Source organism: Lontra canadensis, unplaced genomic scaffold (assembly GCF_010015895.1).
Source record: "Lontra canadensis isolate GAN:19392208 unplaced genomic scaffold, GSC_riverotter_1.0 scaffold217, whole genome shotgun sequence".
Classification (NCBI taxonomy): Eukaryota; Metazoa; Chordata; class Mammalia; order Carnivora; family Mustelidae; genus Lontra; species Lontra canadensis.
Window position 1 is genome coordinate 578,651 of NW_022631211.1, and position 140,372 is coordinate 719,022.

The 140,372-nt window shown below is 50.2% G+C and overlaps 3 protein-coding genes and 1 pseudogene across 14 annotated transcripts; 1 reads left to right on the top strand and 3 right to left on the bottom strand.

The window, feature by feature from the left end:
* Positions 1 to 2,999: 2,999 nt before the first annotated feature.
* CAMKK1 (calcium/calmodulin dependent protein kinase kinase 1) lies at positions 3,000 to 30,102 on the bottom strand. 4 transcript variants are annotated; one of them, XM_032848988.1, is made up of 17 exons: positions 29,956 to 30,102; positions 27,922 to 27,999; positions 22,939 to 23,336; positions 21,912 to 21,959; positions 21,426 to 21,479; positions 20,960 to 21,011; positions 20,566 to 20,699; positions 19,864 to 19,900; positions 19,074 to 19,095; positions 17,809 to 17,897; positions 14,433 to 14,632; positions 12,433 to 12,486; positions 11,615 to 11,688; positions 9,756 to 9,843; positions 9,398 to 9,526; positions 7,197 to 7,300; positions 3,000 to 3,999 (listed from the first exon to the last, which is right to left on the bottom strand). In XM_032848988.1, the coding sequence occupies exons 3-17, from the start codon at positions 23,296 to 23,298 to the stop codon at positions 3,993 to 3,995; spliced, it is 1,452 nt and encodes a 483-aa protein (XP_032704879.1). In that variant the 5' UTR covers positions 23,299 to 23,336; positions 27,922 to 27,999; positions 29,956 to 30,102; the 3' UTR covers positions 3,000 to 3,992. The 4 variants fall into 4 exon arrangements, with proteins under 4 accessions (XP_032704879.1, XP_032704875.1, XP_032704876.1 ...); XM_032848984.1 differs by having other exon boundaries at positions 3,000 to 4,980; XM_032848985.1 differs by lacking the exon at positions 27,922 to 27,999 and having other exon boundaries at positions 3,000 to 4,980.
* Positions 30,103 to 33,668: 3,566 nt separating this feature from the next.
* Positions 33,669 to 49,334, bottom strand: P2RX1 (purinergic receptor P2X 1). Its single transcript, XM_032848983.1, has 12 exons — positions 49,168 to 49,334; positions 40,356 to 40,503; positions 39,984 to 40,055; positions 39,478 to 39,547; positions 39,130 to 39,226; positions 38,725 to 38,805; positions 38,299 to 38,440; positions 36,460 to 36,587; positions 35,962 to 36,052; positions 35,467 to 35,532; positions 35,021 to 35,122; positions 33,669 to 34,906 (listed from the first exon to the last, which is right to left on the bottom strand). Exons 1-12 carry the CDS (start codon positions 49,302 to 49,304, stop codon positions 34,841 to 34,843), a joined length of 1,200 nt encoding a protein of 399 aa, XP_032704874.1. The 5' UTR covers positions 49,305 to 49,334; the 3' UTR covers positions 33,669 to 34,840.
* An 83-nt stretch (positions 49,335 to 49,417) lies between these two features.
* On the bottom strand, positions 49,418 to 89,116 carry ATP2A3 (ATPase sarcoplasmic/endoplasmic reticulum Ca2+ transporting 3). Of its 9 annotated transcripts, none has more exons than XM_032848975.1 (21): positions 88,825 to 89,115; positions 79,190 to 79,207; positions 78,832 to 78,914; positions 77,261 to 77,365; positions 76,949 to 77,087; positions 76,585 to 76,665; positions 76,405 to 76,490; positions 74,442 to 74,906; positions 72,734 to 72,822; positions 72,461 to 72,563; positions 71,050 to 71,181; positions 70,547 to 70,672; positions 69,150 to 69,368; positions 68,694 to 69,029; positions 66,724 to 66,944; positions 65,601 to 65,803; positions 64,942 to 65,027; positions 60,606 to 60,739; positions 60,017 to 60,134; positions 59,413 to 59,530; positions 49,418 to 49,568 (listed from the first exon to the last, which is right to left on the bottom strand). In XM_032848975.1, exons 1-21 carry the CDS (start codon positions 88,940 to 88,942, stop codon positions 49,459 to 49,461), a joined length of 3,090 nt encoding a protein of 1,029 aa, XP_032704866.1. In that variant the 5' UTR covers positions 88,943 to 89,115; the 3' UTR covers positions 49,418 to 49,458. The 9 variants fall into 9 exon arrangements, 8 of the variants coding, with proteins under 8 accessions (XP_032704866.1, XP_032704871.1, XP_032704869.1 ...); XM_032848980.1 differs by lacking the exon at positions 88,825 to 89,115 and adding an exon at positions 79,974 to 80,263; XM_032848977.1 differs by lacking the exon at positions 49,418 to 49,568 and adding an exon at positions 54,988 to 56,391 and having other exon boundaries at positions 88,825 to 89,114.
* A 44,014-nt stretch (positions 89,117 to 133,130) lies between these two features.
* LOC116862012 overlaps positions 133,131 to 140,372 on the top strand; it is a 14,037-nt pseudogene continuing 6,795 nt past the window's right edge.

Sequence of the window (140,372 nt, forward strand, 5' to 3'; positions counted from 1 at the left end):
GCAGTAGCCTTTGGAAAGCCACAGGGGTGGAAATCTGGGTTATAGCTACAGGGGAGGCCTGAACTAATTTGCTTGTTGGGGAGCAGGAACAGGGGACCAGAAAAAGTCAGTGAGATATAGGCCAGAGAAGGGCCTTACAAGGGATCAAGTGGAGAGAGGGAAGACCCCATGTTGTGATTCAGCTGAGAGATGCTCTTCGAATGGACTTCATCATGGTGGAACAGTCAGTGGGCAGATATAGGTTAAGAAAGTGAATCAGTCAGTGGGTGAGGTTGCAATTCCTGGGCCCTGAATCCCAGTCTTGTAGGAGATGGACTAGACACCAGGCCATGTGCCAAGGGTGTCTCTGGGACTGTGGCCGGGGAAGGTTTCCTGGAGGAGGTGATTTGGAGATTGGGGGGTGGGGGCTAGGTAGTGGGGAGGGCAGGGAGGTTGACCACAAAGCTGGGATGGGCTAATGACAAACTGGTCGGCTTGTCCTGGGAGGGGACTGGCAGCTGCCCTGGAGAATGAAAGGATTGAGACTGCTCCCTGGGACATCCTAGCTAGAGAAATAAATGAGTCTGAGATCCCAGAGGGAAAATACAGGTCTCTGTGTGTATGACAGAGGGGATCCGGACATGAGATGGTCCTTTAAGCCATGGCCATGCAGTCTAGCTGGAGGCGGGAGGGGTGCAGGGAGTCCTTGCAGGCAAGAGACTGTTCTACCAGCCAGATGGAGGGCACACCCTTCCCCAGACCCTCCTGGTCTCCTTCTGAGCCTCATTTGACCTCCAAGGTCCAGCACCACCCATTGCATGGCTCCCCCTGGCCTCCTTTGGCAGAGTCCCAATGGCCCAGGAGGCAGGCCTGCTTGTTTGCCCAAGCGGAGGGGTGTGTGTGTGTGTGTGTGTGTGTGTGTGTGAGAGAGAGAGAGAGAGAGAGAGAGAGAGAGACAAAGTAATCTATGGGGTGTTTATATGGGTTCCAGTATGTGTCTGGGTGACCCCCTGGAAAATTGAAAAACCCCATTTGCCTTGAGCCCCCCTCCCTTCTACTTCAGGCTGAGACCATATAGGATGATAGGGATTGGGAAGAGCAGAGACCAAAGTGCCTGTAGATTTCAGAGCCCAAAAAGATTCTCTGTAAGTAATTGGGGCCTCTGAGGAAAAACCCGACTGCCCCCTAGCCTCCAGCTGGACCCCACTGGCTGGGGCTCAGCTCTCCTGTGTGGTTAGGCTTGGAAAGGCAGCCTCTGTCTCTGGTTTCCCTAGATGTCCTTTCCCTGTATAGGGTTCTCCATTTTCCTGACCGCTGATGTGCAAAGACCTGGGTGGGGCGGGTGGACAGGGGATCTAGGCTCTAGTCTGGCTCTTCCCTGACTTGCTATGTGACTGAGTGAGACTGTTTCTTGGGCCTCAGTTTCCCTACCACAGTTTGCCTCTTAGAGTGGTTGTCCTTGAGGGGAAATGACATCATGCACCCATGGTCCTAAAAGCTCTTATGCATGAGGATCTGGCCTGTCAAACCCAGGCCCAGGGCTTGGTGAGCAGTGCTTGGGATGAACCAGCCCCTTGGATGTGGGGCTGACTTTGACAGAGGCAGGGATGGGGGAAAGCAGTGCTCTAGAGGAGTGGGTGGGCTTGAAGAGTCGTGGAGAGTAAGGACTGAATGGAGTGTGGGGCATGGTCTGGAGAGCATCCAGAGGGTAGCAGAGCTGATGACAGGGGCCTCAAATGCCAGACTGACAACTGGAGAAACGTGGAATGGGTCTGAGTGATGGGCATCGTCAGGTGGGTGACTGAAGATTGCTCTGGTAGCCAGTAAGAGGATGGCTTAGAGTCCCAAGGACCAAGGCCAGGAGACCAGTGAGGAAGTGAGAGACGGTGGGGAGGAAGGGGGGACAGACCTATTTACTAGCCTTGGTATTTGGGAAACTTCTGCCTGGCTACCAGTGCCCCTCTTAGAGAAGACTTGGTACAGTCCCTCATGGGACCTTCCCAGGACCTTTCCCATGAAACATGCAAGAACAGCTTTGGTACCCATTTCTCAGAGGGAACAACTGTTTAGCATACTGGAGAGCATTTGGCTTGGTCTCCTTTCACCCAGCTGGGAACTCCACAGACAGGTAAATACCAATCATGCAAGATTGCTAAGCCCATGGCCACTAAGACCATGGTTTCAGAGAGCCCCAGAAACAAAGTTCTTTTTCTTTTAAGGGCCTCACTTGCTGAGTACTTACTATATACCAAGTACTGTATCAGATGCTTGGCACAAGGACTTCATTTAACTTCACAAGAAGCCCCGGAGGAGGTGCTGATATTATTCACATTCTACCAACAAGGAAACCAAGACTCCTCCAATGGCTTGCCAAAGGTCACACACAGCTATTAAATGGAAAAGCTTGGATTCAAGCTCAAGGCTGTCTGACCTCACTGATGACTCTTTTCATGGTGGCTATGGAGGACCTACTACAAGCAGGGAGCTACAGGGTACATAAAGCCCATGCCAGTGCTCAAGGACAAAGTGGCACAGTAAAGACATTGGACCTGTAGTGCAGGGACTTGTGTGCTGCTCCAATGGGACTTTCGCCCCACAAGGAGTGGTGATGGCTCCCAAGGACCAGACCTTGGGCTCCCTGGATCCCTGTGAAACATGGGCATTGCACTGGCTCCTAAATGTCTTGTTCTTTCCAAGGAAGGGCCACAGAACCTGCTCAGGAGGTTGAGTCACATCCTTGACTGTAGCTCGTCACCCTCCAGAGCCAGCCTTTCTCCCTCCCTCTCCCTCCTTGCCTCCTTCTTACTCCCTGCCACCCCCCCTACCCCCACCCCAAAGCTCCTCTCACCACTGCCCTGCTCAGAATCTTCCAGAACAACTAGCCAAGCCAGTGGTCCAGCTGGTGAGAAAGAGCACACACCCAGATATTGAAAATGTACACACAAAGTTTTTTTTTTTTTTTTAAACTCAAGAAAGGGCTTTTATTGTTTTTAACTCACTTCCTGGGAAGTTAATTTTTTAAACACTCTTATGGGGTTTGTTCATCACTTGTGCTACATTCAGAAACAATAATGCCAACCAAAACCCCCAGTGATGGGGTGAGCACCTCATCCAGACTCTGACATGGGCTGTGGAGCCAGGCCCACCTATGAGGTCTGTGAGGGCAGACCCAACTGATATGCCTCCTTGAAACTCCCACCCTCCAGGCCCCAGTGCAGAGATGCTCAAGGAAACTTGTGGATCTGTGATGGGCCTCCCATGAACTCTAAAAAAAAGTATTCTTAAAAACAGTACGGAATTATTTTTTAACCCCTGGGTTATAATGCCTTAGTTGCAGAGGAGCCAGGGAGAAATGTGGGCCCACTGACAATGAGCCACATTTGGCTCGGAGCCTTAAAGACACATAGAAACTATATTACAGATGCATGTGCCAGTGCAAGACATGCAGGTGTGCTGTGTGCAGCAGATGGGCACGCACATGCTTGTGCGTGCAGGTGCAACATATACCCACAGGCACGAAGATGAGCAGGACACAGACGCTCCTCCAGCCCAGCCTCGCTTTCTTCTTCAGCACCAGCCTTCCTGCCCTAGGAGCCCCACACAGGCAACTGAAATCCCTTGTTGTTTGGCTCATACTTTCAGGGGAGGTACTGGAGGCCTGTTTTATTTTCCTTTGGGGGTCAATCGCTTGAGGATTTGGTCAGTAAATGCCAAGCCAGCCAGGCACAGATCCCAGGGTAAAGATCAAGTCCGCCCCAGCATGGCCAGGTCCACACATATGTGTTCTAGCACACCAGCTCTGTGCAGGCCAAATGTCAACGGTCTTGGGGGTGAGGCAGTGGCAGGAGCCCACATCTCTGTGGCCACTGGCCAACGAGCACACCCCACCAGGGTCCCCCTTCCAGTGCTGCCTCCAATCTGGGCAGTTTGTCCTTCACTGTAGCAACAGGAGGGCAGCTTCCAAGGCCAGATGCGCAGGCCAGTGCAGGATTGGTGGTCGGATTCCAGTTACTTCAGCATCTGCAAGGCCACAGCCCTGTGAGTCCAGGGCCCTTGGTTGGGCCTGCCCCTGGTGTCTCTTCTACAGGGGACCATGCAGGGAGGGAGTAAAGTGGGCAGGGAAGGTGGGTGCTCCTGACTCAGGCCTCTGCCCAGAGCACTCATTTATCCCATTCTCCAGATGCGCTGAGTGTGAAACCATCAAGGAAGGTCAGTCCACCCCATCTGGCTGCCAAATAACGATGAGCATGCTGGGGACCACCCAAAACTGTGTGAGAGCTTTATAGTCATTCCCAAGCAGGCCTTTACATACCACCCTTCCACCACAATGTTAAAAGTAAAAGTTGAAGACAGCAAAAGAGGAATCTGAATTCTCTAATGCTGGCCCCTGCCTCCACGAGGCCCAGGAAAACCCCCTGGGGCTCAGAGCCTCCATATCAGCATTCTCAGTAGACAAGAGCTTTCGCAGGATCCCCCTGAGGTGGGTACAGTACAGCCCTCCAGGTTCATGAGGCAACTGAGCCAGGCCTGCCTGACTCCCAAAGGGACGTTTCTGCCGTAGTCATAAACCAGGCCTCCACCTGCTAGCTGGGTTTCCTACCTCCTGCTTTGCCAGATAGCCAGGTGGGGTTTCTAAGGCACCATGGGTACCTCTTTTTCCTACAGGATGGGTCCCCCCAGGGAGAGCCAGGACAAGGAGAAAGGCCTCGTGGGAGCCCTGTCCCCCCCAACCCCAGATGACAAACATTGCAATCCTGTCCCTGGACTTGTGCGCTGAGGTCATGCAGCATGACAGAAGGAGGGGGGCCGGAAGAGGGGCCACAGTCCTCAGCCCCCTGCCTGCGGGGGCGGCTGTCAGCATGAGGGCAGTGGGCCTTTGCAGGCGTGGGATGAGCGTGCTGCCGGTGGCCCTGGGCGCATGCAGGGGCTCAGGATGCAGCCTCATCTTCTTGGACGCCGGGGAGCTCCAGGCTCTTGCCCCCTTCACCACACCTGTCTTTCCTGTTCAGGGGACACCAGGGGCAGAGGGACCTCAGGGGTCAGCACATGCACTCAGGAAGACACACACACACACACACACACACACACACTCTCTCTCTCTCTCTCTCTCTCTCTCACACACACAGAGCCATTCCTTTCCACAATTTTTCAACCACTTCCCCCCGCACCCTGCCACCACCATTTCCCCAAGTTCCCCTCAGTCTTGCCCCTTGCGTTGTGGCCCCTGGCCGGTCTCCCTAACCCTGGTCTCAGTCCACAAGTCTCTGTGGTTACCTGTTGCCTGGAGATGAAGTCTAGACTTCCCAGCCTGGCTTCCAGAGCTGCTCACAAGCTAACCCAGCTGACTCCCCTGCATCCTTGAGTACCAGCTAGGTCAGGTCTTCCATGGTGGCCTAGCTCAGCCCCCATCATCCTGGGTAAAGAGGCTTTGGTTTTGTATTTTCTTTGCCTTGTTCATAGGGCAGAGTCTATCTATCAGTCTTGGAATTCCGTCCCGTATTTAATGCATTCCTATATTTGATTATTCCCCAAAGATTTTTCTTTTTAAAATGACCAATGAGTAGATTTTGATACTAAAAAATCAGTGCAAAAAACAAAATCAGTACCATTTAACTCTACTGTAGAGCTTCACCAATTATCCCAAAGCATAAAAAACAGAGTCTATCTAGGACAAATGTTGGGACTTTGATGAGGTAAAACCTGCTTTTCAAAATTAAACTTGGGTCACAGAATTATAGAATTTTATAGTTGAAAAGGGTTAAGCCCAATTCTATCACAGTCCAGGTGAGTAAACTGGCCTTCCTCCCCATTAACATGTCCATGAAAGGACAGTGATTAATGACTGCTTTGTTCAGTGGTGTTCTTGGGACCCGTTCTGTGCCAGATACCCGTATCTTTAGATCGTGACTTTCCTGTGCCACCACTAGGGGGCGCTGAGTCATGGGCAATGAGCTGGAGTAACCGGCCATCCAGGTTTGTTCATCCTCATGGTCCTACCTAATGCCTTCTGTAATGCCTTAGTAACAGCTTCCTCTTTCACTCTCAAAATTGGCTCTGTTTGGGTGCTACATATGTGATCCCCTACACTAAGCCCAATTCCATCATCGAGGCCTGCAGACCTAGAGGAGCCTGGGGAACTCCTTCTCCTCACTCTGGCCACCTCACTCAAGAGACAGAACTAAAAAGAAGCTCAGGACTGTCAAGGCCTCTCCAAAGACCCATCCCTCAACATCCACTGGCGAGGAAGTTTGTCAAATGGAGGGCAAGCAGTTGGTATGTAGACATTACCACAGGCAAGCAACCTCTGGCTGGAGCAGACACCAGCTTGTCCACGGAATGGGACCTGATGCTCTGAAGAGCCCACTTACCAAAGGGTAGCCTCACACGAAACCAATGTCTGGGTCCCTGAACCGAATAAGTGATGTGGAGAGGCTCAAATACTGGACGTCTGGCACCCCCCTCTCTAGGGACCACACCTTTCTCACACAGCGGGTGGGAGGGGCAGAGGGTGTGGAAAGGTACCCAGTGTCTCCCCTCTGCAGTACCCTTCACAGGCTGGAGGAAGGCAACCAGTGTCCCAGGACCACCTTCTGGTCCAGGACCCCCCCCACTATTTTCTCTCTATGGGTCAGTGCACAAACTCCAGCAGGCCTTGTTGGCACCCCAAACTCACTTTTATTCTAATGGAAGAAGGTGGAAAAACGGAGGACAAAGTTCACAGAGGTTTGGTGAACTACTTTTCCCACCTCTCCTAGGAGGCGGTGAATACACATGCCTGGTTCACAGTAGGGAGCCTTCAGCAAATGGGAATTTCTCCTCCCTGGCCCTATCAGCCAGCCAGCCTGTCTTCCTTACTTGCTGGATGAGCATTCCCAAAGTGTTGCCTAAGAACATGGCCTCAGCAATGGCTGGAGGGATCATGGGCTACTCAGGAAAGCTAACACTCCCCCAGGCCAGGAAGAATCAGTAGATGTGCCTCTCTTTTCACAGACAGGCAACCTTCTACAAGGAGCAGACACAAGCCCTGCAAACCTCTACTAGGCTGCCATGCACTGAGAACAGAGGTGCCAACAGGGCCCTCCTCGGAGATCTGGCTGAGTCCCCAGGCTCCAGGCTCAGCCTGCACAGCCCAGTGACAGTTAAAGTTGCAGGGATACACCCCAGCCCCCATGCCACCCCAGGGAGCACCTTGTAGGCCTCAGCCCACTGGTACTTACGACAGTAAGTTTCCTGGAGCAGACATAGATCGCTCTTCCCTCCGAGCTTGGGGCTCAAATGGGTTCCCAAAGGAACGCTTTCTCAGCATGGACTTAACCAGGATCTGGGGAGGACACATCAGAGTGAGGAACAGAGGATGCCAGGCTCCAAGACACACTGGCATCCTCCTCTCTAACTCCCTATGGGGAAGACTCCTGGGTGGGCCCTGCGGAGGCTCCCTTTCAGTAAGCAGAGGAAAGAAGATTATTACCAGTGGAGAAAATGGCAAGAGCACAGGGGTGATAGTTAAGGGTGAATTCTGGGAATGGTGAGGAGCTCAGCACAGCTGGTGCGTGGGGGTGCCCAGAGGCCAGAAGCAGATTGTGAAGGGTCTGGAATGCCAAGCTGAAAGCAGGGGCTTTATCCTGAGGACATGCAGAGATCAGGAAATGCCTTATAGCTGAGGTGGGAAGGATGGAGCGGAGGAGAGCTGTGGCAGGCAGAGCAGCAAGGAAGCTGCACAGTGGCCTGCGGGAGATGCCTGGATGGGGAGATGCTGTACCCTGGTTCGCTGACTTCGCCCCTCCTCCCACAATACGGATAGTTCTAGGCCCCTGCCTATACACACACATGCCTAGTGTGGGGCTGCATTCAGTTTTTCTTCTACTCATTCATTTATTCATTCATTGAATGCGACCAACAACTATTTATCGAGTGCTGGTCATTTGCCAGACAATACTCTAGGCACAGGCACCACACTGAGGCAAAAATTCTTGCCTTCATGGAGCCTGTGTTCTAGTTTGGGGGGCAGGCAGTAAATAAGACAAATTTGTAAAACGTATGCTACTTAGTGGTAAGAGCTAAGGAGAGAAAAAGAAAACAAGGTAGCAGGATATAGTATGGCAACGAGGAGGTAGGAATTTTAGATAAGGGGCCAGGGAAGGCTCACTTCTCACTGAGGTGACTTTGGAGTAAAGGCCTGAAGGGAGTGAGGAAGTGAGCCCTGCAGATATCTGGGCAGGAGCACCTGCCAGGAAGGAAGGTTCTGGAGCAGCAGCTTATGTGGTTAGAGCTGAGCAAACGGAGGGAGGAGGGGAGAGGTAAGGCAGTGGGAAGATGGGAGGTGGGCAGTCTGTGTGGCATCTTCTAGGGTGGTTAAGGCTGGGGCTCTTCCTCTGAGTGACATGGTAGCCTAAGTGAGCAGGGTCTCAGCTGAAATGGGACATGATTAGTCACTAAGACCACCTTGCCTACTGAATTGGGCAGCAACCGTAGTGGGGGTAAGGGTGGAAGCAGGGGACAACTTGGGAGGCTATTCCAGTGGTTAAGGAGAGAGAGAGTGGTGGCTAAGACCAAGGAGATAGCAGTAGAGACCCTATGGGAGCTGGCTGGTTTCAGGGACATCATAAGAGTCCTAGAGCTCTACAGATCATAGAAATGAGCAGGACTTTGGCCACTGGCTTTAGCTGGGCCTGGACCCAGTGGGGAGGGCCAAAGTGCACAGGCTTGATGTCACCTACAGCACAGGTACCAGCTCTCCTTTTGCCTTGTAATTACCCCAACTTGCTGTGATACTTCAGTGCAGGGCAGATCATGGTTCTCAGTGTCCCCCCAAAATCCCAAGTGGCCACTACGGGCTACATGAGTAACTTACAATAGTTAATATGGAACCTGTCCAAAGGAAGATGAAAAAAACTAAACTGTGAGAGGAAAGTGCAGGGAGCACATGCATGGGATCCAAGAGCACAGGGCCACATCTCCAATCCAAAAGCTTCCTAGGCCTTCTTACCATCATGTTCTTGGCACCTAATAGAATGCTTGGAAGCAGGGAGGGAAGGAAGGAGGGGGAAGAGGAGCGGGGAGAAGGGAAGGAAGGAAGGAAAGAAGGGAGGGGGGAAGGAGGGAGGGAGAGAGGGAGAGAGGGAGGAAATGCTTCTTCCAGTCATGATGAATGTTGACACTCAGTGAGGGCAGTATATTTCTTTAAATCATTCACTCTCCTCACCAGGCCTCCTGGTCTCCCTGCCATGAGGCTAAATAACATGACCTCTTTTCCCACTGCACTCCAGCAGGGTCTCAGTACAGATCAGCTTCGGGACTGGCTGACCAGATGGCCCTCTGTCCTTCAACAGGGCCCAGCACACAGCAAGTCTCAGGCAATGGCAATGTCCACCTAAGGCCCTCCCAAGACAAGGGAGCCTTCTGCCCCTCAGCCCCTTACCACCGTGGTCCAGCTGGGGATGAGCTTGACTGAGTTCTTCACCTCCTCCTCCGTCACCTCCACCACACTGCAATGCTCTTCCTCTGAGGGAAGGGGCTCCTCCCCACTCTTGGTCACCCAGGGGTGCAACTGTGGAGTTGGGAGGGCAGGGAGAGGTCAGATAGACAGACACCCAGTCAGCAAAGGACCATGGGCATTCAACCCACAATTGCCTTGAGGGGACCCAAAGCCCACAAACCCCAAATCCAAACCCAATATATGATTTATATATCTTGGTGTAGAGCTTTCTAGAGGGAGAAACTGAGGCCTGTTTGTTGTGTCCAAGACCAACTCAGCCCAAGACCTCTGGCTCCCCAACCTTGATGTCTGGCACCCCAATCCTTGTTTCAGGATTCTTGTCCAGCATCTTCAGGATTAGGTCCTTGAGCTCCTCACTGACCTTTGGCCTAAAAGGGGGGAAGGAAGAAGATGAGGGAGAGGTAGTTAGTGAGGGTTCTTTCCTACTCACCTCTCCATCCCCACCTGCTCTGGGATTCCCTCAACAGAACATGCCAGGGCAGAGACACACCCAACCCTCATTTCTTCAAGAGCAAGAGGGATACCCCAAGGTACCAAGGCAGAAGGGGAGAGTTTCAAAATAAATAGATGGATATCCTTCTTTCCTGAACAGGAAATAAAGCCATCTCCCTCAGGAGGCAGGGGCCACAAACACAAATGCAATTCCAGGGGTACCAGGGGTAACTGAACACTCCCGGGTGGCAGAAATGGTGAGGATAATGTGAGAAGAGGCATTTTATGGGACGCTAGGAGCCTTTGCCCCACTCGCCATCTTATCCTCTCCTCTGACTGGGAGGTAGCTAAGAAAGATTCTCATTTGACAGAGGAGGAAGCTGAGGCCCAGAGAGGTTAGTGGGCTGACACATTGCTAACCAGAGGAGTGAGGGCAGGGATGAGAGACTCAGGGGAAGGGGGAGCAGGACTCTCAGCTCCACATTAACCTGGACTATTTCTCCCCAAACTCCAGGCTTCTTTGCTACCAAGATTTTTGGGAAGCCCATCTGTCCAAGCCTGCAGAGAAGGAACTCACTCTTAGAGGACTGTTGACCTTGGATCCCTCCACTGTCCTAGACATGTAATCCCTTTTACAACTCCTGGGCTGGGAAGAAAGAGACCTCTGGCATTGGGGTACAGCAGCAGGGAAGGCACAAAGACAGGCAATTATAGGAAAGGGCTGGCATCTAGTTGGCTAGAGGAGGCAGAGGTCCTTGAATGCCAGGGTTAGGAAAGGGCCTCTTCATGTGGGATCTATGAAGCCTTGAAAAAACTTTAAGCAGGAGACATGGTGAGATAAGGGGAGCATTGCCACTGCCTGAAACTTGCTCTGTGTTTTATTAGGGTCAACCTGACCTGATTGTGGTGGCTGGACAGGAAGGAGGCTGGCAGCAGGGAGACCACAGAAAAGGTAGCTAGACAAGGCCAAGGACAGAACCAGTTAGGGGCACAGGTATCAATGGAGTCAAGAGATATATGAGGTAGATTCAATAGGGCTTGGGGACTGGATTGGGAGTGGGCATAAGGGAGCAGGAGTCATTGAGGACAGTACCCAGGTTGGTTTCAGACCTGTCCAGGGGACTTTGATCAGATGGCAGAAGGGCCCTTTAAAGTAAGAAGCTGTGATAGCCAATATCATAATCAGAAGAAGCACAGATGAGCAGGGAGACTACTCCAAATAGTCCCTCTGGGCTCAGAGACCTTAGTCACAAAGGGATAGGGAGGAGGGAGTGGTTTCAAATCCCAGATCCCACTGATAAGTCTCCTCTAGAAGTCTCCTCTTCCATCTACAAAATGGGGAGGCATACTGCTATCTTGAAGCCTTCCTACCCCATGTAAGGAAAGTAGAGGTTCCCTGTGGTTCCAGCGTGTGCGTAAGATTGACACCATTAACCCCACGGAAGCTTCTAGAGAACGAACAGTGTAAATGTGTGACTTGGGGTCATTCCTGCCCAACTCCTGGTCTCAGAGTTCCATTTACAATAGAATCCAATCAGAAGTCCTTGAAACCTTGCTCTACCGTCCCACCAGGGGCCCCTCCCAGGAAACAGCACCCCCACCTCCAGATCTGCAGGCTGGGGGGGGCCTTCAAAGGGCAAAGGCTCTGCTACAACTCAGACACGACTTCCTGGGGGTGGGCAGGAGCCCCCTTCATGGGTAACTCACTCCTCAGGAAACACCACGGCCTCATTCTTGATCTTCCTGTGCAGGGCCAGGATGTAATCATCGATGAATGGGCACTGTTGGGTGGAGAAGCAGACAAAGGATGCAGGCCCAGGGCCTCAACTTGCCCTGGGGGACTGACCCCATCTCTTGGTGCTGCCAGAAGTGGGGGGCAGCTCTGGGCTCCTTAACAGATGGGGGATACCTTGTCTAACTTGTTTAGGGCCTGGCACACAGCAGGTACTCAAGAGACACTGACTGAACAAATGAATCATTGAAGGAACTATGAGGCTGGGCACTGGCTTAATAGGCACCTGCAGAAGGGCCTCCATTCCCAGGGCTTGGAGTCTGCGAACACGTTCACTGAGATGCCCTCCCACCTCTCAGTGCAGTCACTAGAGTGGGAGCACCTGTGGACAAGGACTTCCGCCAAGTCAGTGTTGAGCATTCCCCAGGCCCAGCCTGCCCTAGAGCAAAAGTCAAGGACAATTTGTGGAATGAATGAATAAAAGAATGGATGGCGTCAAGGGCCAGAAGGGCAGGGCGTGCTCTGGTGGAGAGGTGGCAACGCCACCATCTCCCTTTGGGCTGTCTACTGTCCCCGGACTTCTTCACATGACTCTCCTCCCAAGGGTTAGGTGAAAACAGAAAAAAGCTTTTCCTTTAGTCTTCTCTGGGCCAGGTGCGGCTTTCAAAAGTCACTTGGCTTTAGGACACAAAGGAAGGGCCTGTAGCTGTCATTCATCCTGGTTCAGTTTGGCCCAGCCCACGGTGCCAAGGGTCTGGGTCTGCCCAGCTCCGCCAGCCCACCCAGCACTCACCTTGCCATAGACAAAGCAGTATAACGTCACCCCAGTGGCCCACACATCCAAGGCCTATGAAGAAACAGCTCATATCAGTCCCTCAAAAAGAACCAATGCCCCTCACTCACCTAGCTCCCATGCGCTATGGGAGAAGGCATACTGGGAAGCTCCTTCCTCAGTCATGGAGTCACTCAACAAATACTCCCACTCACTTGTTCTCTGCCTGACCCTGTGCTGAGCACTAGGGACACAGGGATGACTAGAACAGGGCCCCTACCTCTCAGGGATTCCAAGTTCCCTTGTAACAGACCCAAACTGGATACATTTCTAACTCAGCAGGTGCAAAACTACCTTTACCTTCAGGGTCACATCTGTAGTACCCATGGCGCACCCCAGAAACCATGGTATGTACTAAACTTAGACTCACTAAACCAGATCCTCATCCCTTTTCCTGATAATCTACTGGAGAAGTCACCATCTATCTTCTTCTAACACTAGAAATGGACCCTGTCCATACTAAGGCCCTGGCCTTCAGTCACCTCCACAGTTGCTCACAGCTCCCTCAAATCCTGGGTTCTAATGTGTGTTCTCTCTACATTTTCCCCTTCTGGAATCCTATCTCCTCTCCTGGTTTCCACTTTCTCTCATGTGAATGTGAGTGAATGTGAATGATTCTCAAATGTCTGTCTACATATTCCTGCCATAGATGCTTCACCTGAATCCAACCAGGGAACCAGGGAGCACCAGGCAAATGCAAACTGACATCATTCTATACAGTAACACGACTGTTCTCTTAAAAAATGTCAAGTTCAGACTAGACAATGAAAGGCTGAGGAAATCTTCCAGATTAAAGGACCCCAAGGAGATGTGACAACTGAATGCTCTAACTAACCCTGGATCAGATCTTGGGCCAAAAAGGTGGGGGGGCATTAAAGGACAGGATCCATACCACAGATGAAATGTGAATAAGGTCGTTTAGATAATAGTCATGTATCAATGATAAATTTCCTAATTTTGATAATAGTACTGAGATTATGTAAGAGAATGTCCTTGTTCTTAGAAAGTATCTGCTAAAATATTTAGTGATAAAGGAGGATAATGTCTCCAACTTAACTTCTCAAATGGTTCAGAAAAATGTAATATTAATTACATAAATACAGGGAGAGATGGTGAAAAGGTAAATGGGACAAAATGTCAATAACTGGTGAATCTCGGTAAAAAGATACATGGGAGATTTTTGTATTATTGCAATTTGTATCTTGAAATTTTTTGTAAACTTGGAATTATATCAAAATTAGAAGTTCTTAAAAAAAAACTCTATCTACATCCCTGACCTCTTTTTTGAGCTCCTCCACACCCACACGTGTCCAAATGCCTCTGGACCACAGCCTCTTGGCAGGTGAGAACACATACATGCCCAGGGGAACACACTACACTGAAATCCCCTGCTCAGAAAGCCATGCCTACTGCCTCTGTCAGTTAGGAGGAACCACAAGCCCCCAAGCCTTCTAAACTCTGCTCAAGCCCTATCGCGCCCCCTTTCCCTGTGCCCCTCAGTGCCCTCATATATTTTCTGGACTCCACCTCATGCTCAAATCCTCCCCGTTCATCAAGGCCTAGTTCAAACCCTGCCATCTCCAAAGAGTCTGAGGGGAGCATCCAACTTCTTCCCAAACATGAGCTCTCCTGCTCTTTTCCACCATCTCCAGGAGGACGGAGAGCTGGGCTGTCTGGGCTCTGTCTGTTCCACAGCCCGACCTGTACTCAGCACAGAGCAGCTGGCAGAAAATATCTGCAGGGGAGACCTGGGGCCATTTTGCTGGAAAATGAGAGGCGGCCAACGTCGGGGAGTTTTTCAAGACTCCAGGAAGAGGCAAACAGGAAGGAGAGGACCATGTTCAGTGTTCACTCCTGAGACATTAAGGACCCTGACACCCTCAGGCTAGAAACAAGGCCCCACTGCAAGCTATCCCACCCCTCCACCTGAATCCCAACTCAGCCTAGGTCCTAGAAGCCACCTTCCCACTGAAGCTCTGGCCAGAATCAGAAATGGCTTCAGGAGCCATGAACGCTGGAGTCCCGGCTGTGCTGGACAGCTGAGCGTCGTTCCCCTCAAACTGGTTGCTAACGCCAAAGTCAGCAATTTTCACATGCCCGTCATCTCCCAGGAGCAGGTTGGACGGCTTGATATCCCGATGGACGATCTTCTGGCAGTGCACTGCAGAGAGAGGCAGCTTGAGTGCTGGCATGGGGGACCAATGCCTGGAGCCCCCCCCCCCACCACCACCTGCCCTCACCTGGCCAGGGAAGCCCATCTCAAACTCTAGTGAGAAGGAGCAGAGCCATCTCAGCCCATGCACACACTCCTCTCAGGACCTCAAAAGGGACTTTAGGCCCCTCTGCTCCACTATGCCGTGGAGACACCAAGGCCAGCCCAGGCTGTTAGAAGCAAAGCCAGGACTGGACTCTTAGTAGTACTCTTTGGACTCCAAATGGAGTGCTCTCTGTAGCAATGGAGACACATGTTGCTGAGGGGGCCTTCAGAGGAAATCAGGAAGGGAGGCTCTCCATTGCCCATCTCTGGCCTTCCCTCATGCTATCTGCAGTCCCAAAGCCTATCAAAACATATCTCCAGTCTCTTCCCCCACCCAGCCTGGTCAGAGATTTCTTCCTTCTTGGACATAGGGTGGAATAGTAATGTATCCTGCAGAAGTACTGCCTCAGGCTTAGGGACTCTGGGCTCAGAGAGAGGGCATTCCAGGCCTTGGTACTGCTGGGATGAACATGGCTGGGGTAAGGAGCAGCCTACTCCAGGAGGCTGAGAGCTCACCTTGCTTCCTGGCTCTGGGACTGCCAGGACAAATGGGCGTCTCAGGCTGAGGTGGCCAGAGATGTCCCAGCTGACAGCAGGCACTGACTCTACCCCAGCCACCCACTAATGGGCTCCCCACTCAGCAAATACCTTCCCCTGGACCAATAGATGCCAAGATGCTGGGATGGGAAGATGGAAAGGGCAAGAAGAAAGAGGAGAGGAGAGTGGAAGAGAGGAAGGCTAGGGGCAAAGGGAGTGTCACACACACAGTAACAACCAAACCATCGGTCCTATAGTGACTGCCTCCTATGTGCCTGATGCACAGGAGAGATTTAACTCACACCCATTGGAGTGCAGAGGCTCAAGGGGCTGTGTATTTGACCATGGAAAGTGGTCTCAAATTCTTATCTCAAATCCTGACCTTTCCCCTGAACTTTGGGTTCTTTATCCATGTGGATATCCAGCAGACATCTCAATGTAGATCTCAATATTTCTCAATAACACATCTAATTCAGAACTTGATTTTTCTGTCAGCAACGTACCCCACCACCACCAGCACCACCAAACAAACAAAACAGAAGACCCCTGCTCCTCCTCCAGTCTTTCCTATTCAGTTAATGGCCATTATCGGTTGCTCAGGCCAAAAGCCTCTGGATCATTCCCAAATTTTCTCTCTTTCAGACCCCATATCCTATTCATCAGTAAGTCCCACTGGTTCAGCTTCTCTAAGATATATTCCAGATCTGACTGCTTCTCGTACCTGCATTGCTGCACTTGCCCCATCTTTAAAAATCAGACCGGGGGCTCCCTGATCACAGAGCTTTCCCCAAGTCTTCCCTTCTGAGGACCAGAATCACACCAACAGAAATAAACCTTCGGTGCCTGGTGCCTCCATTCATCTGCCCGTCCAGCCCCTGGTTCTGACCAATGCGATCCTGAAAGCCCTTCACTATGATTAACTGGGTCTTGATAAGGCTTTAGTCAAAAGCCAGATGGGATTAGCTTGTTTTTGGGTGGGTGGGGTGGGGACAGAGGATGGGAGACTACAGGCCCTCGCTGTAGGGAAAGGCCCAGGATAGGAAGGGGTGGAAGCCAACCTGGTACAGGGTTGTGGCTGCCACTTGTCACACTCAGGGTGAAATGCCCCCTTCCCCTGAGTCTAAGACCCTTGACCTTCTGCAAAGCCCTCCTTTCTGTGTGCCTCAGTTTCTCCATATGTACAAAGACAGTATTAATTAGAGGGCACTGGAGTGACTCAAATGAGATAAAGATAACCCTGGTTCCTGTCACCTCAGCTAGGTCCTCACTCTGTTCACCCAGGGAGAAAATATGCTCCCGATAAACCAAGCTAAGATTTTAGAGAGCTGGGAACCACTTCTATTCCCCAAACCAGGCCAGAAACATAGGTGTCTGAGGGCCCTCCCGTCCCCACGACCAGTATGTCATCCAGTGCTGTTCCTGCTCACCTCCTGCCTATCTTCTCCCCACTGACACTGTCCTAATCCAGGCCTCACCATCTGTCACTTGGGCTGTAGAAAAAGCCTCCTTCCTAACCAGCTGGCCACTTCTTGCCCTTTATTTAGCCACTACACAGCTGCCAGAAAGAGCTTTCTAAGAGGCAAATCCTATCATGCCCCTCCCTTCTCAAAGCCCTCAGGGGTTTACAATGCTGACAGGATAAAATCAGGAAAAGTCCTCTGTGGAGGTACGGCCAGCCCTCCTGGTGTGGCCTGAATGTTTCACCCTCCTCAGCCCCACGCTTCAACCAGATTTTACTTCTTCCCATTCTCAAACAGGATATGCCCACTCCCCACTGGGCCTCTCCACAGTTCTTTATGCTTGGCATGCTTCCTCCCGCCCATCCCTCAGGGCTGGGAAACCTCCTCTCAGTACTCTTGACAGCCCTGTGCCTCCCTAACCTTAGCAGGCCCTGCACTATATCTGCCTGCTTAGTTTCTTGTTCCTCTCACTACGCTGTGAGGTCCCTCCCTGAGTTCACATCTGTGTCTGTCATCTCCTTGCCTCTACCTGTCACTTAGCAGATATTCATATATGAATGAAGTAAGTGAAATAAATGAATGAGTGAATAAGTGAATTCCAGAGATAGAGGCTACCCTACCATCCTCCCTCCTGAGCTCTCATCACCTTAGGGTCCTCACAGTTAAACACACCCTTCCCCACCCAAAGGACCCATGACAGGACAAGAGAGCTGGACATAAATCTCTTTCTTCCTATATCTCTTAAGGCCCTGTGGACAGGTTAAGCCTTGCCTAAGAACTCATCAGAAGAGATATAGGCAGAGAACTCCCAAGGTACAGCCCCACTCAATGGTGACTAGCCACCAGGAAGCAACCTGCAGGCATCCAGGGAAGGCAGCCACCACTCCCTCCCCTCCCCTTCCCACCAGAACTTAGCCCCGCCCACAGCCCTGCCACGCCCCCCAAATGAAACTGATTGGTAGATCAGCGCTGACAGACAAGAACTACAAAGAGCTAACTCAGCCTGGGCTCCACCCTTTCTGGTGTCTCCCTCCCGTCCCCTGTTCCAGGCGGCAAGCAGCAACCCCACAACCCCCGACTCACAGTACTCAAGGCCTAGGATGATGTCCCGCAGGTAGAGACGAGCTTGCTCCTCCGAGAGGGGCTTGTCACTGGGTACCTCCATGACAGGTCTACAGGAAGGGAGGTAGAGAAGCACTGAATCAGAATGAGTAAAAGCAGACAGCTCGTGAAGGCTGACAGGGGCTGGGCCATGTAGGCTCCTCAGGACTTCTGGGGAGCCCTCTATGCTCAAATTGCTCCCCAGAAATCAAGACATTAGCTATTTCTCCCATATAATGAAACACTTAAAACACAGACCCAAATATCCCTTTACAATCACTATAATTTCAAATTAGCTTTATCTTAATTTCTGATTGGCTTAGTATTCCTTCTCCTGAGTATTTAATTACCCATAATCAAACTGTTGCAAAAAAGGCCATTAAGAGCAGTGTTTTTTCAAACTTTAGGTCTAACCAAATAGAGGGCCATGAAATCAATTCAGTTGTTGACTAATGCTTTGTTTTTCTAATGAAGTAGAATTTATCAGAGTGTATCACATGTAATAAAGATCTGTAAAACTTTGGTTTCAGTTACAGATATGGATGGCAATGTAAAACATACTAAGTTGAATAAAGGTAAAAAATGTTTGAAAGCCTCTGAATCTTAGAAGGATGCTACTCTTAGCAACCCCACTCCCCGAAGACAGAAAAATCACAAGACATACGTAGCCTATATTCAAGGTCTGGACAGTTAGGGCCTCTGGTCCACCCAGGCCTATGCCCACTACCCCATGTCTGCTGCTTTGCAAATACCCTGGGAAGGCCAAATAGGGCAGACATGAATTAGAACTGTGTAACCTTGAGCAAGCCACTTACCCCCTCTGAACCTCAGCTTCCCCTCTTGTAAATGGCAGCAAATGGAGTCGCACCCACTCAACTCATAAACTTCAAAAGCTGAAAGAACTATTTGTGATTTGAATCCACATAAGGGCCCCATCTCTACATATTTGCTTGAGAAACACTTTCTTCTCCCTCTCCTCCCTCATAATCTTTCCAGGTCTTTAAGACCTGGCTCAAAACCTCTTCCAGAGGACTGTCTGAATGTTCTAGCCTCATTGACCCCCACCAGACTTCCAAGAATTGCCCTCTTGTTCTCTTGTTTTCCCCAAGACCACCTGCCCTGTCCCCAAGGGCAGGGCCTTGGCCTCTGCTTTCTCCTACAGTAGCCAATCCTGGGACTAGGGACACAGGGAGGGAAAAGAAGGCCTGGATTAGACTTGGCCTGCCTGACTGGGAAGGGGAACTCACCCCTTTCTCAGGAGGTCAAACACTGAAAGAAAAGAAAAGAAAAAGTAAGTAAGGTGCAGCCAGGCTAGCAAAGCAGGTGATGCCAAGGTCCCTCCCTATTCTGGAAGGTAGGAGAGGGTCAGGCATCCAAGCATACCTTTGGGAGGGATGGGTCAGGGCTCCAGGGTATCAGAGGAAGTAAATGGGTAAGAGTAGCTTTCCTATGGATCTGCCTCATCTGATTCAGCATGGGTTCCTTTTCTGGGAAGAAGGTGGGTGACAGAGGCTTGGAAAAGGGGCAGGAATTTTCCTAAACATCATAGCAGAGAGGCAGGTAGGATAGGGAGGGAAAACTAAAGCCTCAGCCTTAATTGCTAAGCCAGTGTTCTTTCTGCCCTGTTTCAGGGCCTCTAAACCCAGCCATAAAATTAACATTAATAACCCAATCATCTTGTATATAATGACTCATTTACCCCTCATATCAGCCCTATGAGGTAGATACATTGTCCCCATTTTACAGGTGAGGAAACTGAGGCAGAGAACTATCAGATAGGATCTGGGAACCCACATCACGCAGCCTGCTTCCTGCATCTACCTGATCCACTGTCTGTCTGATTAGTGGAGAGGGGGCCTAGGAACATTTGTTCAATCTAGTTAACTGGATATTCCAAGCTTGCGTTGGCAGGGATGGGCAAAGGAATCCAGGGCTTGAGAACATGTTCACACAGCCCATCTGAAGGTCATGTGTGTTCCTGGGGAGCCCTCAGACTGACTCCGGTAAGCTGCTTTGGGAACAAGCTGGGTCACTTACCCAAATAGAGATTGTCCTCAGCTGGGTCATCCAAAACCTAGTCAGAGGAAACAGACATGGGAAAAGGGGTGGGGGAGGCACGGGGTTGGAGTCCCAGACTTCCTTGTACTCAGCAGCCCCAGGACCTCTGGTTTGCTCTGCAGTGACCCCAGACAATGGACCAGGAACTGTGCAGGCACCAGATAGAAGAGGCCTCAAAAATCACTGACCCGCAGGGCATCTGGGTGGCTCAGTGGGTTAAAGCCTCTGCCTTCGGCTCAGGTCATGATCCCAGGGTCCTGGGATGGAGCCCCACATGGGGCTCTCTGCTCAGCAGGGAGCCTGCTTCCTCCTCTCTCTCTGCCTGCCTCTCTGCCTACTTGTGATCTCTGTCTGTCAAATAAATAAATAAAATCTTAAAAAAAAATAATCACTGATCCTCAATCCTGGCCCACCAAGCGACACCCAGCTCTTTTCCCCTCCTGCTATGATGAGGGACTCACTTTTTGCTTCCAGGTAGCCCTTTACCCTCACTGAGACCTTGAGAACATCCCAAACCAGCCTAAACTGACCCCTGAAACCTCCCTATAGCCCCCACCCCAAGTCTAGCTCTGTCTTTGGAGGCCTTAGCCATATCTACTGTTAGAACCCTAGGTCTGTGCTGAGTGTTCCTAAGCACAGGACTTGGGCACAAGTTCCCACCCACTCACCACTGCTTCCTACCTCAATCAGCTTGACCACATTCACATGGTCCAGCTTCTTTAGTATGGCAATCTCCTGGTACACTCGCTCCAGGGGCAGCAGCTGCTTGGCTGGTCCCCCTTGGGTGGCCTGGGACCCTCTTGGGGGAGGGCGACCTGCGACCAGGAAGGTGAGTCAAGCCCCTGTTGCAGGAGGCCGGGCCTCACCATGGCCCTGCAACCAGCCTCAAGCAAGAACCTTGTAAGACCATGGTCTTGTCCCTAACCCACCAAGCACATTCCCACCACCAGGCCTTTGCTCATGCTGTCCCCACTTCTACCCGTGTCCTAAAAAAAAAATAGCTAGGGACCAAGGTCCCTTCTTCCTTTGCCCCCAGGCAAGGAGTTCCCAAGCACAGGACCCAGCAGATACATACGTGGAAAGCCATACTGCTTCAATAACTTCTTTTTGGAAAGAACTTTCATTGCCTGAGGAGGGAGGGGCAGAAATGTCACTTGAGTGCAGCCACCAGAAGCTAGAACAGGTTGGTTATATGTGGATAGAGGTCCAGAAAGGAACACTTGTGATGGCCACCAGAACTGAAGGTATGGCCTAGGTGTGTGGGTAAGCTGGGTTAGGAAGTGACCATATCTGAGTCTAGGCCTCAGCCCTATTTCCCCAATAAGCCTTTCTGGAGCTCTCCCCTCAGATGGGTCCAGCCTCTGCTGGGATATTCTCAAGGTCAAGAAGCTTACTCTTTTTACTAAGCGTATCCTTAGGGATAGGAACTCACTCCCTCTAGAGGCAGCCTTGTCCTCTGTCTTCCCAGCACAGCCACTGCCCATTGCCCGGGCTTCTGGGGCCTGGCCGGCACAACACCTCCCTCCCATTCCCAGACTTACATAGTGCCTGTCTTCACTTTCATTGTAGGCCAGCCTCACCACACCGTAGGCACCCTGGAAATAGGCACCGGTCAGCCCCACCTGCACAGGGCAATACCCACCCCACCCTGAACAGTTCCGGCCGTCTCCCCCAACAGCCCATCTCCACCCCCACCACCAGCTGGCCCCCAGCAGGCATACACTTCTGGCAGACAGGGAGAAGACTCCTGTGCCCTGGTCACTGCCTCTGTCTGGCTCAACACAGCTCTATGCTCCCTCAGTTCCTCTTTATTTTCTATCAAAAATGAAGGAATCAGGACTGGTGAGTCATTTCCCACCCCTCCATGGGTATTTCCTAGAGGACAAACTTTCTTCACTTCTAAGCTAGGGCCCTTCTCACTCTGCCTCACATTCCCAGGTGAGAAGGAACTGTCAAGGAGAGGGTCCTGACAGGCTGCCACTACAAAGCCTCAAGAGAAAAGTCCCCTCGGCCTGTCCCAGTCCTACCTTGCCAATCTCACTCTGCAGCTTGTATTGGTTCAGCTGTACGCAGTCCTAGGGGTGGGGGAGGGAGGGGGTAAAGAGGGGAGCATCAGGTAAAACTTGACCCAGAGGCAGTACTGATCCCACCCCAGGAGCCTGGTCAGGGCCCAATCCTGGCTCTGGGCCCCTCACTCTCAAACCCCACATTTCATCAACCTTTCAAGTTTGGATGGGGAGAAACGTGGCAGTGTCCATGCCACCAAAAGTGACAAGAGGCCTTGGACAGTGTCTGCAAACATGAATGGTGAGCCATGGCTGTACTTTACTCCCTAGGAAGTGGTGAAGGAAAAATGCACTGACTCCTGCCTGAACGCGGGCATCTGGGAGACCTACATCTGTGAGAAACACATGAGCAAGTATTTCTAGAACCAGCTATATGCAAGGTCTTGGCTGAATGGACAAGAAAGCTGAAGAGAGCCTTAGGGACAGGAGACCAGAGCCCTGGCTCAGGCATGAAAAAGCCCATGAAAAGCCCAGTCTCCGCAATCGGTAGAACTCCGCAATTGCTCAGAACTAGGATTCACTTTCGTATCTACATGGTAAGGATAGAGCCCTTGGGACAGAGGAACAAAAGCAAGACCAGAGGCTGGTAGCATGCTGGCAGCTTCTGAGTCAGAGCAGATTCTAAGGAGCAGGATTAGAAGCAGGGGCTAAAGCTCTGTTAGACTTATGGTGGAGAGGGCAGACGTACTATCTATCTTCAACTCTCTAAGAGGACTTCTTGGGGGACGAGGGAGGGGCCTATTTCTGAGGCCTGGCCTGAGGGCAGGAATGGTGGGACTTCCAGGAGGCAGTGACTGGCTCCCGTGATTGGCTCAGACAGAGCTTCCCTGGTAGGAAGAGCCATATTATGAGACAGCAAGCTCCTCAACTCTGAGAGTATGCGGAAGCAAAGGCTGGGCAGCTGTGTAGCAGGGGCTGCGACAGAAAAGCATCTTCATTGAGGACTACAGAAAAGCTCAGGAGGACACCCTAGCTCTGCCCCACCAACCTCTGCATCTGAGATGGCCACATGGTGGGACTCAATGGTGGGCCTCCGCCAGGCCCGAGGGGAGATGTGGCTGGATGGCCCTGTGGCATAAGGAGCAGCCTGGGCCTCCAGGCAGCTTCCTGCTGGCCGCTCTTGCAGGGAGAACTTCCTGGCTGAAAGGCTGGGCCGGGCTAGGGAGGGTCTTGAAGAACCACTGGGGGTCACGGAGGCAGCTCTGGTCCTTGGAGGAGGGTCCACACCATTTCTGGCAGGCTCTGGGCTACCTCCGGCCTCCTCCAAGTGGGTCACATCAATGGCTGCCACTCGCTCCACCAACTCTGCCCGGGGATCCTGGCAGCAGACTGCTGGGCCCCCCTCCATTGCCACAGTTTCGAGGGGTCCTCAGCCTTATTGGGAACCTGAGAAAAGAGGACAGAGAAGGCTTCAATCCTGGCAATGGAGTATGGTGGTCAGATTTCCAGGCCCTTTTCCTATTGCAGCCACAATCTTTAGGTCCTACCTTCATGAATTTGCCCTACCTGGTTCCTCTGCCTGAGTCGCTAGCATCCAAAGTCAAGTCTGTCCCTACTAACTAAAGGAATTCTGGAAACACATCTGGCTCTGCTGCAGAGCAGGCCTTAGACCTGCGTCTCCCCATCTATAAAACAGGTATGGTCACATTTGCCTTGCCGGCTTCACAGGGAAGCAGCAAGAAGCTGATATTCTGGAGTCAGGACAGACAGACATGGGCAGACTCCTGGAGGCCCAGCAGCACTGGGAGAAAGAGAGTCCAGGGTCAGCTCAGGCCCCATCCAGGAGACAGCCCAGTGACTCACCAGCCCCACCCTTGACTGCAGAGCATTCCAATGCTGCTGCCTGGAAGCTGAGCTGGGCGCTGGTCACGCAGAGGTCTCCTGGATACTTGAAGCCAGTCACTTACTCCTCCAGGAAGGCCTCTCCAGGACCACAGAGCAAGTTTGCCATCTCCCATTACTCCCTTTCCTGCCTCAGCAGAGACCGTAGCTTAGGATAGTGTTCATTAGGGGAGGGACTGATGCTTTGGCGGGTGTTAGGACAAACCACTAAACTAAAAAGTCATCCCTTATTTTTCCTGTGTTTTTCCTTCCAGTTTATTTGTGTGCCCAAAATATTTGTCACAGTTGTTCAGGCTGAAATGCTCCCCATGACCAGGCCTTACACCCCCCTGGACCCTACTGCATTCTGAGTTCCAAACCAGGCCCCAGGCTAAGGACTGAGCCCAGCTTGAATCCCAAACCACCTTCCAACTCCAGCCCCAGCCTTTACCTTCCACCACAACCCTGGGCTGAACCCTGACTCCAGGATGAATCCTGGTATCAGACTGGGACTCCACCTTTGCTGGAGGCTAAGCACTGGCCCCACCCCAGCCCAATGTCCTTCCTCCTTCCTGGGCCAGACTCCGCATCTTCTAAGGAAAAGGAAGTGAGTGGACTCCTGACTCTGTGCCCTTCCTGTCTGGTGCTAACTTCCTCTGTACTCACACAGTGACTTTAAGAACATAGCCCTTGTTCCCCCATCACCTTGCTTTGACAGATGTCAAGGAGGTAGGGCCACTAGAACCCACTGGCCACACGGGATCCTGGACTGGGTTCCAATCCTGCCTGCCAACCTACTGTGGGGTTGCTGAGGCAGGCTCCTTCCTGACTCTGAGCCTCAGTCTCTCCATCTGTACCATGGATGCAGATTCCCTAGGGCCACAAGGCTTAGAGAGGGATAGTGGGCAAGGTCATCACCCAGAACCCTTGTGCTTGGCACACACGGTGTTAAATGAGGGAAAACCTAGAGGTAGTAGAGCTGATACTGATGTGCAGAAAGGAAGGGGGAAGAGAATTCAGACTGGCAATAGAAGAAGACATGAAGGCTGGACCTAGAGGAATGACGGGGCAGTTGGTGAGCCTAGCGCATCAGGGATGCTTCCTTGGAGGAAGTGAGAGAATGAGTAGGACTGGAACACCAGGGAGACCTCCCTGGAGGAGGTGAGGGAGGCAGGTAGGGCTAGAACAACAGGAGGGCCTCTCTAACGGAGAGGAGGAGCGTGAGTACGGCTGAAGCATCAAGGAGTCCTTCATAAAACAGATGGGGGGGCAGGGACAGTGAATGTAGCTGATGTATCAGGGAGGCTTTAGAAATCAGGCCGCTTGCAAAAGGAGAGGCCAAGGCCGAAGGGAGCCTTCCAAGCCTGGCTGGCCCAGCCCACTATCCCCTGTAGATGTACCACTCTGCTGCCCCTCACTCTCACTGCCTATAGCCCCCTTGTATGGCCCTGGCTCATACAATTTGCATATGATTTCCCTGAGGCTATTATCCCAGGGAGAAGCCATCCTCCTCTAATTCCCTTTCTTCCCTTTTCTCAGATGGGAAAGCGAGGCCCAGCAAGGGCCAGGGATGGGCCCAGGCTCATACAGTAAGTCAAGGCAGAAGTCTTTCTCCTCCAACCTGGGGTCCTGTTCCCTGGTTAAGGGCCCAGGCTCTGAAGCCAGGCTGCAGGCTCCATCTCTTCCGGGTGTGGGCCCACGGGCAGGTGACTTCACCTTTGTGCCTCAGTTTTCCTCATCTATGGAATGGGGCTAATAGGAGTTTCACCTCACTGGGTAGTCATGGGGCGTAAAGGTGTGAACACTACCCATACTGGGCTCAGGACTGAGTCTGCCACTGGGGAAGCTCCGTAAAAGTGACTTGTTGTGCTGCTGTTGTTGCGATTGCCTAGAACACGCTGTGGCCCAGATGGATGCGCGGGCGGCATAAGGCGGCTATGAAGGCTGACGTCAGGCCCTCCACCCTCCCTTCTGCCTGGATCAAATTCAGGTGACTAAGCATGTCTGCGAGGGAGGCAGCGGGGAGGCCCCAAGTTCCAGCCTCATGTCCAGGCGACAGGGCCTAACACTTGAGGCTATGCATCTGAGGGCCTGTGTCCACACATAAGAGAATGTGTGCAAGCAGGGATGTGGGCTGGGGTCATGGTGTGTGTCTATGTGGGGGCAGGGGGGAAAAGAGTCCAACAGAGAAGGTCATCTGCATGGAGACAGAACTCTAGTGGTGTGGTCAACACAGACGTGTAAATGTGTTAATGTGCACTGGGGTGCCTTTAGGTCTTCATGTACATGTGCTCCAGGATGGGGGGGTGGGGTCTGCGTGGGGACCACGGAAGCCTGATCTCAGAAGGTCAAGTCTGAACTCCCACTGGACACCTGTCCACCAGGATGGGCTGTGTGTCCTGGGCAGGTGCTACCCCTCTCTGAGGGATCACCCAGGGGGGCTCTCAAGGTCCTCCCCAAGCCGAGGCCTCAGTAGTGACACCTAGTGCCTGGGTAGGCAACTAGGGACCAGATGGGCAAATAGAAGGACAGACAGAGAGGCTAGGACCCAGGCTCAGGGCCTAGCATGGACTCTATGGGCATAGAGAGCCTCCCAGGGACCAGCCTAGTCTTGTAGCCAAGATGACCAGACTCAGGCCCTCTCTCACTGGGAAAAGCTATCCTAATCCTGTCCTCCCAGACTTGGGCCGTGTTGCCTTAGAAAAGTCCCTGGGACTCTTGGATCCTCAGTTTTATCCTATGTGAATCAAACAGGAGGCTGCCATCCTGCCAACTCCCAGAGCTATAGAGGGAAGTAGGTGAGATCGAGGACAGAAAAACAGTTTGTGCCTGAGTGATGTAGGGCTAGGGTGTATCTGTATCTAGAAGCCACCAAGAGAGAGCCTTGATGTACAATGTACAACCCCATATCTGCCCCCTGGTTCCAGGATGGCCTGGCACACTAACCCCCTCAGGCTATGCCCCTCTCTCCAAGGTGTTTGACTACTTCCAACATACAGACCCTGGCTCCAGATGCCTCCTTGTCCTGGCCTCAGGATATGCCCCCATCCATCTGGGTCACTCAGAGGAGGCCCAGAGCAGGAGAGATACCAAATGTTCAAGGAGTCCCTCCTGGAATGACTTCAGGTACCACTCAGACCTCATTCTGAGTTCTGGAAGGTTGCTGTGACTCCCAGGGCCAGGCTGAGCAGCTACCATGCAGGGTGAGAGGACATGGCCTGGCCATCCAAAAACTGGCCAGAAGGAAAAGCTGCAAGGAGGCAGTCTAGCCATCCAGGCCAGACACAGAAGGTGGCCCTGACATCGCCAGGCTGCCTGACCAGAGCCGTGTTTATGCTCCTGACAAGTGTCTGGACAGCCCTGGCAACGGGTACCCTCTGCAGCTCCTGCCTTTGCCCAGGATGACTCAGTTCTCCTTGAGGGAGGCCCAGGCATCTAGTGCCAAGTCATGCTTGAGGATGCCTACTGTGAGGACGCCCCCTCCCGTCATCCCTGGAAAGGCCCCAAGCACTGCAGTGGGCTCTGTGCCCAACTTGGCATGGCAACCCTCAGTGCATCTTCAGAACATCTTGGCTGATGAGCTCGAGGCATTGCCTCCTTTTTCTGCCCCTCCTCATCTTCCATACCAGGTCTGCACTTCCAGCCCAATTCCTTCTAGCCAGCTGCCTCCTCCCCACCATGTCCCCAGGCAGCTCTGACCCACAGGGTTCTCATTCAACTTAGCATTTCACCCAAGTCTGCCCTTCCTCCTCTGCCTGTTGCAGAGCTAGGTACTGTCCTCCTCCCAATTCTTCAGAAACCCAGGAGCCCATCTTCTTCCTTTCGCCCATCCTTGCTACCCAAGCCCCACACTTACTCTCTACTCTGGCTGCATCACACCACTCGCAGCTTCCCCAACTGCAGACTCTGTTCTGCTGGCAGGCCTCTGCACAAGCTGTGCCTTCTGCCAGGGACACACCTCCTTCTGTTTTGCTGCTGGAGGATAGCTCAGATATCTCTTCCTCTGGGAGCCCTCCTTGATCTCCCCACTGCTGGGGAATCCTTACGAAGTCAGGATTTAGACCTCTACTTTTCTTCCCACTGCTTCTGCCACACAGCACCCCTACCTCCAGCCTCATATCCCGACCCCACCCCATGTCCTCCTCCATACCAGTTGCTAGAGGGAATATTTCGAACATGCAAATGTGGTCACAATTCTCCCACACCTGGCCTTCCAGGAACTTGGAATCTGGAGGACAAAAGAAGAGGAGAACTAGCCCCAGACTGGGGGGCTCACAGGGTAGGGAGCAGCCAGAGACACAGACTGCTGGAAGGCAAATTCAGAGTCACTCATTCATGCAACAAATAGTCCATAAGCACCGCCTGTGTTAGGTGCTAGGAAATAAAACAGTGAGAAAGTCCCTACTTCCATGCAGTTTAATCTCTAGTAGGGGCAAGAAGTGACAAACAAGAAAGGCAGTAATTAACAGATGGTATTTGTGGAGTGGTTATGTGCTATGGAGAAAAATATAGTCATGTATTTTTATGGAGCCATGTAAGGGGAATCAAGAGTGAGGGGCTGGGAGTACTATTTACAGTGTGGTCAGAAAGGTCTTTCTATAGAATGTGAGTAGAATCTGAAGGAAGTGAGGAGGCAAGCAGTGTGCACATCTGGGAAGGGCATTTCAGACAGAACCATCCAGAGGATGGTTCCATCAGAGGAACCAGCATCTGCAAAGGCTGTGAGGAGGAATAGTGCTCACACTGAGGAAGAGCAAGAGGATAATTGTTGCTGGAGTGGGGCTCTGCATGTGAGAGGTACCCAGGCAAGCAGAGTTACACCAGGATGAGAAGGCCCAGCCATTCGCTCTGCCTGGCCAAAGGGATGGCTTCCTGGAGGAGGTGGTATGTAAGTTCTTTCATGACCACTGAGTAAGGATTTTAGAGGGGGAGAGGATGGAAGCTCTCACTGTGCATGACAGAGAGCCATTTTCAAGCTGGGACTCAGGGCCTGGCCTTGGAGGGGTTTGTGGACAGAGACCAGGAGGCCTCAAAAGCCAGAGGATGGTTTTGAGCAATGACCAGTTGGATGAGGTTTAAAAATTATCCCCCTGCCTGCTGTGGGGACTGAGGGTGAGAGACCAAGGAGGAGGCAAGGGTCCCAGAGTCTGTGAGCCTAGGACACGGTCTGACATACAGTGGATGTTCAGTCTGTACCTGCAGTGTCCGCTTCTTCCAACCCCTCCACCCAGACCCCATCCAGGGGGAATGAAGGAGTGAGGGTTGTGTGGGCGCCAGTGCATCCTCAAGGACACAAGCTGTGTGATCCCCGAGGCCCTAGCCCACTTGGCCGATACACAGCCTCATATGCACACACAAAGGCACTGTCCTGTGCCTGGAACATAACCTTTTCTACACCTCTGCACCCTCGAGACACACACGAACCCCTCCCAGAGACGCACGCCAACGTCGCACGCAGACGTCCATGTGATCGGCCCTCACACGCCACTCCATCCAGTCATGCACTCTCCTCACACACATAGGCACACTCCTTTGTCCACGTGACACGCACACCCACCTCCAAACACCACACACAGGTCTCCGCGCACGTGTGCTCCCGTTGAGCCACCAATTCTGTACCTAATAGGCCCCTGAAGCCGCAGTGTCCGCTTCTTCCAACCCCTCCACCCAGGCCCCATCCAGGGGAACGACTGCGCAGCTAAAGCCACACGACACATCTGTCCCATTCATCCACCCCCCCCCCCCCCCAATCTCCAGTTTTTGCAGGAAGACTCAGCGGAGAGCCGTGTAGGAGGAGAACTCTGCGCTGATCCACACGTGGGTGCACAGGTCTGGGCCCACTCTGCAGAGACACGGCCTCCCACCCACGGCTGGAGAGGGCGTGGGAAGTGCGCCGGGTATGAAAGCAGTCCCGAAGACTAGAGCTGGGGAAGCGACGCAGATGGCTGAGCGCCGGTACAAATGCGGTTCCGGCAGCCGGCGCAGAAAGAAGCGGGATCCCGCAGGCACCTCGTAGATCCGGCCCCCCAAAAAGGGGGAGGATCCCCGCACCAATGCGGTCCCAGAGGCCCTCGTTAGACGCAGCCTCGTAGACCATCCCTCTTCCCTACAGGCTCCGAGCAGACGTTCAGGCGTTCCTCCGCTCCCGCTCCCCTCCCCAGGTCTCCTCCCCACCGATCCCTACCTTGGCGCCTGGCGACAGTCTCCGCGGCCCGGCGAGCGGTCAGGCTCGCTCCGAGGTTCGCGCCCCGCCCCACCCGCCTCTCTCGGGTTGGGATCTCAGAGCTCAGACCGCTGGCGCCGCGGCTCCTGGGAGCTCTCCCTCCCTCTCCCGCCGCCGCGCCCCGCCCTCGTTCATCGGTCGTGCTGCGCGGCCCGCGACGCGGCCCAATCAGTGCCCAGCACTCCCGCCCGGCTCCTGGAGGGGAGGGGCCACGGCGGGCAGTGGCTCAGGAGGGGCCCCTCCCTCTGTGGCGGGTCTGGACTTTGTCACGCCCCCGACGCCCCAATTAGAAGGCTACCTGGGCTCCCGCCAAATCCCTCCAACCCTCGGCCTGGGCCTTTTAGCCTGAGCTGGAGAGTGCTTACTTTCCAAAATCCTTTGTCTCCTTCCATCTGGGCCTGGCTGGGGCAAGGGCGCAACGTGAGTGAGGGTTTGGAGGGGGGGGTAGAGATGCGCGGTGCCTGCTAGGAGGGGGGCAAAGTGAGATCCGCGGCTAGGATGAGGCAGAGGCTGAGCGCCAGGGAGAAAGGCCAAGAATGGTAGACTCGGGAGTTTAGCCTTTTGCTGGGGGCGGGGGGCGGGGGGTAGGGGAAAGAGGAAGGGGTTTATCACAGAGTGCTAGGGTCATAGCGGATTCATGTTTGGGGAAGAGCTCTATGAAACAGGAAGCAGGAATGGCCTAGCTGGGACAGAGGTCAGGACATCTTGACCTTCACGGTGGCAATTCCTGGGGACTCTGCCCATCCCCGTACCGCTTCTCTGGATTGCTCACCAACTCTTGGTTCAATTATGCTAAGTTCACTTGTGAACACTTTGGCACCTCACCCCACCACTTGCCCAAAAGTGAGTTCCATATCATTCCCCAGACCTGGCCTCTTGTGTCCCTGTCTGGGACCAGAAGACTAGTCTGAGACCAGAAAACTAGGAGTCACTCTAGCCCCAACCAGCCCTACTCATGCTGGCTCTTAAATATCGCTGGAATCCATTCATTTCTCTCCAGCTCTCTGCCTCTCTCTTAGCTCAGGCCACTATCATTGTGTACCTTGACTGATTGCTGCAGCAGCCTCTTCACTGGCCTCCCATCCCCACCCAGTCTCACTCCTCCTACTGGCCTTTCTCCACTTGGCAGCCAGAGCAATGTTTGTTGTTGTTGTTGTTTTTAAGCCAGAGCAATCTTTCAGAAACCCAAGTCTAACTAAGTCAGGTCCTGTTTAGGAATCTTCTGTGGCTCATCAGTACCCTGAGAATAGGTCCAAACAAGCCCTCCATGATCTCAGTCCTAACCACCTTACCTGTCTAACTCCTTTCAAGTTTTGGTTCAATGTCCCTCTGCCAGGAGTCCTTCCCTATGATGTCCTCAGTGCCCAGCATGGGTTAACAGCCCCTCCTAGGGATTTCCATGTACTTAGCATCTGTTTACCTGTGTGTTCCCCCTCTGGACAGGGTCTGTGTCTAATGCACCCAACATACAGTCTGACACATCATGAGCTGACACATCATGAGCAAGTAGGTGCTCAAAAGAGGATTGTCTAATGAATAATTAGATACTGCACTCGGGTTGGATATGTGGGATTAGAATTCAGGAAAGAGGGCTGGGCCAGAGAGACAGTTTTGGAAGTTGTCCGAAAAGACCCATAATTATAAGTATAGCCATGGGAAAGGGTGAGATAACTCAGAGCAACTAAAGCAGAGGCCAAGGACAGAACACTTGCTTTTAAGGTGGAAAGATTTCTGTATCAAGTAGGATCAATTTTGACCCAGGTAACAGAAATTCCACATAAGAGCCTCGGAGAAGACAACCCAAGGTAAGTAGGTCAGCTCTGCTCCACAAGGACCTTCCAGATGTGGCTCTTTCCACTTACTACGCCAGCAACCTCTGGGTGTGACTCTCGTCTTCATGGTTCAGGGTGGTGGCTAGAGCTGCAACCATCACATAGGCATTCCAGGAAGTGTAGATAAAGACAAGGATGAAGAAGAGAGCAAAGGATCTGCAACAGCTCTCCTTTAAGGAAAGTTCCCAAAAGGTGTCACATGATACTTCCACATATATCCCATTAGCTAAGACTTAGTCACATGGCCAGACCCAGCAGGGAGAGGAGGCTGGGAAATGCAGTTTCCATGCTAGGCAGCCACATACCCAGTGAGGAACCAAGGGTTGCATCACTACAGAGAGGATAGATAACCAGGGACAACCAGCTGACTCCACCCTTGAAAGGGAGGCTGGATGACGAGGCAGAGAGAGTGCTACCGGTTGCCAGGTACTTTACATATACGTATCTTATCTTATCCCAACCTGAGTAGAGGCTGTTATTATCCCTGACTCCTCAAGAAGCTTGAAGAGTTAAGCAACTTGCCTACGGACATACAGTGACCCTTGGCAGAGCTGCAGTTGAAAACTCTTTTCCCTATATACTGGTCTGGCTGGAAAATCAGGAGAGGATGGGTTCTAGGAGCTGTTGGAAGGAAATCTTTCAACAAAGGAGGGCTTGGTCAACAGTGTCAGAGGCTGACAGGCCAAGCAGGATATGGGCTGAAGTATCTGCTTGGATCTGGCAGCAAGGACACTGTTGGTAACCCTGACAAGGGCATTTAGGAGAAGTGGCGGTGGGGGCTGGCAGCCAGCTGCAGAGGGTGGGATGCAGAGGGAAGGATAGAAGTGTAGGTCTTTCTGGAATGGTGACAGGAAGGTAGAGCAGGAAGAGCTGCAGAGGAACAAGGGCCAGGAGGAGGCAGAAGAGAGGAGCAAATGCAGGTATTGGAGAGGAGAGGCAGCCTCTGCTAGGAGGCTTCTGGGCCAGATAGAAGGGTTGGATACAAAGGAGGAATCCTTTGATCATTCAGGAAGGAAGGGGGCAGGAGGTGCAAAAGCACGTAGGACTGGAGAACAAAGGGAGGGAAAAAGAAGGAGTTCCCCTCTTGTAAAATCTAAAGGATGATTCTTAGCTGGGGAAGAGGGTAGAAAGTCAAGGGCCTGAAGGACAGGGAGAGGGCTGGCCTGTGCTGTCCAATATCATTTCTTACTGCCACTAGCCATGTGTGGTGATTTAAATTAATTAAAAGTAAATAAAATTAAAAATTCCGTTCCTTGGTTTCACTAGCCACATTTTAAACATTTAATGGCCACATGTGGCTACTGACTACTATTTTGGAAAGCACAGATAGAGAATGTTTCCATCACTGCTATTGGGGAGCATTGGTCTAAATGGAATTTGGTGATGGGGGGTTCCCAGAGACCCTAACTGGCCACAGGTCCAGACTGCAGGTCTTGCCCACTCAGGGCCCCTGGAGAATCCTTCCACATTATCTCCATTCAAGACCTTCCTCCCCTCTTTGAGATTCCCTCAAGTCTCTCTTCTGGAGCAGCCAGCCCTGTTCTTATTCCTGCTTTCCTGAGGCTACTCCAGAGAATATCTGCTTGTCTGAGTGCCAGGCCTCTCAAAGCTGTGTGAGGGGTACATGGAGGACCAGAAGGAGCTCTAGTGTTTGGGTACAGTGGCCCATGGACAGAGGTGAGCTGACCGCCAACACTGACCCTGCTGGGCTCAGGGCCTAAGTGTCGACTCACCACTGTCTAACAAGAGATCCAGAGGACCTCAAAGATCTCTCAGCTCAACCCTGCATTCCACAGATGGGGACACCTAGTTTCAGAGAGGGAAAAGTACAGAAGGCAGAAGTTTGTCCTCATTCCTTTTATTGTACTCCACTCCTCACTTTCCCCAGACCTTGTGTTCAGACAGAATTGGTCAGGCCTTAGGTGCTGAGGCTGGGCCATAAGCAGGGAGCGCAGGATTTGGCCAGGGCTCCACCCCAACCCGAGGTAGCTGAGTGAGGATTCATGGCTAGAAGGGACTGTCGTGGCCTGACACACTTAGGGAGAAGCCTAGCTCTGTGGAGGTGCTGTTGCGTGGACCATGTGTCTGTACTTGAGGGCATAGGTCTGTCCAGATGGCTGTGTTTGCAGGGCCCCAGCTGTTCAAAGCCAGAGCGTGGATGGGAGGGGGTTGTGCATGTAGATGAGAGTGTACATGGGGGTGTGTACATGAGACACCATGTGGCTTGTAAGTACACCACACACCTACTCAAAGCCTGCATCTGCCTGGTCAGGCAGGCCCAGGCAAAATCTGATACCCAATTGGGAGCAGTTCTTAAACTTTAGCCTTTACAATGGCCTGGGGAGTTTGCCATCCTTGCATCTCCATGGCCAGCCCTAGAGATTCTGGTTCGGGAGATCTGAGGTCGGCCCAGGTGCCTGCAGTGTTGACAAGCTCCCTAGGAAAATCTGGGGCCAGTAAGAAACAGGGCTCAAGCAGAGCCACCCAGTAGAACCCTCTGCAATATTCTGTGTGGTCCAATATGGCGGCTATTAGGCACACGTATCTATTTAGCAGTTGTAATGTGGCCGGCTAGTTTTAGGAACTGAATTGTTTTATTTTATTCAGTTGAAATTAATATAAATTTAAATGGTCATCTCATCGTGACTAGTGTCTGCCATATGGGAAAGCATGAATCTAGAGACACGAGGCAGTGCAGTGCTTGAGGGCCCAGAGCGAGAAGCACACAGCTCTGATAGAGGAGTGTGAGAGGAGCCCGGCCCAACCCCAGGCTCTCTAGACCAGGAGTGGCTGAGGCTGGAGCAAAGCTCCCTTGGGGCTTGTGGAGTTGGGGCCAGAGCCCAGACTTGAACAGGTCCCTCCCAGTGTCCCCACTGAGCTGGTAAGACCCTAGTGTCTGCCTGGCTAAGAGGGTGGAGAGCTCCCGCAGGGACCATTCTGTCCTGGTTGGGACCCCTCCAGGGCCCCTGCCTGAAGCCTCATGCTGTGTCCAGTCAGGAGTCAGGGGGTGAGGGTCAGGATGTCTTCATGTTCTCCTGCAGGCTCAGGGTGGAGCTGGTGGCTGCGGGGTCACGCTCGCCCTGTGTAAGCATTGGAGGGAACAGAAAGTCAGCCTCAGGGAAGCAGCTGACCCCCCAACACAGACATGTGGACCTAAGGCCTCAGAAAGGCCCCAACTCAGGGAAATCTCTTACCGCCCCTGACCCCATGTGCTCTGCATACTTGAACTTCTTCTGCTTGTAGTAGTGCCTTTTGGGCAGGATATGGAGCAGCAAGAGGTCACAGAGAACCGTGGCCTGAGGGCAAGGAAGGGACAGATAGAGCATGGGAGTCTTGGGGCAGGGACAGAACCCTCCATGTCCCACTTCAATCCTTTCTGGCTGGGGGGCCTGGCTCAACCCTGATCTATCTAGACCTCAGATTCTGGAAGGGGGGGGATGAGGCACTGCATGTTCCTTGGGAGAGCAAGACTACCCCATCCCACTTCGGTCCTGCCCCAGCTCTGGGCCTCAGTTTCTTCAGACATACTCTGGGTCTGGGGTGGTGGGCTGGGCTCAGTAAGGATGGGGTAAACTGCCACTGAGATGTGGAAGGGGAGGGACTGACCTTAGTACAGTGACCCTGTGACCCTAGCACTTACCACCCCAAAGATGCCAATCCCAGAGCCAATGGTTGTCATTGTAGGGATGATGTCAAACTTTCCAGCCTGGTGGCAGGGTCCAGGGAAAGAAGGATTAACAGTCAGAAGGAGCCAGGTAGAAAAGGCCTTTCTCAGAAACCCCAAGGCCAGACTTGGGTCAAGGAGCTCCCCCTTTCTACCCTCTACCCCCACCATTAGCCTGCTCCACAGCCTGCTCCGCACAGCTCTGGCTCTATGTGGGGTCTCAGCTGCTGGTTAGAAGTCCTTGGTTTTGACCTTGGCTCTGCTTCCCTGGACAGAGGGAGGTAGTGGAGGAGGTGAGATCACTGGCTGGAAAGACCTACCCTCAATGGTTATCAGACCCACTGGTTATCAGCAGTAAAACTGCTGAATGAAGCCCAGTCAACTTCCTGTTGTCTATAACCATGTACACCCAACAAGCACTCACAGGAACTAAGAACATGTCTCTGGCTGTCCTTCACACTGGACACCCACCTTGCCATCCACGAGAATGTCAAAGCGAATCCCAAACACCTTGAAGAGGTGGCGGTGGTTAGTCCCGTTCTCCACAAAGTGCCTGGCAAACCTTGGGGGAAAGGGTGAGGTTGCAGAAGAGGGTGATGGAGAACAGTTTTGGGTCCAGTGTTCTTGGAGTTCAGCAGGAGCCCTTAGAGGTCCATGAGAACCATCCCATGCCCCCAACACCCCAGGCCTCATTCCAGGAATGCTGTATCGAATCCTCACCCTAACTCTTGATGTCAGTGATTTCCCCTGCCAGTCCTGGCCAGGTGGGCCTCAAAGGGTGGGGGCTCAGGGTGCCAAGGTCTTGTTCCCTGCAGGCTCCCTGCAGTGGGAGTTGCCCAGCTTCCTCTGCTTTCTTCCTGGGGACACTTACTGGGCCTCAAGGGGTTCTGGGAGTAGAAGACCCACATGAAAACCCTCAACCTTCTGGGAGCCCAAGGAAGGGTGGACCGGTGGGGTCCTGGCAGGCACCTAAAATTGAAGCCTGGAGACAGGTTTTTGTCCTCATACAGTCCATGGAACTCATAGATGGGTTTGCAGTGGTGCACATGCCAGTCCAGGTCACAGTTCCAGTCAATGGTGATGCCGACCACCCCGCCCTGCAGGGAAACCGGTGTTTAAAACCCAGGCTTCAGGATCAAGAAACTCCTGTCTTATGCTGGTGCCAGCAATCTCTTGAAGTGGGGAGCATTTTTTTTGTTTGAGAAGAGACACTGAGGGCAAGGTCCTGTTGCCCGCTCTGGCCCCACCTCCCACCCATCACACTCTGACTTTCTGGTGGTTTCTAGAATATACCAGGTTCTTTCTACCTCAGGGCCTTTGCATATACAGCTCCACGAGGCTGACCCTTTCTTATCCTTTGGTCACTTTCCCTGAGAGATCTTCCCTAATGACCACCTCTAGGCTAAAAATGTGTGCCTGTTAGACCCTCTGTTTTCTCCTGGAACATTTTTCACTTTGAAATCATATATTCATTTTGTGTGATTATTAACCCATCTCTTCTAAGACTATAAACTCTGTGAGAGTGGGGCTGTCTGTCTCATTTGTCACTGACTCCTGAGTTCCTAGTGAAAGTTACAGTGTGGAAGACAAGTAAATAATGTTGAATTAAAGAGTGAGTCTGTAAGGACCTAAGTTAGGAAGAGAAAACTTGAGAAAGTGAAGCTTCTCTGAGCAAGGTGAGGATCGGGGACAGGTGGGGGTAGGCTGAGCAACAGGAGAGCTGGGAAGTGGTCAGAGCAGGAGTGGAGCTGGGCGACTAGGCAGGAGGTAGGTATGCAAGGGTCTGGATGATAGTGAGGGGTGAGAAGGTGGCAGGGAGATTTTAGGAACAGGGAAGTCTAACATTCAGCTTTCTGGTTGTGTAAGTGTTGCTCCAGTATAAACCACCTCCTGGATTTGGGAAACTGAGGCCAAAGGGCCGAACTTGTTTACATATTTTCTGTGGCTGCTTTTGCTCTCTAACAGCTGACTTGAATAAGGTTGGAACAGATGGCCTGCATATGGCCTGCAAAACTGAAACCTCTAGCTCTTTAAAGAAAAACTTTGCTGATCCCTGTTTTAGATAAATGTTTGGTGAGCAAGTTTTGTGTGTATGTGTGATATCACAGGAAAGAAGCTGATTTCCATCCCTAAATAGGCAACAATAAGAAAAGGCTGATGATGATCATGTGGGAACATGTACCCAGAGTCACCACATGCCAGGCGGTACTGAAGTGCCATCCTATGCATGAACCCACTGGATCTTCGAGACAACCCCACAAGCCTGGTACTATTATTATCCCCACTATGTAGGTGCAAAAGCTCAGACACACTCAAGGTAAGAGACTAACTCGTCTGAGACCACATTGTTCATTAGGAGCAGAGCCAGGATTTGAACCCAGTCAGACAGGTCTGTGCTCCTTACAAGGTACTGCTTCTCTTGGAACCCCAGGTGACTGTACAGATCCCAGATTCTGGAATTTTCGAGATTCCCAAGCAGGGCACAGGCCTTCTCAGGGCCATAGAGCATGGAATCCAAGCTGCTTTCATCCCATATTTAAAAAACAGTGTGACCTCAGCAAACATCCAGGTGAAAATGTCTGCCCATAACCATTCATTCTGGAAACTTCCTCTGCCTCAGATCCATACCAACCAGGCTCTGCTGAGGACTCAGGCCTGACCCTCAGACTCCCCCGTATTAGGGAATAAATCCACATATATACTCAGCCCATACCTGAGAGGCTTGAGGGGGCATTACCTGGGATGGAAAAGCCTTCTTTGACCTGCTGATTCCAGGACCTAGCCCTCCTCATTAACCTGGCACCGTACCTTCTCAGCCAGGGTGCTAAAATTCTGTCCTGACTCCTGTACCACATAGCCGAGCTTGAACACGGGACACAGTGGGTGCGAGATCTTGTGATAGAGGCAGGTCTTCATGTAGGCTGCATCCACCTCTTCCACCAGGTTGCGCCTACATAGGGGTGGAGAACATCGGTAGCGGCAGGATGACGGCGGGGTGGGGTGGTGGGGACCACCGTGTCCCAAAGCTCTGAGATTCCTCACAGGCTCCACAAACCCCCCTTCCACAGCCCTTGAGACTACAGGTGGCCCACCCCAGGAGCCCGGCTCAGGCTTCTTCCCCCAAAGTGAAATCCGTCGAAGTGGAAGGTGACAGAGACAGTTGAGACCAGCTGGAGCAGCAGGCTTGGAGAGGGGAGGTGGGTGCCCGCGTTTCTGCCCCCTTTTCCCACAAACCTGTTGACCTTGAAGCGTGGAAAGCTGATGCTGTTCTTGATGAAGAGGGTGAAGTTCTCGGCCTCTTGGAGAAGGGCAGGGCTGGAGGACACCATACTCCCTTACTGTCCTGTCCTCAGGAGTCCCCCATGCGCCCAACAGTGTTTGTCACGGGTATGGGGGTATGAGATCCTATGGGATCTTCCTGGGGCCCTGAAGAGGCGGCGGGGGTGGGGGGCGATGGGTGTGCTGTAATGATGGACTCTCAGGTCCTTGACCAGGGCCCAGAGGGATCATTGGCTTCAGATGGGGTAAGGGTGGGGCTGGAAGAAGGGAGGACAGATCCTTTCCAGAACATGGATCCAGATGCCCCTTTGTCTGGGCGGGGGAACCTGCTCCCAGCTACCTGGACGGATAAGGCATTACCGTGGGACGTTGTCATCCACCTCCACAGGACACCAGCCAAAGATCTCACATGTCTGCACAGTGTCATTGAAGGCCACACACTTGCCTGTGCGTATGCCTGGAGCAAAGGAGGAGCCCGTGGGTGTCCACTCCAAGCTGGGGATAGAGAGGAGGCCCCTCATCCCTGAGAGCCCCCAGTGATGGGACAACAAAGAGCAGAAGCCCGAGGACAGAAATGTGGCTGGGTCTGGGACAGGGCAGGCCAAGGTTAGAATGGCAGGAAGGGAGAGAGCAGGAAGGACTTCCTGGTGGAGGAAGCCTGGAGCTGAACAGAGCTTGTGCAGGGGGACAACAGGAGGCCAACCTTACCTTGGGCCTTCCTTTCTGCCTTCCCTGGAGTGCAGCCACTGTCATCTGTGCATGTACCCCCTTCTGGGTGCTAGGGGAAGGGAGAGTGGCTGATCCCAGGCCTCTCAGTAGTGTCCTAAGGAGAGCCCCTCCCACCACCAGAGCCCTAGGGAAATCATGAGGCAGTGTTAGCTTTGGGGTGAACTTTGCTTACAGCTTCCTTCCCCAGTACCCTCCCAGGACCCCTCTGGGCTCATGCCAAGCTATGCCAGTGTCACCTGGCAGCGACCAGAGACATTAGGGCTTGTGGATTGGGTGGGAACCGTGGCTGAGCATCTTGCTTGACACACAGCTGGGAGGGAAGCATCACTGTCAATAGCAGACTGTTACTTTGTGTGAATCTATGCCTAAAATTCCACCATAGCTTTGCCCTGAGAAAGCCTATCTTCAGTGCCCAAGGCAATTTCCTCTTCCATGATATTTTCTCCTGTAAGGAGTAGGGAGAGGGGATGGATAGCGGTCCTCACCTCTGCACAGTAGCCTTGAGCCTGGTGGGGGGTTGCAATGAAATTGGTCATGATCACGAAGGAGCTGTCCCCCTGGAAATGAGGAGTAGGGGAAGGAAGCTCAGAGTTCTGAGTTGGGAGAACAGCCCCAAGAACACAAACACTGGCCCAACAAGCCCCTGAAATCCACATGGTACCCAGCAGCCTCCATACCCCGTGACATCAGCATGGGTTGATATTACAACCTATTTTTGCCCCTCATTCACAGTCAGAGAAGCTGAGGCCCAGAGGGAGAAGGGAGCTGCACTAGTCCAATATGGAGATTGGACAGAGTCCAACCCCTACTCTGAGCCAGGCCCTGTGGGTGGAATGTATACCCCTGAGTAAGCTTACCTGGGCAGGGAAGACGTAGTCAGCTACATCCCAGACCTGGGGGCCCAGGCCAGGGAGCTGCGTCACAGCCAGACCCTTGAGTTTCACAGACACGCTGCTGATGAGGCCACTTGAGGTCTGATAGCCCTTCTCGTAGACAAACACCCACCTGTTGGGTGTTTTGGGGGTTAAAGGAGTCAGAGCTGGGCCAGGCCATTCAAAGATGGCACGAGGCTGTATGGGCTGCTGCCCTTTCTGGCACCAGCTAGACATTTCAAATATTTTCCCTTCCCCTCACCAGATGAGTCTCTGAGCCATTCTCTGCTTCTAAAGCTACATCTTGGGCTGGGGGCAGGAGAGCCTCACCTGCTTCCCTGGGCTGGCCTGTACCTAATGTTCCCCCCCTCTTTTTACTAGGAAAATACTAATTCCTGGAGAGGAGATCCACTGAAGGACTCTTTCAGATCCTTTTCCAAGAGCAGGATTTGCTGAGGCCTAGAGACCAAGCTTCTTGGACCATAATCCTCATGTCCAGAGTGCTCCTTCCTTCTTGAGATTCTTCCATTGAGAACTAGCAGAGCATGATGGCTGAAAACCTGGCCTTTGTTGCCTGAGAGGATGGATTGGAATCCCAGCTACACTACTCATGGGCTGCGTGATTTTGGATAAGCTATTCAATCCCTCTCTGCCTCAGTTTCCTCATCTGTAAAATGAGAATAACAATAATAGTACTATTTGTACTTGCTGTGACTTACTGCATGTAAATCACTTAGAACGGGGACTGGCATGCAGTAAGCACTACATAGAGATTAGCTATGATTATCTCAGCCATGCTGGGAGCTCCTGGCAAGGGGGACAGGAAGGGAACAGAGGGGTAAGTGGCCTCTGCATTATGTGGCCCCAGTTGAGGTCCTGGTGGAGTGACTCAGGATGGAGGCCTCCCAGATTGCTTGCTTGCTTGCTTGCTTTCTTTCTTTCTTTCTTTTTAAAGATTTTATTTATTGATTTGACAGACAGAGATCACAAGTAGGCAGAAAGGCAAGCAGAGAGAGAGGGGGAAGCAGGGTCCCTGCTGAGCAGAGAGCCTGATGTGGGGCTCCATCCCAGGACCCTGGGATCATGACCTGAGCTGAAGGCAGAGGCTTTAACCCACTGAGCCACCCTGGTGCCCCACTTCCCAGCTTTCCTAGAAAATTCTGGCCTTCCCTTCCTAGCATGAAGAACCCCTGTTCCTTTGGGTTCTCCATTTTCTGTCTGGGAGGGTCAATGAAATTAACCTCCCTCCTAGCTTTGGGTGTAGGGAGGGTGGGGCACATTACCAAGATTTGCCAACCACTGTTCCATTGCCCTGGATAGGTCCAGAGATGGACACACAACCTGGGGAGTTTCAGCAATGAGGCTAGGATTTTTCTGGGAATTATCGGGAAAGAATCCTTTCTGTTAGGTAACTAAGCAAGGTAGCCATAAGACCAAAACTATTGTTAGTCATCTTGCTATCTCACAGAGAGATAAGTCTAAGAATGAAGCCAACTTAGAGGAAAGTTAGGCCAGGAGATGGAAGAGGGCAGTCTCCTGACAATGGTTGAGGACCCGGATCTAGCCAAGCCTGACACATGTTAAAAAAAAATCTACTTCTGGACTTTCCTGTTACACGAGCTAATAAATTCCCTTTCTTTATTTAAGGCAGTTTGGGTTTGGTTTTTGTTGTTTACAACTGAGAGTCCTGGGTATGGTCCATTTCCTTCAAGAAAGACTGCATGATGGCCACGATAGCCAAACTATGGAAAGAGCCTAGATGTCCATCAACAGATGAATGGATAAAGAAGATGTGAGATACACACACACACACACACACACACACACACACACACACAATGGAATACTATGCCACCATCAAAAACCCTGAAATCCTGCCATTTGCAATGATGTGGATGGAGTAGAGGATGTAGATGGAATAGAGGGTATTATGCTAGGAGAAATAAGTCAATCAGAGGAAGACAATTATCATATAATCTCTCTGATATGAGGAATTTGAAAGGCAGGGCAGGGGGGTCATGCGGGGTAGGGAGGGAAAAGATGAAACAAGATGGGATGGGGAAGGGAGACCAACCATAAGACACTTTTAATCTCTGGAAACAGAGGGTTGCTAGGGGTAGGGGGGAGGGATAGGGTGGTTGGGTTATGGACATTGGGGAGAGTATGTGCTATGGTGAGTGCTGTGAATTGTGTAAGCCTGATGATTCACAGACCTGTATCCCCGAAGCAAATAATACATTAAATGTTAATTAAAAAAAAAAAAAAAGGAAAGACTGAATGGAGATGCAGTGTCACTGTGTTTGAGTGTGTGTGACCATTTGTGGTACCCATCAGAGTGTGTAGCTCTGTATCTCTGGGGAAAATCTGTGGCTCTGACTGCCCAAGCAGAGTTCAAAGACCCTCTCCTGTGTCCCAGAGCACAGGTCTCATTGCAATTCTCTGGACATCTTAATCTCAGAGTCAGTGCTAGGTCTCTGGGGGTGGTCTCCCAGCCCTGGGCTCCAGGAAGTCAGCCTACCCAGATTTTCCTCTCCCCCACCATGGTCTCCACTTTATCTTCTCCAGGCCTCTCCCCCAGCTTGGCCCAGGAGGCGCCCTTCCCAAGCCTGAACATGGTCACTGCTGCCCCCTGCAGGTCCCAGATGGCACCAGGTAAGGCAGGACAAAGGCTTCCAGTCCCAAGTGCTTCCAGCCTTATCAGGGAGACTGGGCGCATCACCTACCCCTACCCTCCTCAGCCTCCTTCCTTCAAGGAAGATCCTGACTCCATGCCCAAGCTCAGAGGAGCTTTTGGGGATTCTGGGGAGCTTCTCCATGTTCTGAACCCCTCTAAATAGTGGAGTAACCAAGAGTGTGGCCCCCAAAGTGTAACAGAAGCCATGATTCAGTTATCAGCACTGCCACTCAGCGCCTGTGTGACTTTAGCCTCACCAGGCTAAAGGCTAAACCTCTCTGAGTCCTGGCTTTCTCAATAAAACAGATGTGATGGCACTTACCTCCAAAATGCTGCTTTTTATTCAATAAATATGAGCAAGACCCTCCTATGTACTGAGCTATGGGCTGGGTCGCAGGAAGAAAGCAAGTCTAAATGACTGGGGGATTTCCCATGAGTTCTCATTAACGAAATTAGCATGCAGTAGGCACATAATAAATAATCCTCTTATTTTCACTGTCTTGAGTCTGTAATTCCTCTTAATATATTCACCTGCCCCCATCCCCCTGGCTTCTCAGCCCCAAATTTTTATCTCCACTTCTGCACTCTCCCTGGAGATCTAATTCCACACATTCATTGGTGATTCAACAAGTATTTATTGATTGAGTCCTTATTATGTGCCAAGCAGTGTTCTAGGCACTAAAAATACAGAAGTGAACAAAGCCAACCAAAATTCTGCACTCAACAGTCTTACATACATGTCTATATGACACAATATTTTGTGATACCCATTCCTTCTCCCTCCCCTGGTCCCTCACCGCAGACATCACACAGGTACCTCAAATTCAGCTCAAACCCTTGCAAAACAACCTGGCAATTCCTCAAAAAGTTAAGTATGGAATTACCACTTGACTCAGCAAAATACCCAACAGAACTAAAAATACTTCCCTATAAAAACTTGTACACAAGTGTTCACAGAAACATTATACATAAGAAGCAAAAGTGGAAACAACCCAAATAACTATCAACCAATGAACAGATAAATCAAATGTGACATATCTATACAATGAAATAGTATTCAGCCATATAAAGGAAGGAACTACTGACACATGTTATAACAAACATAGGACTTTACAAATATTATGCTAAGTAAAAGAAGCCAGACACAAAAGGCCACATATGATTTTATTTCTATGAGATATCCAGAGCGGGCAAAGCAGGCTGTAGAGAGAAAAAATGAAGAGTTATTGCTAAGGAGTACAGAGTCTCTTTCTGGAGTAGTGACATGTTGTAGACTAGATAGTGGTGATGGTGACACAACTTTGTGATTATACAAACAAGCACTGAACTGAATATTCCTAAAGGGTGAATGTTATGGCATTTGACTAATATCTCAGAACAAAAATTCAGTGGGACCAGCCTGAGTGCTTCATGTGCCCTGCAGAACTTGCCCCTCTGGTGCCCTCGTCTTGGACGATGGCACTATGCCTACCCCATCCTCCTCAAAGCCTCACACCCTCGTTTTCTATTATCCCCACATTCTTTGTGGCCCTCTGTCCTCTTGGCTTTCATCTAAGGACCGAAAGGGGTTTTGCTGTGAGACGCTGAGACACAGAGGAGCTGGGACAGATGCGAGGGAAACTCTGGTGTGGGGATGTGACAATATGTTATGGCTGGTGGGGACACAAGGTGCAACCATGGGCAGGAGCTAACCAGACCAGGCAGATGCTATGGGGCACAGCAGCCTTGGGAAGAGGCAAGACCAGACTCCAGGCCCAGGAGGGATTGAGTTTAGAGCTGGGCCCCACACTGAGTGTTTGGAGATTAGTCTACATGTTGTCTACAGATAAATTAGGCTGACAATTCATGTTTAAACATTTTTTTAATGAGTCACCAACCTCTAAATACCAATAGGCTCCTTTTGCTCATAAATTCCAATTTCTCACTGCTCTTAAGAAGTCAAAAACTCTGGCTGTGCTGGGCCATGAACTGCTGCGGCAATAATGGGCAGAAACTAAGCAATGGGCACCCCCTCCACACACACACACACCCCTCCCTGGTGTGGGGCTCACTAGGATGACTACTTCTGTTTTCCATGCTCACTCCTTCTGCCTTGGCATGGCATCCTCCTCCCCTCCTGCTCCCTCCCCAACCCCTGCTTGCCCTGGGCCTTCCCCTGCTAGACTTCCTTCTATGGCTCCTCAAAATCTGTAGGAGAAAGCTCATGTTCTTCAGCCTGGCATTCAGAGGCCTGAATCAGTGGCTGTACTCACCCTTCCACCTCCTTTCCCTTGGGTCCTTTCATGCTCCACAGCCTAACCTTAGTGACTCTTTTACTGTTCTTTTCCTGCCCCAGAGCCTTTGATCACTCTTGGATTTCCAGCAGGAGTACCTGGACCAGGTAGACACATGACGAGACTCTACCTACCAACAAGGGTTTTTCATTTCCTTGGCCATAACAATTGGTTTTGTAGTAGGCATTTGGTCTGATCCCTGCCAGTAAGAATTAGATCTGGGACTTTTGCTGGAACTCTGGAAAAAAAGATAGTCTTATGCCCTAGAGATGGCTAAGCTGGTGAGATGCCAGGTTGCAGATGCTGGTGGTCATTTTGTCACTATGAGGACAAAGAGACTGCCTAAGAATGAAGCCCAGAAGATAGTAGAGCTGGGAAGAAGAGAAAATCCTGGCTAGCTTCTTTGGAGAACCCAAATGGGACCCACCTGAATTCCCCATCTCCCTATAGAACTTGCTCTTCCTGTGCCCTCGGCATGGAGGATCCGGCCAGGCCTGAAGCCTTTACTGATTTTTTTTTTTTTTCAGTTGCATAAACCACTTGATAGCCCCATTCTTCTCTAGGAACCAAAGGAATACTGGATAACTCATCCTCCACTCCTCACTTTTCCTTTGGTCACCCTGTACCCCACCTCTGTTGCATGGATCCCAGCACAGCAATAGGCACAGAGAAGATGCTGTAGAAATGTCGCTGGATGTATTTTTCCAATCAATAATTTGTATCTATCCTTATGCCTGATTAGTATGCTGAGGGACCCATTTGAAAATTCAGAAGCATGCAAACTCAAGAGCTCGTGTGGAGGTAGATGAGGGAGGAGGGGGTACTGGCAAAGAGAAAGCCAAGAGCACGCTTGCCTGGCTTATAGCCCCCAGGCTTTTTTGCTCAAGGCTGGTTCCGCCACTCTGTTTTCTCTTCCAGGAAGCTTTCCAGGCTCCATTTACCAAGTAGCATTCACAAATCCCATTGGGACCTCCTGTGTACCGCAGTCAGACCTCTGTCCTCCCCAAACCAGAGCCCTCCAGGCAGGGATATATCTCAGTACACTCCTTGTTTGGGCCTGTTAGGTCATGGATGACAGCCCATGTATACTGCCTCTACACTGAGTTACAGAGAGCTCATCACCTCCCAGGAGACAGTTCTGACTGCAAATTAACCAATTTGAGACAAAAAGAGTGTGATCTTAGCTCAGCCCACCAGGGCCTCAAGGCTCACTTGCTCCCTCCATTTGCCATGGACTCTCCAGAAGAGTGTGACTGATAGAGAACACAGCTTCAGTTTGCCTTCTCAGTGTCTGCTTGGGTTCTCAACATCAGCCTCTCTGCCTCTTAGTAATTGGCCATCTCTCAGTCTCAGGACCTCTTTCTTCATCTGAGTGGTTGTGTGTCAGTGTCTGTTCCTCTGTCTGGTTCTGTCTTTGTGTCTGCCCACCCTCCATCTTGTTTGTGCCTCTGTCTCTGGAATGCGGGAGTCTGGCTCTTCTCCCATTCTCGCTTTTGTACCCTGCAGCACCCACGGGACCAGACATTCAGACAGACAGGGGCCTCGGGAAGAGGGCTAATTAAGGAAAGGCATCCCTCCTCAGAAACAAGCCTGTGTGCAGCATCTTTAGAGGGTTCCCCCAAACCTTGGTCCATGGAACAGTTGGGAAACTAAAACTTGGGATAGTGAGACCAAGTCCAGGCCGGTTTCTGTCTGCAAGTGAGCAGTGAGCAAAGCAGCGGGCAGAGGCCGGACAAGGGTGCTAGAGACGGCAAGAGTTGTAGTCAGAACAGAAAGTCTGGGCTTGAGGGTGGGGTTGTGAGGGGTGGGTGTTGTGGGGGACCCTGCCTTCCGCTCTCCACTATATGACTTGGGCATGTCAATGCCCCACTCCCAGGATGTTTCCTTTCCAGGCTATGAAGGCCAAATTTGGAGCCATGCAGCTAGATTCAAATCTGGTTCAGCCTCTTTCCGGTTGTGAGATCCAGACTAAATCACCCAGTGTCTCTGAGCCTCAGCAACACTGAGGAGGCCACATCCATGTGGAAACCGAGTAGACTATCCTTGTGGGGAGGAAAGCAAGGAGGGAGGTAGGCAGGTCTCTGTTACTGGAGGTATGTGTTCAGGACTGGATGTTGGCTTGCGGGATATGGTACAATGGGGAGTGGTGTGGGAGGACTGTCACTTTCCCTCTCACAGTCTGTCACCAATGCACAAGAGGGCCCTGGCACTGCTCCCACTGCTGACTTAAAGCAGAAATAAGAGGCAATAGGGCCACAGTGAAGACAATATTCTCCAACCTCTTCTGGTGAAGCATGGGCTAGGCCTGGGCTGGCAAGCTCTCTTTTCCCTGGAAGGTCAGGAATGTAGCTAATGCTGAGCTTTTAGGCCCATCCTGTGCTTGGTATCAGAGCATCAGTGTCCCATTACAACGTTCTCAGAGCCCTAGTGAGGTGGGAAAGGAGAAGGCAGTGCTGAGGACTGGGGGTCAAGAGGCCTCAGTTCTAGCTGGGACTTGCTATGTGACCACTACTCCTTTCTGGTCCTCAATTTTCCTCACAAGCTCAAATGGCATTACAGATGTCAAATTGGTCTGTGAACAGGAGGGAAGCAGAGGCCAAAAAGTGGCACAGGGTTAGCTCCTGGCTTGGACTCCACCTGAGCAGCTCCGAGGCCTTGGGGGCTGGACAGGGTAGAGGGAGAGATGTTTTGGATATCAGAGGCCCTGGAGGGACCAGAATGATATGGTCACTGTCTGGCCTTCTAGTCAGCCCACGCTGGGCTCTAGTCCCACAGCAAAAATGGGGACATGGACAGGAGAGGGGCAGGGCCCTCAGAATCCCACAGCACAGTGATTCTGCTGGGTATCCCCAAACCCTGTTAGCAGGAGCTGAAACTCCCTCATTGGCCCTGGGAGCTCCAAGAACCCTCTGCTGTATCACCCTGACTAGACATTATGGCCCCCCCCGCCACCGCCGGGGCACCCACATCAGGTGCCCAGTCACCTTAGCCACACGACATACACATGTGGGTACTCAGACACAGGGAAACACCCAGCAGCCACCCCGTAGGCATGTGCCCCAGACACAGAACATGCGCATCCACACAGAGCTCCAGGTATGACACACATACATACACACACCACCATGCACATGTGTGCTCACGGAAGCACACGTATGTGTAAGCCATGGTCAGGCCTGTCCTGGCTCCCAGGATGGCAAGACTGCAGGGGGATACCACCTTACTTCTGCCTCTGCTCTCCTGGGACAGTGGGACAGGTCTCAAGATGCTTAGAAAGGAGCAGTCATCCCTGGGACCAGAAATGACCTCTAATCCCTGCCTGACGGGCCACCATTAAGGTACCAGGTGTTCTGAATTTGGAAGTTTCTTTACTCTGGGGGTTTCAAGTATCTCAGGATGCTTCTAATTTAGGCAGGGCAGGTGGGAACAGGGCCTGTCCTATAAAATGGGGTGTGGCTTTTAAAACGGGGTGTGTCTGCGTGGCGTGGCAAGGAGGTCAGAAGTAGAAGGACTCTGGTTGTGGTTTGCTAGGGCCCTGGCCTCCGGCACCACTCACCACTTGAGAGACCGTTAATAGTGAGTCAGTTCCTTAGGGCCCAACGGCTTTGCCTCTTGTTCACCATATGACCCAGGGCAGGACTTCCCCTCTCTGCTGAACTGTCCCCATCTTGACAGTGAGTTAGCAGGCTTTCATTCCTTCTGAGTAACACTACAGTCTGTTAGGGAGGATGACAACCAAGGAAGAGAAAGAGGTGCTCCTTGGGGTCATGGGGGCCTCCCAGAGCCTGGAGGAGAGGCCCAGGTTGGAAGCTGGTACAAGAAGGGTGGCAGGTAGGGGGCCCAGACTCACCCAACAACGTAGACCAGAACCACGAGCTGGATCAGGCGGAAGACGACGCCCACCTTCTTGTTGCGCACGAGCACCATTCGGGGAGTGTCATACTCAAAGAAAAAAGCAGCCAGTTCATCCTGGAGCCGCTGTGCCATGGTGGGCCAGGCTGGGGCCTGAGAACTGAATCCTTTGCACAGCCTTTGCTCTTGAGGTGAGCCGGGTGTCAATGCCCACGTCTACAGTGAAAGCCCAGGGGCTTCCTGACCCCTTAGGAAGGATAGGGCAGGACAGGGCAGCTGGGGCCAGAGGTCAGGAGTCAGGGGTCAGTTGAAGGCACTTGGGTTGAAAAATATAGAGTCCTTGGGTGATCAGAGCAGCTCTTGGCCCCTGGCAGGCAATGGACTGTGGGCCAGCAGTGTCTGTGGACAAATAAATTCCCAAAGATAGATGGGGGCGGGGCTGGTGGGGCCACCCAAGCCCAGCCCCACAGCTCCTTCTGGCTCCGCCTGGGCCCTGCTGAGCCTCCGGAAAGAGGAGCTGTTGGCAGGAAACCACGGGCCACCCGTCACAAGGCAAAGATAAAGCTGTCAGCCCCCCATGAACCTGGGGGAACAGAACAAGGCCAGGACCTGGGTGGAGAGGCCTCAGGCTGAAGCCTTCCCCAAACCAGGAACCCATTCCCCTAACCAAACATCCTCCCCATTCTACCGGTGCCCCCGAGGGGGGCGCTCAGTCTCTGGGGGGTTTGTGGCCAGCAGAGCAGAAGAGGAAGCAGGGCCATTTCTGGAAGTATCAGCTGTCTGATGCTTCCAGTGCCTGCAGCAGGCCCCCCACCTCTGTCCTTAGAGCCCAGCTTCCATCCACCTGTCGCTCTGAGTCCAAGCCTGGCCTTTGCCCAGTCAACCTTAGCATTGGCTGGCATCTCTATAGCTCCTCTCTTCTCTCCCATCATTTATTCTGTCCCAGCCACATCTCCACCTCCCAAAAACAAGCAGAAGGAGGCAAGTGCCTAGAAGATTCAGGGGCCACATATTGCCACTGGGCTCCTGAGACAAAAGCGGGAAAGCCTGACATTGACATCAGACAGCCTCAGTTAATATCCTTGGCTCTGCTACTAGCTGCCTGCGAGGTCTTGGGTAACTTGCCTCACCAGTCTGAGCGTGCATCCTCATCTGTGAAATGGGGATGATAATGGGATTCCCCTCATAGGTAGAGGCCCCAAGGGGATGGGTCCCAACAACACTGAGGACAAAATCCTGAGGCTATTATTGATCTTAAGGTACAGACCCTCTGCAGACCCTGTCTTCAACCACAGCCCAGGGCAAGAATGCAAGGACCCCAGGGGACTGGGGGCGGGACACAGGTATTACATTTGCTTTTGGAGCCCTAGAGCTGGAGGCCTCCCCTGACCCAATGCCTTATTTTGCAGATGAAGAAATGAACTCAGAGAGGAGAAATAAATCGCCCAAACTCACCCTAAGCAGTACTAGAGGCCTCAACTTGAAGCAGGAAGGCCTCTCTCGTTGGCCATCAACCCTGCCAGGTGTTCTTGGGGCTTCCTCTGGAGATGGGAGATGGAGGCTGGGTGTACCCTGGGGGTGTGGGGAACTTCCCTGCAGTCCAAGGTGCCTCACTATGAATCTTCTTCCTGGCAAGCCTTTAACTGGGAAATTGCTCTAGGCAGGGAGCCAGGCTTCAGGGCTGGAAATCCCAGCTGCCTGTCTGAGTAGAGCTGCTTTCCTGGCAGCAAGGGCCTCCACAGAGGGCAAGCCCACGGCCCCTTCCACCACCCTAGACCAGTCTCCCCTCTCAAACAGATCAGCCTCATCAATCAGGCCCAACTGTCTGTCCAACATTACCTTCAAGAGGGGCAGGTCAGAACCATTTCCTGGGCTTTCTAAGGAAAAAATCCAGAGATGCTAGGAGCCAGGCCTGTGGGTGTAATGTCCTCTTGGCCTGGTCTTGATCCCAGACAAAACGGCCTACTCCCTTTCCAGGTGATCCCATGGCTCTTGGAATAGCAGGTCCCAGGACATGAATTGCTTGCAATCAAGCATGGGGGTGGGTGCTGATGCTGTACAGGAGCTGTCTCTGTGTCCCCCTCCACCCATGATTCCTGGACATTCAGGAGGGTAACAGGCACTAGAAGAGGTGGGCAGAGGGGAGGAAGGAGAGGAAAGGAAGTCAGACAGTCATTCTCCAATCTGCACCTGCCCTTTTCACATCATCATCATGATCTCATCCACCTCCTCCTTCACCCCCTCTCCCCACTTCCAAGGAGCCAGGCTTCTGACAGATGGACTAATGGAAAGATGGCTTCCTTTGCCTGGCTAAATTTAGCAACCACTGGAGCACAGAGGGGCCTATGCCCATCCTGAAGGCCAGCCCAGGTCCTCAAGCAGTTCGGCACAAGGCTCCGATGGGTCTCCTTAGATACTCAGACACCCTTGCCTGGAGCACACACCTGTGTGTGCTCCTGTGCTCCTGTTAGAGCCTCAGTTCTGACCTTGACAGTTAGCAAACAGACTATCATGGGGGACTATCTCATTTGGGATTGTCATATCCAAAGCATGCCCAAAATAAAAAGAAATAAGAGCAATTATATTCATCTTCCCAATTATAAATCTTTTTTTTTTTGCTAATAACTTTGCCAGAGTACAACAGGCAGCTGCTGGGACCAATACCTCTTTCACTGGTTCTAAAATACACCTTTCCATCCAGGCCTATGCTTTCCCTCCTTGCCCCAACTCTGGCATCCCCAAGAACAGACATCTGTGATTATTCTAGGCATTGTCAGGGGGTGGTACAAAGATGAGCAGGCCAGGGATCAGAGTTTACAGGGGACACAGTACTTTCATACTCAGCAGATTTCTTTTTTAAAACAGCTCCCATGAAGTAGGTACTGGAACCCCCATTTTACAGATAGGGAAACTGAGGCTCTAGAAATTGAGTGGCTTGCCCAAATAGCTCCCATGTCTGCTTGTGGCTGGAAAGGAGGCTCCCCAAAGTCTGAGAGCTTGGCCAAGAGCCCACCCCAAGACTCCAGCACTTGAGAGCTGCTAGACCTGCCTTATAAGCCCAAAGGCCGAGTGGCCAGCTCCAGTAGTGGGCCAGACCTTGTAGGGAGACAAGGCAATGCTGCCAAGACCTCAGACCCAGGACAGCCTCCTCTGCCTGGCTAAATTTAGCAGTTCTGTGGAGTGTGGAGGGGGCCTGTGTCCACCCTGGAGGCCAGCCCAGGCCCTCAAGGGGGTTGGCACAGACTCCAGTGGGTCTCCTTAGCCATTCGGCATCCCAAGGTTGCGGGGATGACACCTCTGCTTGCAGACTTCAGTCCAATTCCCCACGCTGGGCCCGTCAGTGTCCCAGGGCTCACTCAGTGCCACCCAGCCCCTTAGATGTGAGCTAGAGTAGGGCCCTGGGTCAGCCTAACAGAGACTGTCAAAGGGAGGTTGGGGGAATGGGGATCTATAGGGAAGCTGCAGCAGGGGTCCTCGTGCTTTGTTTCTCCTCTTGCCTAGACCTTGCACAGCTCCTCTGGCCTTTTCTAACCATCCCCCACCCCCAACTATGAGCTCCTTCTCCCCAGCATCTGAGCCATCACAACCCTCTGGTTTTCCTCCATCTTTTTGGGACATTTCCTCTTGGTCCGCATCCTCTTCCTGTCCCTGGAATGTGGGGACTCCTTGGGGCTCATCTAGCTCCTTGCCCCTCAAACACTCAACACCCCTTGGGAGGCTTGTCTCCTTGCCTCCTGAGGTTGCTGAAACCTCTAACCCACATGACAGCCACATGCCCACACCCCTCCTCTGGCTACTACCTCTTTCTTTTCTTCTAAATCAAGCTGCATTGAGGTATAATTGATGTACAGTAAAATGTACCCATTGTAGGCACACAGTTGAATGAGTTTTGACAAATGCATATAACCCCTGGCATCATGATCTGTCACCCTAGAATGTTCCCACCTGCTCTTTCGCTGCCAATCCCTCCCCGACCCAGACAATCACTGGTCTGTTTTGTCACTACAGATTTGCTTTGCCTTTTCTAGAAATTCACAGAGGTGGAATTGCACAGTACGAGCTTCTTTCACTCAGCACAAGGGGTTAAGCTTCATCCACGCTGTGGCTACAGCATATAGCTGTAGTCTGCTCCTTTTGATTGCTGAGCAGTATTCTTTTGTGTGGGCATACCACAGCTTGTCCATCTCCTGTTGATGGTTATTTTGGTTGTTGCCGGTTTGGGGCTATGATGAGTAAAACTGCCAGGGTTCAGCTCTTTGTGTGGGGATTAGGTCTTCATTTCCTAATTTTGCCCTTCCATTCCTCCCAGTGAAGCCCCAACAGTCTCTCCTACCCCTCTGTGGGGTACAGTATGGGAGGCATGGGGAATAATACAACATGGGCCAATGGAGGGGGCAGAGTGAGGCCTTGGGCATTTTGGCAGCTGCCCTCCCTGAGCCAGTGAGAAGTGTGCCAGGGCTTACCCTGGAATTCCCTCTTGGGTGAGTGGCTGTGAGGTAGGAAACCTCTGTTTACCTTGGCTGCTCAATCTTGACCTGTCAGGCTCCATGCTGTGGGCTGGCAGGGCTGCACTTGTGCATGCTGGTCATGAGCTCCAGCAGCTGATGGGAGTAGCAAAGCCGGCCTGTCTCCTAGCCAACCCTCCAAGCCCATCTCAGCTCCATGCTCTGTCTGTCTGCCATGATGGAGCCAGATAGACAGTCTGGCTTTCAGAGAGCTTTGGGGTCTTCATCTGTAGATGGGGCCCTAACCCCTGCCTGGCCCGTCTCAAGGAGTCAGTTGGGTGCCCAGGGAGAGGAGGCGTATGGAATGGTTTTGGGATCTGAGAGGCCTAACGGATGGACTGTGCAGAAGGAAGAAGCCTTCTGCCCATCCTTGGCTCCCACTGTGAACTATGCACCAAATGTTGTCCTTCCCCGAAATAAAACCCAGGAGCTCCTGAGGGTGGGTTTTGTCTCTTCCAGCCATAGCACCTATGCAGCTGCACAGAACCCCGTGCCCAGAAAGGCCCTGCATTTTGTTTTCATACTCTGCTGTCACTGCTAGGAAACTCTTAATTGCTAAACAAGGGATCCACATTTTCATTTTGTACTGAGCCCCACAAACCACATAGTCAGTCCTGCCTCTGGCTCTGTGGGCAGGGCCTGATTTCCCTTTGCAGGGCAGCTGGGCAGAAGATTAGATACAGAAACTTCATGAGTGAATCTACCCTCCAGAGGAAGGAGAGGAAGGAGACAGGGACACACAGCTATTCCTGCCACAGAGCCCCGGCTCCTAGAGAGTAGGGCCGCCTGCGTGAGTCAGGAATTAACACCAAGCAACCTCTCCAAGGTCTCTGGACAATGTGAGTTGAGGGAAGCCTTGGGGAGGTGTTCTTGAGCTGGGCTTAGGAGGGCAAGAAGTCGATGGCATCCTGGGGTTCAAAGAGGGCAAGTAAACAGAGAGAGAAGCCTCAGGGAGAGATGTAGGACCCAGGGAATGGTCAGGGCTAGAGGCCCCTGATACTTTGGCTCTAGGCCTAGCCCTGCCCCAGACCATCATGAACCCCTCCCAGCCTGTTTCCCCAGTGACGACGTTTGAATCTTAACATGTGCAAAGGGCTTTGAACACATACACAAACTATCAAGTGCTGTCTCTGTGAGCAGAGTCGTGCATCTGCCCTTTGAGTGTGGGTCAGGAAATCAGTGCATCTCCTGGGTCTTGTCTCAGAAGAAGACAGCAATCCCTGGCTGGCAATGTGGGAACCCCAGACCTTGGCTCCAGTTTCCTGATGTGAGTGGGTGTGGGTTGGGGGAACTCAGGTGGACACACAGGCGGATGGTGGAACCACTCTCTAGGAAAACAGAAGGTGACGGTCCTCTGTTGCCCCAGGCACTCAATCTTTATTTCTCTACTGGCTGCATGTCAACAGATGGGTACAGAGCCCTGCCATCCTCCCCCACTTCAAAGACTGCCTTCCTTCCAGCAGGAAAGAAACAGAGAATCTCTGTTGGCTGGTTCCCAGGGGAGCCTTGCCCAACCCTGCATCTCTTACGGCCTCTCTGGAGACTTTGAGGGCAGAGGGGAGGGAGGAGAAGAAGAGGCCACGGTATCTGGAGCCCTTTTGCCTAATTTTTGCCAAAGGGGCAAAAGCTGAGTTAAAAGAACATTTGGGTCCATCAAACACTTTTCCCATCATTTGACATGATCTGACAGGCATTCCTCCACCAAGGAGGGAGGGAAAGGAAGTACTCTTGGGTAAATAGCCATTCTTATTGACATCCTTTCAGCACATTGGGATGTAGGGTTGGGGGCAAAGAGTGAGGCCAAGAGTCTAGGGCACTCAGAACCACCCAGCCATGCAGACTGTGGGATGGTGCACATAGGGCTGGGCTGAAAGGGCACAGTGATTAGGTACCCAAGGATGTCTGGGTTCTTAGGCACCAGGGACATGAAGGGCAAATCCGTCCTCTGCTTGGCAGACTGGGCAGCACCGAGAGAGACTTGGCACGTCTCTCATTTGCTTAGGACAGGAACTCCGAGTCTGGGAGTGCCCAGAGCAAGGCAGGCAAGCCAGCTGTCTCCTGGGAAGGGGATCCTTGCCCAGCCCCCTTCCCCTACTACCATGTCCCTCTCTCTGACCCTTTAATCCCCTGTACATATAAACAGTAAGAGGCTCAAGCCCTCATGAGCCCTCTGTTTGTGGAAACAGAGTGGAGGGGGGTTGTCTGCCCTTGCTGTGCACAGCTGGGCCCAGATGTTTCCCCCACTTCACTCCCTTACTGACCAGGCCCCAGACCAGTCATTAAGCAAGAGGTCAGAGCTGGCAAGAACTCTGGGAGTCCTCCATCAGTGTAGAGGCACCAGTCACCAAGTAAATGCCCAGCCTCCAAGCAAGAGTGTGCCTGCTCCAGAGTGTTCTCATGGATTTGGGGGTAGAGGGCTCTGCATGTCTGGACTGACTGCCAGCTCTGGCTTCTGGGCAGATCCCCCCCAAACCCCTACCCAGGCTGTAGCTCCTGGGCTAGAGCTTCGTAGGTGAACTTCCCAGGAGAGTCCCAAAGACATGAATTACAGAGCCCCCGTGTGTATGGAAGGAGGAACAGAGACTCTTGGCAGGGCCCGGTGAGCAAGCGATGAGCGTGATGGCAGTGTGGAGAGCAGAGGGGAAGGCCTGGGCATCATCAGTCTGAGGTACACACCGGAGAGTCCACTGTTCCCAGAATTCACTTCTGGTCCTTTTCTTCTGGAAGAAAAACCCAAGAGTACACTGAGAGATGTATGTGTGACAGTGCGTATCCACACTGGTTCCTTCTAGCTCCTTCCATCCTCCATCTCTCCTGGGACAGCTGCATTCTCCCACAGCATTCATCAGGGGATCCCCAGTTCCACTGTGTCTCCTGATGTTCCCCACATATCCAGATGCTGCCCAGACACATTTCTCTGAAGTCCGCTGGGCCTCTTCCATTCTACATGTTCTATCAACAACTCCAGCCCAGCCCAGGGCATATTTTCCTCTTGATTTTTAGTTTGGGAGGTTAACTACCCAGTAGGATGAGATCCAGAATCTGGTGATATCAATTCTTCATTCATCACATCACTCAGGCCTGCTGATTCTACCTACACCTCTTGAGTTCATCTCTTTCTCCTGCTGCCCCCAGGCTTCAAGTCCTCTCAGCCCTGCCCTTAGCCCCCCCTTACCTCACCGTCACACTCCCTGGCATCACACTACAAATCCAAGCCGTCATCCCCTTTGGTGGTTCTCTATTGCCTTCAGAATGAAATGCAAGCCCACCTCGTATCCTGGACTCTCCCAGATCTGTCCCTACTTAGTTTCTCCAGGCCTCCTCTCCCTTCAGTCTGGCCCACTGGCTTCTGCTTCATAGCTGCTCAGCCACAACTGGGTACAGTCAAGAAGTGGGACAAGGAGACCCCCACCCCTCACCTACCCCCTGGAGCTGACTGGGCATCTGCAGTTCTCTCTAGGACACATCCCTCATAAATCAGAGGGAAGCTGCAAGCATTAAGCCTCAGCAAAACTTCCCTAAAAGGCCACCAGGCTGGCTTGGGAATGCAACAGGGTCCCCTCTCTCACCCCCGCCCCATCCGGCTTTAGGAGGCCCGAGGGACTGCAGCCACACAGGGCAAAGCTGTTTGGCTTACAGCAGGCACACACCACTCCACCTCTCAGATGTGGCCACAGATGCCCAGCCTGAGTCTTTCCTGTGGGCCCCACAGCCACTTCCTAGAGCAGGGCACTACCCTTTCAAGCCAAGCCTCACCAGGACCATAGTCAACATCTCAGGTTCATGGTGCAGGTGGAGGTGTTGCCCAGAACCAGCACGCTCTGGGCTGGACTCAGTGTCTGCCCTCAGATCAGCTCAACACAATCCATCAGCCTCCCTGCCTTGCCCCTCCCATGTGTCCTCCATGTTATCCCAGTCCCTTCCATGCTTCCACCCTTCTGTGGCTCTCACTGCCTTGAAGATAATGTCCAGAGTCCTTAACCTGGCATTCAAGGCCCTTTTCACACTCTAGCCTTACTTCTCTACCTTGCACTCTGAGCACCCAGCCCCACTAGAGACGCCAAACCATGCTGCTTAGCTCTTTCTCCACCAAGTTCCATCCTCCCCTTTCAAACCTCTGCTCAGACTTGTCTCTTCTAGAAATCACCTCCAACACTTGGCCCAGCAGGGATTGCTCCTTCCAACCTGCCCCATCCTGTTAGGAGCCCCCTCCCAAATCCTCCACCATCCAGCAGCGGGGACTGAACAGTGCCCGAGACACAGGCTCTTCTCCATTGGCAAAGAAATTTTCTAAGTTTTCTTAAGAAAATGTGCTGAACTCCTTGGCAGTTGTGGCTGCTAGGGAAAGCTCTCAAGGAAGACAGAGAAGCTGCCTGAGCTGCCAATGAAGCTTGACTTCTCAGGTGAGTTAGTGTGATCAAGGTTGGTGGGTGGATTTCCTGGTAGACCACCTCTGTGCTTCAGCCAGAAATGTGGAGGCCCTGGGCTCCTGAGGACGGAGTTTTAGGTGATCGACCTATTTCACCTTCTTCAGCTCCCTAGGAGTATCCACAGTGAGTGGGTCAGAAAGAACCATACAGGGGGCAAAATGCCTTGCCTTGCTTCCTGCTTCCTCACCCATGTGCTCTAACAAGGTCTTGCATTGGCTGAGTACCTACTTCTACCCTCAGGTGAGCCCCTCTGTGCGTGTCTGCTATGGACAGACCTGTGGTGGGCCAGCTTCCCCAGAGAGAGGAGGCTGACTTGTTTTGGCCTCCTTAGTAAGATAAAATGTTTGCAGCACCCAGGAGCACTGGCCAGCGTGGGAGATAGGAGCCGATTGATTGCCCTGGCCCCTATGGAATGACAAGCACGTGATCTATTTATAGACCCTCCAACTCAGGCTCCCTCCCCAAGCTGAGACACATTCCTGCCAGAGATGGCCCTCAAGGACCCAGCTGCTCCAGGGCAGACCTTGGCCATTGCTGGGCCTAATCCAGACCCTCCGCAGCAGCCTGGCCTGGGGGCTACTGCCTTGGATCACATTCCCGGGAACAGGGAGGTTTTTTTTTTTTTTTTTTTTTTTTTTTTTTGCCCCTGCTTCTCACTCTAAGCAGCTCTGACAGTGAGAAGATCCTGGCTCCCTCACCCTCGGGAGGTTCAGAATCACCCACTCGCAGAGGCTCCTCTGCCAGCAGGGGTCCCCAGCCTCCCCCGCGACGCTGCCCCCAACCCTGACTCTGCCATTTTCCCTCCAGTACCAGATTAAGGCACACCCAGAGCTGTGAGCTCAGAAACAGAGAACCCCCTCTTCTGCCCTCCTATGAGGTGACACCAAATAGGCCAATCCAGTGTGGTCTGGGGTCCCAGAGGTGGTCAGTAGCTGCCCACTCCATGCCCGGGAGACTGTCCTGAGAATGCCTGCCTAAAGATAGGCTGGGTTCAGAGGAGCTAGAGGCCAAGGCCCAAAGGAGGGTACAGGAGGCCTGGCCATGCAGGGTTGGTGGCGAGTGAGGAGAAGGAGGGAGCAGGGCTCTGAGCAGTGCTCTTGGCCCCTATAGCATAAGACCCTGCTGATACCACAGGCCCTAGTCACCAGAGCAGAGCCCCTCCTTGTCCTCCACTTGCTGATCCAAGAATACTTCTTTTCCTGGACAGACAGGGAGGCTGCAGCCTGGGAGCGGAAGCAGGCAGGGAGGGGGGCAGGGAAGCAGGCTGGAGGCAAGCAGGGTGGGGAGGGTCTGGAGCTTCCCACTCACCATCCATGTGGTTCCGGGACAGGTACTTGAGGGCTTCATCAAGCAGGATGACAGGCAGAGATATCTGGAGCACCACCACCCACTGGCGCCCACTCAGTGGGGTCACCTGGAAAATAAGCTGTGGCGGGGGGAGGTGTGGTTAAAGGTATGCCCCCACAATCTATCTGCTTCATACACTTGGGCTACAATGGACTCCTCATGAGCAAGTTCAAGATGCTCATTGAGGTCCCACCTCCAGGTCTTTGTCTACCCTGGTTCCTCTACCAGAAGTGCCTGCCCTCCCCCCGCTCTCACCCAACTACCAATTCTTCCTGGTCCTGTCTGATAAGTGGGTGAGATTCTGCACTGGGGAGAAACCTAGTCTCCTCCCACCATGGCCTCGGGAGAGTCCCCCATAGCAAGAGGTCTTATCCCTGCCTCTTCAGTTCTCCAAATCTGAGGGTCCCCAAGACAAGCTATCTGTACCAAGCACCTTAAGATCTCTCCAATCCCAGTCCTCCATGCAAAAGGGCCCAGAGAGGGCCCTGACCAACCCAGGGCCAGGCTGTTGCAGGAGGGTTTGGACCCTGTCACAGAAGAGGATTGGGGCAGGGTGGAAACTCACAGGCAGGGGTGGCACCAGTAAGATGAGGAAGTGTAGGGCCATGGACATGGCCACAGCGGCCAGCAGCCAAGGGTTCAGCCAGGGTGGCATCCGCAGCAGCGACTGGTTCTCTGAGACACTGCCAAGGGCACAGGGTGCTCACTGAAGGCCCAGATGTGAGCATGCCCTGCTGTGGGCAGCCATCCACCCATGTAGAGGGGTGGGGGCGGCCTGGGCTTCAGCATTTCCCTAATTGGGCCTATAGGCTGGAGCACTTCTGGGAGGCTGGTGTAGCCAGAAGGGGTGGGTCACAGTTATTTGCTCAGCCCCCAGTGGCCTGTCCCAGGGCTTGGATGCCCTTTCTCTGTCCCTCAGACCCAATCTTGGCCCCTCTATTTATTCAGGCCCCGATCATGGCCCTCTTTGTTCCCTAGATCTCAATTCTGGCCCCACTTACTCTCAAAAGCCACTCTGGGACCCTCTGACACTTAGGCCCTAATCCCGATGCCCCTGATCCTCAGACCTGGGCCCTGACTGACCCTCAGCCCCCCAACTTAGGCCTCACTCCCCCTCTCTCAGCCCCAGCTCCAGGCCCCTCTGCCTAGCCCACCTGTTGAGGGCGTTGCACATTTCAATGGTCACCAGCACAGACAAGGCCATGGTTGTGGGAAAGCGTGACTCGAAGACCTCGCAGTCAATGTCAGCAAAGAGTGGGTTGTCCTTGGAGCACTTCAGGAAGTTCCTCTGAGGGCACCAAGGTGGGGTGGGGTGGGGTTAGGGAAAACAGTGATCAGGGGAGGGGCCAGTGTGTGGGAAGAGGGAAGCCTAGTTCCATCTTCAACCCCCATCTGAGAACATAATACAACCACTGGGCAAAGTGCTGCCATGCGGTGGGCCCAAGGAGGGGCACTGATCAAGGATGGGGCCCAAGGAGGGGCTACATGGTGCTGGAGAAAAAGGCAGGCCATTGTGGGGCAGGGGTATGGAGGGACAGAGGGAGAGCAGCTAGCATTAGGATGGGGAGGACAGAAGAGGGCCCCGGCTGAGAGGGAGGAGGATATGGGGGCTCTACCCTGAAGGTGCCTGGAATATCAGAGGTGCAGGAGTGGGGGTGGTGACTTACTGGGACCATGGAATAAGTAAATGTACATGAAAGCCAATCAGCCAAATTGCTTGAATAGAATTCACCTTTGGTGGGTAGAAAAGGCTGCATGTACCCTAATCACTGCTATTAAATAAGATTCCATTCGTATCTCCCTCCATTTCTGCCACTGAAATTGAGCTCTACCAGACTCGCCTTTTGCTTACAACGTGGATTAATGAATTGCTAGGTGCAGGCTTACTACATGGCTTCTTCATAATTAAGAAGAAGATCTCAGGGCTCTATAAAGGATGTGGCCACTGCCGCTGCAGTCCAGGGGACAGTGTTCTTCCTGTTCATAGACTTCGCTTACAGATTCTGCTGTGATAAGATGCTGAGCTGAGGACACGCGTTAGAACTACTCTTTCTTCCACAATACTGGGATGAGTGTGAATGTTTGTAACAGTTAAACAGCTTCCTTCTTCCAATAACATAAATTTGTTATCTGCACTATCATCTGAACACAGAGATCTTTTCAGCTAAAGGTTTAAAAACTGGATCCACCCTCATAGAGAAATCTATACGATGACAGTCTGTCTAAGCTCCTGTCCAGTAAATAGATCCGTTTTCCCACACTCCATAAATATGGGTAAGGTGACTGTCAGCCAGAAGGGGCCGCTAGCACTTTCCTCTTCTCATGCAGGATGAAAATTTCTAAAAGACTATGGCTGGGGTGCCTGGGTAGCTCAGTGGGTTGAGGCCTCTGCCTTCAGCTAGGTCATGATCCCGGGGTCCTGGATTCCTGCTCAGTGGGGAGCCTGCTTCCTCCTCTCTCTCTCTGTCTGCCTCTCTGCCTGCTTGTGATCTCTCTCTGTCAAATAAATAAATAAAATCTTTTTAAAAAAAAAGGACTATGGCTTGGTTAGATTTCTTATTTTAACAAAGAGATGGAGATTCTTGCCTCATTTAAATCAACAGGGAGAGTTTCTCCAAAATCAAGCTCCAGTACTTGGAACAAGTGCATGTTTTTATTTGGCACTGATCATAGAGCAAAGAAAATGTCCTGAAATTTGATTCCACCCAGAGAACAGGAGGACCAAGGGCCACTTCTTATTGTACCATCTGGTCAGGCCCCACTTTCCCAGATCTTAATGGCCTACGCAGACATGTGCATATGAATGCAGTGTACACACCTCCCACTTGAGCCTGTGCATGCCTAGAGCCTTAGGATCACATCGAAATGTTGCTATAGAGAAACTCCCTGCCCATTCAGACCTTCTGGGTTTTTGAGCATTGTGCCCCTGGTCATGAGTCATGGTGCGGCCTCTTGAATTGTTTATTAGAAGGTACTCAGGGCTGGAACTTTGGTCTCATAGGTTCATTGTGATCCTTGTGGGAGTGGGGGCTTGTTTTCTCTGGGTGACGCCACTGTTCTGCCTACTCCTTCCCTTTGCTTCCCTGGCTATTTCCTATTTACCTTATCCTACACGGCCTTCTCTGTGTTTCATTAATATAACTAATACTTACACAACTCTTACTACATGCCAAATGTTGGTCTAAGCACTTTACAGGAAATCACTCTGTTTATCCTCCTGACAGCCTCATGAGGCTGAGGCGGGACCATTATTACCCATTTTATAGATGAGGAAACTAACTGAGACGTTAGATACGCTGTCCAAAGTTACACAGCCAGTGTGCAGCAGAACTAGGCTCCATGCTCTGTGCTCTTAACCACTCTGCTGCCTTTTGACAGCTTCCTTCAGGAACCAAGGGCAGTTCTAGGCAGCTCTGCTGAAACTCCAACAACCGAAGCTGAAAGTTCTACCTTACGTCTAACCATTGACCACCTCCAAGTCCCATAGCCACCTGTATATTTTTGGCTGAAGATTTTCTTTTGTTTTCTTTTTTAAAGATTTTACTTATTTATTACATTTATTTATTTATTTGATACAGAGAGAGCGTGCACAAGATGGGAATACTAGGCTGAAAGGAGAGGGAGAAGCAGCCTCCCCACAGAGCAGGAAGAGCCCGATGTGGGACTCGATCCCAGGACCCCAGGATCATGACCTGAGCCGAAGGCGGTCGCTTAACCAGCTGAGCCACCCAGGTCCCCGGCTGAAGCTTTTCACCTTAAAATGTGACTGCCACCTCCATGCTCTTCCCCGGTCTTTGCAGAGCCTTGGTCTGCTTGGTGACTGGCATCCAGTCGATGCTTACTAGCCATTTCTAGTGGCTAGTAAGAGAAATGGAATAACCTGAAGACAGTTGGTAAGGTGGCACCAACAGGACTGGGGACTAATGAGTAGTGGTGTGGGGTATGACCTCCCACTGTCTGGCATGGGTGACCAGGTCAGCAGTAGAACAGAGATGGGGGTAAAGGAAAGGGATTATTTGGGGAAAGGTGATAGGTTTGATTTTGGTAAGTGCAATGGACCTGTAGGGCATCCCAGAGGAGATACCCAGCTGCATATATGGGACTAGTCTCAGAAGAAAGATCAGGGTGGGGGTGGGCTGTCCTGGGACATTTGAGCTCTATTGATAAAGGAGGGTAATAGAGAGAGTGCTGGAAGAAGGCAGAGACAGGATGGTCAGCACACCATTGCTCTATACCTTGCAGCTCCTGTAGGAGCTAAATGAGCAGAGGGTGCCTGAGGCTGGCCTGAGTTGTCTTTCTGCCAAGGGCTGGGGGGCATCAGCCTTTGGGATGAGAGTGTGGGCCTATGCTCTGCACTGCTGCCAGGACGGAGAGCCCACATGCTTGAGGGCTAGTGGGTACCAGGAAAGTGTCCCTGAGCTAACTGTACCTAGATGGGAATACTGCAATAATGCCCGCAATCACAGAGCCTCCCAGGGACGACAGCCAGTGACATGGCAAAGGGTCAGGTACCCGCTTTGAGCTCTTCTATCTACAAGAAGGTAACAAAGACAGGTACACTCAGAGGAAGAAGATCCTAAATCTATGCAGCTCTCAGCTTTAAATGAAAAATTCACAACTGGCTTTGCTAGATTTGGTGCAAACATTCTTTGAGGTAAAGGAGATGCCCAGGCAGCGGTGCCCAGGTGGCACAGTCAGTTAAGTGCCCAACTTGGTTTTGGCTCAGGTTGTGATCTTAGCATTGTGAGATCTACCCCCGCATTGGGCTCTGTACTCAGCATGGAGTCTGCTCGGATTCTTTTTCCCTTCCCCTCTTCCTCTCTACCCCATGTTTATTCTCTCCCTCTCAAATAAATAAATAAATCTTTAAAAATAAAAAAAGGAAATGCCCAGACAGAGGGACAGACTGACAGACAGCTGCTGAGGGGTCTCCTTGCTTGCCTCTAGAGCTATGCTGAGCTAAGCTAGCTCTGTTGTGGGCACCTGCTAACCAGGTGACTTTAAGAGGTCAGTGGATCCCTTTCTGGAGAAGCGTGTTGTTACAGAGGTGGAGGAGGAGCCTGGCAGATTCCTTCTTCCCACTCTCAGTCTCCTTTCTTCGACCCTCTGCCTGAAGTTTTACCTTTCAGGGGTTCATATTTCTGAGCCCTCAATTATTTACACCCCTCAATTTATCAGGGGTTCCCTGACAAAGGTAAGATACTTCTGCACAGTTACGCCCCTTGCTAGCCCCCTAACCAAATGAATGGGAGAAGGAGTAACCACTTCTCTGGCTCAGGACTGGGTTGCTATCTCTAGTAGTTTCCAGTGGCTTCTGAGATCAGCTCCTTAGATGGTGGATATCTATGTATGTGTATGGGGGTAGGGAGGGACAGCCATGGCCAACCATGGGGTTACAGATGCCTTTCCCCTGGAACTCCAACAGCTACTTGGGCTGTGAGTTCTGCCTCAGAAATAATCCCAACATGGTCCCTGGCCGTCCTTGCTTACCAGTTGGTAGAAGGTGATGTGAGGTCCCTCGGCATCATAAAGGAACCACCAGGTGGCGGCAGCCACCGTGGCCAGGCCCACGTACACTGCAAGGAGGACAGGAGGAAACTGGCTATAGTGGCTAGCTGTGGTTTTCTGGCAACCATTTCCCCTTCCTAATAATCACCTGAATTTCTGTCAGGGAACCACCTTCTCCCTCTCTGAGCCCCATGGTTTGCAAGCACCCGTCCCTAGTAACAATGATGGGCCCTGACTGGCAATCAGCATCTGCCGCACCCCTGGCCATGGTGATTAGCTAGGAGATAAGCAGGTGACCCAATGTGGGCCAAGAACGGGCCTGAGACTTTTATCATATTACTGAGGGATAGCTCTCTCTTCTGTTGAATTTGGTTATAATGGAGTAAACATGAGGGCTACAGCTGCAGCAGCCATCCTTCCACTCCAAGGGGCACCTGCCTAAGCACGGAGTTGAGGCAGAGCCAAAATGTGCCAACAATACTGAGGCCTGGATCCAGCCATATGTGAGGCATGCACTAGTCTTTCCCATTGGATGAGTCCACAATTTCTTTTGGCATAAGCCAGGCTCAGTCATACTATCTGTACTTTGCAAGCCTAAATGATAGAAACTCTCAAGAAACTCCACTAAGGGCCCCACTCACCTCCAATAGCCAGATATCGAAAAAAGAGCCAGCCACTGATAAGGGCCTCACGAGGGTTTCTTGGCAGCTTCTCCATGATGTCCAGGTCTGGTGGGTTGAAGCCCAGGGCTGTGGCAGGTAGACCATCTGTCACCAGGTTCACCCAGAGCAGCTGCACAGGGATCAGGGCTTCCGGGAGGCCCAGAATTGCCGTGAGGAAGATGCTGGAACCAGAGTCATAGGCTCTAGTCCCCAGCAACTGGAGGGTCCTGCTCCTACTCATACCCCAGGCTGGGAAGCTCACCTACTGTCTCCACAGGAGCCCCATCTCACTTTGCTAGTTCTGATGTGTGTGCATGGTCCTGCCACACTCAGTCACTCCTGCTCCCAATCTCAGCTCTGGAGACTGGACAAATCTGCTCTTTAGGCCTCTCCTCTTTAGGCCATAACTCCTTTAGGGCATGTATGCATATGGACAACACATGCCTAAGTACATACACAGGTTTTTTTTTTTTTTTTTTCCAGACAGGAGCAAAACTTAGCACAGGCTACACAATCACACAAACACAAGTACCTAGATGCTTATCTGGATATATAGAGATGGCAGAATTCACATGTGTCCAGGCAAACATGTGCTCACCATTCCCCATAGGCATCTCTCACATATGAACCCAAGAATGTACAAATTATATACTGGCACAAATCCTCTGTGCTTATACGTATGCCCAAAGATTCACAAAAGCACACATGCACATGTGTACACACACTTTTCACTTGGGTACACACACATCATGCTCACACTCAGCTGTGTGCACACATTCATGTACACATGTAAACACATTACCACCCTGAAGAGCAGCTAGTTCTCACATCTTGCCAACTCTGAATGTAGGAGTCATGGCTAGAGGGATGATAGGGGACTTTTTAGGCACCTCCTTGGGGGCTGGAGTACGTACACCAAGGCCTCTGGAGGAATGATGAGGAGCTCCTGCCCCTGCCCTCCTTGAGGTGAGATCCTAGAAGGCCTCAGCCAGAGCAGGATATGTGTCCCTCCACCCCTATAGCCCCATCCCAGGATCAGGCATTTCCCTTGGTGACCTAGAGCTGGTCCAGAGGGCTGGGAAGAGGAAATACAGGGCCTCACCAGACAACCTCGCCTACATTGGAGGAGATGAGGTAGCGGATGAATTGCTTCATGTTGTTGTAGATGGCCCGGCCCTCCTCCACTGCAGCCACGATGGAGGCAAAGTTGTCATCTGATAGCACCATCTCGGCTGCCGACTTGGCCACAGCTGTGCCAGAGCCCATGGCAATACCAATCTCTGCTTTCTTCAGAGCTGGGGCATCATTCACCCCGTCTCCAGTCTAGGGGCCAAGTTAGGTAGGATCATGCCTAAGGAACTTCACTCTCCTTTCTTGACTCCCCTCAACTAAGCCTATCCCCAAACCCAGGAGATGTCCCCAAGGAAGCAGACAGCTGAATAGAAAAATGGTGAGGTTGAATATGAACTTAGAGATTGGGCTGGGGATGAGGCTTAAGGGAAGGCAAGGGTTGCCAACCAGCACAATTTTGAAGAGGAGATCAGTTTGAATGTTCTCATCTTCTTGGTGAGGTGGACTTGGGAAAGAAGGTGGATCTCTGATGATGGTGGAGATGAAATTCAGGTTGGATGTGGTATAGAACATGAAATTGAGGTTAAGGACAAAATTAAGGTTAAGTCAAGGATGAGGTCTAGGCTGTGGCTCATGTAAAGGACCAGGTAGGCGTGATAGCTAAGGTAAAGTTTGGAGCCAAGGTGAAGGTCAAGGTCAACACTGGACTCAGGTTCAAAACTAAAAATTAGACTAAGGTAAAGTTCAAGTCAAAATCGGATGCCAAATCAAGGTTATGGTCCACATCAGGAGTGATGTCACAGTCAAGGTTGGAGATGCAGTCAAGGTCAAGATTAGAGGTCATTTAAAGTTGAGGTCTACATAAAATATTGGGTTGGGGTCAAGATCAATGTCAAGGATCAGGTCAGGGTGCAGGTCAAGACTGCAGCCCATAACAGGGTTGAGCTCAAAGTAAAAATCAGATTAAGATTGTCAAGTTCAAGGTCAGGAACCAAGTCAACATGAAGGTCAAAAATAAAGTCAAGAACCAGGTTACAACTGTAGTCAAGATTGATGACCAACTCAGTGTCAAGATCAAGACTGGGTCACAGCTTAACATTAAAGTCAAGATGAAGGAGTGGGGGTGAAGGTCAACAGAGGCCAGGTCAGGAGGGAGACTGGGGTCAAGAATCAAATCAGTGTTGCGAATAGGTCTGTAATCAAGAATGAGACAAAAACTGGGCCCAAACAAAAGGTCCATCCAAAGGTGAATGGATAAATTGTGGTTATATTTACATGGTGGAATGCTACTAATGATAAAAAAGCAGTCATCTACTGATACCCAAAAAACATGGATAAATTTCAGAAGAAAAAAGCCAGACACAAGAGTGCATACTATATGATCCCATTCATATGAAAATCTAGGACAGGCAATTTATGGTGAAAAAATGGCCTGTTGTGAGAGGGGAGCCCAACGGGGGAGGTACATGAAGGAACTTCTTGTGTCCGTAGTAATGTTCCTCATCCTGATAAGGGTTTGGATGACATGCAAAGGTGTGTCTGCACTTATCAAAACACATCAAATGAATGATATGCTCAAGATTGTGCATTTCATTGCATGTAAGTTTTGCCTCAAAAAGGAAAAAAAAAATAGAACCACAAAAAAAATGCTGCTTTCTAGAGCATGCATTCTAAATTATGTGAGGGCGAAGTGTACTGACGTCTGCAACTTACTTTGAAATTTATTTAAGAAAAGATGGATTAAGGTTGGATAGATGGATAGGTATTTGCAAAGCAAATAGAATGTTACTTGTAGAATCTAGATCATAGATATTACAGGTGTTTGCTATAAAACTATTTTTTCATTTCTTTCTGTGTTTGAGATTTTTTGGTAATCAAATGTTTGAAAAAATAAGAATGAATCAGAGGCAGAAGTTGTATGGGTTGCTCTTGCTAAGCTCCATGGCCAGGGTTCCCTCCACACCTCCCCACCTCCACTAGGCTCCCATCTTGTGGCCTCACCATGGCAGTGATCTCGTTAAAGGACTGTAGGTTCTCTATGATCCGGGACTTGTGCACGGGTTCTACACGGGCAAAACAGCATGCTGTGCGACAGGCATGGCGCTGCTGCTCAGGGCTGAGGTCATCGAACTCGCGACCTGTGTAGGCCTTCCCTACCACGTCCTCTGTGTCCCCGAAGATGCCAAGCCGGCGGCAGATGGCCACAGCTGTGCCTTTGTTGTCCCCTGTGATCATGACCACACGGATGCCAGCTTGGTGGCAGCGTGCGATGCAAGCAGCCACCTCAGGCCTTGGGGGGTCCAGCATGCCCACGCAGCCCACAAAAGTCAGGTCCGTCTGTAGGGAGGGGGCAGATGCAAGTGGGGTCTGGGCCCATGCTCAACCTTCTACCTGCCCAGCCTTTGCAGGGAGGGAGACACACAGCTCCCAGCCCAGGGGCTCTGCCCTGCCACCCACCTCGTACTGCACAAACTTGCTGCAGTCGTCCAGCTGCATATCCTCCTTCCGTGGGGGTGCATCCCGAGTGGCCAGTGCCAGGCAGCGCAATGTGTCTGAGCCTGAACCCCAGTCCCGAATCTTGGCCAGGATTTGCTCCCTGGAGGTGGCATTCAGGGGTACCGTGTGGCTTCCCACTCGGACTGAGCTGCAGCGCTCAATCACACTCTCAGGAGCCCCCTGTATCATGGGGGAGGGGAGAGGCAACTCTGTCAGTCAGGACCCCTTCCTTCCCCTCCTGCCCAACTGAGGAAGTTGAGGCCCAGGAATGGGAAAAGGCCATCCAAGAGGACACAAAGTGAGATAAGGACCAGATTCCATTCTTTGAAAGTTCAGAGTGAGAACCAAGGGGACCTCACTGTGAGGAAACCCAAAAGGAATGGGGGTTGTGGCTGGCCATTGGATGGCACCCTCCCCCTACCAACTCAAGGCTGAGAAGGTCTGCTGCAGCATTTGGGGAGGTGGGGATAGAATTGGCAGCCCTCCTACAGACACTGCCACCCTGTCAATCCAGTACTGCTTGGATCCTAATTCTGTAGGGGTCTCAGCAATGGGAGGCAGGCTGAGCCCTGCCTGGGGACCAGAAATAGAGCCATATTGAAGGTGTGCCTCTGGGAAGGTATTCTTGGGGGTGACAGGTTCCTCAGCAGCCTTGGAGTCTTACCTTGGGGTCTTGCTCCTATTCTTACCTTGGGAATAGCTTCTGAACCCTCCATCAATGCCTCCTCCCTTTCCTCCAAAGGGCACCCCAAATGCTAAGTTTTCAAAGTGGCCTGAGATCCCAATACAGAAGCCTTTTCATTTCAAAAGGGGTTAAAACCTCCATTTCAATGTGAAGTTAGGGCTGTCATTCCTACTTCAGGATGAAAAGCAGTGAGAGGCCCTGTGATGGGCAGAAGTCTAGATGAGAAACTTCCCTCCCTAGGACTCAGTTTCCAGAACATGTAGCACCAAAGATGGGCACCAACTACCTCAATACCCCATTCAGAGGTGAACAGCTTCTGAGACCTTCCAGCTTAACCTTGCCGCTCAGATGGGGAGACTGAGGCCCATGGAGGAGCACAGGAGACCCCAAAGTCATGTGACAAGGCAGTGCCTCTCAGTCTAGAGCTGGGACCATGGTGAGTGGCAGGCCTTGGTGCCTGGCTCTGGCTTTATCTCCACCAAGACTGGATCCTGTTCCCAGTTCCCCATGGAGGGCTGACCACCCTCGTTCCAGATTCACTGCTTTGACAATGGGCCTCACACCTCCCTCTGTCCCCCATAATTGTAGTCACTAGCTCTTCAGAGGATTGAAGATCAGATCTCCCAGGGACTCCTCATGCACAGAAGCCCCAGGCCAGTTAGGCAGGTCCCACCTTCACAAACATCTTGCTGCCCTGGGCCGCCAGGCCAGGGCTAGTAGGTATGCAGTATACGGACATGGACTTCCTGTCTCGGGAGAACTCCAAAGTAAACTCCTTCCGCATCAGCTGCTTGATGACCTATAGGGGTCAGAAGGGTCAGGATGTGAGGGGCAGAACCAGGAGCCCTAACTGCTTTCTTTCCAGCTGCCTGGAAAAGAGCCTGTGGGATGGTGTCTATCCCTTCTCTCACCCTGACATTTGAGCCCCCATCTCCCTCTTCAGCCTAAGAAATGCCACAAGGTTGTCAATTCCTGACCATGCTGTGCACTTCCCAACTCTGGGTCCTTGCCCACACTCAGTCTTTTCCTTTCTTTTCTGTCTAGCCAAGTCTTATTAGGGTCTGAGGTCCATCCTCCTCCCAGAGACCTCCCAAGACCTTGTCCTTTTCTCTTTCTTCTCTAGATGCCCAGAAGCCCAGCTACGAGGCCTGTGGCTGGAGCCCTCACTCTGCTCACCGCATTGCAGGCGCTGGCTCGCTCCACCAGCGATAGGGCCTGTAGGTTGGTGTCAAACACATTCATTTTCTCCACCAGGCAAGTCAGAGCCGTCTCCGTGGCCTCTCCCACCTTCTCATACACGCCCTTAGCCTGGTGGGGCCCAGCATACAGGGTGTGAATAGCAGGGTCTCCTCCAGGGGACCCCCAAGCCTTACCTCCCACTCACTCCCTGACCCCTGGAGCTCCCTTTACCACAGTTACTTCTAACCTCCTTTGCACCAAGCCAGTGAGGCCCTTCCCAGTCCAGCGGACATGGGGTCTGGGTAGTGTCTGACACTGAGACTTCCCTTGCCTTCTGACCACGCCGCCCCCCTGCCCACCCAGGCATCAGTAAACACGGACCCTTCCTGCCATCCACCTCACTCTCCGCAGGCTCCTTCTCAGCCTCCTTCCCCAGATTCCCCACATTCCTCTTTCTAGACTCTGCTGTCCAGGCCCTGCTCCTTCTCTCCCACCTTTTCTTCCTGAGGCCTCATATGCCCCCTGCTTCCCCACTTTTCATGTGCTTGACTTCCAGTGCCCAGCCTGGCAGTGACATTTCCCTTGAACTCCAAGCCCACATATCTAATGGCTGCCTGTTGGACTTGGTTCCTTAGTGAGCCTCAAGACACCTCCCCTTCTCCCTATATTTGCCACTCCAGTGACTGTCCCAGCCAGGACAGCAACCAGGAGGTACCCTCTCTATCTTTCATCTAACTAGTCACCAAGTCCCATCCTAAATCTCTAACCCAAGCTTTCTTCCCTTTCCCTGAAGCCCTAGCTAACAACTCTCTGACCTGGAGGACCACACAGGGGCTCCTGAATCCAGTCTTGCCCCATCTGTTTCATCCTCCACACAGAAGCTCAGGTGATCTTTTGTTAATGCAGTTCTGACCATATCACTTCCCTGCTCAAAACTGCTTGGTGGCTGTCTACTGCCTTCAGCTTATTATGGAACATGATTTAGTCTGGTCAAGTCCTTTCCCCAGGCAGGAGTATCTTCATGCATGTTCCATTCCACTGCTCCAACAGCAGGTAAGGGCATTCACTGCCTGCATCACATCAGGTTATGACTTGTGGGCCTTTCCTGGGCTGTGTCTTCTACTTTAAACACCCTCCCTAGTCCTATTTCCCAATCTCTTCCTCTAGACACCCTGGCACTACAGTCCCTTACATTAGTCTTCCACAGCCCAAGAGCCCTAGGGCACAGCTTCAAAGCCAGTGTGCAAAAGGAGGGGCAGTGGGGGTATTCAGGGGTGGCAGTGTTCCTGGGGTGTGGCACTCCAAAGGGGCAGGGACTGCCAACCCTGGGAGATTTGAGACTCTGGGAGAAGGGTCTGTCCTGGGTACCTGGGCACTAGTGAGGTCACAGAAGAGAGCTGGGTCCCACCTCATTGTAGTCCAGCGCTGAGTCATTGCACAGGGCACAGATCGTCGCCAGCTCCACCAGCCCATCGAACTGCCCACAGCGCACGGGCCGCTCCGCCTGCCTCCTGTGGGGCTGGGTCTTGGTACAAGGGCATTTGGCCCCATCCCTGGGAGGTGCATGGCCTCTCGATCCCACCCCAGGAAGCCTTGCCCAGTCACAGCTCTCTGAGCTCTCTGGTGTAGCCCAGGTCACCAGGGAACCCTGCCCACCTGCACCCCCTTGCCCAGCACTCACACTTCACCCTCCGGGGCATAAGTGGTGCCTGAGATGGTGAACTCGTGCAAACGGCAGGAGCCCGCTTCAGCCTCAGCTACCACGAACATCTGGGGAGCACAGAGGCATGCTTAGGCAAGCCCTCACCTCTCTCCTCTTTGGGCAGCCAGTCTGAATAAAGCCTGACCCAAGGTGGGATCCTCTGGGCCCCTAAAGAAGCTGCTGGCCTTCCCTCCTGCCAAGGTCTGGAAGAGTCGGGTTCAGGCCAAGGCAGGGCCTCTGCTCTGGACCCCTGAGGGGTATATGGCAGATTCTTCAGTATCCTGGATAGAGCCCTGACATGGGGTAGGAAGCCTGGATCCTTGCCCATTTTGTTATGTGACTCCTGGCTGAGCACCTGAGCATTAGTTTCTCCACTGGTAACAGGAGAAGAGAGTGGGATCCAAGTACAGCTGCCCCTCTTTTCCCCTTGAAAGGATTAGTTCCTGGCCTCTAAGGGTAGAAACCCACATACTGCTCTGAGACACAGACTCCTGCCCAGAGGTGTTCTCAGACAGCGAGCTCTTGCCTACAGGGCCTGCTGGGTCACCCAGCCCCTACCTGTGCACCTCAGTGTCAGGGGTTTACCCCTCCCAGGGTGGCCCATTTTCTTGCCTGGAAGCCAGCTTTACCAAGGAGATAATTCTTGTTTCCTAGAAATTGCCTTGGTATACATTTCCAAGTCAATGGCCAGCTCAGCACATGGTAGGTGCTCAACAAATGTCCCTTCTTTCGTGCTCCCCTCCCTACTCCTGAGGTGAATAGGGAGTAGCCCTCCAGCCAGCATACCTCCTGAGAAGTCAAGTTTCTTCGGCCCCCTCCCAGGAAGTAAGGCCTCTACAACTTCCCTGTAGTATGTTTTTCAAACCTTTATTTCAATGAAGGGACACTCTGTTCCAATGAAGTCCTCCTAGAGATTTTACAGGTCAGGGGACGCGGAATATAAAACTTGTGTCCCTTCCCCTGTGGCAGGGCTTCCTTCCCCTTCCCCAAGGTTTTGGGCTTCAAGGTTTTGGACACAGAGTCTGAGTTTCCCAGTGGGCAGATCATGGGAGCAGAGGTGGGAGAAGAATGACTGGGGACTCTAAGAGGGGTGGGAAACCCACAGCATTCACCACTACCCACCCAACCCTCTGCCCCATAGGCCTACTGGAGTTTCAGCCAGAATGCCTGGAACATACAGGCAACAAGCCCAGAATCTGGGATTGAAGGCCAGGAAATGAATAATTCCTTTCCCAGCCCTGCCCAGGTCATTGGAGCTGGCATGTCTGGTGACTGGTGATGGGCATCGACTGTGGAGTGATGGAGGAGTGGGACAGAACTTGGTTGGGTCCAGGCCCAGCTTGGCTCAGATGCCAAGGCTGTAATTGACCCTCTGTAGTATCCTTTATGGTTGTCTGTCCAAGCTTGCATACCCAAACTTCAGATGAAGAAACTGAGGTTCACAGACAGACAATGACCTGCCAGGGACATACAGTGACATCTGGGTCCTAGTGATACACATCTGGCCAGACCTTGCTGCTTTGCCCCATGAAAAACTGGATCTGCTCCCCACCTTGCAGGCAGCCCACAGGTTCTCTCCTCCATCCCCTGCCAAAAAGGAGTCGGGGGCAGCCCCCAGAAGGAGTTCAGCCTGCTGAGCATCACACAGCAACACCAGCGGGACCCCAAGCTGGCTGCAGCCACTCACCCGGCACACAGACATCTGGTTGGTGGTGAGGGTGCCTGTCTTGTCAGAGCAGATGACGGAGGTGCAGCCCAGGGTCTCCACAGACGGCAGGCTCCGCACAATGGCATTCTTGCGTGCCATACGCCGTGTGCCCAGAGCCAGGCATGTAGTGATAACAGCCGGGAGGCCCTCAGGGATGGCGGCCACCGCCAGGGCCACGGCAATCTTGAAGTAGTAGACGGCGCCACGGAGCCAGGAGCCACCATGGGCCGGGTCGGCAAAGTGGCCAATGTTGATGACCCACACAGCCACACAGATCACAGAAATGGCATGGGACAGTTGCCGCCCAAACTCATCCAGCTTGTGCTGCAGTGGCGTCCGCTCTGGCTCCACTGCCGCCATCTGGCTCCTGATCTTCCCCAGCTCTGTGTGCAGGCCTGTGGCCACTGCCACGCCCAGGGCCTTCCCCGATGCAATGTTGGTGCCCTGGCCAACGGAGAGACAAGGAGGGCTGCTTAGCATCCCAGCAGGGGCCTGGGACCCCTTGACCTCTTCAGGCTACCATAGCATTCCTATCCCCCTACTTGGCTTGTTTTTTCTCCATGTCACTTAATGCTCCCAGGCTTATGAAGCTATCTAGTGCTAAGCCGTAGCTGTCATCCCCATGACAGTGTTAGGTCCACGAAGGCAAGGACTTGGTTCAGCACTGTATCCCCGGTGCCTATCATGAGGCCTGGTACACGAAACACTGGACCAATACAGACTATGTGACTGACTAACACGGCAAAATACCAACCTATAAAAATGTGATTTGTAAAAAGCCAACGTGGCCACATGGGAGTGCCAGGCTGACTATGATCCTAGGTAAATGATCTGTAAATATTTGCTGAAGAATCCAGAAAATCTGATCTTAAGTCCATCCACTCCCAAGGCCTGCGTAAAATCCCTAAGTCCCGGTAAAAAGGCTACTTAGCCTTGAGCCTGTGTCCTCTTCTATAAAATGGTTCAAGAAAGGAGCTGCTCAGAGGAGGCTAATGACGTGGTGCCCTTCAGAAAGGTGGCCTGTGCTGAGGCTGGAGAAAAGGTAGGGACCTCTCGTAACCTCAGCTTCTCTTCTTTTGTCCCGAGCAACGAAACTTCCACTCCCCCATGCCTCTGCCCACTTGCAGGCCCCTCAGCTAAGGAAATAATCTGCAGCTGGCCAGAGCGTCTTCCTTAGAAAGCTGCCTAGGGACAGCTGCTGATGCTTGACCTTGCCTTGTGGGGTCCCCTCCCCACTTCAAAGCAGCTCGTCTAAGGCTTCCATACATCTAGGCAGGGGGGGGGGTCTCCTTAAGAACTCTGGGTGAATATTGCTTTCTCCACTTCTGTCCACTTCTGGGGAGGTTTTCTAGCCTTATAACTTGGTGCCCTGGGCCACAGCCAAATGGCCTGAACCATCCTTGTGGCTTCCGTGTTCAGCTTCAGGCTGTTTCTGGGCAGCTTGTAAGCATCAGTGCTCTCTCTGAGGCCCCAGAGGCCTATCATGCCCACCAGCGCTGAGCTGGTTTTCCCATCTGAGAAATGGACTCCACCACTTTGGCAACCCTTATCACTAGAGGAATCTCCATTGGGTGATTATAGGCTAGCTCTGTCCCTCTCCAGCTTGAAGCAGGATAAGCCTAGCAGGTAAGAGGAAAAGCTCTGGAGTCAGAATGTCTGAGTTCACATCCCAGCTCTACCATTCACTGGCTGTGTGACCTGGAAAATGCAAATAACAAGAGTATTTATCTTAAAAGCACCGTGAGGAATAAATATACGTAAAGGGCTTAGAACCGTCGCAGGCACACAGCCTTGAGTAAACACAAGCTGTTACCAGTACTATAAATTTGTACATATTGTTAATAATTGATGAGGTTCATTCTTGTAGGGCTTTAACTGATTGAATGTTAAAGTTTTTATTATCAGTGTCCAGACAAAGGCCCCAGCCATCCCAGGAACTTACAGAGAATAGCATGTTCTTCTTGTCCTGGTTCACAGCTCTGGGATCTAGGATGGCATCTGTGTGCTTGGTGACAGACACGGATTCACCTGGTCATGGAATCAGAAATCGGAAACCCTACATGAAGACACCCCCATGCCTGGACCTGCTCAGCCCTGCTCAGCCCTGGCCTCTGGGCCTCACCTGTCAGGATGGACTGGTCCACTCTCAGGGTGGTGGACTTGATCTCGATGAGGCGGAGGTCAGCGGGTACTTTGTCTCCCACTGCGGAGAGAGAGTGGCTGAGTGTGGCTTTGGGCACCACCCCTTGGCAGAGCCAGGAGGACTGCCAGGAACCAAGGGTGAGAGGTAGGGGCCTAGGCTGTGATCCCTGAGATAGACGCTGCTCCTACGCTCACAGTGTCCTGATCTGTCCAACAAGGTTTTGGCCGAAGAGCTTTGGAAGGATCCCACAGCTCCCTGCTCTGTGTATATAGCCAGAAATTTGGGAGTACAGAGAGGGAAGGGCTCACCAGCATCACATAACGGAAAGACACCCCCAGTGTACCTGCCACTTCTACGATGTCTCCAGGGACGATGTCCCGGGCGCGGACCCTCTGCACACCTTTGCGGTCTGAGCGGATCACCTTGCCCATCTCAGGCTCATACTCCTTCAAGGCCTCAATGGCACTCTCAGCATTGCGTTCCTATTGAACAGGAGGCAGGTAGGTGGTCTGCCCTCACTGGCCCTTGCAGGCTGACCCCTTGGAATGACACCCCTGGGACCCGGGATGGAGCTGCAGGACTCTTAACACCAAGTGGCGGTCACATGGAACAGCCAGGACACCTGAAGGCCCAGGCCCACCTCTGTGCCTCCCACCTGCCATATGCCCACGATAGCATTGGCCACAAGGATCAGCATGATGACCAGGGGCTCCATGAAGGCTGTTGTGGTTTCTTCGCCCTCTTCGAAGCAGGCCAGGACCTATGGAATCAGAGCTGGTGAGCTGGGACTCTTCTGTGGCCCAGGGGCTGCTCCCTATTTCCTTTATACCCTGGGTCTGCTGCCTCCTGCCTTGGAAGAGATAGCCCTGGGGAGGCCTGGGCTGGGAGAAGGCTGCACTGAGGCCTCGGCTTATCTGTAGGTAGTGACTGCCACCATTCATGCCCCACCCAGCCAACTTTCAGGATGTGGGGCAGTTGTACAGCTGGAGGTCTCTCTGCCTAGTTGTGGTTTTCCAAGTTTGATGCCAGACTGGCAACCGCAGTATCCCCTGGGAACTTGCTAAAAATGCAATTCTCGGGGTCTATCCCAGTCTTCCTGTGTCAGAAACTTTGGGGTGAGGCCCAGCAGTCTGTGTGTTAGCAAACGCAGATGCTCCCGCTACAGGCTCATTTTGAAGTCCACTGGCCAGAGAGGCATAACTCCACCCAGAGCCCAGGCCTGGAGGTAGAATACCTGATTAAAGTCCTGTTCCCACCTCTTGGCCCAAGTGGGTACTTCTCACTCCCTTCCACAGGTCTCAGAGTGTCCATCGAACTGTGGAGGGGTGCTGACACCATTTTAGCTAAGCTGTTATAAGGCACCTGCACTGACAGGCTTTTGTCTCTGTAAGAGTCATCAGTTTCCACAAGAACAGTTGCCAGGAAGGCCAGACACAGCTGGCTGGGCCCCTGCTTCCCTGCACTCCATGTCACCAACATGAGGTCTCCTCCCCAGGCCCTACTGGGCACAGGGCCAAGAGCAGGAACTGCATCCACTCTCAGTGTGGCCATTTCCCTGCATTACCTTCGGATTTCTGCTGCTCAGCCATCAGTGACAAGTACTGTTCCACCTCCCCATGGCCCAGCAAGGTCCAGGAGGGGTTCAGGCAGTAAGAATGGGGGAAGGGCAAAAGGAGAGCAGCCACAGACAAGCTGTAAGAGGTTAAGATCCAAATTCTTCCGTGGGGCACTGGGAGCCATGGAAGGGGCTCTCCACGAGGGATAATTTGGCAATATCTGGAGACTTTAGACTGTCACAACTGGGCAGTACCATTGGCATTGGTGGGTAGAGGTCCGGAATGCTTCTGAATGCTTCTAAATATTCCCGAGCTCATAGGACAGCCTCCAGACAAAGAATTATCTGGTCCAAAATGTCAACAGTGCTGTGGTTGAGAAAGCTTGCCCTAAGATGGGGAGGGGTAGGGATCATACATGTGCTTCTGAAAGCTCACTCTGACAGCCAGAGTGGAAGGGGACAGATGGGAGCGGTCCAGTGTGTAGGGGGCAGGCTTTGAGGGTTCAGGCAAAGGAAGCTGAAGTCTGAGCAAGGAAGGGGATGGGTAGAGGCCCAGGGATGTCCATGGCTGAGAGAACAGACCTCTGGTTCAGAGTCTGGGCCTCTGAGCACTGCCCAACCTGGCTTTCCCTTCCAGGCTTTCTGATGCTGTGCGATGGGGCCTTACTTACGAAGGAGACCAGGGCAGCCAACAGCAGGATGCGCACCAGGAGATCCTCAAACTGTTCCAGCACCAGCTCCCACAGGGACTTCCCTGAGAATCGGAGCACCATGTAAACCTTGGGTCCCTTACCAACTGACCTACCCTCATTCAGAGCTGGGACCACCTAGGAGACTACCTGGCCCACTCCCTCCCTACCATTCAAAGAGCAAGAGCCTGAGGCCTTAGAGGCATAGGTAGGTGATACTGGTGGCGGGCGGGGGGGTGGGTATGTGTCAGCAAATCCTCACTCTGTTGGGGAGAGGGAGGGACACAACCCAAGAGTAAATGGCTCAAGGCCTTGCAGCCCGCCCTGGCCCAAGACTCACCTTCCTCAGTTGGGAGTTCTGCAGGATCCAGGCAGCCACAGGAGCCATGAGGAGACAAGAGATAACTGAATTATGCAGTAGGACCATGGAGGAATCTCAGTAGTCTCTCCCAGCTGTGCCTACCCGGGCCATCATAATGGTCTAGACATGCTCCCACAGCTCTCTGAGGTCACAGAATGGATGGTCTGAGCCCAGAGGTTTCCATTCTTCCACTCACTTCATCCCACCCTGGTTAAGGAAGATCTGGTATGGCCTGACAAGACCAGAGCCAGGAGGGCCCTTCTAGTCCCTCCCCCATGTACAGAGGAGTAATGGAGCAAACTGGAGGAGAGATGGGACCCCTGAGATCACAGTAAGTTGACAGCTCCCTGTAGTGCTCTTTCTCAGATGGCTTTACAATCCTATTCAAGGCCCCACGTGGCCACAGCAAGGGAGTCCCTCCCTCAAATTGAGAACATCAGTCCAGGCTACCTCTGACATACCTGCTCCTCCAGGAGCACTGAGGTAAGGTCTACAGCATGGCCAGGCCAGCCTGCTGAGCCCTGCCCTACGTGGGGGTTCCCTCTGACACGACCTCAGCAGCCAGCATCCCAGGCAGTGTCTAACCTGCCATGGTTCAGTTCCTGGAGGTTGAGTCTCAACTTGTCCCCTCCCAGCCCCTCTACTTGGGGCAAGCCCCATCCCATATGTCCAGTCTGCAACCCACAGAACATTCTGAGGAATGATGTTCCCAAATACCACCAGGACCTGCTGTCACTTTACAAGCTCTATTTGTATCTCTTACATTTCCTGAAGCACTTTTTATTCCAGACAGAGTGGGCTACCTGGGTACCTGAAGTCTTTGAATCTTCCTTCCCAACAGCCCAAAGGATGACAGGGCAGGTGTTCACCCTGTTTCACAGCTGCAAGAACTGAGATCCAGGGTGGAAACATGACTTGAACAAGATCACACAGCAAATAGGCAGGTCTATGGGAAGAGGCAGGAGCTGGGCCTCAAAGGGTGGATTCCAATGGGCCTCTCTCTCCATAGGCTGAGCTTAGGTCCTGCTGAGGCCTGTCTGAGGCGCCTCCCAGAGTGAGCCTACCTGAGCCATGCTGCTGAGCAGTTTCCAGGCCAGCAGCATTGGCATCACCTGGGAGCTTGCCAGCAATGCAGACTCTGAGCCTCTACCCTAGGCTGGCTCTCCCTTCTTCTTCCTCCTTCTTGACACAGGTCCTTGTATCTGCCCACCTGTTTTTCACTCAAGTATCAGCAAAGAGTTTTCCTGTGGGAGCCCTCTCCCGAGACCATCTGTGTGGAAGATCTGGGGCACCTGGCAGCTGAACCATGGAGAGTATCAAGCAGCCCACTGGACTGCAGGAACCCAGGAGGGAAACATATAACCTAAAAATACATTTTCTAGCTTTTTCTCCCTAGTCCTATTTTAGGCAACAGCTGACATTTTCCGTGGAAAATGTAATCTCCAGTGTCCTGCATTGAGATTAAAATCAAACAGACTTTTTCCTTCTGATCTATTTAGCTGAAGTGAACAGGAAAGGCAGGGGGGAGGGCCAGGCCAGGTTTTCTGGGCCAATTCTCCAATGGAGCAGGGTCCTTTAGAGGTCATCTCTGCCATGCACCAGCCTTGGCACAGAACTGTTCTAACCTCATGACACACATCAGTCTGCTTCTGCCACGCTCTACCCAGGAGAGACTTCTAAACCCCCTACCTCTGTGAATGCCTTCAAGGTTCCTGACCAGAGGAAGAGTTTATCCATAAGATTCACCTGAATCCCTCCTGCGGTCTCCCTCGCCCCTACCCTCTGTCAGGCATGTAGCCCCTAGACCACTGTATAAGGGCATTTTTTCTGGGCAGGGTCAAGGCCTGGGGTTGGGAAGCAATGTCACAGGGCACACAGAGCAGCTCGAGTTCTCCACAAGCTGCCCTCTGTCTGTCTGGGTGATCTCTCATGTTCTCCCCTTCCGCATTCTGACCCCAAATCTGACTCAGGATCCACTCTTTGGTGGTCATTTGTTCCCCAGATACTTCTGATTCTTTCCCCCTTGTGGGCACATAGTAGGACTGCAGACGTCGTGCAAGTTACAAAAAGAAGGATGCAAGTTAGTTCTGGGCAGGGGCACTAACGTGGTGGCAGGAGACTCTGGAGTTAGAAAGGCAGTGTCCTGGAGAACTTTCCGTGCTGATGGAAGTGCCCTTTAGCTGCTCTGTCTCATATGGTAGCTACTAACTGCACATACCTATCGAGCACTGGGAATGTGGTTAATGTGAGTGAGGAGCCAAATTTTAAATTCTACTTAATTTTCATTCATTTAAATTTAAATAACCACACAAGGCTAGTGGCTGCGTATTGGACAGTGCAGATCTAGAGCTCTCTGGCCCTCTTTGGCCCAGTAACCAGCAACCTGTGAGATGGTGTCTGCTCTGTGAACCAGAATCACAGAGTATAGGAAACATGAAGCCCCCAGATAACCTGCCATTGAGATATGTATATATATACAGTGTGAGGAAGAAATGACCTGTATTGTTTTAAGTCATTGAGACATGGGGTTTGTTACTGGATCCTGACTGGTACCCCCTTCTCCCCAGACCTACAAGGTTCCCCTTCTACCCTTACTCACTCCCTTGGGGAAGGCTCAGCAGCCACGAGGTCACAGAAGATGCCCTGCCTACCTCTGCACATACAATGCACATGCTTCTAGTCTTGCCTGAGCAGCTGGCTCCCAGTGCAGTTCTGAACCTCATTTGGAAGGTAGGGTACCCAGCCAAATCCTGAAGGGCTGCTGTGAGGATTATCATCATTATTAATAAAAAACACATTTACTGAGTACCTTCTATGTCCTAAGCAGCGTGCCAAGTGCTCTACCTCCATTATTTCCGGAGATCGATGGGGAGGTATCATACACAAAGCATACACAAGGGCCCTCCACAGCTAGAGTAACTACAGCGGAATTATTAGTGTTGAGTGTGCCAGGTCCCAAGCACCATCTAGTGCTTTAACTCTCACGGGATTCCCAAACAACCTGACAAGGAAGAGACAATTATTATTCCCATTTTATAGAGTAGACAACTGAGGGACAGAGAGGTTGAATGACTAGGTTATGGTCATATAGCTGGGAGGTGGCAGCCCTGAACTCAGGTGGTCTGGCTTTTGTCCCCCTGCTTGGCACCTCCTGATTAGCTCCTAAGCTGCTCCGCCTTCCTACCCCATCCCACTGCCTTCCCTGGCCAAAGTCACTTGAGAGAGAGAACTTGGCATCCTACGTCCTGATTGTTAGGTTGGATGCCCTCACCCCATCAACTAACTCACACCTCCATTGTGACCCCAGAACCACTAGCCAAATCAGCCCTGCCCCAAAAGGCTCTGCTATCCTCACAGGTGGTTTTAGTGAGGGTTTTTTGAGAGTTACTAGGCTCTGTCTCCTCAGGCCTGGTCTTCTTCAAATTCTAATCCTGCCAAGACCCCAGACAACCCAATTTTCCCTTCACATGATTGGCTCCCTGGGCCATGGAGGAACTAGGAGGGGCCAGGAGACTAGCAGCGATTAGGAGAGCACCCTCCCAGCCTCTCCCCAGGCATCCCTGTTAGATGTTATTTCCCTCTTGCTATCCTCAGGCTGTGTGGGGGAGGGAGTTGAGCCCTCAGCAGTGCCAGATATCCCACTTTTTCAATGGGGAGAATGGCCCAGCCCTGCCTGCCTCTTGATGTCCTTCGCCAGGCTGTGCAGGAAAAGATGGTAGTAGGAAACACTGCCCCCCATCCTAGCTGGGCCTGCCTGGTGGGAAGTAACCCCTCATTATTCTTCTGAAATAGTGTAGCTCTGGACCTCTCACCTGGTGGACTCTGCCAGACAATCCCTGCTCTGGGTTACTGATGCCAGACTGAGCTGGCCTATACCGCCAGATGCCCAATGTGGGGCTGGCCTGGAGGGGTCTGAAGTTAGTCTGTGGGTCCTGGGGGGGGCAAAAAGGAGTATAGATCAGAGAAGCTTCATGGTTTAGAGCAAGGAGTCTGGCCCAGAGGGCTAAGTTCATGTCTTGCTCTATCTCTTAATAGTTCTCTGGCTATGGAAAAGTCACTTAACCCCTTCTGTGCCTCAGTTTCCCATCTGCAAAATAAGTATAATAGTAACTCCTCTTAAGTCACTGTGAAGATTAAATGACACGCTATTCATCAATTGCTTAGAACAGGCACAGCGCATGGTAAGTACTCAATAAACATTAGCTATAATATTAGTTGCTAGAATGAAGCTCCATGCCAGTAGGACTTTGTTAAGTGCAGTGTTTCCAACACCTGAAGCAGTGCCTGGCACATAGTAGGTGCTCAAAAAGATCTGTGAGCGAGTGAATGACCCTGCCTGTGCCCTACTCATGGACCCTCAATGGCTCTTCTTGGCCAGCAGAATTAAGACCAACCTTAGGATGGCCTTCAGGGCCTTCCTGGATCTGCCTGAACCTGGCCATCCAGAATCCTCTTATAGCTTAGGCATACGTCCATCTGCCAGCCAAGCGAGATGCCTCAGAATTGCTACCACCTTCCCTGGTTTTGCTAGAGCTTCTTCCCCCTCCAAGATTTTGCTCAGGCCATTCCTTCTGCACAGAGTACCCTTCCCTAAACCCCAGCCTTTCAGGAAGGCTTCCTGGAAAGCCCCTCCCCCTATCACCCTGCCCTTCTTTACCAGTCATCAGTATCAGGGCCACCTGAACCTGACTTGAGTACTTCCAGGATGGGGAGGGGCTGAGTCATCCCCGGGTCCACAAAGAGCCTCACAGAATTGTTTACTCAGTTGCCCCACAGTTCAGGTAAAGGCCCTGGGCCCAGTGCCTGGAGCCCAGGAGAAGTGGGGTGCAGGGCCAAGGCTGCCCTAGGCTCCATGCACCACCTGCTCTCCTAATCTACCCTTTTGACCCCTTTCTTCTCATCTCAAAACATTGGAAACTGGTATTTCAACTTCTAAATGTCGGTTCCAGCCTGGAGAGACAAGAGCTCACCAAGGTCTTCCTCAAAGGTCAGGTTACAGGGCAATTAAATCACCACTTGCAGAGTCAGGGAGACGCCTTCACTGAGCAGACCCCACCCAGCCCACCTGACCCTGTCTGGGTCTCAAGGACCTACCTAGTGTGGACAACATGGTCCTTCTCTCAAGGGGGCCTTGGGAAGCAGCTGTCCCAGTGCAGGGATCTACAGCCAACCTGACTGATCTGGCACTAGGAAACCCTGGCAACGGGGTTGCTTAGCATCTGTGTGCCAGCTGTGCTGTGGACAGACCCAGCCCTGCCTCAGGGAGCTCCTGGTACAAGGGGAGGGGTGGCTGCTCCTGGGAGGGGGCTCTAAGACTGTCCAAGAGGGCCAGTGGGCATGAAATCTACAGGGAAGCCTGAAAGACCAACACCTGCAAGCAAAACACACCTCCCTCAGATCCAAGAGCCATTTCACATCCTGAAAGGCCTTCAGGGGATCTCTTTAGGGGTTCCATGTCTGTAACTGAGGAGGACACTGAGGCCAAGGAGGGACAAGTCTTCCTGAGGCCACCCAGAGATTTGGACCACTCAGAGCTCACCCCGTCATCCTGCTTGGCCCCACTCCCCTTGGCCAATTTTCCAAGGGCCACATATCTGTATTTCCTGAGTTCCAAAGGTCAGTTGGGGTCTGGGCTGAGGGCAGGAGATAAAGTCACAGCCCCAGGCACCACTGGCAGTAATCTAAATCTGGCCAACGCTTCCACCTGCAGCTCTGGTGCCATTGTATCCATGACACAGATGGGCAGTGTAAGGCCCAAGATAGCAGGCTCTGGTTCCTGTTAGAGACCCTCCCCCAGAAGGGGAACAACCCCAGACTTCTGGGATCTTGCATGACTCCCATATCACTGGCCTCTCCAGGACCACTGGGTGTTGGTGCACTTGGGAGGACAAGCCCAACACCATTCAGCCTCTTGCTTTGGCTCATGCCCAGCAAAGGTGATGGGCAGTCCGTTCAAGGACATGAGGAAATCAAATAGCTCCTATATATATGGAAAAATGCCCAACCCAATTTGTAAACAGTGAAATGAGAAGTAAAACTATGAGAAGCCCTTTCTTTACCATCAGATGGGCACGGATCAAAATGTCTGGTAATGCACTGCAGTTGTGCAGGGGTGTGGAAACAGGCATGTCAACTTTAAGGAGAACAACTTAATAACAGCTGTCAAATTTACACTACACATGCCTTTTGACCCAAGAATTCCACTTCTAGGAATTTAACCTTTGGCAATATTGACAAGTGTGTGGCAAGTGATGTGGGGACAAGAGTATGCCTTGTAACCTGTCATAGGAGAGGTTATGAACAATCCAAGTGCCCTCCAAAAGCCGGGCAAAGAAATACTACAACAGCCACATGAAATTCTGCATAGGAAGACTGCAGATGCCCCACATGGCACCATCTCCAAGAGTGATTATCACGGAAAAACAGGGGCAAAACAGAACTCACGATCATTACCATTTGTGTAAAAAAGATCACAGATCTAGATGTGTATGTACACAATATCTTGGAAAGGAGACACAAAACACTGGGAACACTGTGGTTGGGGACAGGTCTAGGGAGACTTTATAATGTCTTCTGTACCCTTTGAATGTTGTACTATGTGCACAGTTTCATTAAAAAACAAACAAACAAACAAACTGAAAGGATGTAGAAAGCCTCTGGAAGAAGCTGAATCCTGTGGGCACCTCTGGGACCTACAGAGCAGGGCATGCTCACAAGAGGTGCTGGACCAGGAGCCTCCTACTCACCGCCCTGTTGAGGTTTCAGAGGACATGTCTATTCACTGGGGTTGAGATAGGCTGTGTTCTGTGTGTATGGGGGACTCCCGGGTGGCAAACTCACCCGCACTGCTGAGGAAGGAGGAAGAGAAGGTGGCAGGGCAGGATCCCCAGTCCCTGCTTTACAGGCTCCCTTCCTCCATCCACCAGCAGAATTTGCAAACCCTAGGACTTAAGCAAATGAGTTCTTTGTGGTTTCCAGCACTAACAACTTTGCAGGTGCATAGACTCCTGGGGTGGGGGAGGACACTAGTCCCTGGGGTGTTTCCCTCCACCTGTAGGTTTGGCTCACCCCCACCACCCAGCTGGCCTGGAGCCTGGCCCAGACTCTTCTGCTACAAGGAGGGATGGCTTGGTGTGCGCACTTACAAGCAACCCTATGATGAAGAAATCAAGATATAGAGAGGAGAAGTGGCTTATTTAGGATGACACAGCTATGAAGAGGGCAGAGCTAAGGTTCAAAACTCTGTCAGCCCTACCCAAGAGATCCGTATACCACTCCAGATCACCCAAGAGAGAAAGACCTCCCCGGTGCCTATAGAAGCTGCAGGACACCGATGCCTCCTCTTCAGCTGGGGCTGATCAGAGTAAGAGTGTGAGGCAGGAAGGGGCAACTGGCTCCTCTCTCCTCACCCGAGGACTTGCAGAGCCCTGAAATGCTTCCAAAGGAAGAAGCCAGTCAGTGATCTGAGGGATCTCTGGGGCCCTGTGAGGCTGGTGGCATTGCTGGGATAGCTACTGCCTAGCTGACCCATCTCCTAGCACAGCCACCAATACCATGGATCCAGGGTCTGTGGAACAAGTGACTCCCTTGTACAGACAGAAAAAGTGAGGCTAGAGAGGGTTAGGTACCCAATACCAGTTCTACCAAGTATTGTGTGACCTTGGGCAAGCTAATATGCTGGTGACTCAGTTACCTCCTCCATAAAATGGGAGTGACAACAGTTGTTTTCATGGAGTTGTTTTGGGGAATAAATAAGAGAGGCAAAGTGTTAAGAATGGTGCCTGGCACATAGTAAGTGCTCAGTGATCACTAGCTTTTATTATTATTACTACCAAAACACAAGGGAACCAGGGGAACCCATCAACGGCCCCCAACCAATGGCTGCATATCTACCGTCCCCTGAATGCACATCCACCTCTTCGGTGACCTATACACCAACATCTTATCCATCACCTCACACAGATGCTCAGTGGCTTGCTCACCCCCAAATCCCCTTACCCACACAAAACAACATAGGGAAGAACTAGAGGTTCCCTCCTTCTTAGGCAGCCCCCCTGCTGGATCAATGAACACATGGGAACCAGGAAGAAGCGGGATGTTTCCCAGGGCTACACAGGGCCTTTGGAGGCAGAACCAAAGGCTGGGTCTCCAGTTTTCCTTGGGATTCAGGACTCCCAAGATGGAGGCCACAGCAGCACAAGAGTGGCTATGGAAGCCCAGATCTGCTGCCCTAACCCCCATCCCCACCCCAAGGTTCGGGGACAGGTCCTGCTGTCTTGCCCTCTAGCAGCAATGACACCCTCCCTGCCAAGTCACTAATGGAGGATATTAAATAATATTTATCTCTCTAGTTCCTCCCACAGCTCAACTAAATATAGCAACTAATTTTTTTGGAAAAGCATTTCTGCTCCAGAAAGATAATATTTATATAAGAGGTGGTTTTCATAAGCCAATACAAAACCCAAAACTTCCTTTCTGACAGCTCTCAGTAATTTTAGCCATCCCTGAGCCGTGAGACACTCAGGCCCGATCACTCTCCCTTCTGGCTGGCTGGGATCCCTGAATGGGTGAGGCCCCAAGTCCTAACACAAAGTGGGTCCAGGCTGCACTTTGGGGATGGAGCGGACATTTTCATCTGGATCCCTAACATTGTGCCCAATGCCCTGGGGGAGGATGAAGAGAGTGGCAAGTGACTTGAGGAGGGGATGTCTACATTTTCCACCTTCACAGGGCCTCCAAATGTGCCTGGGCCCCCATCTGGATAGTACTTGGTATTTGTTATGCCTTCTGGCAGATGAAGAATCACAAACTCCTTTGAAGCTAAGGAAGAAATAATGCCATTTCCACCCAAACAGCAATAGCGGGAAGGCTCCCTCCCTGCCCAGAGATGATCAGGTGCTGCTCCAGGTCACACAAGAGGGAAAGGCATTCCCTGGCAAATCCCTGAGTGAGGCCTTGAGTCTGCCCGCCCCCCGCTCCACCCCCCACCCCCGCAAAAGGTGGGTCTCCTGCCTCAGCAGTTCAAAGCCCCCACTGACTCCCGCCAGCCACATCCGCCTTGGGTTGCTGAAAGAGGAAGACCTGGGGGTGGGGGTGGGGGTGGGGGCACCAAGGCTGCCAGCTGACAAGCTGCACCTTCTGGAGGTTTTACTGAGCCCCCAGGGAGACCTTCAGGGCCAGCTGGGAGGCTGGGTCTCAGGGTCCCTGACTGGTCCCTGGCCAGCTGATCTCCGCGTGTGCATCTGCATGATGAGGGCAGGCTGCAGGGCGGACAGCGGATAGTGGTGGATTCAAGCTTAAGGGAGTGGATAGGGTCGGGGGTGTATGTGGGAAGCTCGGAAGGGCCTCACGGGTCCCTAGGTCAGGGGGAAGGGGAGCCAGGCGTCAGGTCTCTAAACCCGAACCCGCCCAACCTCCCGCGAAGGTGTCCGCACAGCCCCTCCGAGCGCCCCAAAGGCATCTGCATAAGTTTCCGGAGCTCTCGCTTCCTGCCAGCCCCCGGGGACCGAAGACTGTAAGGGGGTTGGACCGCTCCCCGGTTTCGGAGTAGGAGAGTAAACTGAGACCGCGGCGCGTGCGGCCCCTAGCTTCCCCGGCCAGGCCCGCGCTCTCACCGTTGGGGCCGTAGCGCTCCCGCGCGTCAGACACTTGCTCCGGCCTCAGGCCGCTCTCGACCGTCACCGAGAAGCGCCTCAGCACGTCGGCGGCCGGGAGCAGGTGCGCCGCCTCCATGCCGCCCGCCTGATTTTCTTCGCGGTCTGCACGGTCGAGTCCGCCTCTTCGCGGGGCTACTGCGCGGGGCGCCGGGAGTTTGGGCCCGGGCGAGAGCCACGCGATGTCATGTCAGCGCCGGGACCTTCCCCGACGGCAGTGGCTGCAGCGGCTTCGGAGGCGGGCGCCAGGATGCAGCGCCCTGGGCTCCCTCCCCCGGGCGGGGCGGCGCGGAGCCCGCCCCCGCCCTCACACCCCTTCCGGCAGCCCTCGGAGCCCGCCGCCGCCCCGCCCCCGCAGTGCCCCAGGACCCGGAGGCCAAGCGGCTCGCGGGTTCTGCGGAAGAGGAAACTGAGGCAGCCTGCGAGGAGTGCGCCGAGCGTGGTCGGAACGGGTGTCAGTACCTGTCGGGAGAGCTATGGGCGCCCCCAGGGGCCGAGAGCTGCGGCGGGCTGCGGAGCACGGGTCTGTGAGCTGCCTTCTTCTGACCCTTCCTGGGTCCAGGGAGGTGGTAAAATAGAGGTGTCCTCGGAAGGGCTTCCTACCCCCGAAAATTTGCATTATGCAAAACCCAAAAGCCTGTGAATAAGCGCATCTATGGAGATTACTTAATGTATTCTTTTGAAGTTTGTGCTTTCTTTATCTCTAACACATTTTTTGCACTGCACGGTTATTCCTCATGCAACCGAACCTCGGATAATGAAGTGGTATATGTGAAAGAAAACCAGTATTGTTATCTTGGACTCATACCCTCACCCCAGCCGGAAATGTAACTTCGTAGGTGGGCACGGGGCTCCCTAGAGGCCTGAAGGGGTGAGGTGGAGGCCTCTGGCCAGGGCCCCCAGAGACAGTGATCCTGAGCGGGGGAGGGGGAGTGACTGAAGAACCCCCATTCCAGCGCTTTGCTTTCTGAGTCGCTGCTCTAGGGGTGACAAGAGAAAGGGCTGCAGGTCAGGAAAGCAATCTGTTGAAGGCAGAAACCACTGACCTCACCAAAAGGAGGAGCAAGGAGAGCAGTCTACTTCAGGCACCCCTTTTAAGACCCAGCCAGTCTCATCCCATGGGCCATCTTACCCCCCAACCAAGCTGGCCTCTGCTGTCTTGCCCCTCCGGGTTCCACCTTGGCCACACAAGGTCCTAGATTCCAGGATTGAGCCCACCCAGACAGCTGTTCAGACCGTAAACTCTATAGAGTGTCTGTAGCCAGAAAGCGTTCCCAGATACTGCAGTTGCACACACAGGCCTCAGCTTCCAGCCTGGCCCCTGGTTGCTGACCTCTATGCAAACCATGTGTACCCCTAACACTTGATCACTTCCTGTCGGGAGAGAACTGTAGTCCTCCTCCTCCATCTCATCTTCACTATGCCTCCTTGAGCATAGAGACTCTCAGTGAGTTTATGCTTTATCTGCACTTGGACAAACAGCTAGTGGCCAAAGTGGCATGGCCACAAGCATGCTGTCTAAAGGGCAGGTTTTTCCTCTCCACCTCCCAGCTGCCATGTACTGAGAACTTCAGTGCTGGCATCTGGTTCCAGCTCTTTCTAACTCCCTCGCGGGACTGCTGGTTGGCAGAATTTACAGCCTGTCTGGCAGTGGGCATGCCTCCCTTACCTCACCAAGGAGCCAAGGTGAAGCATGGGGAAAAGGTAGGTCTTAGAAGGATTTAGACATGTGAAGAAGAGGGTGTTGCAGTCAGAAAAAACAGCCTATGTAGAAAGTAGGAAACCTCAGCTGTGTGCAAGACAGTGATTCAGTCCTTCAGCGTGGCTGGATCATAAGGAGCATGAACACCAGGATCAGGAAGGTAAGTTAGAGAGACCGGAATGTGACACTGAGAACATTCATGTCTATATAAAGGCCTACATTTTGTCCTGAAAGGTTTTTAAACAATAAAAGATGGAGCTTCCCCTGGAGCTTTACAAGAGGGGAGCAGAGGCTGAAGGGACCCCGCAATCTTCCTGACGGAAAATGAGGCAGTGTGAACCAAGGCAGAGACAGTTGCAATGGACAGGATCCAGTAATGGATTAGATTTAGTAGTGAGAGATAGTTAGGAGTCACAGGTAACCCCCAAATTTCTGGCTTCAGTAGCTGGGTAGGTGAAGGGTTCAGCCAATTGATGTGGGAAAAAGAGGCAGGGGGTGCATTTGGGGCCAAGTGGAGTGTGAGGGGCCTGGGGCACTCCAGGTGGAGGTGTCCAAGGGCAGCTGTTTGTTTGGCGCTGACGGAGGATACCTGGGAGGCAGCCTGAACTGCTCACGTAATCCCCCTCCCCAGCTGAGTGGCCAGGGTGGGGCCATGAGCGAGGAGTACCTCAGCCATAGGAGGTGAGCTGAGCCAATCACACTCTCTCTTGAGAGATTAAGCTTGAGCGGGAGATTATATCCAGAGGGCAATAGGTACTTGGACTAGAGTTAGAGGGCCAGAGTTAACATCTTCTCAAGTACAGCAGAGGGAAAATGCAGAGGGAAAGCAGAGGGGAAAACCAAGTCCTCATGAAGCAAGAAATTGAGTCAAGATTCTGTGTAGTGTCAGAGAGAAGGAGAGAGAAGCAGAGACAGGGACTGCTTAATGGCATCCGAATTCCTCAGAGCTTCTACCGTACTTTTGCCCTTGGCTCCCTAAGATTCCACAGGCTACAATTGTGTGCACTTTGCACAGACCTGCCTTACTTTGTGAAAGTTTGGGCAGGTTTTGTCTTTTGCAGCCAAGGGCTATGACTAGAGTCAGATAGGCCCAACTTTGACTTTAATCCTCACAACAACACTAGCATAAGTACTACACAATTATTACCCCCATGCAGGCCAGCTATGTGGGCATACAAACTGTGTAGTCCTGCAGGGCCTGATGCTTGGTTAATGCTCTGCTATCATTGTCTTGAAATTCTTAATTTTATCTCTGAACTTGTGCTTTGTAAGTGAAGTCAGCAGGTCATGCGTGTGAACAGAGAGGATAAGTCGACTATGCTGTCCCATTCCAAACTAGTGTGTGATGCTCCATGAGCTTAGAATTCTGGTGGCCTCATGGGAGTTCAGTGAGACTCAAATCAAATATTAAATAAGCAAGGGTGTTATATCTCCGACTGAGTAAGTGGGAGTGCTGACCACCTGGAGAGGCCATACTTTCCCTTTGAAGCAGAATGTGCTTCAAAAGCAAAAAGAAGGCAGTAGTGTCCTAAGAAACACTTCCTTACTCATGTTATTTCCAGCATTCACCAACCACTTCTATTAGAAAGGATGCCCTTAGAAGAAAAGGGAAAGAAAGGGTAACCCAGAGTTCCCTTTTCTTTCAGTACATCCTTATTCATGAGTGAGCCCCAGGGCTAGGATGTGCTCATATCAACAAAGGAAATAAAAGCAGTGAGTAAGTGTTGTGCAGTATTCCCACTGTTCTGGTCCAAACTAAATATATATGCATGCACTACAGAGTTGCTCACTGGAGGTGTGCTGGGCCCACATATGCACACACAAGCTATGAAACGTAATTGGTGTTATTGTAGTGCATGCACGTGTGAGTGAAATGCTCTTAATTTTGCATTTAAAACTGGCATCGCACAAAATAAAGATGAATGTTACGATTCGGGCTGATAATTTAATTTTGCATTTTTCTTCACTTAGAAGAGTAAAGAGCAAGTTAAAAAAAAAACCCATAATGACCAGTAAAGCAGAGACTGCAGAAGAAAGGAAAAGCTTTGTATTTTAGTACCTTCAATTGCACGTTTTTCCCTCCTCTTTTTTAGACGAGGGTTCCACATTTTCATTTTGCCCTGGGCACTAAAATTATGTTGCCAACTCTGTTCTCATTGCATAGACAAAGAGTCTCTGACAGCCCAGGTGACTTTCCCAGGAACACTCAGCTGGGATTCAAACTCAGGCTACTCTAACTCCAGAGCCCAGGCTCTTGAACACCCCACCAGCCTCTCCCAGAGTACAAGGTGAATGGGGCTTTGACCATTGGAGAAGGGTGTTCTTCTGCCTGCATCATTCTCCCTGCCTCCTGCCTTATTATCACTGCCAGAGTTCAAGCCCCGCTTTCTCTCTCGAGCCTCCTCCCTGGCCTCCTCCTCTCCAGACTTACCTCTGCATATAAACGTTGCCTGACTGAGCTGGTGATTTCATTATTTCATCCCTCTGCTCATGAACATTTTTCAGCTCTGTATTACCTGAAGGGTAAGGTCCAAACTCTTCAACTCAGCAATCACAGACCTCTACCATTTGGCATAACCAGGTAAACTGGTCTCCTCAAAATTCCCCACACTGGCCTTGCACATTCTAGCTCCATCTCTTTGTTCATGTTGTTCCCCTGGCCCAGACTGTTCTTCTAGCTCCTCTCCCTAAAATCTCTCTCTTCTTTGGAAACTAATTTTCTTGGCTACCCTAGCCCTGTGTATTTACATCTCCCTGCGCAGTTTTTACTGGCTCTGAATGAAGCAAGAGGTCCGCCCTCCCTTTCTCCCTTCCTCCCTACCTCCCTACCTCCCTACCTCCCTACCTCCCTACCTCCCTACCTCCCTTCTAAAATATTTATCAAGGAACCAGCATGTATCAGAGACAGTGCCAGGCCCTGAGTAGGCGGTCCCTGTTCTCCCTGAGTTCACTCCCTCAGTCATTAATTCCGAATAACCACACATAGAAACAGACTGCAGAGTGGCCACTGAAGTCTTGAGAAATTGTCAGGGAAGGGATTCTCGAAGATAGGAGCTCAGGGGAGATCTAGAGGAAGTGATTCTTCTGCTGAAATCTGAAGGAACAGGGGAGGGAAACAAACTGTGCGAAGTAGGTTTTGCTGTGAGGTCTTGGAGGTGCTTGCTGTCTCTGGGCCTCAGTCTCCCTGTCTATCACATCAGTGCTGGCTCTGGGAGGAGAGCCTGAGATAGCACAGTCCTTAGAGGAGACAGCTAGTCTGGGGCTATCCTCCCATTCCCCCACTTTGGTTTGTAAATAGATTTGACTGAAAATGCAAACAGCCCTATTGTCCTGGGAACCTCACTTCCTGTTCTCCAGGGTCACCCAGGCCCAGCAGGCAGGTGTTCCAGCTCTCTGACACCCTGCTACTGAGCACTGATTCTAAGTCCGCTGTCTTAACCTCTTACCCCCATCCACTTGACAAGCCCCCCTCTGGAGCGGCAGGAAAGACTGGCTCCCACCTGTTCAGACTGGGAAATATTCCTGTCTGTTACGTATCCCAAGTTCTTTTATTTGATCTTTTGGGCTTGGGGTCCCCATGTAAGCCCCTGATACAGCCCCTACCAGTCCTCCTGAGCCCTTGGCCTGTGCTGGCCTGGAGTCACTTATGTAAGCTGTGCCCTCAGCCTCTCCCTGTTCTCTAAGATGGGGACCTCGGCCCTCTCAGATCCCTTCAGCCCTTCCCCTCAGAGAGTGTCCAGATTCCTCAGTCCACCATTCATCCTCACTACTTCCTATCTCCCGTGGTTGCTACAAGGGTGCCACATCTAGTTCACTGCACACAGTAGGAAGTTTCTTGCCTCTGAATCTTTGCTTACATTGTCCCCTGTGCTTGGAACACCCCTCCATCTTTTAGTGCTCTCTCTATTAGTCCTTAAGGCCTGGAAGCCACTTCTCATCCCCGAGGCCAACAGGGCTCTGGTAGCCTGCCTGACCTTATCAGGCTCACAGAATGCTGGTGTCCATTGTCCCACAGCCCTCACTGTACGTTGATACTCTTGAGGGCAGGCATCTGGCCGGACCCACCTTGATTCCCAGGAGGTATCAGGAAGGGTGTTTGAATGACAGAGTTGAGACAGGAAAACACCAGAACCTACCTCTTCCTGGGATGGGAGCATACCTGATCTTTGAGGGCTGGGGAAGTGCAGACCTGTCAGCAAAAGATCAGAGCAGGTACCCAGGGACCCTCAGCTGGCTCAGGACACCCAGATCATTGCATTTTGGCCTGAGGGGCCTCACCTCCTTCCTCTTGCATTTACCTCTACAAGAACACCCGGCACAGAGTGGAGGTGTGGTTGGGGACTCCCGACCAGGCTGCCCACTCCTCAGCTCCTTAAGGCAACTTCCTGTCCTTGCCACTTTATCTCCCCGGCCAGGCTGAGGAGAGGAAGTTGTCCTCTCTCTCTCAGTTGTGGGCAGAGACACCCCAGACCTCAGGAAGTGGGGAGCATATCATGTGAGAGTGTCTGCTCCTTCCAGGCCTTCCTCCTCTGGCTACTTCTACCAGATTTCTCTTCCTAAAGCAGCCATGCTACTACTCTCCTGTTCAAGTGCCTTCCATGTCTTCCTATGGTCTTCCCCCATTAAGATCAATCCCTCAGCTTGCCAACTTTACCTTGTGCTCCTGCCCCCTCAACACCTTAAATTTACATCACTTTGACTTATCTTCTCCATCCTTGCCCCAAGAAGAATTCCTTCCTTCCTGCCTTTGCCCATGCTGTTACCTGTTCTGGGAAACTACTTTGCTTATCTTTATCTGTCTAAAACCCTCCTCACTCTTCAAATGCCTTCTTTGTGGGGGCGCCTGGGTTGTGCATCCAACTCTTGGTTTTGGCTCAGGTGGTAATCTCAGGGTCGTGAAATCTAGCCCTAAGTTGGGCTTTGTGCTCAATGCAGAGTCTGCTTGAGATTCTCTCTCCCTCACCCTCTATGCCTCCTGCTCATGCTCACTTTTTCTCTCTCTAAAATAGATGAATAAATTAAAAAAAAAAAAAACTTGTCTTCTTGGGGCATCTGGGTGTCTCAGTGGGTTAAAGCCTCTGCCTTCGGCTCAGGTCATGATCCCAGGGTCCTGGGATTGAGCCCCGCATCAGGTTTTCTGCTCCACAGGGAGCCTGCTTCCTCCTCTTTCTCTCTGCCCGCCTCTCTGCTTACTTGTGATCTCTGTCAAATAAATAAATAAAATCTTAAAAAAAAAAAGTTGTCTTCTCCAAGAGTTCCTCCTTGACTCCTTGGGAGCCGGTGACCTTGTAACTCCTGAGGGGCCCATTTGTGTACTCCACCATATTTGCCTGAATTCTCATCTGCGGCATCCAACTGTATCACTCCAGAACAGGAGCTGCATCTGAATCATTCCAAGGTCTCTACAGGGTGGCCCAGGCCATAAAGGCCATTAGAAAGTTGACCTCTACATTGGGCATCTCTTGAGGCCTAAGCTGAGTCTGTAGCACTCATCCTTGCATCTCAGTGCCTAGCACCTGGTCTGGTACCTTAGTAGGTACTGTGTACCAAAGATATTGGTTAAACGAACAAGATTCTAGTACTGCGTACCAAAGATATTGTAACCAATATGTAACCAATGCAGTAAGAGATAAGAGAAATGAGGTACAAATACTGGAAGTGAAAGAATGAATGAGTATATTGATATCTATGAACTGTGACATTCTCACCATAGGATATGTCAGAATTAACATTCCCAGCATATGGATAGGGGCTTAAGGCCCAGTAGGGTCACATAGTGAGTTGGGTTCTCTCCTAGCTCTATGCTTCCTCTCTGCTCCAGTGTCTGGCACAAATGCAGAGTCTGTCAGCTAGTCTTTGGTTATGCCTATCAGCATCTTGGTCAATGACCCAAGAGGACCTGCCTGGCAAGGAGGGGGCTCTACCTGTTCTAGGCCACGCCTGACCAGTCTGCCTGCAGAGACTCAGCTGGTAGTGGGTTGTTAGAAGATAAAACACAAAACCCTTATTTGCCTTGTAAATCATTATATTCAATCAGGCTTGTCAGCCCGAGACACAACAAAAGGAATTTGGGATCTGAGACTTGCTCCCTGGTATGGAGAAAGGGCTTTAGCCCAGGGGCACCTGAGGGCAAGGCTTGTCTTGATCAGTCCCTCAGTCTGGAGATCATCTTGCTACCTGTGTGCAGAGAGCAGGAGCTGCTGATTTAGCCTTGCCCAGATGGCATCCCCAGGCCTGGGGCTGGGCTATGGGGGCTAGTCAAGTGCTCAGGCAAGTCTGGGCCCTCCTGGACATCACCTTAGTCATAAGAGTCTGAGGAAGCCCCTTTCCCTCTAGACCCAGGGTCTTTGTTCAGTGGGAGTGGGACAGATGATATCTGAAACTCAAAGGAAACCTAGTGGGAACTTGCTTACACTGTCTACCCAGGACCAAAATCAGGACAAAGTGGCAGGAGACTGGCTTCTGCCCTTGGTTTCCAGACTGGAGGCAGAGAGAGGAGAAACTCAGGTCTCTATTTATGGGCCCCTCACTGCCTATAGCTGTAGTTTCAGTGGCAATCCTGGCCTGTTCTTACCCCATCAGGGCCCAGCTGTCCCCACTATCCCTCCTCTGTGTGTTTTTGGGCCTTTTATCAGCAGTGCCAGGTCTCCACCCCAGTGTTCCCTGTGTGGCAACCAGCCCAACTCTCTGGGGATATCCTGTCATTGTGGCCCAGAGCCTAGGCATTGAATCTTGCCAAGTCAGCCCAAGTACTCCGGGTCCCTTCCAGGTCCCCAGGTGGGGCTCACAACCCAGAGAGGTTAGGGAAATTGGCAAAGGCACCCAGATCCCCAGTGTGGCACTCTCAGGCACTGTGCCCAAGACACCTGACACCTGGGCTGTGGCCAGCCTCTGGGGAGACACACAGGCAAGGCTCCCTGCCCTGTTGCCAGCCCTATGGGTGACCTTTGCATGTCCTCTACTTCTCAGGGCTCGCTCCCTGAGGCCATGAATTATGGTAGACCCAGCTCAAGCCCAGCAGACCAAGGGAATCTGTGTGACAGATGAGTGTGGTTACTCCCAGAGTTGTTGGATATGCTGGGTACGCTCACTGACCTAGGGCTAGCTCTCTGTATGGTGAAAGTGGGAGCATGGGAGGGGAGCTTCAGGTGGGTTCCATCTCTTGGCCTCCAACAACCATACTCCATGAAAATGTCTAAATTTGCAAGCTGAGTTCCATTTGCCTTTAATTCCTAGAAGTCACTTCCCCCCTCATTTGTGTATCCAGATTAGTCCAGGCCTTCCTAGGTCTTTCATTCATGAAGCCAGCTGCTGAGGCAGAGGGAAGGATGGGACTAGGAAGGGGCCTTTGTACTGGGTACTTCACAGCACTATCTGTACTGGAGGTATAAAATAACTACCTAACAAGAACTGGCTTAGTGCCGGTTACTGGACTGAGGACCCTATTTAATATTTATAAGCAGCCCTTAGAGCAGGTTCTTTAGATTCTTCTTTATAAAATTGCACAATGAGGTAAGGGCCACACAGTTGGTATCTGGGAGAACAAGTGTTAGAACCCAGGCCATTAGGCCCCAGATCCCAGCCTTATAACCCCAGTACTATCATTTGCTTAGAGTTCCTAGGCAGTGTAAGGCTGGGGTCCTAACCTGGCTTTTACTCAAAGCCCCTGCTGGTGATGACTGAGTTATATGGCCTGATGAAAGCTCTGAGGATGGGCCAGGGACCTCCTTGGCTCCCAATAGACCCTTAGCACTCTCTTCAGGGTGCCTGAGATAGTAGTTACTCTGGACTAAGGAAAGTATTCCACCCGAGAAGTTCATAGGATTTAGTTTTTAATCTAAGATCTACTGTGTGACCTTGGACAAACGACTTCATCTCTCTGAGCCCCAGCTTTCTCAGCTGTAAAGTGGGAGAGATAGTAGTCCTAATCCTGCAGGTTATTATGAGTGCTAAGTGAGCCCATGTATGTGGAGTGGCCAGCCTAGTCCTACCCCGGGCTGCAGATGCTCAGGGCCCAACTTTTTCTTGCATTCACTCCCATGGACCCAGAACCAGACTGGTTCTGCCCTGTTCCCCAAGACACACCCTTCTAATCCAATTGTCTGTGACCTGACCAGGAAGCTTGCCAAAAGCAATACCCACCCAGATCCTGGAGGCAAGAAGCCAACAGGAGGAAACAAAGAATTTTCCATGGCTCCATAGTTAATGAGGAACTGACCCTCTTTGGGGTTTCAATTAGTCTTTCACCCTCCTCTCTTTCCCCCAAATTTCCATCATTGGTGATATTTACATTGGAATTCTTCCCAGGACTTCAGAAACCCAGCATGGGTAAGTGGAAAACAATACATACCTATCTCTCTGAAGAAGAGATAGGTATGTATTTTTTTAAAGGTAGCATTGGTAAGTTTACCTTCTTGGTTTTAAAACACATTACAAAGCAGCAAGTATCAAAACAAAATGATTTTGTACTTAATTAAGTTTCTGTCAGATCCAAGACACTGCAGAAATACAAAGATGAAGACATGGTCCCTTCCCTCAAGAGGGTTGTGGTTTGGAGTGGTTAAGAGTACACTTTCAGGAGACAGACCTGGAATTAAACCCCTATTAGTTAGCAGTCGTGGGATCTTGGGCAAGTTACTAAATGGCCCTGAGTCTCAGGTTCAGCATTTGTAAAATGCAAATTAAAAAAGGTCCTGTGGAGTGGGGGGCGCGCCTGGGTGGCTCAGTGGGTTAAAGCCTCTGCCTTCAGCTCAGGTCGTGATCCCAGGGTCCTGGGATCTAGCCTGGCATTGGGCTCTCTGCTCAGCAGGGAGCCCCCTGCCTGCCTCTCTGCCTACTTGTGATCTCTGTCTGTCAAATAAATAAATAAAATCTTAAAAAAAATAAAAAGGTCCTGGGGTACCTGGGTGGCTCAGACAGTTAAGTGTCTGCCTTTGGCTCAAGTCATGATCCCAGGGTCCTGGGACTGAGCCCCATGTCGGGCTTCCTGCTGGGAAGGGAGCCTGCTTCTCCCTCTCCCTCTGCCTACCCCTCCCCCTTCTTGTGCGCTCTCTCTGTCAAATAAATAAAATAAAATAAAATTAAAAAGACCCCACCACAGTGGACTACTGTGAGTTTTACTGAGAAAACACATGGCAGTATTAGCTACCCCACAAAGGTGCCCCCTTTTTGCCAGCAGAGCCCTGACTTTGGTCCAGACAGCAAAGTGACCTAGTTTAGCGCATGAATCGTGAATGCTTTATGACAATCACTGTGATGTCCTTCTTGCCAGATACTCGTTTTCCCAGTGCCCTGGCAGCTGAGGATGGCTTTGTGACCTACTTATGGCCAATGAAGTATAAGGGAGAGTCTGCAGGGGGCTTCTTTAAAAAAATACAGAGGATGAAATCTTTGCTTGCCCTGCTTCCCACCTGTGAAGTTATGCTGCTTGGAGCTGCAGCATCCATGGCCATCAGGCATCCACCTTGAGGATGTGAAGCCCACATATTGATGATGGCTGAGTGGAAGGAGATTTCAGGGAGGCAATGGTGAGCTACAGAACAGCCTGAGATGACCTATCCAACTTTCTTGTTTTGAGAGATAATTTTAAAAGGTTTTATTCAAAGCAATTGGGACTTTTGGCATCTGCTACTTTCAGCTGAATGCACCTTTTGATACAGCCTCTTAGCATCAAGCTCAGCACGTGTAAGCATTCAATAAATGCTGTCTGTAACTTTACAGAGAAGTCACAGCATATTCCACATTCATTTACATGTGCTCTGAAAATGGAAAGGGAAAGAGGAAAGAAGGATATAACTGGTGCGGGTAAGACTCCACTTGTCTTACTGTCCCCTAATCAACTCTCAGGACCTCAGGGTATGAAGATGGCCTTGGTTGTGGAATTACTGGAGAAACCAAGGCTGTTCCAGGCCTGGCAGGAAAGCTGAAATCACCAGTAAGGGATGGCTTCTGGCTCCCCACCCCTTCTAGGAGGGTTTCAAAGGTAATTTCACTCATCTTTGGTTTTTGCCTTATGCTCTGACTTTGGAATGGTGGCATAGTGTTTGTAACAGAACTGCTGGAGGAGCCTGTTATTACAGGTGGATGGAACAGCTGGAGGGAAGTCAGACGACCTAGAGGCTGAACATCCTCTCCACCCCCCTGAGGTTTCTCAGGGAGAAAAAAAAAAAAAAAAAAAGGAAAAGGGAGAAGAAAGACAGCTCACTTAGAACCTAAGTGATTAAGTATAGTTTTTTAAAATATTTTATTTATTTATTTGAGAGAGAGAGCACATAGCACGGGCAGGAGGAGATGCGGAGGGAGAGGGAAAGCAGGTTCTATGCTGAACACGGAGCCCAGTGCAGGGCTCAATCCCAATCCCAGGGCTCAATCACACTGTGATCATGACCTGAGCCAAAGGCAGATGCTTAACCGACCAAGCCACCCAGGCACCCATAATTACAGGGGTGTAATTACATTTATGAATGAACACCATACCCTAATGCAGGCCCACCTGTGACTTCATGTAACATTGCAGTTTACATAGGCTTTGGAGTGAAACAACTTGACATCTCAAGAACTGGCCTCCTTTTACCAGAAATGTCAGTGAAGGTGGGAGGTCCTGGGACTTATGATAAAGGGTGGTGCCCAAGGCAAAATAAATCCCATTTGGCATCCTGGCCCTCAAGGCTTTTTGGTTAGCTTCCTGTGTTGTAAATATAACCAGTTGGGTTATTATTATTATTATTATTATTATTATTATTTTAAAATAGGAGATGGTATAGTATGAAAGTTAAAAACACAGACTCTACTCCCTGTTTTGCTGCCTGAGAAATGGGAATAACGCTGGAAACCACCTCAGCTGTGTCATTGTAGCTTCGTGAGGTGAGGCGTCAGCCCCAAGCCCAGGTCCCCCCATACAAAACTGCTCCAGTTGTCCTAAGTGTTGGTGATGTTGCTCTGCCACCGTGCAGGAAAAGACATTTAGAACACAGATGAAAAAGGAGGTCCTAGACACCATACCCTCTCTGTAAGAGATGCTGATGAACTGCTGCCTCAGAGAACAGGGAGCTATTGGGCTGTGGCTCTGTCTCTCAACTTCTAAATGACAAAATTGTACCACCCAGCGTATCTGACCCAGAAAGGGCTTCCGAGTCATCTCTACCCACTTTCCTTTGCAGAGCTGGGACATGAAGCCTGGAGAGCCCAGGGACTTCCCCAAGGTGAAACTGTGAGGCCACACAGAGGGGAAAGGAATCCATGTATTGAAGAAACAGGGAATGCTATCAGTAAGAACATAAATGGGGACAAATGAAAACAATACACATTTGTGTGATGGCATTTTCTGCCATAAATATCAAAAGAACAGCCACAGAAGGGGAACCCTATGGGGTGGGCAAAAGCCATACACTTTTGCTCACATATGGAAGTGTTAGAACCTGGCACCAGCTGTTCAACGAGCGCCCATGGTGGAGGGACAACCCATACCCTCAGAGTCACGTGCTGCAGGTAGTTTTTAGGGAAAGTCAAAAATCTCCCTTGCAATAAAAAAAAGTAAATGTAAATGTATTCATGCATCTTGAACTGGTGGCAGACACTCTCCCTTTGGACTGGATGTCTGACTGGGCCCAGAGGCTTCTCAAACAGCCAGGGCTCCCAGAGTTCTGTGACCTAGACCATCCCATGCTGCCCCACCCGCTCAAGGCTGACCAGATTTCTCCAGCTCTGCCTTCTGGGAGAATATGCTTATTTGTGGGGGTTAACAATTAGGATAAAGCAGATACCTTCTACCCCCAACAATCCATTCGAGACCCCCGCCCTGTCCCTAGGTCACCGGCTCCCCTGAACTGTGCAGCTCGAGAATACACAGTTTGTATCTCTTCAGTAGGCCAAGGGCAGCCAGGACCAGCCAGAGCCCTTTAAGCTGGTGGGAACTTGAGTTAGTCTGGAACCATCTGAGCACCCTCCAGCGCAGAAGGATCTCTCCCCACAAAAATCTTTCTGAGACCACTGTCCCCACTGGAAATGGCTGTCTGCCTGATGGGATTTGGGTTTACCAGGAATCAAAACTCCCAGATGTCTCTTAGTGCAGGATGCCCTAGCGGCCACATAGGCCCCAGGCAAGTCAGTCTAGATATCTCTAGCTTCACTTTGGGGTGAAATAGGTACATTTGTATAGTATAGGGTTTAGACTTAGGCAGAGGCTTTGGGGGCCAAGGGTCAGCCTGGCCTCTGGGCATACCTGCTCTGTTCTGGTCCCTGGCTCCCTGCACGTGTGCACCTCAGGCATGCCCAATAGGTACCCTCTAGCCTATTTTGGGGAAGGCAGGGCCCTCCAGGCCTGTGGGACTTCAGGCGGTCCAATAGCCTGCTGGGTGGAGGGCTCCCAACCCTGAGAATCTATCAGAGGTAGATTGAATGTGGTGACAGTCAGTCCCCATTCGGACTGCCTGCCTAGTGGGGCTCCTGGCTTCTCTTGCAAGGAGGATACCTTGGCTGCCGCCCCCTCCTGACACTGGCAAGGCAGTGCAGTTGCCTCCAGGTTGGCATTCAGTGGGAATTTGTGCATTTGTGTAGTCTAAGGCTTTGAATGAGGCAGATGCCAGGTACCTCCAAATACCCTACTCCTGTGACCTGATCTCTCTGTGCAGTTGCCCTTTCCCATCTGACCTGCAGATGTTTCGTCTGCACCTTGTCAGTCCACATTTCTCTACCTCTTTCTTCCGGGAGAATATATGCTTTTGTGTAGGTTCAGACTCAAATTAGGATGATAACATGTATCCTGCTGCTATGACCAACTGCTGTGAACAACTAAAGTTGTTCTAATTTAGGTCCCTTGGCCTACTGGGCCTGCATGCTCATTCTTACCTATCAGTCAGCTTTGGATAGCCAGAGCACTCCAGACCCGGCTGATATCCAAGCACCTGCATAGCTCTCAGGTTAGAGGGAGACTTCTGACATGGCAACTTTAAGTTTGTGACTGTCATTCACCATTCAGACAGATTGCCCAACAGGGTGGCAAGCTTCTCCAGAACTCAAGGCTCCTGGGCACTTCCTTTGGCTGGCTAACCAGGCCAGTGGTCAGGTCCCGACATGGCAGGACAGTCGAAGCCCTCCGGCTCTGCCCTAAAGTGGAATAGACCCAATTGTGCAGGGTAAGTCTTGGAAAAATTTAGATGTCCAGTATCCCCAGTAGTTTCCTCCCATTACCCGGTCTCTTTCCTATTCCAGGTCCCTGGTTATCCTGACCTGTGCAGCTTGTGTATATGAAGTGTGTACTCTATAAGTTGGCATTGGGCTACAGGGGACACTCTGGGGCTCTGGAGCTAGAGCCAATCTCCAACCACCTGCTTGGCCTCTAGGATGGAGAGACCCACACTGTGAATATCTTTCTGTGGGCTATCTTACACTAAGGACTGTCAGTCCCATTTGGACTGGCTGTCTCTATGGTGTCCAGGGCTTCTCTATCAATCAAGGCTGCCTAGGTGTCTCTTTTTGGAGGTTATCTCTGGCTGTGCCACATTGCCCAGGCAATCCAGATTTCTCTAGCTCTGCCTTTAGAGAAAATATGCACATTTGTGTAGGTTAAGCCTGGGAATTAGGCATATACTAGCTACATCCAGTTGCTTGCTACTGTGGCCTGGCATCTCCCTACAGCTGTCCTCTTCTAAGTCCCTGGTTCCCCTGACCCATTCTGCCCATGCTTGTGCCATAGCACTGTGTCAGCCAACTCATGATGCCAGGGTCTCCCAGTATTGAAGGCTCTGAGGTGTTTCTTTTATAACTTTCTAATCTGACTGTTCCTCTTCAGTCATTTGTCCTTTTCCATATCCATAGTTACCCTGACTTGGGGTACCCATGTATGTGCAACTAGCACCCCATTAGTTGGTCTTGGGCTGCAGGGTATACTCCACGTCTGTGGAGTATCAGCTTGACCCCAACCACCTGAATAGACTCAGGGTGCTGGGTGCCCACATACTGAATATCTTTCTGAAGCTACATTTTAAAATGGATATTTTCTTATTGGCTATAATAAGCCTTGGAATTAAGCATATGCCAGGTACTTCATATAGCTTGCTATTGTGACCCACCCTCTCTCTACAAATACCCTGTAGAACCAGGCCAGGCTGCTCAATGATCACTGACAATGTGCATGTGTGCACATGTTGGCCTCTTACGTTAGGAAGTCTAACTCAGTCCAATCTCTGACTCTTGCACAATCTCTATAGCAGGGAAAGCTTACCCCCAGAAAAATCTGAGACTTTGTTTTAAATAGAGGAGCATTGGTCCCCATTCAGACAGCTGCCTGCTGGTGTTGAGGCTTTTCCAGGAATCCAGGTCCCAGGTAGCATATAAGGGTGGGATCTGGAACAACGCAGTTAAAAGGAGAGGCAAGATCCCAGTAACAAGCTCTCTGGAATGACTGGCATCTACCTAATTCCAAGTCTCAGCCTAAATGAATGAGCATTTCCCCCATGAAGGCGGAGCTGGAGGAATCTGGACTGTCTTGCCATGGTGGGGCCAGGAAGGATGGCCTGGGTAGCCTCCACTAAAAGGCATTTAGGGAGACTTCTTTGGAATAAGTCTGAGCACCCCTTCAGGCAGCTCATCCAAAAAGGGACAAACAATCCTATCTCATTTTTTAAAATTTAAATTCAATTAACCAACTTATAGTATGTCATTCGTTTCAGATGTAGAGTTCAAGTAATTCGTCAGTTGCGTATAACACCCAGCACTCATCACATCATGTGCCCTCCTTAATGCCCATCACCCAGTTACCCCATCCCCCTCACCCCTCTCCAGCAGCCCTCAATTTGTTTCCTAGAATTAAGAGTCTCTCATGGTTGGTCTCCCTCTCTGATTTATTCCCATTCAGTTTTCCCTCCTTCCCCTGTGGTCCCCCTGCACTACTTATATTCCACATATGAGTGAAACCATATAATAGTCTCTCTCTGGTTGACTTATTTCACTTAGCCTAATACCGTCCAGTTCCATCCATGTCAATGTAAATGGTAAGATTTCATTTTCTCTGATGGCCGAGTAATATTCCATTGTATACAGATACCATATCTTCTTTATCCATTCCTCTGTCGATGGACATCTGGGCTCTTTCCATAGTTTGACTATTGTGGACATTGCTGCTATAAGCATTGGGGTGCAGGTGCCCCTTCAGATCACTACATTTGTATCTTTGGGGTAAATACCTAGTAGTGCAGTTGCTGAGTCACAGGGTAGCTCTATTTTTTAACTTCTTGAGGAACCTCCATACTAACAGTCCCGTTTCAAATGCAGGCTCAGACAGATTTCCTGGGAATGACTTCTCTCCATCTTGGAGGCTCTGCAGGAGATTGGGGGCCGACCTGAGCCCCACAAGTCTGGAGGGTCCCTGTCAGACAAGCCCATCTGACAGAGTGTGCTCTGCACATGCACAGGTCCATGCAGGTCGTGGGAGCCATGGACCTGGAACTGTCAACTTCTTGGGGAATCCAGATTTCATGAGCAGGCTCTTTGGGACTATGGAATCTGCCTAATCCCAAACCTTAACCCATGGACATATTTATTGTGATGGTAGAGGTGGAGGAATCTGTATTGTTTTGCCAGGATGGGGCCAGGCATGCTGATAAGGTTATCCTTCACTGAAAGGCACCTCGAGGTCTTGATAACCAGTAAACCCAGGACCCCATCAGAAAGCCAGTCCAAATGGGGGCTGACTTTACACCAGTTTGAAGCTGAAGCCTCAGGAAAAATTTTGTGGAGTGGAATCTATCCACACAGGGGTTTATGTTAGTGTATGGGGATAGGCCTCAGCTCCACAGGCCTTGCGGGCCACAAATGCCCAAGTCTGGCTTCAGTGCATGGGCTGCCCATGCTCAGGTCCTTCAGGTCATGGTATCTGGGGGACCTGCAACAGAGCAGTTGTAGGAAAGAAGCTGACATCCAGGAGCAACTGTGTGAGGTACCTGGCACCAGCCTCATTGCAATTTTTATCCTATAGCATAAGAGGCACCCAGTTTCAAATGCAGTCTCAAAAAGATGTTTGGGGAGGTGGGCTCACTCTCCTGGAAGCTCTACAAACCTTGAAGCCCGGTTTATGGTCCATAGGATTGGAGGACCCAGGCAGACAAAGGCCAGCAGATAGAATACAGACTACCCATGCATGTGAAGCTCAGGTCTGGGAAGCTGGGAACCTGGAACAAGGTAGTTGTAGTAAGAGGCTGGGTCACAGAAGTAGGTTTTTTTTTTGGGGGGGGGGGGCTACCTGATACCTGCCTCATTTGAGGCCTTAGTTTATACAAATGCATATATTCTCCCTGCAGGCCAATTTGGAGGCAATTGCACAGCCTTGTCAGCATTAGTGAAACTGACCTGGGACAGGGCAAGTGTCCTGAAAAGATGGGTCTTGGGAGTGGGCTGTTGAGGGTACAAGGAATCTGCCTTTTCCAAGCCCTATCCTACATAAAAGTGCATATGCTCTCTGAAGTTACAGGTGGAGGAGTCTGGACTGTTTTGCCAGGATGCAGTTGTATCCTTAACTGAGAGGCACCTAGGAGCCTTGATTATTGGTAAGCCCTGAACTCCTCATGTGGCCATTCCTAAAGGGGACTGAGTTTGACCATTTGAAAGGTGCAAACTCAAGAAGATTTTTGGGTGATGAGCCTCCTCTGGCCTGGAAGCTGGTTTAGGACCAAACTAAGATCCACAGGCTTGGAGGGCCTCCCAGCAACCTTCAGCAGGCCAATGGGGGTACTTATTGCCCATGCATGAGCCATGTAGCTACAGTCCTGGTTATAGGGCAACTGTCTGGAAAAGCTGGTTCATAGGAGTGGGCTTTTGGAGCTAGAGGGCACCTGCTTATTTGCAGGTTTTAATCCACATAAATGTGCATATCCTCTAAAGGCAGAGCTGGAGAATTTTGAAGACCTGCAAAGGCTGATTCTAGTGTACTGACCATGGTATTTCCAAGAGACACCTGGGAACCTTCACTGATGCAAAAACCTGGGACTTAAACAAATACTAAGCACACACTGGAACTGACTGTCACCCATTTCAGTGGCTTCCTCAAAGAGAATTTCCGGGGTGGGCATCCTCCAAGCTTAAGGTAATGCAAGTAGCTGGAGAAGGGCCTTAGCTCCACAGGCTTGGGGGCCTTGGTTGCCCATGGGGCAGTCGAGAGGGTATGTTTATGCTGGTGTCAGGCTCACAGGTCAGGGTATCCAGGGACCTGGAACAGGGCAATGTTGAATGAGGTCCAGTCACAGTACCAGACTCTCAGGGGTACCCAACATGTGCCTAACCAAAGCCCTAACCTACACAAATGTACTTTTTTTTCCCTGAAATCTGTTTGGTTTTGGGAGGCACATAATGTTCAGACTAATTTTGTTATTGCCAACAGTGACTTTAACACTGGTTAAAACAACTGTGGGAATTACTCCAAATGTAACTAAACTTACAGGAAGAAACTATACCAGGTGGATTTCTTACACAAAGGAAACTTTATTTGCAACAAATGAGATGACAGGGAATAACTTTCAAAGCCATGACTCCCTGAGCAGGGGTGAGTGGGTTCCTTTTATTTAAGCTAGGATGAATACTCAGAAAGGGGAGTTTTGCCATCACATGTAGAGATGGGCATAAGTTCACACACCCATTTTAAAGAAACATGCCTATTCATACATTGTACATTATGTCAAAGAGGTTTGTGCTTCTTCCTCGGCAGAGATTTTAACATTATAATGAGGAAGAGGTAACTACATACACCCCTGTGCAGGGGTGTGTTGGTGTTTGAGTTCAAACTGGTCTAGGCTTGCCAGAGTTCTTCCTGCTATTTGCTTCTAAAATATAAGATTTATATTCCTCTGAAGATAGGGAGCATGTGGGGGGTCTTCTGGTGACTATTTAAACCTCATCAACCCTGTGGTGCATAGCTTCAATCCTATAAAAACAACTCAAGAATGTGCCTTAAGTCAGTCTTTACTTTTGAAGCAGCACTGGGAGTTGTTTTTAATTATAATTTTTATTAGTTCATTTATAATTTTTATTAGTTCATTTCCACTTTGTTTTATTAACTTTTTCTAGTTTATAATTTTTCTTCCCTTCCCATGTCCTTTTCTGTTCATTTATTTTTATTTAATTTTAAAAGCTTTTTAAAAAACACCAGCAAGTTTTTATTTAAATTCCAGTTATACAGTGTAACATTAGCTTCATGTATACAATAAAGTGATTTCAGCACTCTGTACAATACCCTGTGCTCATCACAAGTGCACTCCTCAATCCCCATCACCTATTTTATGCCCATCTCTACATGTGATGACAAAACTCCCCTTTCTGAGTATTCATCCTAACTTAAGTAAAAGAAACCCACTCACCCCTGCTCAGGGAGTCATGGCTTTGGAATGTTTGTTCTTCCAATCCATGAGCATAGGAATGTCTTCATATTATTTTGTGTCCTCTTCAGTTTCTTTCGTAAGTGTTCTATAGTTTTCAGACTACAAATCTTTTACCTTTTTGGTTAGGTTTATTCATAGGTATCTTAATGGTTTTGGTGCAGTTGTAAATGGGATCAATTTCTTAACTTCTTTTTCTGCTGCTTCATCACTATTGTGCAGAAATGCAACAGATTGGGAAGCCTGGGTGGCTCAGTCAGTTAAGCTGCTGCCTTTGCCTTAGGTCATGATCCCAGGGTCCTGGGATTGAGTGCCATATGGGGACCCTTGCTCAGCGGGGGCCTGCTTCTCCCTCTGCCTGCTCTGCCTGCCGCTTTCCCTTCTTGTGCTCTTTCTCTTTTTCTGACAAATAAATATATAAAGTCTTAAAAAAAATACAACAGATTTCTATGTTGACTTTGTATCCCATGACTTTGCTGAACTCCTCTACCAGTTTAGCAATTTTTTGGTGGAGTTTTTTTGGGTTTTCTACATACATTATCATCATGTCTTCAACAAGTAGTGAAAGTTTGACTTCTTCCTTGCTGATTTGGATGCCTTTTATTTCTTTTTCTTGTCTGATTGCCAAGGTTAGGACTTCAGTGTTATGTTGGATACAATTGTTGAGAATGGACATTCCTGTCATGTACCTGACCTTGGGGGAAAACATCTCAGTTTTTCCCCATTGAGGATGATATTATCTGTGGGTCTTGCATATGTAGCTTTTGTGATGTTAAGGTATGCTCTCTCTATCCCTACTTTGTTGAGGGTTTTTGTCAAGAATGGATGCTATGAGGCGCCTGGGTGGCTCAGTGGGTTAAGCCTCTGCGTTTGGCTCGGGTCGTGATCCCAGGATCCTGGGATCGAGCCCCACATCGGGCTCTCTGCTCAGCGGAGGAGCCCGCTTGCTTCTCTCTCACTGCTTGCCTCTCTGCCTACTTGTCTGTCAAATGAATAAATAAATTTTTTTAAAGATTTTACTTATTTGACAGACAGGGACCACAAGTAGGCAGAGAGGCAGGCAGAGAGAGAGGAAGGGAAGCAATCTCCCCACTGAGCAGGGAGCCCGATGCGGGGCTCGATCCTAGGACCCTGGCATCATGACCTGGGACAAAGGCAGAAGCTTAACCCACTGAGCCACCCAGGTGCCCCTAAATAAAATCTTTTTAAAAAAGAATGGATGCTATTTATTTTTTTAAGATTTTATTTATTTATTTGCAGAGACATAGCAAGAGAGGGAATAGAAGCAGGGGGAGTGGGAGAGGGAGAAGCAGGCTTCCCACGGAGCAGGGAGCCCAGTGTGGGGCTTGATCCCAGGACCCTGGGATCATGACCTGAGCCAAAGGCAGACACTTAATGACTGAGCCACCCAGGCATCTCTGGATGCTATATTTTATCAAATGTGTTTTCTGCATCTATTGAAAGGATCATATGGTTCTTGTCCTTTCCTTTATTAATGTGGTATATCATGTTGATTGACTCATGAATATTGAACCACCCCTACAATCCAGAAATAAATCCATCTTGATCATGGTGAATAAATCTTTTATTATACTATGAGATGCAATTTGCTAGTATCTTATTGAGAGTTTTTGTATCTGTGTTCATCAAGGATATTGATCTGTAATTCTCCTTTTTAGTGGGATCTTTGTCTGCTTTTAGAATCAAGGTAATGCTGGTCTTGTAGAAGGAGTGAGTGTAGAAGCTTTCCTTCCATTTCTGTTTTTTGGAACAGTTTGAGAATAGGTATTAAGTCTTTTTTAAATGGCTGATAGAATTTCCTTGAAAGCCAATCCATCTGGCCCTGGACTCTTGTTTGTTGGGAGATTTTTGATTACTGATTCAATTTTTTTGCTGGTTTTCAGTCTGTTCAAATTTTCTATTTCTTCCTATTTCAGTTTTGGTAGTTTTGTGCATTTCTTCCAGATTTCTCAGTTTGTTGGCATATAATTTTTCATCATGTTTTATAACTATATTTCTGTGGTGTTGGTTGTGATATTTCCTCTTTCATTCATGTTTTTATTTGGGTCCTTTCTCTTATCTTTTTTATAAGTCTGGCTAGGGGTTTATCAGTTTTATTAACTCTTCTTAGGAATCAACTCCTAGTTTCATTGGTCGGTTCTACTAGTTTTCTGTTTGTTTGTTTCTATAACATTTATTTCTGATCCAATCTTTATTATTTCTCTTCTTCTGCTGGTTTTAGGTTATATCTGCTATTCCTTTTCTAGCTCCTTTAGGTGTAAGGTTAGGCTGTGTATTTGAGATATTTCTTACTTCTTGATGTAGGCCTGTACTGCAATATACCTTCCTCTTAGGACTGCCTTTGCTACATCCCTTAGGTTTTGTACTGTCATGTTTTCACTTTTATTTGCTTCCATGTACTTGTAAAATATTTCTTCTTTAATTTCCTGGTTATCCCATTCATTTTTAGTAGGATGTCCTTTAACCTCCAGGTATTTGTGGTCTTCCAAGTTTTTTTAAAATTAATTAATTAATTAATTTTGTGGTTGACTTCATAATGTGGTCTGAAAATATGCATGGTATCATCTCGATCTTTTTCTACTTGTTGAGGGCTGATTTATGATCTAGTATATGATCTATTCTGGAGAATGTTCATGTGTACTTAAAAAGCAGTGTTCCACGGCTTAGGATGAAGTGTTCTGGAAAAGTGTCTATTCATATCTGTTAGGTCCTTCTGGTCCAGTGTGTCATTCAAAGCCATTTTTTCCTTGTTGATTTTCTGCTTAGATGATCTTTCCACTGCTGTTAAGTGGATGATGAAGTCCCCTATTATTATTATTATTATTATTATTATTATTGTATTATTATCAATGGGTTTCTTTATGTTTGTTATCAATTGATTTATATATTTGGCTGCTCCCAAGTTAGGAGCATACATATTTACTGTTGTTAGATCTTCTTGTTGGATAGATCCCTTAATTAAGATATAGTGCCCTTCTTCATCTCTTGATAAAATATTTGGTTTAAAATCTAGTTTGTGTGATATGAGTACAGCCAATCCAGCTTTCTTTTTTGATGTCCATTAATGTGTTTGATGGTTCTCCATCCCTTCACTTTCAATCTGGAGGTGTTTTGATGTCTAAAATGAGTCTCTTGTAGGCAGCGTATAGATAGGTCTTTTTTTTTTCTCTATCTATTCTCATACCTTATATCTTTTTTATTTGAGGATTTAGTCCATTTACTTTCAGAGTAATTTTTGGTAGATAAGAATTTAGTGCCATTGTATTACTTGTAAAATTTCTGCTTCTGGAGATTTTCTCTCTTCCTTATAGTCTTTGTTACTTTTGGTCTTTCTTTCCCACTCGGAGAGTACTCTTTTATATTTCTGGCATGGCTGGTTTAGTGGTCACAAACTCCTTTAGTTTTTTTTTTGTCTGGGAAGTTCTTTATCTCTCCCTTTATTCTGAATGGCATCCTTGTTAGATAAAGTATTACTGATGGCCTATTTTTCCCATTCAACATATTGAATATGTCATGCCACTCTCTTCTGGACTTCCAGATTTCTGTGGATAGATCTACTGCTAACCCATTTGTCTTCCCTTGTAAGACAATTTCCTTGTAAGACAATTGTAGGGGAATTTCTTTTCCCTTGCTGCTTCCAGGATTCTTTCCTTATCTCTATATTTTGTAAATTGTATTATGATATGCCTTGATGCTGGCCAACTTTTGTTGAATTTGATAGGAGTTCTCTGTGCTTCCTGGATCTGGATAAACGTTCCTTTCCCCAGATTAGGTAAGTTTTCAGCCATAATTTGCTCAAATAAACTTTCTTCCCTTTTTTCCCTTTCTTCCTCTGAGACTCCTATGATAGGAATGTTATTATGCTTTATGGAATCACTGAGCTCCCCAAGTCTACATCCATAATCCAATAGTTTTATTTTCTTCTTCTTTTTAGCTTTATGATTTTTCTACAATTTTATCTTTTCTGTCACTTATTTGTTCCTCTGCCTTGTCCAGCCTTCTTATCATTGCATCCAGTTGGCTTTGCATCTTGGTTATAGCATTTTTAATTTCAGCCTGACTAGCTTTTAGTTCTTTTATCTACACAGAAAGGGATTCTCTAGTGTCTTCCATGCTTTTCTCAAGCCCAGCTTGTATCTTTTTTTTTTTTTAAGATTTTATTTATTTACTTGACAGAGAGAGATCAGAAGTAAGCAGATAGGCAGGCAGAGAGATGGGGGGAAGCAGGATCCCTGCTGAGCAGAGAACCCAATGTGGGGCTTGATCCCAGGACCCTGAGATCATGACCTGAGCCGAAGGCAGAGGCTTAACCCACTGAGCCACCTAGGTGCCCCCCCGGCTTGTATCTTTATGATTATGTTTTAAATTCTGATTCAGACATATTACTTATATCTGTTCTCACCAGACCCTTTGCCATGTCTTTTCCAGTTCTTTATTTTGAGATTAATTGCTCTATCTTGGCATTTTGCCTAGACCCCTTCTACTGTGTATTAGGAAAACCTGCTGAGAGTAATGGCTATACTAAGAAGAGATAATATACTGTCCAGGACTTGGTGCTTCAAGAAGATTTTGTTTTGTTTTGTTTTGGTATGTACTGTGTGCACTCTTCTGTTGTGTTTTGGCTGCTCTTTCCCTCTGATTGGTTCCTTGCAGAATTTCTCCTCACCTGCAATGTGGACTGTTTGGATCTTGTCCAGTATATGGTTTTTAACTAGGTGTGTTTTGGTTTGGTTTTAGAAAAGGCTGGATCCTACTTCCTCTAGAGCTGAAGCTTTGCAGCACTTTATGATCAGTAGACTTGGTTTGTGTGGAGGGGGTTGGGTCTGTGCTGGTCTTTTAGAGGAGAGGCCTGCTGTGCCGGTTCTCAGTCAGACGTGTCCTTGTAAAGATGCACCTGCAGGGTGCTGTGAGGCAGGACTTGGTGTAAACTGCCCCAGCCTACACTGGGGGTGCTGTGTTCCTCACTGAGGTCTGTGCTGATGGGCAGGGAGGAAATGGGGTCACCCTACTCTTTCATCACTGGAGAGGGAGTTTGTGCCTTCCATTGTTTAGCAAGCCCTCACAGAAGAGAGAACAATCTTTCCTCTGCCTGTCCCAGGCTTCTGTCAGAATCCTGCTTTCACCATATGTGTATCTGAGAAGTCTGTCTTCCTGGCAGAACAGTACTCCTGTGTCTTCCCTCAGGCACATGGCTGGGTTTCAAAGCGCCAAATTTTAGGGACTCATACTGGTGCAGATCCACACTGATCCTCTCAGGTGGGTCTTAACACACTGTGACTGATGCCAGTTTGTCCCAGTATAGTATTTACATGACTGTAGGGCTAGGAGCTTATGGTAAAGTACAGCCAAAAGCTGGCTTCCAGGTTAGCAGCCTTTAGCAAGTGCTTCTGCTGTTATTCTAACTAATGGGCAACTCAATGGTATATGCCTTCTCTTTTGTTCCCCAAGAGGTAGTGCCATCTCTCCCAAATGCACTCCAATAAGTGGAAATGTTTCTCCCTGTGCAACCCAGGGGGTCCTCAGATATGCTTTCTGCTCAGGGGCCTCTGCCTTCTTTCCCCACAGGAACACCCCTAAGACCACCAGGTATGACCCTGGTGATGGTGTGGACTTTTAAAACTTCAAACTTTGAGCTCCACTGCTTATAAGAACTTGGGCTAGTCACCTCCTCTCCTTTTCCCTGTCAGTGGTTTTGGGGAAGAGTTTTTCCTGTGCAATCCCCTGCACATCACTTTCACTCTTCTCTCTCTCATTCTCATTCTTGCTTCTTACTCTGTGATCAGGGCTCCATCCCCTCTGCAGCACCTGAAATTCTTTTCTCCCCTAAATCAACTCTCTGGAGCTCCTATCTTTCACAATGTAGTCATTTTTCTCCCATTAGATGTGCAGTTTGTTCTGATTCCTCAGATTGATTTCTCAGGTGTTCATAATGATTTGATATTTTGCTGGCTGTGTTCAAGGGACAAGGCAAGCACAGAGTCCCTCTACTCCTCTGCCATCTTAAATCCTTCTGGGAACTTTCACTAATTTTAGCATTCAGGTAATAACTTTCTATAATTAAACCAATAGTTGATAGAATAAGTAATTAAATAAACCCATGAATGTATGAAGACAAATAATATGAGTCGTCTGAAGGAATAGCAAAATTTTAATTAAACAGAGAAGGCAAGAGAAAGGCTAATAGAAGTTGGGATTCAATGAAGGAATTTCTGAGGAGTTGACATTTAATGGATGCTGAAAGAAAATGAATATGGAGTAAGAAAATTTGTGCATATGGACAGGGTCATGCATGTGTGAATGAAGGTTGATGGAGCTCAGCTTCTACAGAAATACTTAACTGTGTTTTGGTAGTTCTTAGAGTAGTTGTAAAAAAGCAGTCCATGCCTGGGGCATCTGGGTGGCTCAGTCGTTGTCTGCCTTCAGCACAGGTCATGACCCCAAGGTCCAGGGATTAAGCCCCACACTGGGGTCCCTGCTCAATGGGAAGCCTGCTTCTCCCTCTCCCACTCCCCTGCTTGTGTTCTCTCTCTTGCTGTCTCTCTCTCTGTCAAATAAATAAAATCTTAAAAAAAAGAAGTTCATGCTTGCCTGGTAGAGCCATTAACAAACACCAGAGACCAGAGATATTGTATTATAATCTGTCATTGTGGGAGAACTGGTATCTTGAGCTATATTTTATTTTATATGTGTGTAATTATGCAAGTAGAGATGATAGTGCATACATTGAATGCAGACAAAATTTCTGTCAGTGTTAATTTAGAGAGAGTAATGTAAGAAATTTAAAGAATTGAGAATGCCAGGAGAGGGTATTTATTTATTTACTTATTTATTTATTTTTAAAGATTTTATTTATTTATTTGACAGAGAAAGGGAGATCACAAGTAGGTGGAGGAGCAGGTGAGGTGGGGGGAAGCAGGCTCCCTGCTGAGCAGAGAGCCCAATGTGGGGCTTGATCCCAGGACCCTGAGACCATGACCTGAGTTAAAGGCAGAGGCTTAACCTACTGAGCCACCCAGGTGCCCCAAAAAAAGTATTTATAAGAAGATAAGGGGTACTAGGAAGAAGTCTTGATAAAAATCATTAATATTATTTGCATTGTTCTTTCTAGAGGGATGCAGTGAAAAAATGACTGCAGATTAATTTGAATATAATCAGGAGACTGAGATTCTATAAAAAACAGAGTTCCTAAAAGTAGATACTAGTCAAAATCTGTTTTGGTTCAAAAAGACTGAGATACTTTAGAACTGTAATGGGAAGAATATTGGTAGTATTAGTAAGATAAATGTATGTGAACTTTTGGAAACAATTAGAGGAAAATTACCATACTAGCTGTGTCCATTTTTAGTGCATTTAGAACAAGCCTCCTCAAAACGTGCTACTTTGGCAGGCAGACAATATTGGACTGAAGGCAAAGGAAACCCTATGGAATGAATAGAAAAATTTCCCCTCAATTAACTTCCTGGAAGTAACTAAATTGGGTATCTTTCTCAAAATAACAGTTATTAGCAGAGATTAATTTTACCCAAGTGACCCCTCTGTATGGCAGGACAAACATAATTATCAAACACCTGCTCTTCTTGCCCTACAGATTGTCCTCCTTCCCTTTGCAGCCTTAGGCCTCTATCCCATTCCTTAGATCATGGTGGTATATACAACTGTCTGTTTTGGAACCTATCATGTATATCTGTTTTCTATAGATAGAAATTAAATTTGATCTTTTCCTGTAAATGACTCTCATGTTGAAATAATTCTTGGACGATCTGGATAAAATTATGAAAGGTAGAGGATAATTTTTCATCTCCAGGAGGAGACTTTTTTTTCGTGTTACTAAAGCTTCTGAAAGGCTGTTACCAACATGTGTTAAATAGGTAACTATCTCGGTCTTCCGGGTTGGTATAACAAAATATTATAGAATGTGTGGCTTAAAGAGTAGACATTTATTTCTTGCAACTCCCACAATCTGCCTCTTTTTTTCAGTAATTGCTTCATTCCATTCTGGTTTCAGAATTGTTGGTTAATATTCCAATGAGAATATTAACCGATATAGAACCCACTGTTAATATATAGTACATTTTGAACAATCTACAGTTTCCATTCATATCTGAAATTACTTAGGTGGGCACATTTTGTCCCTTCAGTTTTGCCCCGAACCACTGGTGTCACTCTTGAGACAGCATTACAAATTAAAATACTTAAATTCTTATAACCTGCCTTTAAAAAAGGCACTCATTTGAATACACCCTAATAACGCACCCCATGATAAGGAGCAAAGAGTTATCACATGGTATTTCGAATATTCCCCAGAAAACACCTTGTAGAAGCAAGATTCAGATTCAGGTTAATTGCTTGGCAGTTCTGATTTACCCCCTCCATCTCAAGGTGGCAATTTTCACTAAAACACACAGCAGGTCTGGCCTCTACCAGGGAGGATTTTCTATGGAAGCCAGGGTTGAATGTAACTCCTGGTTCCTGACAGCCCAGGTCCTTCATGACATGGCACAGCCATCCAGGAAAACAACTTTCTAAAAGAAAGACAGTTAAACTATATTTTATTTTCAAAAAGAAATATAAGTGACAGGATCCAGTGCCAATCCAATCCAGGAGGAAGACAAGGGTGTCCACCAGAAAAGGGTATGTATTAACACATTGTATCTTCAAAATACTTTTGGTTCTTTTGGATTTTATCCCTATTTTTTTTTTATAAGGCAAGAGAAAAATAGATGGGGAAAATGATTTGGCCAAAATCACACAATAAAAAGAAGAAAAAGACATGAGGATTCCAACTCTCTGAGTCCCAATTTCCCATTTTTTTAAAAAACAAGAAAGCTCCGTTGTAGAGATTAAGCTTATAAAGAGAAGTATAAAATGAAACAAGACAGGACTGGGGAGGGAGAAAAACAGTAAAAGACTCCTAATCTCAGGAAACAAAATGAGGGCTGCTGGAGGGGGAGGGATAAGGTGGCAAGGTGATGGATATTTGGAAACCCATGTTCTATGGTGAGTGCTGTGAATTGTGATAGACTGGTCATTTACAAAACTGTACCCTGAAACAAAAAATACATTATTTGTTTAAAAAAAAAAAAGACAAGTCTGAAAAACACACTTAAAAACGTGGCTAGGTTTACAGGTATGTACTCAGTACTGATGGATAAATTTCGATGGAACTGAAAAAGTATTTCACAGGTTCTTTCCTCATTGAAAATTTTCAAAGTATAGGGATGGAGGAATACGCCATAATTTCATAGAAACCATTATGGAAAGCCAAGAGCCAATATTGTTCTCAGTAGAGAAAAACAAAAAGATATTCCCTTAAGATCAGAAATACAAGGACGCCAACTCTGGCTACTACTGTTAAACATAGAACTAGAAATCCTATCAAGAACAATAGGACAGGGGCACCTGGGTGGCTCAGTGGGTTAAGGCCTCTGCCTTCGGATCGGGTCGTGGTTCCAGGGTCCTGGGATTGAGCCCCGCATGGAGCTCTCTGCTCAGCAGGGAGCCTGCTTCCCCGTTCTGCCTGCCTCTCTGCCTACTTGTGATCTCTGTCAAATAAATAAATAAATCTTAAAAAAAGAACAATAAGACAACAACAACAAGAAATATATAAAATCTATGCAAGTTGGCAAAAAAAGTCAAACTCTTTCTTCACTAAAAACAAAACAAAACAAAACAAAACGAAAACCAAAAACTGAACATGTTAGGGGAGGGTGGTTGCATCCGCACTGACTTAGTTCTTCTCACAGGGAGGCTAGTGGCCTTTTCCTCGTGCATTCTCAGACACTCTGAAATTTGCCTCTCCCTTCATGGAACAAGATGGTGAATTGAGGAAAGTTGGCCGTGCGGCCTTGTCCCTCCCACATAAGTACACTGTACATTTCCCTTACACTTCTACGCTTCTGTCTCCATGGATGAAGATGTTCATAGGAGGATGGTTTTCCCCAAGAGTTGTTCCTTAGAGTTCAGGGCCCAGCATGGCACTTTCATTCTGCTTCCAGGCATCCGTGTCAAAGCGCTGCTGTCTCCCTGAAACAGGATGTCAGGGCAGAGGTGCATGCAGCACAGGCTCGTTTCTCGGGGTCGAGTGTATGGCCCCTACCAAGTAACTATGCTCTCGCCTGCATCTGGGAGACAGCTTCTAGCTTCAGGGGAAAATGTTAGTTGATGACCATTCTCTCCATTGTTCTTTTGGGGAGATGAGGGATTTGCACTTTCCTCAATGCTTCCAGACATCAGAAATTCTTCTCTCTTCACAGGACCAGGTGTGGCATGCTTCCCAGACTGGTTTCTCCGAGGTAAGCCTGCGGCACTTGCCTTGCATTTGCACATACCCCTTTGGAAAGGCCTCTCTGCTCAGTGTGCCTTGAGGCTGCTCAGTGTAGGAGGGTTTTCCTACCATGTTGTATCTTCGAGCTAGGTGTCCAGCACAGTACTCCCCTCATGCCTTCTCAGGAAGGGCCAGGCTGACCGCTAGGGTTAGGCTTGAGAAGCTGGAAGCTGTCACGCACCTATCCGAAAGGTGTGGTGGAGAAGTGCCCTGAGGACCGAACGGAGAGCTAGAGTGAGGGTGAGCTTCCAAGTGGGCCCCAGCAAGTTCCTCTTAGTCTTCCTGAAGCAGCGGTGTGTTCACTAGCCTCCTGGGCTCCAGAAACACCCCTGCACTTGATGCACTGAAGGTTTCTTCTTTGTTCTTGCCAGAGTGGCCTGGCCTTGCCAGACGGTGTCCCAGATCCACCTTTGGCTCACAAGTAGGCTTCTGGACAGGTCATGGCCATACCAGCCCAAGGGCTTGTGTGCCATTCCTGTAAACACCAGGGGCCAATTGTGTAGCCCTGCGGAGTTCCTACCCTGAGGGCTGGGCAGAGGGTGAACATTAAGGTGAGACTCGGGCTTCAGCTGTGGCCTCGGAAATGTTGGGGGGGTAGGGTAGGAGGTGGGTGGGACCTAGTGTGGCCAGGGTTCGGGTTTATGGCTGGAACCCTGTGGGCCCACAAACCCTGGGCATTGTCAAGTGGCCCGGATTCCTTCTGGGCTCCAGGATGGTGAGGGTGGCCTGAATTAGGGGAGCCTTTTCCACAGGGTCCTCAGAACTAGGCACCATCAGACCCACAGCCAGGGCTAGGGCTGGGGTTACAGTCTGGGAGATGTTTGAGCCAGTGGGAGTGTAGAGCTCTGCCCTGCAGCCAGAGTCGAGGGTAAGCCTTAGGGTGAAGCTCAGGGCTAGGGTCGTGTCTCGGGGTCTAGGGCCCTTGCAGGATTGCGGTTCAGGGTTTCACCAGAGCCATGCTCTCAGCTCCTCTGGGTCTGTTGCCCATGGCTTCCTTGGTTCTGTATTCCTGTGGGTTTTGCCCTGAACTGGTCCTGGGTCCCAAAGCCCTTTGATTCTCTGCCTGGCCGTTCAGGCCCTCAGAGAGCCAGAGCCAAGCTGAGGGTAGGGTGAGAGGCAACCCCCGAGGCAGGAAGGCACCTAGCTGGTGGTGGGGCTGAGAAAGTCCTGAGGGTTGGTGGCAGACAAGCAGTAAAGTGAGTGTCTGCCTTCTGGCTTGGACTCAGGCAGATGCTCTTAGTGTTCCTGAAGCTTCGGGTTTCCACTAGCATCATGGTCCCCAGCAACATCACTGGACCTGCCAAGTCCCTTGGCTCAGACCATCCTTGCTCTTGCCCACAGCTCCACTACCCACTTCAGACTCACCATCAGGGATAGGGTCAGGTGAAGGAGGCAGAAGTCTAGGCTTAGGGTTCAGTTCAGTTCTGAAGGCGTTAGGGGTCAAATCGATGGCAGTGCAGCATCCTCTCCAGAGGGCTGAGTGGACTGCTAGTTACTGGGTGAGGTTCCAGCTACAGGTTTGGCCTCAGGGGACACTCAGAGGGTGGTGTTGATTTGGGTGATCTGCTGGAGTCCTGTATTGTGGGAACACTGTGGAGGGGGTTGCCTGTGTCCTGGTTTCATCACATGCTCCTCACCAATACGTCTGGTATCAGTCAGGCGAGTCAAATCCTTTGCATACTCAGAGCTGGGGTCTGGGTTCCACAGTCAGTCTTGCAGTCCTTGGCCCTTGGTTAAGATCGAGTTTGGGAGACAGCAGGAGCCGGTCCCCAGGCAGCATGGCCACCTGCTCTGAGGCCATAGTTAAGCAAGAGCTTTCTCGGAGATCCACCGAACTAAGGTCAAGGCACTTTCCAAAGACTTGCCCCACCACATATGGGTGCGATCCTTTCCTCAGTAAAAAGAGCGATGTTCACAAAAGGCTGTTGACTTTCAAGCTAGTTTGTGGGAGGTAAGAGCATGGCACTCTCCTTAGGCCTCCAGGCAGACCTTTGAGAAGGTGCCGCTCTCCTTGAGATGACCTGTGAGGGGAGGGTGGTCACCTTTCAAGCAGACTTCTTTCTAACAGGGAGGCAGAAGGTTTTACCTCAGGCATTCACACACACTCTTGGAAACTTGCTTCCCCCTCATGACACAAAATGGTGACTGGAGAGAGCTGGCTGCTCAGCCCCGCTCTCCCCCATCAGTATGCGGGGTGTTTCTGTACCACATCCCGGGTTGGCTCTTCATGGAAGTTGTTCTAGGGAGGATGTTTTTTTGCCAGACAGGTGTTTCTTAGAGTTCAAGTCACCACATGCCCGATCAGCTTCCAGGCACCAGTGTGTAAAGGCTGCTGTCTCCCTGAAACACGCTGTCAGATGAGGGGTGTTGGATACACTGACAGGTTCTGCGGGGTGGAGCCTTGGGCCCTCCATGTATAGGTACGAGGGCCTGCATCTGAGAGAAGGCTTGTGGCTGTAGGGGAAATGGGAGCTGACGGGGGCTCCCCACCATTGAGCATTCCTCTACGCTTCCAGGGTCCAAAATGTTTCTCCCTTCCCCGGACCAGGTATGAGGGGCGCCACAGACGTGTTGCCATGAGGTCAGCTGTTCGCACTTGCCAGGCGCTTCCATCACCTGTTTCGAATAGGCCTCTGTGCTCACGGAGCCTGGAGGATGTTTGCCTAAAGGAGGGCCTTGGTACCACATCCTTGCCTCCAGACATGTACGCAACACGCCTCTCTCCGAACGGTGGCCCAGCAGGGTCCGGGGGCCCACTTCTAAGGTAATGCTGCGAGAGTGGGGTGGCTCTCAGAAGTAGTCTTGTGCACTCTGAGCGGGAGTCTGTGTTCTGCCGTAGGTCCAGAGGCTGTGCACCGCTTGTTAGGTTGGCGGCCAGTGGGACAGCAGGTGCCAGTGCCTCCGCCACGTGCCTGGTGCTCTGAGGCCAAGTTTGGGGGCCGCCTTCCAGGAGTTCCTGAGACACCATGACCCGGGACCTTCCTTAGACTTCAGCAGCAACACACGGGGCGAGTCTTTCTCTCCTCAGGAAAGAGCAATGGTCGGGAAAGGAGGCTCAGCATTGGGCTTGCTTCCTGGAGTTAGGGCCTTGGCCCACTGCTTAGTCTAGGCTGAGGTTTGAGAAGGCATCCTTCTCCTTGGAGCGACGTTGTACGGGGACGGTGGTCACCTTCCACACAGACTTCTTTCTCACAGTGAGGCAAAAGGCCTTTGCTTCCAGCGTTTACACACACTGTGGGGAAACTGCTTGCCCATTTCCAACTCAAGGCGCTGACACGGGAGAGGCCAGCCCCTTAGCCCGGGCGCTCCCCCATCAGGAAGTGGGCCGATTCCTCTCTCATCCACACTTCTGTCTTCGTGGACGTTGCTTGGGGGAGGATGTTCTTCCCCGAGTACGGTGGTTTTTTTTTTTTTTTTAATAAACTATTTTTTTATTTAATTTTTTTCAGTGTAACAGATTTCATTGTTTATGCACCACACCCAGTGCTCCATGCAATACGTGCCCTCCATAATACCCACCACCAGGCTCCCCCAACCTCTCATTCCCCTCCCTTTTAAAACCCTCAGATTGTTTTTCAGAGTCCATAGTCTCTCATGGTTCATCTTGCCCTCCAATTTCCATCAACTCCCTTTTCCTCTCCATCTCCCCATGTCCTCTGTGTTATCTCTTATGCTCCACAAATAAGTGAAACCATATGATAATTGACTTTCTCTGCTTGACTTATTTCACTCAGCATAATCTCTTCCATCCCGGTCCATGTTGATACAAAAGTTGAGTATTCATCCTTTCTGATGGAGGCATAATACTCCATAGTGTATATGGACCACATCTTCCTTATCCATTCGTTCGCTGAAGGGCATCTTGGTTCTTTCCACAGTTTGGCGGCTGTGGCCGTTGCTGCTATGAACATTGGGGTACAGATGGCTCTTCTTTTCACTACATCTGTATCTTTGGGGTAAATACCCAGTAGTGCAATGGCAGGGTCCTAGGGAAGCTCTATTTTTAATTTCTTAAGGAATCTCCACACTGTTCTCCAAATTGGCTGCACCATCTTGCATTCCCACCAACAGTGTAAGAGAGTTCCCCTTTCTCCACATCCTCTCCAAACACACGTTGTTTCCTGTCTTGCTAATTTTGGCCATTCTAACTGGTGGAAGTTTGTATCTCAATGTGGTTTTAATTTGAATCTCCCTGATGGCTAGTGATGATGAACGTTTTTTCATGTGTCTGATACCCATTTGTATGTCTTCATTGGAGAAGTGTCTGTTCATATCTTCTGCCCATTTTTTGACATGATTATCTCTTTTGTGTGTGTTGAGTTTGAGGAGATCTTTATAGATCCTGGATATCAACCTTTTGTCTGTACTGTCTTTTGCAAATATCTTCTCCCATTCCGTGGGTTGCCTCTTTGTTTTGTTGACTGTTTCTTTTGCTGTGCAGAAGCTTTTGATCTTGATGAAGTTCCAAAAGTTCATTTCACTTTTGTTTCCTTTGCCTTTGGAAACATATCCTGAAAGAAGTTGCTGTGGCTGGTATCGAAGAGGTTACTGCCTATGTTCTCCTCTAGGATTCTGATGGATTCCTGTCTCACGTTGAGGTCTTTTATCCATTTTGAGTTTATCTTTGTGTACGGTGTAAGAGAATGATCGAGTTTCATTCTTCTACATATAGATGTCCAGTTTTCCCAGCACCATTTATTGAGGAGACTGTCTTTTTTCCACTGTATATTTTTTCCTGCTTTGTCAAAGATTATTTGACTATAGAGTTGAGGGTCCATATCTGGGCCCTCTATTCTCTTCCACTGTTCTATGTGTCTGTTTTTATGCCAGTACCATGCTGTCTTGGTGATCACAGCTTTGTAGTAAAGCTTGAAATCAGGCAATGTGATGCAGCCAGTTTTGTTTTTCTTTTTCAACATTTCCTTAGCAATTTGGGGTCTCTTCTGATTCCATACAAATTTTTGGATTGTTTGCTCCAGCTCTTTGAAAAATACTGGTGGAATTTTGATTGGAATGGCATTAAAAGTATAGATCGTTCTAGGCAGTATAGACGTTTTAACAATGTTTATTCTTCCGATCCAAGAGCATGAAATGGTCTTCCATCTTTTTGTGTCTTCTTCAATTTCTTTCATGAGTGTTCTGTAGTTCCTCGAGTACAGATCCTTTACCTCTTTGGTTAGGTTTATTCCCAGGTATCTTATAGTTCTTGGTGCTATAGTAAATGGAATCGATTCTCTAATTTCCCTTTCTGTATTTTCATTGTTAGGGTATAAGAAAGCCACTGATTTCTGTACATTGACTTTGTATCCTGCCACATTACTGAATTGCTGTATGAGTTCTAGTAGTTCGGGGGGTGGAGTCTTTTGGGTTTTCCATATAAAGAATCATGTCATCTGTGAAGAGAGAGAGTTTGACTTCTTCATTGCCAATTTGGATACCTTTTATTTCTCTTTGTTGTCTGATTGCTGTTGCTAGGACTTCTAATACTATGTTTAACAAGAGTGGTGAGAGTGGGCATCCTTGTTGTGTTTCTGATCTCAACGGGAAGGCTGCAAGCTTTTTCCCATTGACGATGATATTTGCTGTGGGTCTTTCATAGACAGATTTTATGAGGTTCAGGAAGGTTCCCTCTATCTCTATACTTTGAAGCGTTTTATTCAGAATGGATGCTGGATTTTGTCAAATGCTTTTTCTGCATCAATTGAGAGGACCATGTGGTTCTTCTCCTTTCTCTTATTAATTTGTTCTATCACATTGATTGATTTGCGAATGTTGAACTATCCTTGTAGCCCAGGGATGAAACCCACCTGGTCATGGTGGATAATCTTTTTAATGTGCTGTTGGATCCTGTTTGCTAGGATCTTGTTGAGAATCTTAGCATCCATATTCATCAGTGATATTGGTCTGAAATTCTCCTTTTTAGTAGGGTCTTTGCCTGGTTTGGGGATCAAGGTAATGCTCGCTTCATAGAAAGAGTCTGGAAGTTTTCCTTCTGCTTCAATTTTTTGAAACAGCTTCAGGAGAATGGGTGTTATTTCTTCTTTGAAAGTTTGGTAGAATTCTCCAGGGAATCCATTAGGTCCTGGGCTCTTGTTTTTTGGGAGGTTTTTGATCACTGCTTCAATCTCGTTACTAGATATAGGTCTATTCAGGTTGTCACTTTCTTCCTGGTTCAGTTTTGGGAGTTTATAGTTTTCCAGGAATGCATCCATTTCATCTAGGTTGCTTAGCTTATTGGCATATAACTGTTGATAATAACTTCTGATGATTGTTTCTACTTCCTTGGTGTTAGTTGTGATCTCTCCCTTTTCATTCATAATTTTATTAATTTGGGCTTTCTCTCTTTTCTAGCATGGTGTTTTCTTAACGCTTGCTGCAGTGGGGCCGACTGACGGCAATGGTCAGGCGGAGAGAAGCGGGGCTGCTGTCAGAAGTACTCCCAAGCACTCAGACCTAGATAGAGTGTGTGTTCTGCTGTGGGTCCCGCGGTCACAGGCAGGTAGGAGCAAGAGCCAGTTTGTACGCCCTTCTGCGGGACTTCTGTGTGGCGAGTGAAAGGGTACCTTCTCAGATGTCCTCCGACCCGAGGGCCGGGAACCTTCTTCAGGCTTCCGCACCAACACGCAGGTGCCACTCTTTCTCTCTTGGCAAAAGAGGCCTGCAAGTGAAAGGCAGCTTGGCTTCAGGCATGTTTCTTGGAGGTAAGGCTCTGGTTCTCTCTCGCATTGTGCAGGCTCAGGTTTGAGAAGGCATCCTTCTCCGTGGAGCGATGTGTGCGGGGACGGTGTTGACATCCCACACTGACTTCTCTCTCAGAGGGAGGCAGAAGGACTTTACCTCAGGTGTTCACACACATTCTGAATTAGCAGACTGCTTCCCCTTGCACGATGCCAGGCGCTGAGCCAGCAGAGGACAGTCCCTCAGCCCACAAGCTCGCCTGACAGGAAGTGGGCTGCTTCCTCTCTCATCCACGAGTATCTCTTCCTGGACTCTATTCGGGGGAGGACACTTTTCCCAGAGAACGCTTTTGCTCTAATTTCAGGTCCCCGCTGGCTCGTTCGGCTTCCAGGCCACTGTGCAAAACGACTCTATCTCCCTGAAACACACTGTCACGCCTGAGGTGCTGGCGGCACCCACAGGTCGCTGGGGTGGAGGCCAAAGCCCTCGGGGTGAGCATAGGTTTGCCAGTGTCTGAGAGAAGGCTTTTTGGCTTTAGGGGGAACAGGGGCTAACTGGGCCTCCTCCGTAGAGCTTGTTCATGGAGATGAGGGAACTCAGACCTGGCGTCAGGCTGAGGGAAGCGGGGCTGCTGTCCGAGACCTCCCGCGCCCTCAGAACTAGAGTGTTTGTTCTGCTGTGGGTCCCACTCGCATCATGGTCCAGCAGGAGCCTCATTCCACGCCCTTGTGCTGGGCTTCACTGAGACCCAGGTAAGGGGCTGCCTTCAGCGACGGCTGCCAACTCGAGGCCCGGCAGGCAGCCTTCCTTAGGCTGCCGCCCCATCCAGATGGCACAACTCTTTCTCTCTTCGTGAAAGAGGCCTGCACATGAAAGGCAGCTCAGCTTCTGGCTTGTTTCTTGGAGATAAGGCTGTGGGACTCACTTGAGGTTTCCAGGCTAAGCGTTGAGAAGGCATCCTTCTCTGTGGAGCGATGTGTGCGGGGACGGTGTTGCCATTCCACCCTGACTTGTTTCTCACAGGGAGGTCGAGGGGCTTGTCCTCGGGCGTTCCCACACACTCCGAGTGGGCACACAGCTTCCCCATGGATGATGCGAGGTGCTGTCCCACAAGAGGACGGCCCCACAGCCTGGGAGCTCCCGCCTCGGGAAGTGGGCCGCTTCCTCTCTCATCCACTCTTCTCTCTTCGCACACGTCCTTCGGAGGAGGACGTTTTTACCGGAGCACGGTGTTGCTTTGAATTCAGGGCCGCGCTGTCTCGTTCGGCTTCCAGGCCCCTGCGGGAAACGGCCGAGTCTCCCTGAAGCCCGCTGTCACACCAGAGGTGCTGGCAGCACCCACAGGTCCCTGGGGTGGAGGCCCACGCTGTCAGGTTGTGTGCAGTTTTGTCCACGTCTGAGAGAATGCTTTGGGCGTTAGCGGAATGCGGAGCTAACAGGGCCCCCTCCATGAAGCTTGTTCAAGGAGCTGAGGGGTTGGCGCCTTGCTCTGTGCTTCTCGGTGTCACCACCTCTTCTCTCTTCATGGGACGGAGTGGGGCTTGCTGGGCAAATGCGTCATCCTGAAGCCATCCCGTGTCACTGGCCCTGTGTTTCCAACACTCCTTTCGGGCAGGCCTCTCGGCTCTGGGTGCCCCCAGAGAGGTTGGCTCCTGAAGCCGTCCCATGGCACTGGCTCTGCGCTTCCACCGCCGCCACAGAGAGCAGCCAAGCACTGGGAGCCACAGCCACCAAGGCCCAGGGCGCTGTGCTAGCAGGGAGTAGCGCCTCCAGCGCCCTCCGAGTGTGCTTGCTTGGGGGCCACAGGGACACAGAGCGGTCCAGGGAGGCAGCAAGGGCGGCGCCCAGGCGTCCGCTGGGGGGCAGGCAGGATGTGCAGGGAGATCCCCGCGGGACTGTCGGAGCTGCTGCAGGGCTTCACGGTGGATGTGGCGAGGCACCAGCCTGTGGACCTGCTAGAGTTCACGCTGCCGCACTTCAGGCGCCTGCAGCAGGAGAATGAGGGCAAAGGCCCCTCGTCCCTTGGCCATGAGGGTGGGACCTGGGGGCAAGTGGTCTCCGCCACGGGGGCGGCACCCCAGTGAGGGGGTCAACTTCGCGGAGAAGCCCTTGCACACCGACTCTTGACTCTGAGAATGGGGAGGAGGAGGAGAAGCCGTCTGCAGATGCCAGGGCGTTCAAGGCACTGGCAAGAAACCTATTCACAGGGGTGCCTGGGTGGCTCAGCGGGTTAAGCCTCCTGCCTTTGGCTCAGGTCATGATCCCAGGGTCCTGGGACCCAGCCCTACATCTGGCTCTCTGCTTAGCATGGAGCCTGTTTCCCCCTCTCTCTCTGCCTGCCTCTCTGCCTACTTCTCATCTCTGTCTGTGAAAGAAAGAAAGAACATCAAAAACAAAACAAAACAAAAAAACCCTAAACATTCTTGTTCATTAGTACCCCGTGCGTCTTCATTTTATTTTTACTTATTTAATTTAAAGAATTGGTTGATTGATTGACTGATGTGACAGAAAGAGAGACACAGTGAGAGAGGGAGCAGAAGCAGAGAAGGAGCACAAACAGGGGAAGTGGGAGAGGGAGAAGCAGGTTTCCTGCTGAGCAGGGAGCCCCAGGCAGGGCTTGATCCCAAGACCCTGGCATCAGGACCCCAGCAGAAAGCAGATGCTTAACAATGGAGCCACCCAGGTGCCCCACTCCATTACCTATTACATCAGTTTGATTAAGCAACACTTTTTTGGGTCTGCCTTCTGTGTGTTAACACTAACACATTGTGTTTTCCTTTGCTCTTTTGTGATCACTGAGGATGTTAGGAATCTTTTCATGTGTTTATTGGCTGATGTTTTTCTCCTTGGGATATTTCTGTTCAAGTATTTTCATTGTTTTTAAGTTACCTACCTTTCTTTATTAATTCCTAGTTATCCTATCTAGATTTGTATACAGTTCCTTAGCTGGTATATCGATAGAGCCTTTCATAGTTTTAGTCTTGTCATTTTGAGGGCAAGATTTTTTTTTTAACCTTTTAATGAGTAGAGTACAACTTCCCAACCTTTCTTATGCTTCGCGTTTTTGGTGTACTGTTCCATTAATCTCTGCCACCTCCCCCAGATCCTAAAAATGTTTTCCTACTTAATCTTCCAGAAAACTTCTGATGTCCTCTTTCGTATTTAGGCTACATCAGTCTTGAATAGAGTTTTATAGGCTCTTATGTTCCATGTGGATATTCACGTAGTTTAGCACTGCTTTGTCAAAGTCTGCCCTTTTTTGTTTGTCTGTTTTCTCTGGTCATTTCAATAGTCCTTTTGTAATAAATCCAATCCCATCAGATTCTCCTCTCGCTCTCTTTCTCCCTCACTCTTGCTCTCGCTTCATTCTTCAGATTTGCTGGGGAATGACTAGTCCTTTTCATTTCCATGGAAATATAAGAATTGGCTTACCCATGTACACAGGCACTTGCTAGATAGGAAACTGGGATTGCATTGAATCTCTCAAACAAGGTGGGGTAAATTGAAACTTTACAATACCAATCATCCAGTCTATAAACCTGTTCTATTAACATAGGTAACATATTAACATATTGGACATCCCATTTATTTAGATCATAAATTCCCCTTAGTAATCTTTTATGGTTTTCTGGGTGGAGACTTGCTGTGTACAGAGTGTATAAAGTCTTTGGATCTATGAAGTCCTCGTTTTGTGCTCTCTTCAATAGGATTTTCAAACTTTGTTCATATTTCACAGAATTCCAATGAATTTTTCTTAATTTTTAACTTATATCCGATGACTTTGATTAATTCACTTCCTGATTCTAATACTTTGTACAATCTCTTAGAATATCTTTCTATACAAATTTCACTCATTTTATCCAGTTGTTATACCTTTAATGTTTCCTCCATCACTTATTATACTGGCTAGGACATCCCCTTCTAGGTTTGTAGATTAGTTGTTCAATTTTAGGTGTTCAATAGTACCGAATTTTATTTCTGCCTTGGTGAGCTTACTATGTATCTCGTAGAAGCAGCACACCATTATGTGTGTATGTGGGTATTGATTCAATCTAACAAATTTAATCTTTTCATTAGAGTATAGAACCCATTGACATTTCATGAAATGACTGAGCCCCTCAATTGTTGTCCATTGTCTTGCAATTTGTTTGCTTCATCCCTTTTTAGATCCCTTTTTAAAAATACAAGTTTTTCTTTATGTATTTTAAATGCTGATAAATGCTGTCAGCCTCCAAATCTCTGGTCAATTAAAGTACATACAAAATGAGAAAAAGGAATGTAGACTTACAAAGAATAAACATTTAGCTTTTCTAGGTCCTTCTTTTAAAACACTAGAGAATTTACTTTCCCCAAAAGAAACAAATTCAGAAGGAAAGAGTAGGATGAAAGTCACCTTCCTCAGCCCATAAACAGATATTCAATACCAAAAAAACTGTAAACTCCAAAAAGATGCCAACTGTTTTTAAAAAAGATGGCAGACAACTTTAGGTAACAATAACTTTCATGGAGACTGAGGAGGTCGAGGTGGTCAAATTGTTCAGTAGGCACCAAAAGCATGCAAATAACCTTGTAATGAAAGGAAGGAAGACTGAGATTCTTAACAAAAAGGTTTTATTAGCAAAAAAAATAAATAAATAAAAAACAGAATATATATACATGTACATTTATATGTGTGTGTGTGTGTGCGCGCGCACGTGTGTGTGTGTATGTATGCATATAAACTACCCCATTCCTAAAGCCCAGCACCTGGAAACGTGACCTTATTTGGAAATAGGGTCCCTGGAGATGTAACTAGCTAAGATAAGGTCATATTTGAGTAGGCTGGGCCCCTAATTCAGGAGGACTTGTGTCCTAAGAAGGGATACATGGGATACACAGATATGCACTGAGGGAGAAGGCCATGTGAAGAAGACCAAAGCCAGGGCAATACTTCAAGGTGGGACAGGGGCCTGGAACAGATCCTTCCTTAATACCCACAAAAGGAGCATGGTCTACCAACATTGTAGCCTCTAGAACTGTGAGACTGTCCATTTCTGTTGTTTCAGCCACTAGGCTTGTGGTATCTTGTTATAGCAGCCCTAGAAAACTAATACAAACCTTGTTAGAGGAAAAGAACCCAACCATAAGCCCATAGGGAATTGGATAGGAAATATATATATATATATATAACTCTTTAAAACATTGAAAAGGAACACATGTTTGCGAACCCTCTGAAAAGGAAAACAAGCAAACAACAACAACAACAACAAAAAAACTAAACCCAGGATTCTCTCGGCTTTTCACCTGGAGGAGTTCTGGATGGTGGGGGTATTGAGGAGATTCCAAGGTAAAGATGGGAGTCTCACTGGTGTGAGGAAAAAGAGATTGGAATTCAGGAAGGCTGGAGTGATGAAAAGGCCATGGGTTCCAGAAAGAAGGAAGTCAAGTGGAAAACAAACTCTTGGAAACACACACTAGAATCCTCTTGAGTCCTTGCTCAATAGGAAGCAGTGTGTGTATAAGAAAATGCCCCAGATTCTAACAAAGAGTAAAGGCAACTGAACCAGATGGTTCTCAAAACTCATACAAGGCTGGAGGCCATTTGAGTTTCAACCAGCTAGAGGGAAGAGTTCTTTTGGCTAAGTAAGAATATTCAGTAGAGACCCGGTAAGGATCATGAGTTAGTAGCAGGACGTAAAGATCCCTCAAATAAAGGTTACTCTACAGATTCCCTGAACAAGTGGGAGAACAATTTTAGAAAGAGTCAGAATTACCTGCTAATATCTCACTGCCCGTGTGACAGCCAATAATAGATGGAAGATAGAATCCTACAAATGACTCAGTTCATCGAAAGGAAGGCAATTCAAAAGGGAAGAAGGAACAGACGGGAAAAAGAAAACACGACTAGCGAGGTAGTAGACTTCAACTTCAACATTTCAACAATGACCTTCAGAATGAACTACCAATATTCTATTTAAAGAAAAGACCTAAAAGACCTAAATATGTCAGTGAAAAATAAACTTAAATAGAAAGATGCAGAGGATAGTATAGATTTTGTGAAAAGAAAAATGATGAAAAGGGTTATACCGTACACAAACTAATCCTACAAGGCTGAATTTCATAGGTCTTGACAAGAGACAATAGAGAGACAACCAATATAATGAACAGAGAAAGAAGACAATTCAGAACAATGAAGGATCAATTTAGAAAGACATGGCCATCATCAAGGTGTCTGCATCTGATGAGAAAGCTTCAAAATCCATGAAGCAAAAACATCCTGAAAAAAAGAAATGGACAAATCCACAGTTCAATTGGGAGAATTCAACACTCCTCTGTCAATAATTCATAGAACAAGCAGAGAGAAAAATGGGAAGTCAATAGACCTAAAAATCTATTCAACCTACGTGACCTATTTGGCACTCGAACACAATGCCCAACAAATGCAGAATACCCAAGGACGCAGGAAATACTCATTGAGATCAACCACATTCAAGCCCATAAAACAAGGCTCAAGACATTTTTTTTTTAAAAGATTTTCTTTCTTTATTTGAGAGAGAATGAGTGAGAGAGAGCATGAGAGAGGAGCAGGTCAGAGGGAGAAGCAGACTCCCCAAGGAGCTGGGAGCCTGATGTGGGATGAGATCCTGCAAGTCCAGGGTCATGACCTGAGACGAAGGCAGTGGTTCAACCAACTGAGCCACGCAGGCGCCCATCTCAAGAAATTTGTAACCAACAGCTGAGGGGCACCTGGGCGGCACCCTCAGTGAAGTGCCCAACTCTTGGTTCTGGCTCAGGTGGTGATCTCAGGCTCTTGTGGTTGAGCCCTGAGGCAAGCTCTGAGCTCAGGGCAGAGTCCACTAGGACTCTCTCTTTATCCTGCCCTTCCAGCCTCCCCCACTCACGTGTGCTCTTTCCCTAAAAGAAACAAACAAAATCCTTCACCAAAATGAATGATGGTTGAGAGTGGGAGGGGTGGGGAGAGAAGCGACCGGCCCCCGGGCCGCGCTAGCTCAGCCGCCACCGCCGCCACCGCCGGGAGCAGCCAAGCGCCTGGAGCCGGCCTGGGCCCAGAGCGCCAGGCTAGCAGCGAGTAGCACCAGCAGCGCCCTCTGAGCGCGCTCGCTTGGGGGCCGCGGGGCCGCAGACCAGTCCAGGGAGGAGGCGAGGGCGGCGCCCAGGTGCCCGCGGCGGGGCAGGCAGGATGTGCAGGGAGATCCCTGCGGGACTGTGGGAGCTGCTGCAGGGCTCCACGGTGGACGTGGCGAGGCACCAGCCTGCGGACCTGCTGGAGTTCGCGCTGCCGCACTTCAGGCGCCTGCAGCAGGAGAACGAGGGCAAAGGCGCCCCGTCCCTTGGCCGTGAGGGCGGGACCTGGGGGGGAGGGGGCGGGCACCGCCGCCGGGGACTGCATGTCCAGTAAGGGGGTCAACTTCGCAGAGGAGCCAGGTGGCCGGGAAATTCAGTTTGCTTTTGACAAGCAGGATTTTACCAAATCTCTCATACCTAATCTTTAGAAAGTCAGAATTCCAGGTACCACCAATGCCGCTTCTCAGGCCTTGGCGCCTTGGGAAAAAGTTGGGGGAGGTAGCCTAAGAGGTGGTTGGGACAAGGAAGGCTAATTTCACTAGCAGGTCCCCAGCGTCGCCTCTCCCCCGGTGACCGCCAGGATGCGTGCTGGCAGACGCAAGGCAAAGCCTTGGACACGTGACCACCGCTGGCCCTCCTGCTTTATGGCAGCTTGTCCTCCAGGCGGTTAACTCTGGGCGGTTCTTGGGTGGAAACCATAAGGTTGGGAGAACGCGGAGGAGAAAGCAGTGGCTGCTGGAGGCTGGGGAGGTGACCCAGGGGTCCAGGCAGTGGGAAGGGCCGGGCCTTTGAGGCCCTCGAGGGCGCATTTTGTGAGCCGGGGCGGGGTCCTGGTGTGGGAGGGCCTGGTGCCCTGCTGAGTTTGGGGGCACTCGCCCCACCCCGGAAGGGGCCCGGGGAGGCCTCAGAGAGACTAAGCTGGAGGTAGGAGCAGCACCTTGGCGTTGTGTCCCCCTTCCCTCCCCCACAGACACCCACACTTTCCTCCCCTCCCCTGGGCCCCCGCATCAAGATGCGCTGGCAAAGTTTGCAGTGGGAGCAGGCCCCATACTCAAGGCCCCGGGATTGAAATATTAGCAATGCTTTTTCCACCTGGAGGAACCCAGCATTAGAGAGGTCTGCCTCTTTCCAGCGGTGTGAGCCCATTAAGTCATTTCAACTCCCAGAGCCTCAAACTCTAGTTTGCCAGAAAAAAATGAATGAGAGACTATGGTAGAAGGCTGTTAAACTTTGTAAACGATTGCTGCCTTCCTCAAGCCCTCTGTGGCATTTGCATTGAACATTTTACATAGGTCATCTCGACCCCAGAATTTAGGGTTCTCTCTTTTATCCTGCCTGTGAGCAAATATGCACTCTGAGGGTACAGCGACTTGCCCAAGGTCTCAGAGCAAGTGAGTGGTGGAACCAGGATGGGGTGCTAGGAGAGGCCCACTGCAAAGCCCACGCTTTTAACCACTAAGCCGGTGCTTCTGTCCTTATTTACATTATTGGAATTGTTAATGCCTGGGTTATCATTTTGCTTGCCTGTGGGAATATGGATATATACAAAGTGAGTTACAGAGCTCTAACATTATTCCTGGAAAATTGAAAGGCCCTGGCATCAATATGCTTCCGATTAGGTACAGGCTTTCCCAGAAGTATGAAATTCTTTTTATTCCTGTGGAAAGGAACCAGAGCTGGTATTGCACAGTTCGTTGATAGGCTCATGCACTAGGAAATTAAAATGGGAAGCAGAGTGAACTGCTGATGGTTATGGTCAGTATTTCTCTAAAGGAAACTCCACAAAGAAGAGTGTCAGGTGCAGGGCAGTACCCCCTAGAAGAAGCAGAAAAAGATGAAGAAACAGAAGTGGAAGAAGAGGTATAATCAATATGATAGAGAGGTGGAAAGTATGCAACAGGAATTAAAAGAAGATGACATGTTAGTATAGAGAAAGCCTCAGCAGGAGGGGGAGCAGGAGGAGAAGGAAGAGGAAGGAGAAGAGGAGGAAGGAGTGGAGGAGAAAGGGGAGGAGGGGGAGGAAGGGGAAAAGGAGGTATCAGATGAAGAAAGGGAGGAGAGGGAGGAGGAAGAAGGGGAAGAGGGGGAGGAAGGGGAGGAAGAAGAGGAAGGAGTGGAGGAGGAAGAGGAAGGGGGGGAGTAGAGGAGGAAGAGGAGGAGGGAGGAGTTCAGGAGGAAGGGGAGGAGGAAGAAGGGGAGGAAAGGAAAGAGGAAGAAGAAGAGGAGGAGGAGGAAGAATATGGCCAAGAGGAGGAGGCTGTCAGAGGAAAAGGCTGGAGAAGCCCAGGGGGAGGAGGCTGCCATTCAGGAAGAAACCACCGTGAAGCCCCAAGAAATCACCAAGTCCATGACCAGTTTGGAGATACTTACACTGACTGATTCCCAGTCAGTCATGTCAGGAACTTCCCTAGTAAGTAGTAATTTTAAGTCATTCATTCATTCGTTCATTCATTCAGAATCCTGGAATGCCAGGCTATGGGGATAATACAAATAAGATATAGTCCATTCTCTTAAGGAGCTCTAGGGTGTGTAGGGAGGCAGACTGATACCTGAACACCATAAAACAATATCCTAAGTGCAGTGATTGAGTGATGCATGGGAGATATTTAAAAAACAAAAATCAAGGACACTTAGCCCAGTTAGGAGGATGGTCAGGGAAGGCCTCCTGGAGGAGGTGTGCAGGGGAGCTGACAGAAAGAGTTCCTAGGGGTTAGTTGGAATGCGCTTGTCTTAGAACAGAGTCAGTGTGATTAGTAATGTAGGCTCTCCCCCTGAAGGAGAACTCAGCTGTGGAGAAGTGACTGTGACTTGCCCATCCTTGGAGATGACCAGGGCCACTTAGAAGGATGGTTTTGCTGTGTGGTTCTGCTTGTAGGCCAAGAATAAACCTGGCACACACATGATTCATGTTATTTAAGTACAAAGTGTTCCTGGCTCCTTTTTATTTTTTTAAATTATTATTATTTTTTAAGATTTTGCTTATTTATTTGACAGAGAGAGAGAGCGAGCGCACAAGCAGGGGGAGAGCAAGAGAGGGAGAAGCAGACACCCCACTGAGGAGGCAACCCAATGTGGAGCTCCATCCTAGACCCCAGGATCATGACCTGAGCCAAAGGCAAACACTTAACCAACTGAGCCCCCCAGATGCCGCCCCCCCAGGCAACTTCTTGAAACAGTTCATAGTTCCAGTGTGAGGTGAGCACTAAGGCTGGCTGAGTAGGAACAGAAAGAAAAGTAAAGGAAGGAATGAAGCAGCTATACACTGAATTTGGAATCACAATCTTCTTTTATTTCTTTTTAAAGAGACCCTTAGCGAGTCAAAGGATGCGTTAGAATAAGAGTATTTGGAAACAAATGAGCCTTTAAGAGACTTGAGCTCAAAAGGAAAATTTCTTGATTTGGATCAAAGTGGTTCTGAGGAACCAGAGATTAGTTTCCCTGAAACACAGCCCTCAAGCGAGCTTGGGGAGAAAATTGACCAGATGCCCCAGGATGAACTGGGACGGGAAAGGAGAGAGGAAAAAAGATGATCAGAGTTAAATGAGTGGTGAGAGGAAGAATTCCAGTCCAAAACAGAGGTCCCGGAGAAATCACTGGTGACTACCAGCAAGGACATATTGTTTCGAAAGGATGACCGCACCAACGTGTATCCTTTGGTAAGTGATTGTAACATGGTTTTTAGTGTCCTCTAGTGCTTTACAAGCATTGTGAAATAAGGGGATGTTATGCATATGGAAGAAAAAATACCACCAGAAATATCCTTTTGAACTAATAATAGACGCGTATGTTTTAAAGTTCAGTTCAGCGCTCTGGCGAGACATGTGTGACAGGAGTGCTACCTCTGGGCCTGACATCTGGGTCCGACAGTGTTGCTCCCCAGGCAGGAAATTTTGGACGTAGTTTGTCTGTTACATAGGGTGCCCTTTCTTGTGGGAGACTCAAGGACAATCTCTCCCTCTCCTCCCCATTCCCCTTCTTTCTTACTTCCTCCTCCTGCTCCTCCATTCCTTTCCCCTTTCCCTCCTCTCCTCACCTCTTCTGCCTTAGATGGCTTGATACCCTCTTCACAAGCTCCTAAAACCATTACAGGCTCCTAAAACTGCACATTCAGAGATGGACCAGAAAGCAAAAGTATGGAAAAAGTGAAAGCCACTGAGAAAGGCACCAGGGGGTTGACTGGCATCTGCCTTTGCCACACAAATATTACCATTTACCAAGAGAAGGAAGAGGAGGAGAGTTTTTCCCTTCCTCCTCCATGTGCCACTGAAAATTGCTTCCTAGGATTCACCTCTATTTTTCCCTGTAGGTTCTGCCTTTGGAAGATTTGTAAGCGATCGGATGCACGTCAAGTGTTTAATGTAGTTCCTGACACATAGTGAGCGCTGGACGGGTGTTCACATCTAGATGATGATAGTGGGATAGTGGTGGTGGTGGCAAGGATGGTAGTGATGATGAGGATGATGGCAAACACCTAGTGGGAGATGCAGACAAATGCAGACAAATGACAGCCTCATTTCTGTAGACTGGGTTTACTTTGAGCAGTGGAGTTCAAGGTCAAAACATGGGCTTGTCCAGTCTGAAAGATAGAACAAGTTTTAGAGCCCGTGAAGACTTTTGGCTTATTTAGCCAGCTAGCACGACATCCGGGGATATCGCTAGTGTATGCAAGTGTCCTGCATGCCAGGGGTTTGGGTCCCCTGTTAGACTTGGGCTCACTGCAGAACTCAACTCTTCTAGACCACCTCCCTCCGCAAATTTGTTTAGTTCTTTGAGGACACTTTCTTTCTGTTCCTTTCTTTTCCCGTCCCTGTATTGGTTTTTTCTCTCTCTCTCTTTTAAATTTTATTTATTTGACAGAGAGAGAGAGATCACAAGTAAGCAAAGTGGCAGGCAGGGAGAGAGGGGGAAGCAGGCTCCCTGCTGAGTGGAGAGCCCAATTCGGGGCTCGATCCCAGGATCCTGGGATCATGACCTGAGTCGAAGGCAGAGGCTTTAACCCACTGAGGCACCCAGGTGCCCTGAATATGGAATTTTTAATCATGCTTAGGGAATTTTGTCTCTTTGTGCTTTATTCTTCCAGGGGAAATGGTATATGAGGACCAAATACAAATATTCCCAGCTGAATAATTGCCTTTCTTATGAAGTTCCTTAGTGACTATACTTTAACTTCCCCCTTCCATATATTTTCATGAAGTAAATTGAATTTCACAATATTAAGTGCTCACTATGTGTCAGGTACTGAACAGTCTAGGTTCTGGGGATTAGGAGGATAGGATGTTCTTTCTGTTTACTGTTGACTTTCTTTTCTTTTTAAAGCAAGGTATAATTCACATACCATTAAATTTACCTTCTTAAAATTTGAAATTGTGGTAAAATACACATAAAGTAAAATTCACCACCTTTAAAAAAAAAGACTTTATTTATTTGACAGAGAGACACACAGCGAGAGAGGGAACACAAGCAAGGGGAGTGGGAGAGGGAGAAGCAGGCTTCCTGAGGAGCAGGGAGCCTGTCAGGGGCTCGATCCCAGGATCCTGGGATCATGACCTGAGCCAAAGGCAGACACCCAATGACCCAGGCGCCCCTCATCTTTCTTTTAAATATTTATTTATTTATTTGAAAGAGAGAGGGGGTGGGGAAGGGCAGAGGAGAGTCTTAAGCAGACTATTCCTGGAGCCTGATGTCGGGCTGGATGCTACAACCCTGAGATCATGACCTGAGCCAAAGCCAAGAGTGAGTTGCTGATCCAACTGTGCCACCAGGCACTCCTAAAATTTACCATCTTCACCATTTGGAAGTGTACAGCATTGTAGTAGGTCCATTCACACTGTGGTGCAACCAAAGCCTGGAACTCATCTCATGAAACAGAAACTCTACCAATTGAACTACCCATTGAACAACTCCCCGTTCCCCAGCCCTGCCCCTGGCAACCATCATTCCACATTCTGTATCTACGGATCTGACTCCTCTTAGGACCTCTTAGGTCTCCTCTTAGGACCATGTCAGTGGAATCCTACCATATTTTGTCTTTCTGTGACTGGTGGATTTTACTTACGTGATGTCCCCAAGGCCCATCCATGTCATAGAGCATCGGATCTCCTTCCTGTGGAAGCCTGAACAACACTCACATGTTCATCCCTTCATCTGTCATGGGACACTTGGCTTCCTTTTACCTTTTTGTTTCTGTGAAGTATGCTGCTCTAAACATGGGAGTGTGAATGTCCTTTTGAGACCCTGCTTCCAGTTCTTTGAGCTAGGTATCCAGAAGTGTCATTGCTGCATGATACGCTAATTCTGCTTTCAGTGTTTTGAGAGCTCTCCCTGGGGTTTTCCACAGCAGCTGCACGATTTCACATTCCCACCACGAGTGCCCAGTGGTCCCAATTTCTCCACATCCTCGTAAAACTGACCCTTTGAAAGTGTATCATCCATTGCTTTTTAGCATGTTCACAAGGTTGTGCAGCTGTCACCACTGTCTAATTCCAGAATATTTTCATCCCCCACAAAAGAAATCCATATCCCCTAGCCGTCACTCCCCGACCACCTTCCCCAGGCCCCTAGCAGCCACTGGGCTCCTTTCCATATCTATGGATCAGACTGACCCTGCACAGTATGTCACCCCTTTCACTCAGCGTCATGGATTCGAGGGTCCTCCGCACCCTAGCATGCCGTTGAAGACGTTCTTGAAGTGATTTCCTTCACTTTGGACTGATGTGAAATCCTTCCCCGCCAAATACTGAGCCAGGGGTGCCTGGCATCACAGTTCTGGGCTCAGCGCACTCAGTGTCTTGCTGGTCTTGCCTTTGTCTTCCAGACCATGACTTGGTCTTTCGGATGGAACATTTTTCTTCCTGTTTACTACATTGGAGATGAAAACCAGCGAGTTCTTCTGTATGTCTGTGCTCACACTGTGGTCATCTACGAAGTCTTCAAGAATACTCAGCACCATCTTCAGGTATGCAAGTTTTCGTTGTTGCTTTTTAAGATTTTATTTTTTTATTTGAGAGAGCAAATGAGAGAGAGCATGAGGGAGAAACAGACTCCCCTGCTGAGCAGGGAGCCTGATGTGGGGCTCGATCCCAGGACCCTGAGATCAAAGACTTATCTGAAGGCAGATGCTTAACTGACTGAGCCGCCCAGGAACCCCCGGACATATATTTTAATAAGGACCTTCCTTAAGTCAATGCCTAGGTCAAAAACATCACAGAGGGTTTCCCAAAAGCCTAGTCTGTACTCAGGGATCCATGCCATGTAGGTGCAGAATTTGCTCTCTAGATGTCCAGAAACACACAAGCCCAGCAAACAGCCCTTCCTGGAGCTTAGTTGAATGTGCAGCACTGAGCACAGTGCTGATGGG

What these genes read in the sequence shown, in the direction of transcription:
- ATP2A3 (XM_032848975.1), bottom strand. Translation starts at nt 88,942, where the DNA reads ATGGAGGCGGCGCACCTGCTCCCGGCCGCCGACGTGCTGAGGCGCTTC. An exon ending in AGAAGAACATGCTATTCTCT is followed by an intron (nt 74,907 to 76,404) that starts GTAAGTTCCTGG and finishes TCCGTTGGCCAG; the next exon opens with GGCACCAACATTGCATCGGG. An exon ending in GCAAGTTTGTGCAGTACGAG is followed by an intron (nt 69,030 to 69,149) that starts GTGGGTGGCAGG and finishes CCCTCCCTACAG; the next exon opens with ACGGACCTGACTTTTGTGGG.
- P2RX1 (XM_032848983.1), bottom strand. Translation starts at nt 49,304, where the DNA reads ATGGCACAGCGGCTCCAGGATGAACTGGCTGCTTTTTTCTTTGAGTAT. An exon ending in CCACGCTTCAAGGTCAACAG is followed by an intron (nt 38,441 to 38,724) that starts GTTTGTGGGAAA and finishes ACCCCTATGTAG; the next exon opens with GCGCAACCTGGTGGAAGAGG. An exon ending in GGATTGGCATCTTTGGGGTG is followed by an intron (nt 35,123 to 35,466) that starts GTAAGTGCTAGG and finishes CCTTGCCCTCAG; the next exon opens with GCCACGGTTCTCTGTGACCT.
- CAMKK1 (XM_032848985.1), bottom strand. Translation starts at nt 23,298, where the DNA reads ATGGAGGGGGGCCCAGCAGTCTGCTGCCAGGATCCCCGGGCAGAGTTG. An exon ending in TGCAGAGTGAGATTGGCAAG is followed by an intron (nt 21,480 to 21,911) that starts GTAGGACTGGGA and finishes GCCTATTTCCAG; the next exon opens with GGTGCCTACGGTGTGGTGAG. An exon ending in TGAGGACAATCTCTATTTGG is followed by an intron (nt 19,096 to 19,863) that starts GTAAGTGACCCA and finishes CTTTTCTTTCAG; the next exon opens with TGTTTGACCTCCTGAGAAAG.